This window comes from Aythya fuligula, chromosome 11, assembly GCF_009819795.1.
Source record: "Aythya fuligula isolate bAytFul2 chromosome 11, bAytFul2.pri, whole genome shotgun sequence".
Classification (NCBI taxonomy): domain Eukaryota; kingdom Metazoa; phylum Chordata; class Aves; order Anseriformes; family Anatidae; genus Aythya; species Aythya fuligula.
In genome coordinates this window covers 18,825,468-18,963,345 of record NC_045569.1, presented here as the reverse complement: position 1 = coordinate 18,963,345, position 137,878 = coordinate 18,825,468, and the positions used below count along the sequence as shown (strand labels likewise).

At 48.2% G+C, this 137,878-nt stretch overlaps 11 protein-coding genes across 13 annotated transcripts; 4 read left to right on the top strand and 7 right to left on the bottom strand.

Moving 5' to 3' along the window:
- Positions 1-6,424: 6,424 nt before the first annotated feature.
- On the top strand, positions 6,425-12,176 carry PARP16 (poly(ADP-ribose) polymerase family member 16). Its single transcript, XM_032194834.1, has 6 exons — positions 6,425-6,693; positions 7,527-7,664; positions 8,465-8,671; positions 9,749-9,920; positions 10,663-10,804; positions 11,490-12,176. The coding sequence occupies exons 1-6, from the start codon at positions 6,508-6,510 to the stop codon at positions 11,632-11,634; spliced, it is 990 nt and encodes a 329-aa protein (XP_032050725.1). The 5' UTR covers positions 6,425-6,507; the 3' UTR covers positions 11,635-12,176.
- Positions 12,177-17,023: 4,847 nt separating this feature from the next.
- On the bottom strand, positions 17,024-19,037 carry LOC116493544 (gonadotropin-releasing hormone II receptor-like). Its single transcript, XM_032195007.1, has 3 exons — positions 18,537-19,037; positions 17,740-17,941; positions 17,024-17,433 (listed from the first exon to the last, which is right to left on the bottom strand). The coding sequence occupies exons 1-3, from the start codon at positions 19,035-19,037 to the stop codon at positions 17,024-17,026; spliced, it is 1,113 nt and encodes a 370-aa protein (XP_032050898.1).
- An 11,263-nt stretch (positions 19,038-30,300) lies between these two features.
- On the top strand, positions 30,301-39,015 carry CILP (cartilage intermediate layer protein). The gene is made up of 8 exons (XM_032194543.1): positions 30,301-30,364; positions 30,964-31,047; positions 31,848-31,901; positions 32,794-32,979; positions 34,110-34,424; positions 34,528-34,636; positions 35,210-35,367; positions 36,001-39,015. The coding sequence occupies exons 1-8, from the start codon at positions 30,301-30,303 to the stop codon at positions 38,346-38,348; spliced, it is 3,318 nt and encodes a 1,105-aa protein (XP_032050434.1). The 3' UTR covers positions 38,349-39,015.
- A 4,116-nt stretch (positions 39,016-43,131) lies between these two features.
- Positions 43,132-49,120, bottom strand: MTFMT (mitochondrial methionyl-tRNA formyltransferase). Its single transcript, XM_032194859.1, has 9 exons — positions 48,978-49,120; positions 48,155-48,367; positions 47,622-47,744; positions 46,493-46,595; positions 45,875-45,950; positions 45,247-45,338; positions 45,066-45,147; positions 44,338-44,420; positions 43,132-44,064 (listed from the first exon to the last, which is right to left on the bottom strand). Exons 1-9 carry the CDS (start codon positions 49,118-49,120, stop codon positions 43,855-43,857), a joined length of 1,125 nt encoding a protein of 374 aa, XP_032050750.1. The 3' UTR covers positions 43,132-43,854.
- An 11,941-nt stretch (positions 49,121-61,061) lies between these two features.
- On the bottom strand, positions 61,062-64,673 carry RASL12 (RAS like family 12). The gene is made up of 4 exons (XM_032195142.1): positions 64,565-64,673; positions 62,437-62,510; positions 62,171-62,361; positions 61,062-61,577 (listed from the first exon to the last, which is right to left on the bottom strand). Exons 1-4 carry the CDS (start codon positions 64,671-64,673, stop codon positions 61,193-61,195), a joined length of 759 nt encoding a protein of 252 aa, XP_032051033.1. The 3' UTR covers positions 61,062-61,192.
- Positions 64,674-67,174: 2,501 nt separating this feature from the next.
- On the top strand, positions 67,175-68,551 carry KBTBD13 (kelch repeat and BTB domain containing 13). Its single transcript, XM_032194523.1, has one exon. The coding sequence runs from the start codon at positions 67,175-67,177 to the stop codon at positions 68,549-68,551; it is 1,377 nt and encodes a 458-aa protein (XP_032050414.1).
- Positions 68,552-72,448: 3,897 nt separating this feature from the next.
- Positions 72,449-79,557, bottom strand: UBAP1L (ubiquitin associated protein 1 like). Its single transcript, XM_032194564.1, has 5 exons — positions 79,426-79,557; positions 77,373-78,095; positions 76,582-76,779; positions 73,508-73,609; positions 72,449-72,583 (listed from the first exon to the last, which is right to left on the bottom strand). Exons 1-5 carry the CDS (start codon positions 79,555-79,557, stop codon positions 72,449-72,451), a joined length of 1,290 nt encoding a protein of 429 aa, XP_032050455.1.
- A 4,163-nt stretch (positions 79,558-83,720) lies between these two features.
- On the bottom strand, positions 83,721-87,558 carry PDCD7 (programmed cell death 7). The gene is made up of 5 exons (XM_032195006.1): positions 86,785-87,558; positions 85,750-85,888; positions 85,178-85,414; positions 84,486-84,573; positions 83,721-84,097 (listed from the first exon to the last, which is right to left on the bottom strand). The coding sequence occupies exons 1-5, from the start codon at positions 87,556-87,558 to the stop codon at positions 83,980-83,982; spliced, it is 1,356 nt and encodes a 451-aa protein (XP_032050897.1). The 3' UTR covers positions 83,721-83,979.
- A 448-nt stretch (positions 87,559-88,006) lies between these two features.
- On the bottom strand, positions 88,007-110,005 carry CLPX (caseinolytic mitochondrial matrix peptidase chaperone subunit X). Of its 2 annotated transcripts, XM_032194842.1 has the most exons (14): positions 109,865-110,005; positions 105,837-105,997; positions 104,322-104,439; positions 99,392-99,546; positions 98,181-98,340; positions 96,657-96,698; positions 95,343-95,519; positions 94,347-94,511; positions 93,922-94,010; positions 93,241-93,405; positions 91,975-92,274; positions 91,406-91,498; positions 91,015-91,121; positions 88,007-89,888 (listed from the first exon to the last, which is right to left on the bottom strand). In XM_032194842.1, the coding sequence occupies exons 1-14, from the start codon at positions 109,920-109,922 to the stop codon at positions 89,798-89,800; spliced, it is 1,881 nt and encodes a 626-aa protein (XP_032050733.1). In that variant the 5' UTR covers positions 109,923-110,005; the 3' UTR covers positions 88,007-89,797. The 2 variants fall into 2 exon arrangements, with proteins under 2 accessions (XP_032050733.1, XP_032050734.1); XM_032194843.1 differs by lacking the exon at positions 96,657-96,698.
- Positions 110,006-112,092: 2,087 nt separating this feature from the next.
- SPG21 (SPG21 abhydrolase domain containing, maspardin) lies at positions 112,093-122,761 on the top strand. Of its 2 annotated transcripts, none has more exons than XM_032195087.1 (9): positions 112,093-112,151; positions 114,115-114,208; positions 118,202-118,363; positions 119,209-119,289; positions 119,883-120,028; positions 120,574-120,682; positions 121,164-121,271; positions 121,428-121,568; positions 121,886-122,761. In XM_032195087.1, the coding sequence occupies exons 2-9, from the start codon at positions 114,146-114,148 to the stop codon at positions 122,006-122,008; spliced, it is 933 nt and encodes a 310-aa protein (XP_032050978.1). In that variant the 5' UTR covers positions 112,093-112,151; positions 114,115-114,145; the 3' UTR covers positions 122,009-122,761. The 2 variants fall into 2 exon arrangements, with proteins under 2 accessions (XP_032050978.1, XP_032050980.1); XM_032195089.1 differs by lacking the exon at positions 112,093-112,151 and adding an exon at positions 112,168-112,208.
- ANKDD1A (ankyrin repeat and death domain containing 1A) lies at positions 122,754-137,015 on the bottom strand. Its single transcript, XM_032195086.1, has 15 exons — positions 136,953-137,015; positions 133,899-134,002; positions 133,141-133,239; positions 132,475-132,573; positions 131,880-131,984; positions 131,103-131,201; positions 130,561-130,659; positions 129,476-129,574; positions 128,852-128,950; positions 128,505-128,603; positions 127,439-127,537; positions 126,225-126,320; positions 124,642-124,843; positions 124,096-124,227; positions 122,754-123,690 (listed from the first exon to the last, which is right to left on the bottom strand). The coding sequence occupies exons 1-15, from the start codon at positions 136,984-136,986 to the stop codon at positions 123,629-123,631; spliced, it is 1,527 nt and encodes a 508-aa protein (XP_032050977.1). The 5' UTR covers positions 136,987-137,015; the 3' UTR covers positions 122,754-123,628.
- Positions 137,016-137,878: the final 863 nt, after the last annotated feature.

The window sequence follows — 137,878 nt, the reverse complement described above, 5'->3', positions numbered from 1 at the left end:
CCGAGCCGTCCTCGAGCTGTTTCCACTCCAACAGGCATCCTTCAGCACAAAAAATAAAGAAATAAATAAATCGAATAAAAAGAGCGATGCAGCAGGTGTGATGCTGGGGGAGGCTGGGCGTCTCAAAGCAAAACTCTGCATCAATGCCACTGGAGATATTGTTTATTTTTATTGTTATATCATCCATTTTCTAGTTTCTAGTTCCTGTCCTCTGCCCTCTCCTGCAGAGGTCCCCAGGACCTGGTGCCAGGAGCTGGTGGCACCCAGCTGCCCCCTGCACCTTGACATCGCGTCTCTGCCATGGTTCTCTGAGCTGCTGCTGGGTGAAAAAAATATAAAAATATTTGTAAAAATATTATGGGAAGAGCCTCAGCATTTCCCCAGGGGACCCCAGTCCTCTCCAGGGGCTGGCACACGATGGGACCCATCCTGTCACACCCTGCCCCAGTGACCAGCCAGCAGAAAGGCACATCTCCCACTGAGACCTGACTGCAGGCAGCCCAGGCTGCTCTTCTGGGGCCAGAAATGCATTTTTTAGCTGTGCAGTCCCCCAGCAGATGGTCTGGGTCTTGCTCTAAGGGCTTGGCTTTATCCCCACCGCTCCAGTCTGGTGCTGAGAGACTGGTGGGGAGCAGGGCTTGGCGGAGCATCGGATCCACAGTTATTTCAGATAACAGGATTTTGGCCAGAGCCACACAAGACTTACAGACCTCTCTCACTTCTGCCCTGGCTGTAGCAGGAGCAGGGGACAGAATTGCACTTTTGGTTATCCCCACGTTGCCAAGAGCAGTCTGGAGAGGCACGTCGGGCGAGCTCCGGAGGGGCTTTGTGTCACTGTGTCACTGTGTCACCCACACGCTCCTGACCCAGCCTGGAGCCCGTGACCGAGGGGTGAACTGCCTTTATCCCACACCCAGTCTCCCACCGAGTTTATTTTGCAGTGTGGAGGATCAAAGGCTGCTGTAAGGAGCAAATCTATCAAAAGCTCAGCACCCTAAGAGGGACCCAGCTCGCTTTTATGGCTACTTCTAACAAGCGTGCGCCTTCTGATTGTTTAGCAATTGCTTTAAAATGGATAATTATCAGATTTCCCTATTAATGGGAAGAATCGGGCAGTTGTAAATCTTAAAACGTGCTACTATCTGCACACTGCATGTATCACATCAGGGAGAAAAACAAAAACAATCTGTGGAGCAGAGCTATTACAGAGTGACCGTGTCTGGGCTCAGCAGCTGGTTTTAATCCCAGCAGGGGACCCCCTGCTCCCCAGCCATGCCACGAGCCCTGCTCTTCCCACCACGTCTGTGGAAGCTCTGCCAAACCCCGGTGTTATCCTTGCACATCGCAGCAAGTCACACCAGCAGGACCTATGTGTTTGAGACAATGCACAGCAGCTCATTACTGCTTCTGCCATCTCATTTACCCATCTAAAGAGGTTATTCCTTCCGATACTTTGTGAACCTGGCCCTCTTCACTCGAGTTTTTTTTTTTTTTTAGTCAAAACTATGCTTGCTTTATCAGCATCGTTCCTGAATTTCTCCAGAAAATTGGAAAGGGTTTTGCTGGCTACCTGATGATAGGCAGATGCCATCAGAAAGCCCTGGAGATTTGCCATCTAGTAAGAATTAACTGACAGCACTTCGTAACCTCTGATGCGTCTGGGTGAAGTGAAAACTTCCTTTATTTCCCCCGTGCAGTGACTTACACAAAGCTGAAGGTGTGCCTGTGTAACTGGCAGAGACTCCACTTTTCAGGTCCTGATATCTTCCTGGGAGCAAAAGGACAAGGGGGCATGGGCTAAATGCTGTTGTGGTTGGAGCACTGGCCTGGTATTTGGGAAATTTTAGGTGACGTTCTGGCCCCCTGCCCCAGAAAGCTCTGAAATCCCCCACAGCCTGAGGACTGCCCTGCATTTTGCTACAGACCGAGTGGCTTTGGCTAAATGGCTTAATTCTCTTCCCTTCCCACTCCCTGTGCTGGCTGGGATATGCGAGCCCATTTGGCACGCTTACCTGGTGCTCGGGAAGCTCCTAAATCCCTGTAACAATTAAAGAGAGCCCCGCTTTTAGATTAGAACCACGGTAACTCGGAGCTGAGCACATTTTGGTTTGATTTCCTTACGACCACACGAACGTGGAGATACAAGTGACAGAGAAACGTGATTCATCGCATTCATATGACTATTTCCCAAGCAGTCATTACTTTTATCTGAGCAAGCTATTGGAAAATGTTAGAGGCAGGAATATTTTACCCAGCTGACTTAAGGAGGTTGTTTTATTCCACATTTCTGTTTTCAATAAATCTCCCAGGACAAAAACATTCCCTGCAGCATATATATGCACAGGACAAAAAGGCGTTAAATCCTAAGAGAGGGAGAAGGGGGGGAAAAAAAGAGAGATAAATAGTTTACTTCTATTATCTTTACCATATGTTCTATTCCAACTGGATACACATAAACAGCATGTAATCTTCAAGCTCAGCTTTAGACTCTTTGAAGTGACCTGACCATACTACTGATTTATTTCAATCTAACCTTTCTCTTTGAACCCTGGGTCAAGGTTAATTCTATAATAAAACATACCTTATACAGCTGGCTTTTCCAGTGTTGCTAGCAAGTAACGAACCTCTCAGTCATAAGCATTTGTTTTACTGAGTGTAGTATTGTATTTCTATTTTCCCTCCCCTATATTAATTTCCTTCACAGACCCTAGTTAAGGAGGAAAAAAATCTCTTTTCCGGTCCATGAGATCAATTTTAAACACACTGGAATTAAATGAAGACATTTAAGCCGCATTTCTATGCTGAAATGCATCCACCGACACCAGAAACTATTTTTATTACGGTCTATGTTAAATAATCAGATCTTCAATTTCATAAGAAGCACTGCAGCTCTGTTATTCAAACTGCTCCGCCGGCAGTGACCCTTTCAGAACCTTCTACGAAGCCATCTCTGCACTGAGTCACAGCAAATCGCCGAGGACAGCCTTTATCTCTAGAAAAATAAAATTGGAAAAGGGACGCAGGAGGTAAGAGATGCACGGCACGTTGGTCAGAGGCTGCTGCTCGGGTTGTTTTTTAAGAGGACTGGAAAGCTGCTTCTGAGTCTCAGCCTCTTGCTCACAGCACTTAATTAAAAGGCAGCAAGGCAGAAGCTAAGGCAGCAGCTGTTACGTATTTGTTCTGGCTCCAAAGCCTTGCCAACACCGTGCCTGCTGGAGCTGTCGGGAGAGGGATTAGTTGGGATCTTCTGGGCTCGGGGCTTCCAGTGCAGCTCCCGGTGGAAGACCTTATCTGGTGTTCACTGCAGGAGGGAATTGTGCTTCCCCTCCAAATGGCATGGATAATGACTTTATCCTGACTTATCCTCACGCATTTTACAGGCCCAAGTCTACAGTAGGTTGATGTCCAGCAGCACCAGCACACGGAGATGTATCGCCCCTAAAACTGGCAACAAAAGCTTTCAGTACTTCATCGCCGGCTTAGTGGCTGCTTTGTAAAACAGGATTTTAATCCAGTAGCAGATGAATTTGACCAGACAGCACTCTCAGTCAGCTTTGACACAGCAAACTTGTTATCTCATCAATATCTGTCATTGCCTAACTCAGCTGAGCTGCCGTAATGGAAGCGCCATCCATTTGAAATCCCAAAGGTAGGCATTGGTTTGGGATCAATGCTCTCACAGTCTCCATTAACTATTATGATGCCAGCGATGCTTTAGATCTCTTTGGGGTTAATTTCTTCACGCCAGGATAAGCCAACAAGATGTCTTCACTTCACTTTGAAAGGCTTTATATATAGAAGAGTGGTGGCACAGTGATGCCAGCATCTCCAGAATTTACGTGCTTTCACAGAAATTCCCATTGCATTTCACCATGCTGTCCTCATCTTCCAGCTTCTCCACTGCTACCATTGCCCTTCTCCACTGTGAAACCACAAGCCAGGAAGCCCCACGCCACACAGAAAAGCCCCAGCTGGCAGTGCCAGATGTGTCCTACCCACTGCCCCAAAATCACAGCCCCAGGGATGGTGTGAGATGAAAGGCACAGCGTGCTGCCTGTCATGCTACAGTCCTGAATGGGAGGCCAACACGCTTTTTGCTATGTGAAATGCCTTTACCTGTCCCAAGACTAGCAGGAGCAGTACCCTTCATCTCTTCTGTGCCACAGTAATTAGTATTTTAGATGAAGGCACTGGAATCACACTGATTTGAGAGCTCAGAATTGCAATGTAAAATTTCAAAGACATTAAAAGAGACACCTCTACCATTTTCCAATATTGTTCTTTAATAGGCACTGAAAAGAAAATGATTACATCTAATGATTTATTAGTGAACAAAATCATCCAATTAGACAGTCAATGACTGATTTTCAAAGGGATTGCACAGAACAATTTAATATAATACAAGATAATAAACATGTCCTGAACTGATGCACTGAAAGATGCTGCTAACAGACTGTCAGAGATACCAGATATTTACAGCAGAATAAGCCACCACATCAGATAAAATAAAATACATCCTCTCAAGGATATAGAAATATGGAAAGGAATCTCAGGCTGCATTTCAACTCTGGGCAATTTACATAACTCCCGAGAAAAAGCTCTGTGTGGTGCCAGACCTCTTAAAAGTAGCCCATGCATGCTGCTGTCATTGGGATTACCCAAAATGTGCCGGTTATGAGGCAAACCTCTATTGGTGCCAGAAGCTTGTGTGACTATACATGGTCCAAAAAGAGCAGGCAGAATCCAGACTTCAAGATTTATTCCAAAATCTGCACAATAATAATTACCAACACATCAAGAAGGAAAAAAAAAAAAAAAAAGAAAAAAAAAAAAAAAAAAAAAAAAAAGCTTTGGCCTTATGGGATGGTTTTAAAGAGAAAAACATGCAGCAAGTAACTTGAGTAACCTAAACTAAAGCTATCATTAAAATCATTTTGTCTCCACGTTGCCACTAAATATGTCAGACCCAAGCAAGTTTTTGTGCTTAGAACTGATGGCTTCATATTGCAGGCTTGCTCATGCAGCTGTTACTTAAAGCTGCATTTTTGATAAAATGGTAAAAAGCGAGTAAACAAACCTGCAACTCAAACTGGTTTATATATATCATTACAAAATCATTTTCAATTTAATGTAACTGTGCACAGCCTCTGATACAGCTGGTTCTACCCAGAATCATGAAAGCTCCATTAATGCTGCCAAGCCATTCGAGTGGGTGAGTAACAATATGAACTCTGCACTTAAGAAGGAAGTTTGCCTTTTGTTTGCTTTGATACCTGCCTGGCCTTAGCTGGTATTTAATCCAGCTGGTGTTCCTGTTTGCTATGAGTAAGGCTGAAACTGCAGCTCGGAAGAAGGTGCAAGGCAGTCTCTGAGGATCTGAGTATACAGTTCCCCAGTCTAAATATCTTGCACTGAAGGCCACAGAGTTGTGGTCGACGGAGACTTCTGATATACCATGAAACTGGAGAGATGCTTCAGAGTACTGCAGAGCACTGACCCTATGGTAGTATTACAGAGGGAAGAGGAAGAATTTAAGGGCTGGTTGCCTGGACTCAATCTTGGGCAACACAGTGAATGTAACCTGTAGAAACCACTGCTAAGATGTCCCATGAAAAGGAAATTCCTCTCCCTTAAATTCCCTTAAATCTGCAGTGCCAGTCTGTGGAAACCTGGCTTCAGTCTTTGAGGTTACAAGAAGCTTGGATGATAAAGGTAACATTTAAGGAGTAACGCTTTTGTATTTGCATGTATGCTTTTGACTTTACTTAGAGCAATGTGACGCCAAATTTTACACAAAGAGCAGTCTCCCTGGATGACCGTAGGGGCTGATCACCTTGGCTGTTGGGCTGAACGCAATGGGACTGGGTACGTGAAGGGGAGCAGCACCCCGCCATACCCCAGCAGGGACACGGCGGGGGACGAGGGCCACCTGGGACCCCCGATAACACGCAGGGGACAGAGCACAAGCATCACAGGGCCACTGCACAGCTCACACCCCAGCATGTTGCCACCACCGTCCCCTGCTTTGGGGTCACGATGCGCTTGTCTGGGTTCTTTGTAGGGGCAGCTGTTCTCTCCCTCAGCGTTTTACAACCAGAGAAGCGCTCTCCCCCTGCTCCACCTGAGGTGCAGGCGCCATTTCCTCGCATCCCCCCTCCACCTGAGGGGCAGCCGCCATTTCCCCCTACCCCTCCCTCCACTCCCCGCGGGGCAGCCGCCATTTCCCCGTGCCCCCCCCGGCTGAGATGATGATGCCTCTCCCCATTTCAGTGTCCCCAGTCCCCATGCAGCTGCCACAGCGTCCCCAGAGCCGGGCACAGCCCCGCTGCGGGGCGGAGCGGCGGGGCTGAGCCGAGCCGAGCCGCGGCGGCCCCGGGGCGAGGCGGAAGGGCGACGCCGGCCGGGCGGGCGGGCGCAGGGAGGCGGCGGGGCCGGAGCCTTCCCCCGGCTCGGAGCGGTCGCAGCCCTGCAGCCCGGTTCTCCCTCCTCGCCACCCCGGGCCGGGCCATGCCGCAGCCCGGCCCCGGTGAGGCTGCCGGCCGCGTCAGGGAGGCGGCGGGGAGGGACCCGCTGGCCGCCGACCTGCGGTGCAGCCTCTTCGCCGCCGCGCTGCAGAGCTACAAGCGCGACTCGGCGCTCAGGCCCTTCCCCGGCCGCTATGCCGGCGGTGACACCAAGGACTTCGAGGCGCTGGTGAGTGGCCCCCAGCTCCGCTTTGCTCGCTGCTGAGGCCGGGAGGCGGCTCCGGAGTGAATTCGGTGCGGGCGCTGCCTGCAGCCAGGCTGCGGGGAGCTCGCTCACAGCCCTCACCGAGGGCCCAGGCGCGGCGTCTGTCCAAGTCCTGGGGTAAAGACACTTCTAAAAATCATCCAGACAGCTGAACTTGTGCTGGGTGTTTATATCCGGAGCAGGAATGCTTTGCTCAGCCTCCGGAGTGAGGAAACAGCCACGTAAAGCTGTATTTAATGAGCGAGCTCAGGGCAAGCACGCGTGGGAACATCGCGGGGTACAAGCAGGTGAGAGCACAGGTGGTGTTTCAGGGCCACCAGCACAGCACGAGGCTCTGTTTATCCCTCATACATCCCCTCAGGTTTCACAATAAGTTTGGGATTCTGGTGAGTAAACTACTTGCAAATTTCCACATCTGATACCGAGATGCAGAGAGTTAAAAGACCTTGCACTGCATACAAATAAAAGCAGTTTGGGGTGGTTTGTAGTTTGCAGGGCCTGGATACCTCTTGCATTTATCCCACTGAAAACTGCATTTTGATGGCTTGTTTCCTTTCAGGAGCTTGCTTGCTCATTCCTGTGTGTACTGTGCAAACACTGTTGATAAACAGAAGTATAAATGGCTTTACAAGAAGCAACAAACTTTCACAAACTTGGTACAAATGTCTGTATCTCAGAACTGAAACTGGTTGTCTGTTTACAACCTATTAGGGTGAAATATTGTTTTGTTTTCACTAGAGGTCTCTGTTTAATCATAATGAAAAGAAGGAGCGTACGCTAAATGTCTGTTTTGTTAGCTTGCAGATACCAATGCGCTACCAAGCCTGAAAGAACTTCTAGAGTCCGTTCCAAACACAGAGAAAAGGACCTGGGATTTATTTAGTTGGATTTTATCATCTAAGGTCTTAATGATACAAAGTACTAAGAAGCAGGAGGTAAGTTTTACATTCTGAAAGTCTTGGTAAAAATTTGTCTTTTAAGGCAATTTTGCGTTTCAGAAAGTATTTCCCTCCTGCCAGAAGTTAGCTGGTTATTGGAAGAGCTCGATGTGAATGAATTTTTTCTATATATAGAGAAGGGGGTTCTTAATTTTTATTCTAGGAAAACAGGTTGGAAGAACTAGTTATCACTGTCAGTAGCTGATGATTGGGCAATGATTGTAGCTCCCATTAACAGAGCATGTACATGCGTGTACTAGACCAAGATAGTCCTCCTCGGGTTTCATGGGGCTGGGTCCTGCTTCTCACTGAAAGACAAATTTGTATGTCTACATACTGGCCCAAAAATGGAGAGGTAAGGTTAAGAGCCACCGAGGCACTTTGCTAATAGGGATCAAAATAGTTGTAGAGATTAGCAGCAAGATGAAAACAACTTCTGGGTTCACATTTTTTTTCCTTTTCCAGGATCAGCTGATGAACGTGTCATCTTAGTAGCCAAAACAGCATTATAGAATTACTAGATTTTCCTTATATCTCTATTTCGTAGTAGCACGCCAGTCTTTTTTTTTTTTTCTTTGCCTTCTGGAAAGATGAATTAAGATTTAGCTTTGACAGCAAGAAACTCAGAATTCTCACTGTAGGCTTACTCTTCTTGATTTGTGGGAGTGTTGAATTCTAACCAGGAAGCATGATCAAAATACATAAAGCAATTGGAAAACTTAGAGGATAGTAAACAAAATTCTCAGTGAATAGTCTAACCTCATAAACTAAGACCCGTATTCCTCCCTGTTTTCCAGTATGAGAAGATACAAGAACTCACGGGGATGTCTGGTGCTGCTGTTCCTGCTCCAGACTTCCTATTTGAGGTCGTGTATTGCGATCAGCTGAATACCAAGTTTGCCGAGACCAAGGGTGAGCGGGACCTCATCTATGCCTTCCACGGTAGCCGCCTCGAGAACTTCCATTCCATTCTGCACAACGGCCTGCACTGCCACTTGAACAGGGTGAGGCTCCTGGTGTTTCTCATATCGACACCACATCTTTTGTTGGCCGCTTGAAGCCAGTGACACTTAAAAAAAACACCTGAAATTCCTTTCTGGTATTTTTCCTTTTACAGTGTAATTCCTTTTACTCCTGTTTTCACTTTAGCGTAGGCCTTTGTGTGTGGTTGTATTGGATCTTCTGATGCAGCCTCAGGGTAAAAACTGGAAGTGGCAAGAAACATTTTTTCTCCAGTGTGACAAATTATGACTGTCCTTTATTTCTTTGTAAGGAAGCATAACACCTCTGAAAACACTGAGCTATTTAACACTGTGCAGTTGGAAAATACACACGCAGAAAGGAAGATAGACTCTGCACTGCCTGTGTCATTGTCTTTCTGCCTGGCTAAGGGAGATATCCCAGGATATGTAGCCCTTCTGATTTCAACAGAAGAGAAGCTGGGACTCCTCGCCTTGTGTTGTTTGTAAAGCAGCTACACAACAGCTGCGTATCCTTCCTGTCAACCTGAACCATGATTTCCTCCCCACACTCTCTTTATGAGTAATGGCTCATCAGCTACGCCGGATCTACTGGATTAATAATGATAGCCAGTTGGCCAAATCTTCTGATACAAAGTTACTAAAACAGTTATTTTTGAAAGGAATTCACAATTGATAAATAGTTCCTTCCTTTCCTGTAAAGCAGGGGTTTAAATGTGAGTAAAGCCTTGTCTGTATGTGAAGGTTGGGTTATTTGAATGACGGCAGTCTCAATAAATCAGAGAAATGCCCCTGACGGCAGTGCAGTCATGTTGATATAAAATATTTAACTGGCAAACTAAATCCGAATCCGGGAAATCATGAATCTGTCCACACCAAGGGTTGTGCCAGACAGCCAATTTGAGGGATGGCAGCTGCCCCACCCCAGGGAATTAGTGCCAGGACAAAAAACTCTGCATGGATCTGGCCAAATGTGGGTAAGAAGAGCCTTTCTGCATTTACCTTCAGAAACAGAAAGGCCAGCCTAAACGTAAACAACACTTGTATGCTTTTTGTAGTTTGCACTACAGGATTTTAGGATATGTTTCTGCTCCGTTTCAGACGTCCCTGTTTGGTGAAGGTACCTATCTCACCAGTGACCTGAGCCTGGCTCTCCTCTACAGCCCTCACGGTCTCGGTTGGCAGCGAAGTGCGTTGGGCTCTATCCTTAGCTGCGTAGCTGTTTGCGAGATCATCGACCACCCAGATGTAAAGTGCCAGGTGAAAAAGAAAGGTGAGCCTGTTGCAATAACAACTACACGTACCCCTTATTTAGGGCCCTTCGTATTTCAGCCTTGTGCATATATGCAGTTTTACAAAGTGTAGTGTATGGATAGTCATCAGCAGAAACTGGCTGCAGATTTCTTTTACAGCTGACCCCTCAACAAATACACACGTGCCTCGTTGTCTGTGAAACTTCTCTTAAGATAGTATATTTAAAGGATAGAAGATAATTTGGTTGCATCGTTTGTTTTTACTAGTTTCAGTAATATGATAAAATCATCTATAATGCCTGCCCATTTAATCAGTGGTGGTGGAACAGAAGCACCAGAAATGTATCAAAACCAAACTGTATTTGATGTCTGGGAACCCTCTGCTCAGGTTGTCCTCTCCTATGACTGCTTCCTGCTTGCCAGACTCAATCAGTCCTTCAATGTTGTTTTCCTCTCCCTGTTAATATTAGCAGCTGCTCAAGTGCTGTGTGTGAAACCCGCCTCCTTTTCACCCTGCTCTGGGACTTAATACCATCCATACCAAGGATGACTAGGAGTGGTATAGCCTCAAGCAAACTTTTCAGTCTATTCTTGGATGCTAAAGGATTCTGGGGAATTCCCAGACTAGATCTTTGATTATCTCATTCCTACTCGTGTGTGTATGTGAGGGTGGTGATGGTGGTTTTTTTTATACTTGAAGGTGTGCATCTCTTTTTGCTTTTCTATTCCCGAAAAGACCTATTCTTTTCTCTTCCCATACAGATTCAGAAGAAATAGACAGAAAAAGAGCAAGAGTGAAAAACAGTGAAGGGGGTGATGTACCACAGAAATACTTTGTCGTCACAAATAATCAGCTTTTACGAGTTAAATACTTACTAGTATATTCACAGAAACAGCATAGGAGGTAAGAGTTCAGCTATCTAGAGCGATGAGCATGCTGTAACAGATAGATAAACATACCCATTTGTGAAAGAACAATTGGAAACAAACTGCAAAGACCTGCTTGCACTGCCAGATTGTTTTTAATCTGTTTCCTGTGGAAATAAGCCTTACTGCCTCTGTCATCATTCTTCCTCTACCTGCTAATTTAATGCTCTCAGTTTCAGCTAAATTTATTTTTCACCAGACCTGTAAGCACTTGGTATCATCATTAAGATACTTAGAGAGCTCTAATAGTTTCCTGCTACCAACAAATATGAATGAAACTCAGTTGAGTGCTGCTCTTAAAACTAGGGCAGTCTCAACTCTGTTCTTACCGATTCTAAGAGGCAGCATTCACCCAGCTAATCAAATGCAGGTACAGCCCAGGCAGTTACAGCCCTGCACAGCTCCAGGCAAGTCACAGAGGGAGGTGTGGACATGGAGAGAAAGAATAGGGCTGTGCATGGTGACTTAGGGAAAAGGGATAGGGAAATAAGAAAAGGAATAGGGAAAAGGGAAGAAGAGGTTTTGTTAGTTACATGGATTGTGGAACAACTTACCGTTTTTATTGTGTTATCTTAAATTATTTAAAATAACAAAACTTAAGACACTCTCTGTCAAGGTATTTGTACATCTCTCACAAAACTCATGCAGTTTTCCCTTTTCAGCCCTTCAGGTCAATCTTCCTGGTTTTCCACCCACCGTTTTGCCATAATGATGATGCTGTACCTCCTGCTGCTAATGGTGATTGGGGCCAGCAACTCGCCAGCCTTCCTCTACTACTGGCACAGAATGTTTGACTCAGAGGGATGAGTTGCCTAAGAAGATAAACTGTTATTTCACTATGTGCCTTAATAATAACAAATCCACAATGCACTGCATCTCTTCCAGAGCTCTGGAAATAAAGGTGCCTGGAGCTTTCCAGTTCTGTCTCCGCTATGTTATCCTCATGGCATCTTTCCACTTACTGTTTCTGTATTCCTGTGATTCATGAGGATACTCGGCACAGCTGAAAAGGATCACGATGGTGCAGCTTAGCATGAACCAATTGTTGAGGGGCCATGGGAAAAAAAGTTATGTAAAATTAATGACAGCTAAGTGTGGAAACACTCTGGTGTAACTATTTTCTGTCAAACTGAGGTAGGAGTATTTGCACAAGTTGGAAAGGAGGATTTTTCTGTATGTCAGTGGGTCTTTACCAATTTGTTTTCAGAAACTGTGTTTAGTGATGTTTGGCACGTCTCAGTGCAGATGGGATCATGTTTAAAACCAACTTTGTTTCTGACCCGGAATTTTTATATTTGAGCATAATGATTGTAAGAAAAGAACATGAAATAAAACAGCAACCAAAATGAAAAAAATTAAGTGGCTCCTACTAACGTTTCTTTCTCCCCATAAAATGTGTACGAGGTTTGTGCTCTCAGTTGTGACCTGCCTTGTCCTTTGGTTACTGCATAGATCAGACAGGCTCAGGCACCTCAGCATCAGTACTGGAGATGCATTTTCCTATTAAACTGCCTTCCACTTCTATTTTCTGCAGCAAAAAGGTGGAAGGTGAAAGGTTTCACTTATGCTGCCGCCTGGCAGGCTTTTTAGGGTTGCAGCTGCTGGATCTGATCCAACATTTTTAGTTGCATTGAATTGTTTTCAGCCTCACTTTGTGAACAAATAGACCAACTAACAGTAGCATACCAACAATTTCCTGAAATGGTTTTCTAAGGAATGGAGTAAAATAGCAGCAGAAGCAGTAGGGTTTATTTTATGTCTGAACATTGGTGCTGTAATTAACTTTGTGTAGACTTCATTCAGGCCTTCATGTGACAGCTTATTCCTAATATTGTGTAAGGTAGATTGTCCACTTCCATTTTTCACACAGAAGTGGCATTTTTGGTGGCTGGAATTACGACAGTTGCACTGTTTGCAGAATGCTTTGGCTTAATGCTGAGGCATCCAACCTCACTACATCTCAGATTCATCTTTTCTAACCTCAAAGAAAGGCATTCTTACTGTATTTTGGGAGCTTGTTTGAAAACGCACACATAGGTATGTGCTAGTTAGTCAATGGAAGGAAACATCATACGCCTTCTGCCCGATTCCTTCATATTTACTTGTTACGTATTCTGTCCTTCAGATTTTGTTACAGAGCAGCCCACAACTGACAGAACAAGGAGCAAGGGACTATCCCCTGATCAGTGACTGGGCATGGGATAAGCCCGATAAAAGCCCAGGGATTCTAGGTGAAGAAAAGCTGGCTACATGCTGCCGTTCGAGCCCTGGCATTTAGCAGCAGACTTGATAAATGCAGGCTTTCATTGCACAGTGAACCCTAACCAAAATAAAATAAAATCTCATCACATATTCCTAGCAAATGAGCCTATGATTACCGCCTCGCTCATTAAATATTTCAAAGAAAATCTCTTCTTTCTCTCATATTCTGTTACCTAATTGCCAGAAATAATGACGAGGTAATCAGGTTTTCTAACTAAAGTTAGAGGACAAGTTCATTTACAGCAGCCCCTCTTCTTGGTGGATGGAGCTAGAAGCATTTATTCCAGTTAATTTTGCTGCCAGAACAAATTTATTTATTCACCATACAGCTTGCAAAACAAGAACATTATAATCCAATTCCCCATTGCCTTTTACAGTCCATTAATAATGCTCACTGTTACAGCACATTGCATTTCCTCAGCCCAAGAAACGCACGCGCTAATTATAGTGCTGATTTGCAATTAAAATGTACGCAAACTAACAATTTATTGCAAAGCAGATTCAGACACTTTCCAGCAGCTCGCTCCGGTATTTCAGTGCAGAGACTTGGGGTCTGAAGCACGCACGGTGTGTTTCTAGAGGTTTTTGCCCATTTCTGGCCCCCCTCAGCATGTTATATTTAAATGTGCCGTGCGTGTAGGGGTTTTAAGGTAGGTAGCAGGGCAGGCAGAAAACCTAGAGGTGTTTGGCAGTGCCTAAAAGGTTTGGTGTTGTTAAGGGGCTCGGTGTTCGCCTGGAAATGAGACATCTTTTGGAACAGATGGGATATCCTGGGCTCCCTGGAAGAGGAGGAGGTTTAGCAGCAATTGCTTGATGGATGGCTGTTTCATTAAGTGAGCCTGGGAGCCCCCCAGTCAGACAAAAGGAACAGATGGGGAGAAACGTGGCAGGGTTTGGGGGGCTTCCTTGCATAGGAAAGTTTCTGAAGGATAAGCAAAAGGAATTGCTGTGTGATGGCCACTCAGCGCTATCTCCTAATGTCTGGCTGGGCTTTTTTTTTGGCTTTTAACTGGAGAGCTGAACTCACTTTCAAAGTGGGGGAGAACGGGTCTGTGTTGGGAGCTAGCCCCAAGCTGATCTGCACTGGGGGCTCCAGGTTGTATCCTCAGGGAGAGGAGCACTGGGGGACCTCACGTGTGAGCCAGCACTGCGTTAAACCAGCAGGCAAAGGTAGATTGGCTTTTTCCACTCAAATTTGATCAGGTCAAACAGACCCACAGGAAAGAGGTGGCCACGGGCAGGGAACCAGGCTCTGATGTCCTGATGGCTCCTTGGTGCTTTATCTCCCCATCAGTGGACTGGGAGAACCCCAAAGGCAACAGGAAAATAATTTCATGTCAGGTGCTCACGTCCTACCTTAGCTGGCCAGCAAAATACTGCACACCCTACTCTCGTGCTTGTTTTCTGCGCTCCCTGCTGATTTCAGCATGTGTTTCCCAACGTGGCAAGAGGCAGTCAGCTGAATTAATGTGAGTGTTGTGCTGAGTAACTGACAATGTTATGAATTAACCTCAGGTTCTCGTTAACCTCTGCAGCCCGTTGCGCGGCTCTTTGGACACGCACGGTACTATAAAAACGCTAATGGGAGATGAATCAGAGCTGCCTCCCGAACAAAGGAATGCCCTGTCTGAAGCAGGCAGCCCGGGATGAGGTTAAAAAGTGGTAAAATTACCAAAATACCTGCGTGCATTAACACGGTCATTAAATTATAGCGGTGAGTATTGAGATTTTGTTACTGGAGTCGGACAAACCCAACCCTGCAAGGGGAAGGGTGGCAGCGGTTTTTGGCACGGGGAATGGGTGGATTTAGGGAAGTGGAAGAACTCTCCTCCTGTAAGGGGAAATGGGTGATAGACGTGTATGGAAAGATCTCAGGAGCCACCTGGGTGACGTGGGCAGGGAGGGAGCCACGGCACAGACAGAAGCACCTGCAGGACAAGGCTACGAGCTTCGTGCCCCCACAAGCAGTGCAAAACCCTCTTGCTCCCTACATTACAAACACGCTTAGAAAAGGCAGAACCAGATGCAGGAACAGGCAGCACAACCTGAGCTTTCGAGCCAGGCCAGGGCTTGCTTCCACCCACAGCAGAAGCCCGCGAGCAGAGCCCATCCCCGCGGGACACAGCAGTGGCACAGTGCTGCCCGCGTGCGCCGGGCGCGCTGCTTGGCACCGAGCTCTGCGAGTGACATTTTCCTTCTCTCGTGAAAGCTGTTGTTTTGGGCGTCTTGCCCATGCTCTGGGCTTCCCGAAATGTCAGCCTTGAGCTCCAGCAAAGGGAGGGAAGGGAACGACAGGGAATAGTGCACAGTGGGCATGGTGGGGCAGCGCTGGAGAGCCCGCAAGCATCCCGAGCACCGTGCCCAAGGAGCAAGGTGGGTGTCCTCTCCAGCACCCCGAGGAGAAGTATTTCCCTACTGTGCCATGGTTCTCCTAAAGCCAAACCTGCTTCTGCCCTCCCTCCATACTATGGGCCATGAAGGGAAAAAAGACTTCTTGCTCCTTAGAGAAGGGCTCTGAGCCCATTAGGGATCTTCAGCAGTGCAGTGAGACCAAGGGAGGGTCTGACAAATAAGTTGTCTTCCCCATCGCCATAGAAGAAATTCCTTCTCACACCAGTCAAGCCAAGACAGCCCAGCATCCACAAGCCCTGCTCCATTAGCGCTGTGTAATTAATTAACCCTGAGCAGAACGAGCCCAGGAAAGCCAAACTGCAATTACACATCTCACTGGAGTTTGGACTCTTTCTAAAGGGCTCACATTAATCCCCACTAGCCAGCCTGGGCTCCTGCAGCTCTAATTGATTTTTTTTCCCCCTCCTCGGGCAGCATGTTTAGCATAAGTGATGTTTAGCACGGGGAAAGACGAGTGCCCAGCACCTGTCCCCAGCCTGGTGTCACCCGGAGCACTTTGGCTTCCCATACCCTTGCCACCCAGCAAGCACCACTTACACCTCTCCGACTGAAACCCCACTGGCTCTGTGAGCAATCACGCTTTGTCACAACCACAAGTCAAGAATTGTTATTACAACAAAGCTCACTCACCTTGATAAAATCCAGATGCTCGCTGAAAACCACAGTGGCCACAAAAATACCCAGGATATCGCCTCCTGCCAAGTCCAGAGCTCCCGAACGGTCCAAGGATTTCCACAAAAACCCCAAAATCCACCTGGTTCAAACTAAGTTTGTCTTCAAAAGCAGAAAAACGCATTTGACGCCCATCAGTATGTGATGAAAAGAAATGATCCATTATCTCTAATTGCACAGAAGGGAACAACACAGCTGAATAAACCCAACTCATCAGCCTACACCCAGAGAAGAGGCCTCCACCTCCACAAGCAACTTCTGGCACACTGGTGGATAGAAAAATAAAATAAAACCCAATTTACTCACCACAGCACAGCTCCTTCCTTCTCCTTGCCATGCAGCTGAAGCCGCCTGCACCCAGCTGGCACCCATGGGTGCTGATGGGCCCCCCACCCACTGCTGCTCCCCAGCACATTCCTCCTGGGGACGCAGATGGGCAGCACCTGCGGGGTCTCTGCTTGGGGACAGAGGTGGGATGCTGGTGCTGGGGCAAACCAAATGCGTATTAATGGGAAAGGGGGGAAAAAAAAGAGGAGAAAGAGTGGGTTTTGCTCCATCAGCCCTCGCGAGCTGCTTGTGGCAGCTGAGCATGGGGTCTGAGGCAAAGGACACATCCATACCAACCCTGCTCACCAGGATGAGGCAGCCAGGACTGTTTTCCCTTCTGTCTGTCTCCAGAAAACAGAAGAAACCCCACACCACACCAAAACACCCCACTGTAGCTCTTCGTGCCCCTCCTGCCCATACCCCCCACACCCTGCTCCTGGCCAGAGACCCACATCTCCAAAAGGCCCCTGTGGGGCAAAGCAGCCCCAAGGCAGTGCCTCCTGTCCCCTTTTGGTGGCTCTCCTCAGCACACCGTGTTGACAGTTGTCCCGTTGGAGCCCCCCGAAGCCCCCCTGCCATTTCCAGCCCCATCCTTGATGGTTTTCTCCGAGGCTGAGGCAGGTTTGTGTCTCTCGTGCCTGGTGATTGCCGTTTCGAGGCCCCTAAGGCACAGCTGCACGTCCTCCCGAAACGAGGGGGTGTACAGCCCGTAAATCACCGGGTCGGTGCACGTGTGCAGCAAGCCGAAGAGAAAGAAGCTGTGGTTGATGTACTCGGGCGTCCTGTGGATCATGGCGGGCTGGAACCAGTACCACAAGCCCAGCAGGTAGTACGGGGTCCAGCAGATGACGAAGGTGGCGACGATCACGACCGTCATCTTGAGGGTCTTCATGCGTGCCTTGGAGATGGGGTCGTTTTGATTTCTTACCAGACCTGGTGACAGAGGCATAAAATCATGGACTCGTTAAGGCTGGAAGAGACCTCCAAGATCATCTGGTCCACCCTACCACCAACGTCACCACTAAACCATGTCCCCAAGCACCAGGCCCAACCTCTCCTTGAACACCCCCAGGGACGGTGACTCCACCACCTCCCTGGGCAACCCATCCCAGTGCCTGACCGCTCTTTCTGAGTAGAAATGTTTCCTCATTTCCAACCTGAACCTCCCCTGGCACAAGTTGAGGCCGTTCCCTCTGGTCCCATCACCGGTTGGACCCCAAGGGGCTGGGGCCTGCTTACCTTTGTTGACCTTGAGCTGCTTACTGATCTCCCAGATGATTCGGGTGTAGCAAACGATCATGATGCTCAGGGGGGTGATGTAGAGGGTGGTGAAGGTGAACATGTTGTAGAGGGTTTCCTCCCACTGCGCTCGGAAGCTGCCGTGGGTAACGCACTGGGTGAAGTTCCCTCCCGGGACCGTGTGCAGGTGGAAGAGGAAAAGCTGAAACCGAGAACCAAATAAGAAGGCATGGAGGTTTTGGGGCAGAGCACCGCATCCAGGCAGCGCTCCTGGCTGTGCACAGCGAGCACCTCCCTGCTGCTGTCGGACCCTTGGAGATGCTCAGGGAACCTTGCTCTTGGGTTTGGCCTTGACTGATGGGATCTGGGGTCTGTGAGATCCCATTTCTATCTCATCATTTCAGCAGCAGAGGTGGGATTTACCCTCAGGTGCCCTCCTCTCTGCTTTCTGCTGTACCACACTGTACTCTGGGCAGTAACTGCTTAGGTTTGAGGTTTGTCTTGGCTCAGTCCGACACGTTTTGCAGTGGAGCAGGGATGCATTTTGGGGAGCTGAGAGCCGCATGGATAAGAAATAAAAAAAAATAATGGAAAATTGAATATTCCCTAGGTTTAATTTAGTACCCTAATGGGGTACAATGACCTCCAGCTATAAGCAAGGTGCAGAACCAATGCAGCGACTGCACCAATTTGTTCACCAAAGCCAAGCTGGCGGAGGCGAAACCCACAGACTGGGACAAACTTGTTGGTGAAGCCCCTCTCCAAAACCAAACCCTACAGGGTTTGCCCAGCCCTACCTGCGGAGCAGCCAGTAGCACGCTGCCCGCCCAGGCGGCTCGCAGCAGCAGCCCGTTGCGGCGCCGTGCGCGGGCGAAGGGTCGGAGGACGGCGGCGTGCCGGTCCAGGCTGATGACCACCAGCACCAGGGCGGCCGCGTACATGGCGAAGAGCTTGAGGAAGTTGAGGAGCTTGCAGGAGAGCTCGCCGCCGTACCACTGCACCGTCACGTTCCACACAGCGTCCAGGGGCATCACCGCCACCGTCACCAGCAGGTCGGCCAGCGCCAGGCTGAGGATGAGCGGCCGCACGTGGGATTTCCTCCTCTTCCTCAGCAGGCTGCCCAGCACCGCCGCGTTGCTGCACGCCGCCAGCAAGAAGAAGACAGCCGTGATGGCCACGCGCACCTTGGCTGCCTGCGTGAACCGGGGCTCGACCCAGTGCTGGGGGCAGCGAGCGGCTGAAGCGTTGAGGTCCCCGTCCGCGGGGAGGTGGCGGGGAGGCACGCGGGGCTGGCTCATGCCCTGCCGAAACGCTGGTGGTCAAGGGACCCCGTGGTTGGGGGTGAGGAATGCGGTGTGTCTTCAAGGAAAGCAGCTGGGAACTGGGGAGGAATGGGGAGAAGGTGGGATGTGAAGGGCTGGAAGCAAGGCGGAGGTGCCAGCAGCACCCCCAGGCTCTCTGCTCCCTGCCTGTGCCGTGCTGCCCTTGTTGGTGATGCTGCCCGTGTGCCCTGCCCAGACGTATTTTTAGCTCTTTGCGAGGCTGTTGAGCAGCTGTGGAGCGGTGGCTGGGGCCATGGGACCAGTGCCTGGCTGGGCATGTCTTTCTTTGCAAGCAGACCACATCTTTTTTAAAAACCCACGATTTCCATTAGCAGGTGAAAGCTTGGTGGTCTGCCTCCATCTCCTGCAATGGACCCCACACCTAGGGGTGGTCAGGAGGGGACAAGGGGCATCCTGTGCTGCCCAGGCACTGGCAGAGGCTCTCAGGAGAGGCTTGTGGTGGTATTTGGGAGCCAGGACCTTCCCCAGACCCAAGCAGCACCCTGTGGGGTGCAGGCAAAGCCCCACAGCGGGTGCCCCTCAGCCTGCTCCACGCCCCTGTCCCACAGGGATTTGTCTTTGGGAGGAGAAGCAGGAGGTGAAGGCAGAAACGTGGGCACATTTTGGGGTGGCTTTGGGGTGATGAGCACCACAATGGTCCCCCAGGGTGTGGTTTAATCGCGCATTTATTCCCAAGCAAAACCAGCTTGGGGACAGCCCGCATTTCAAGGGCAAATCCTCCCAACTCTTACACACACGAACATTAACGCTCCCACCTGCCAGGAGCTCTCTTAGCATTTTGAGCACCTTCTGGCTTGCCGCTACCAAATTATCACATTCCCTGCCTTTGCACAAATAAAACAAGCCGCAGAGACCAAACCTTCCCCCCAGCTCCATGGGATGGAGACGCCGATGCCTTGCAGCCAGCTGCCCTCCTCCAGCCCCCTTTGCCGCATCCATCCCCTCCCTCCCCAAAACCCAAAAAACAAGCAGAAAAAGCAGTAAAAAGTGCTGATCTGCTGGCAGGCTGGGAGAAACCTACGCTAGGATTTGTCCCAGTGGACAGGAACCTACCTGGCACAGACATGCCCCGAAGTGAAGCGAAATGCCCCTTGCCTCTCCAGTGGCCGTGGCTGCACGTCAGGCTGCTCCAGCACCGAGCATCAGCACATCCGTGCGGCACTGCCCTGCAGAGAGCCCTTCCAAAGCAGCAAAAACCTTCCCTCGCCAGCAGCTACGCTCTTTTTAGCACAGGCATATGCAGGCGCTGGCATCTGGAGCAGGCAACACCGACACAAACATCCCCTGTGCCGGCAACGTGCAGCAAACCCCGAGCATGGCAGGCAGAGGTGGGCACCTCTGCCCTCACGGGCTTAACGAGCTGCCCGCTTTGGGCTTTAATGAGCAGGCAGCGGGGAGAGGATGGAGCTGCTGGGTTGCGAGAAATGGGCAGCGCTCAGGTTGGTGCCTCTGGTGGGGTGGCCAAGCGTGGCCCCGTCAGGGAGAAGTGCCAACGCTCGCCGCGTCGGTTTGCTATAAATACAGGAAAATGAGTTAATTATCTCTGGGGTTGGTGATGAACGTCCTGTTGCTCAGACAACGGAGAGGCTCGCAGCACACACAGGCACGCACACACCCCGGTGATGCTCCGGGACCAGCCGGCTCCCCGTGAGCCCCAGTGATGAGCACACCTATGTGCCCGGGCTGGAAATGCCATAAGGAGGGGATTAAACCCGCAGAAGAACTTAGGTCATTTTGCCTCTTTAATAAATCGACTCTTTTCTCTCCACTTTCTCAGTTCCCATCTGGTTCTTCCTGTGTTGATTTCAGCATAACGCCGTGGGAGCGACACGAAGCCCTGGGATGGACACGGAGCTCACAGGGGCTTAAAAGGCACCGCGAGGCTGGGGATGGGGAACGGGGCACGCTGCTTCTCCGGCCAGCAAAAGGGGAGAAAAGAAAAGCGAAAGATTTGGGGGATGACTGGTAATAGCTTGGTGATGAGAAGTGGTTATGAGAGGAGGGCTCCTGGGGACCACTGGGATCCTGCTCTGCGTGGGCCAGGTGCTGCTGAGCTTTCCCTGCTTGCTGGAGCTCTCCTGGGCACAGGAAAAAAAAATGAGTTGTTTGGGTTTTTTTGTTTGCTTTGTTTTGTTTCCCCTATGTGGTTAGAAGTCAGATTGCACAGCACAGAGGCAGGTGGCTTTGGGTGAAGGCAGCGTGCGGCAGAGCCCTGAGACCCAGGGGATGCGCAGCTGCCAGAGCACCCAAGGGACCACCAACCACCACAGCCCTCTGAGCGCCCCCATCAATTCTGCACCCAAGGGAATGGAGAAAATCAGACCCAGCCCAGCTCTCCCAGCCCTCCTCCCCAAGTGCCAGCTGGGGAGGTTGTCCCCAGGGACCCCCAGAGCCACCACGGGCAGAGCAGGAGGGGACGGGGAAAAAAAAGCACAGAAACTGCACAGGAATCGGGTGGGAGCCCATTTATTACAGCAGCCCCAGCCGCCTCCTCGTGTTCTCCTCCTGGCTGGAGCAGGGAGGAATCCAGCCCCCCATCCTCATGCTGCCTTTCCCTTTCTTTGAGCTCCTTGCACCTGCACTGAGGCAATTAAACAGCAAGCCAGGAGCTTGCTCCCTGTTTGTCCTCCTTCCCAGCTGGCTGCCTCCCTGTCTGGAAATGTCCTGCCTGTCCCCCACTGTATGATGCAAGAGAGGGACAGGATTTTTCCCGGGAAATGTAAGCCTTGCTCATGCCACAATAAAGCCCTTGGTCCCTGTTCAGAGAGCATTTTTGTAGCATGCCATCATGCAGAAATGTCCTGGGAATGCATTACTAATAAGTCTTATTTTAAGGGTGTGGCCCCTTGTTAAAAATGACTATTTTTCTCCCGTGTTTGCACAGTAAACCTCTTGTGTTTTCTCTTTTTTTTGTTGTTGTTGTTGCCTGTCTCCTCAAAGGTCATTTTGGATGCTGTCTGCTCAGCACTGGTTTAGCCATCACATTGTCGGTCTGCGGGATTAGGAAACGGCGCTGGCAGGCAGGGCTGGTTTCCGTGCCCCTGGCCCCTGCTCTTCCCAAATCCTCCTGGGGCTGGGACGCTGCCCTGGGGCCTCCCAGGAGCTGCAGGGGGTTACCTTTGAAAAAAGAAAAGCATGAGAGGTGCATTTCACATCAGACAACCCATACAAAAGGGAACGCAGCACGGGATGCCACCCCCAAGGTGCTAACCCGGCACAAACGCACATGGGGTGTGCGGCTGCTTATCCCCAAAAATCACTGTCAGGGCCTTGGCTTTGCACTAGCAGGAACAACCTGCCTGTCCGCCCCCAGGAGCAACTCCGGCTGTTTGGCTTCTGGCCTTACAAAAGAACAAGGACTGTTTTTTTTTGCCTGGAGGAGGAGGGATGTGGCGAGCGGAGCCAGCCCGCGGTGGCACCCAGCGCCCGTACCCGCGTCCCCAGCTCCCTTACAGGTGCTTCTGCAGGGCTGGGTGTCCAAAAATCCCTGCTTGCTCCGAAAAACTCCCCTTTTCAGACTTCTCAGATGCAGACATTTTTCCCCTAATTCTCCTTTTCCTAATCCAAGCCTTGAATTGTCTCTGGAGCAGCTTGTCCAAGGAAATGTTTGTCTCATACTGGACCCGAAACAGAAAGTCTAGTCAGGGACATCTGACATGCAGTGTTTTTGTGAGTAAATACCAGCGTCCATGAAGTCATTTCCCGGGGTTAGAGATGAGCTCAGCCCTGGAACGGCTTCTGTTCTTACCCAAAGTTCACAAGGCAAGCAGACGGCCGCGCAGCTCCCCGTTTTCATCCTGCTCATTAAAAACACATCTGGGCTGCGGCGCGGAGCCAGGGCTGGGGACGGGTCCTGTGCACCAGCTGTGGCAGGGCATCACCCTCAGTTCGGATAAATATTCACTGCAGAAAGCAAGGGGGGAGTGTGTGTGTGTGTGTGTGCCTGTCCTCACTGAGCCTGGAGGGAAATTGCATCCCCTGTGCAATAACCCAGGAGGGCTCCCTGTCACCCACCGGGTTCCCTCGGGTGTTTCCTTGCGAAATAATGCCCCGTTTCTGGATTCAGCCTCAGGGGTTGCAGCACTCAGCCCCTTCTCCAGGTGTGTTTTGCCCCCGGAGCTGAGAAAAACGTGCTCTGGATGCTCAGCCCCACGGCAATTCTCAGGTTTGATAACACGGTGGTCCTGGTGCCGCTGAGCCCAGCAAGTCGTGGCGGGGACCCCAGGCACGTGCCTGGCTGGGATGGTTAAAGACCTCATGGAAAGGTGAGATCCCATGCTGACAGTGCCCTCTCCAAATGTTTGTCCAGATTTCCATCGCCCTGCCTGCAGCAGCAGCTCCTGGGGGTTTTCACCAGCACATCGCCACCGGGGCGCAATGCCCTGCGCCCACCCGCACCACCAAGCCCCAACACCACCCGTTCACGAAGCAGAGCCCAGAGCTGTGCTGCAGCTCTCTGCCTTCAGGAAACCTCTTCATCACATGGGAAGACAAGAGGATGGAGTCTGTGACTTCAGGCCACTCATTTCTCTCTCCCTCCCCAGGCATCCAACTGAATTCCCCGTGATACCCATAGGGAGCCAGGAAAGATGGAAGGAAAGTTTAGCAGGCTAAAAAGGAGGATGCTCTCTTCTCTCACACACCCTTCCCCATCCCTACAGTGGACAAGAGGGATGAATTTACCTCCTGAGGCCAAACCCTGATGCTCAGCTCCAGCAGCAGCAGGGATTTGGTGCCACGGGTCCCCCTCAGTGCTGCAGCGCCACCGGCACCGACCCGGCCAGGCCCTCGCTGCCCAACCTGGGTATTTTTCCTAGGGTGGAACAAGTTATGAAATCCAAATGTTTTCATTGTGACTAACCCACGGAAGCGAACAAGTTTGCCCTTGTTTTTGGATGGATTTTTAGTTGCTGTCCTTGTCGTTGCCTTTTGTGCCTGCTTTCATCCTCTCTATTTTTACGCCTCGCTTCCGTCACCTCCCGGCTTTCTCCCCGCACATCGCCCTGCTCTGCTCACCAAACACCCTCCTCTCCCCCATGCTCCCAAGCGTCTTTGGACCCAAATCTGATTTTTCTTACGGGAAAAGCTCTAACCACAGCTCCTCATGCCCTGAGGAGTGAGGGCAGGATGGAGCCGAGCCACAGCGCTCCCCACTGCCTCCTCCAGCCCTGCTGGGGAGGACCTGGGGCCCCTCGCTGCTTTTTTAGGGTTCACCACCTGCAAACCCATTCCCAGCGGGCACTGGAGGTTATCCAGGTGTTGACCCACTCCATCCCAAGCACCTCTCACATCGGTGCAGGGAAAAGCCGAGAGCCCCGTGGGAGGGAGGAGCAGGAGAAGCCTCCCCCAGCATCTGTTTCCCCTTGTTTTATTCAGACCTTTGCCTCTCCGAGCAGCTTCCTGGGTTTAAAAATGTCCTTGGGTGAACTTCATGCAAGGATATCGATGCTTTTGGGAAAGGATGAGGCTGCAGGATATTTGGTGGCTCCAGTTGCCCTGTGATTACACGGGAAGAAGATGCTGTTGGGAAAGGCAGGTGTTTCTGCACCCTCACTTGCTGGCAAACTCTTCCAAAGCTGGAGCGCAGACACTTGGTCCCCTGCAAGCCAGCAGCAGCCTCATTTGTCCCATCTCAGCCCCACACAGCTTGGTGCAATGATTAATCTGAAATAAAAATCACCAAAAAAAAAAAGCACAAAATCTTGCTATTTCAGCAACACTTGCAAATAATTGCATATAATGAGATCAACTAAAAAAAAAATAAATTGTTTTTTTGATATCAGGGCTTTGTTGTCATGAAAACAGGAGCATTTTTTACAGCACCTCACAAATAGAGTGAATATCCAACCCAAAAGGGCACGCTTGCTGCCAGTCCTGAGCAGAGCCTCACCTGCACGCCACTGAGCAGCTTTTAGCTCCATGCTCAAGTTGGGGAAAAACCAGGTGGTGCTTTACCAGCTTAAATCAGCTGCAGCCCTGCCCGCCTTGACCTGATTGGGAAAACAGAAAAAAAAATCAGAAAATCAGCAAAATCTGGAGCAGGAAAAGGCACAAGCGAGGGCAGGTCAGAGGCAGCCACCGTGCCGTGCCACCGGTGTGTGTACACAGCCTGGCTCCCAGCGCATCCAAGCCCGCAGCTAATGCCTGTAAATAAGAGCAATAAATTACAGATGTCTTCAGCAGCAATTAATTAATTGCCCGAGCCAACATGTGCTTCCACACAGGATGCCTTTGTCCAGCAGGCAGCTAAACCAAACACCCGGAGGGCTGCGGCCTGGAGCTCTGCCCCTGCTCTTCCTCCGTGGTTTAAATGCCCCCCTTCAGGCGCTGCCCTGCCTCGGACCTCGCCGCGCTCCCGTTGTGCATTACCCAGTGTTTGCAAGAATTTCACCAACCTGGCGTTGGGCAATAATTCACGCCCTGCCGCTCACCTGCAGCGGGGTGGGGTGGGCAAAATTTGGCGTGGTGGTGGCAGGTGGCACCGCGGGGTCCCCTGGGAGTCAGCGCTCCAGGGGTGGCACAGGACCTGTGGTGTTCAGAGGGCCTGGAAGGGCTTGGCCGTGCCTAAACGAGCTGTGATTCTTGATTTAATTTCCCCAGATCGGTCATGTAATTAAAAAGGGATTCACTATGGAGGCATTCCTGGTGCTGTCAGAGACCAGCTAGTGACCAGCCAGGCCGGGATGCGCACAGCAGGGATTGCTCAGTCCCCAAACACTCCTAAAAGAGGTGCAGAAGCGCCACCGAAACCCTTTTGCTGGTCACAAAGCAGTTGGCACCCCTATTTTCCAGCCCGGGGGGCCCAGTTGTGTTCTGCCATCAGTTCTCTGAAGCATCTGGGCAATCCCTCATGTGTCTGCTCTGTAAATGCTGCAGGTGGAGGCGAGCTCCGCAGGGCCGAGGGCGAGGGTTTAGCCTCTGAGCAAGTTCTTCCAGGGGGGGGAACGCCGCCTCGCTCCTTTTGTCCCAGCCACAGCCCATAAATTCTCATCCGTGCAATAAAAACAAACTACAGTAGTTCATTTTTTGGGCCCTTTCCCAAAGCTTTTAGGCAGCTGGGGTTTGCTTTTGTGCTGACAAAGCGGTGGAGGAGGGCTTAAGCGGAACAATATCGCGGCGGCTGCGGGCGCGCTGGTGCTTCAAACCTCAGGGCGAGCCCCGGGGACCCACGGCATCTCCACGTCTCCATCCAAACCCTGGAAGCGGCCGCTCCAAGTCCCGGGATGTCAAAAACAGGGCTTAAAAAACAACAGCTCGGCACCGGCCACCCCTGGAGCATGGCTGGGGAAGCGCTGGGAGCCAAGCGCTTCGCGAAACCCCGGCTCCCAGCTCGCCCCCCTGCAACACGCAGCCTGCCCCAGTGCGCCCGGGACGGAACAAAGTCATCAATCAGTTCTTGGAGCTCCCACCTCCGTAAACAGGAGCGAGCCCAGGAACACAGAGCAGGGGAAAAAAAGCATCAGCTCCCTTCGGTGCGGCGCAGAGGGCGCGGGCGGGGAGGAGCAGGGCTGCTGGTTCCACCACGGCCCCATGGACCCCGCAGGGTGCAAATCCCATAGGAGCCCTGAGCACGGTGATTTTGGTGATGGTCGCTGTGCTGGTGTTGTATCGAAAGGGCAGGAGGCACAAGTAGTCAGGTCGAGCATCACTGCCCTGTGTTTCCCCTGTTTTTTTTTTTTTTTTAGAGGGGCAGGAGGGGAGTGATGGAGGCATCCAGCGAAGGAGTTTGGGGAGGGAGGAGGTGAGATCTTGGCACCGGTTTGGGGGGAAGCATTCAGCACGGCCATGTTCACATAAATGCACTATTGTCTTCTAATTACACATCGGTGAGACAGTCATGGAAAAAAACAGAGCCAGCAGAGCCTCCCCGGGGCTCCTCCATGGCAGGGGAGCAGGAGGGGAACGTGGCTTCTCAAGACCTTGGCTTCATGTAGGAAAACGTCAGTGATGGAAGGGAAGACACGAGCCTGTCCAGGCTTGCTGCATCCTTCCCTGCTGGCCATGGGGCACGGCAGCATCCCGCTGACCCCTCCGAGCATCTCTCGGCTGTGGTCGGAGCTGGAAGCAGGCTGAGGAGCTGCTGGGGCTGGCATCGTGGCCGCAGTGAGGATGCTGAGACTTGGCACTGCCAGGCTTTCCGGAGGCGTGGGTTTTGTGGGTTTTGTGCAAACCAGACCCAGATGCAGGCACGGCTGGGAGCAGAAGCCAGGGCTGCCAGCAGCCAAGCCCAGGGAGACCCACTGCCTGCCGCGGTGAAATGCTGTTAAATCTGGTGCTAATTGATCAAATTCCTCTACTCTGACGCAGAACCAGGTGGGGCCAGGCTGCAGCACCTCTCCTCACGGCACCCCAGCACATTTTGGCATGGCACAGCCAGGGGAAGATGCTTGAGCGTGGCCGAGCTCCGTGTTTGTATCTCAGAGCCTCCGGCTCGCTGGACATCCCTCACCCAGCGGAGAAACCTCCTGACACTTTCTGGCACATCCCAGTTGTTTGCTACTTCTGCCTCGTCAACAGAAACAGGAGTCGGCGCCGGGCACCTCCGATTATTTTATGTGACCCCGTGATCGATGTCCCTCCTGCACCACTCCCTCTGGCAGCGGGGCCGGGAAGCATTACTAAGCGGGCAGCCTGTCCCATCACGTCCCGTCCCATCCCACCCCATTCCATCCCTTTCCATCCCATCCCACACCCCACTGCCTGTCCCCATCCCCAGCACAACACAGTGCGTGCGATGCCACGGGGCAGGCGTGACCCTGCACAGCTCCACGCTTCATTTCCAGAGTTATATGGGGAAAAAATGTGGTTGCCCTGCTCTGGGGGGCTCTCCTTAGGGTCTTTGCTAGCTCTGCCCACGGTTCAAGTGAGATGTGGTTGGATTTATTCACAGGGAGGGTCCCAGGAAGGTTGTCATCCCTCCTCTGCAGCTCAGGGCTACCCCAAGGTGTCTGAAACATGCATCCCTCCACGTCCCCAAAACCCCCAAAACCCCACAGCATCCTCACCTGGTCCCGGCCAGATCCAGCACAGAGGGGAGAGGACAGCAAGGGGGACAGCCCTGCCCCAAACCCACTGAGTGTGGGGAGCCCCCAGGCACCAGGGGGGCACCGCCTTGCCCCAGACCAGGCGAGACCCCCAAAATATCCTCACCGCAGCGAGACACAGGCAGGACCCCGTGAGATATCCACCTGTGAGATATCCCCGCACAGAATTACCACCAGCATCCCATTTGTGTCCGGACCCAGTACAAGCCCCACAGCCCAGATTAACAACAGCAACAGCGCCGTCACCCACGGGACCACCCCAGGACACGGCACGGAGCCCCCACATCCCCATGCCGAGCCACAGCCACGCTCCTGCAGCAGGGCAGGGCTCCGTTCCCCCGAGCTCTGCGTTCACCATCACCTTGCCGGGGGCTGTCCAGCCTGCAGCTTCCCCTCTCGTCCGATCTGCTTTTGCTTGGCGGCCCGTGGCGCGGTGCCACCTCCGGAGCCGCACGCCGCGCTATATAAGCCACCTCGGCGCGCGGGCTGCGGGGAGGCTCGCGCTTCGCCCGCTGCAGCAGCAGCACCGAGCCCCAGGGAAGCTCCTGCTCCTGCTCTCCTCCTCTGCAAATTCCTTCTTCCCGCAGCTGCTCCGAGCCCTCGCTCCCCCGGACCTCAGCGTGGCTGGCGGCGAGAGGACGGGACGGGACGTTCCTTCCTTGAGTACTTTTATGGTTTTTTGTAGGTAAGAGCGAAAAAGGAGAAAAAAAAAATCCTGCTAATTTTTTTTTTTTTTTTTTTTTTTCCCCTCCTCTCTCCGCAGCAGGCATTATATAACTCTGCTGGGTAATTAAGGCATAATTACAAGTGGCTGTGGCTGTGGAGGTGGGAATTCCTCGCTGGGGGAAGCCCGAGGGTGGCTGCTGGCTGGGTCTATGCGGGGCATGCTCGGGTCGGCGCTCGGCGGCATCGCGGGGCTCCCATTCATCCCAGTGCGACCTCCTGCTCGCTTACTGGGCTTGGCACGGGGCTCCAGGACGAAGGCTCTCTGCTCCCACGGGGCTGCACTGCCTTGGGCTTGAGCCCACCTGCCCCGGGGGGAGGACGTGTCCCCTGCACCGGCACGAAACCCTGCGCCGAAGGAGTGGCGGCCAGCTCCCGAAATAGCCTGCGAGTGGGAATCGGGCTTTCCGCCCGCATTCATTTTTCCTGGTTATTGTCTGGCTGGAAGTTCGTGACCCCGCCGTAAGCCCACAAAATCCCGCTCATGTGTTGCTCGTTATTTGTGCTTGACTGGGAGCCGCTGGGCTGTAATCAAAGCGTTTCCTATCCCCAGAGCCCCCGCGCTCGGAGAGGTTCGTTCACGCCGCCGGCAAGCAGCAAGGTGCTTTTGCTGCCGCTGACAGCCTCGTTTTATGGGTAAACTGAGGCACTGAGCATTGACAGCAGCTTTTTCCCCCAAAATGCATTAATTTTGGGTGTGGAAACAAAGCACCTGTAGCTGCAGCTGGTGTCAGTGTGGATAAGAGCAGCCCTGATGCCAGGTACCTTCCGAAATCAAATGCTAACCACAGGGCTACGTGATTTATGAAACACCAGCTGCAGCAGCCGGGCTGGGGGAGAGAAACACAGAGCCTCAACCCCTCACCTCTGCATGCAAAAATAAAAGAAAAAAGGGAAATATTTGGCATCTGGCTGCAAGGGCTTGGCTTGTGTGGGGGGTTTTACGCTCTCAGAGGTGCTCGGGAGCCTTCCCCTCCTTGGACATGCCGCAAGCAGCGGGACAGGGCAGAGCGGGGCGCGGGGGCTGAGGGGAAGAAATGTTTCTCTGCAGAAACACTTAGCCTGCAAAATGGCCTGGCAAGGAGATGTCGTTAAAAAGCAGAGCTCTGCAGAATAGATTTGGGGAGCAGGGCTGAGATGTGATGGTGAGAAGCAGCGGGACACGGCACAGATGTGCCACCTCTGCCAGGGGGCAGGAGGACAGGAGCTGCTGGCCGGGGGGACGGGCTGCCCCTATGATTTCTTCTGCGATTTCTTCTGGGTGGTGGGTGCCAAATGAGGCTGGGAGGTGGTGGCCCTGCAGGGTGTTTCGCTGGGAGAAGCATCCCAGAAGCAGGTGGCTGGCACTGCAGCGAGCCCTGACCCAGCCGTGCTTCTCCCCGCAGGTCTGGGGAAGGCGCAGGACGGCTGCGGGTACTCGAGGAAGCCCCCGGTCAGCTCCGGACACCACCATGGTCACTGCGAGAGGATGGCTGCTGCTGCTGCTGCTCCTCCTGGGAGCCACGGCCGGTCTAGGTGAAGGTCACCCCCTGCTATTCCTGTCCCCGTGCTGTCCCCAGCCAGGGGACACGGGCAATGCCACGGGTGGGCACGGCAAGGGCAGGCACCGCATCCTCCTCTCCAGAGCCATCAGGACCCTGCCCGCTCTGCTCGGGAGGGTTTTGCAGAGAAACGTGCTTGCAGGCTCTTTGGATTTGTTTTCCGAGGCTATACAAGAATTTCGCCCTGAAGTGCTCTGGCCGGATGCCCAGGGGATAAGAACAGGGAGGGTCAGTGCTTAGCGGGGACATGCCCAAAAAGCCCGTCCTGCGCTGGGCAGCTTTGGGCTCAGCTCCCCGGTTTAAGGCCGAGCTCATCCCCTCGGGTTCGTTTCTCCCCCATGTAGGGAAAGGCAGGATGTGCTTTATGCCTCCAGATATAAAAAGATGATTTGGTCATAGCTGCTCCAACACAAAGGGCAGCGAGCCTGAAATGCGACAGCACCGGGGGAAATCCCAGCAGGAGGGACACGGGGAGGGCTCTGAGCACGGCCAAGCCATGCCCGACCACTCACATCTAATTAACTTATTATTAATCTGTTTTAATCTCCAATTTGTTAATTTGTTGACCCCTAGGTCAAAGGCTTCTGAGGCAAAACCTCGGCAGGATCCAGATAGGACAGAAAACCTTCAGCCCGCTGGTGATGCTCAGCTTAGAGAGTGAGTTGCCTCCCACCTCGGGTGCCTTTCCCTTGCTGGGAAAAATGATATTTGCGTGTATTTATTTTTTTTTCCCCAACCTGAATTTTAAACCAAATCGGTTCATGGGAGTAGGTGGGACATTGAGGCAATGGAATAAATGCTAATCACTCGTGACCTCCTGTCGGGTTTGGGCTCTCGCTGACACACGCCGCTGGCTCCTCTCCTGGAAAGCTGAAGGTCAAGTGCATGACCACAGCCCGGCCCAGGAGGCTGGGGACGGCGCAGCGAGGGCACGGCGCGTTACACCCAGCCCTCCCACCCCACGGCAGGCGTCTGTCCCCCCAGCGGCCTGTCCGTCTGTCCTGCATCCCAGGGTGGGGGCTCGTGGGCTTCTCATTCTCCCATCCCACTCCCGTGGGGCTGAGCCGTGGATGGAGGGGAGATTGGAAGCTCAGAAAATATGGACGTGGGCGGCCAGGCAGAGGGTTTGCACCTCTCCCTTCTGTGAGCTGAGAGGGGTTTTTAGGGAAGCTGTCAGGAAAATTGCAGCTTCCCAAATTTCCCCTCCAAGTGGATGGCTCCCAGTCGTGCCGTGGCTAGAGCTCTCAGAGCAGGTGTTAAATTGTGCTGCTCTAGGGAGAAATAAAGCAAAACCTTGAGGTTTTGGCCAACGCCAAAGCAGCACCTGCCCTTGGCTGCGAGCAGGGAGCCAGCAGCTCTGTTTTTACCTCTGGGAGTTGGTGTGCAAGGACTCCCTGGGCTGTTCAGCTGGGCTCAGTGCAGCCACGAGGGTCACAGCGCACGTCCTCTGCCCGCAGGTACGAGGAGCAGCTCTCGCCGGGGAGCCCCGACCTTCGCCTATGCCAGACACAGTACGTCCCAGTTTCATTTTCGAACAGTTCAGCCCGTCTGTCTTTCTAGCAAGTAACCTAACCTGGGTTACAACAAAGCTGGCGGGAGAGTAGGTGTGGGAGATGACGTGGTACCCGCACGCGTTTCCAAGAGACCTCATTTTTAGAAACTTTAGTCACAAGTGCATCCTCGTAAACATTATTAGAACACTGTCATTTAAAAATAAGCCCAAACCATACGCTTGGAGTGGATCTCATCCATTCAGGCAGCTTAGACTAATACCATCTAGTAGCCTTTTAAATAAATTCCTTTAAACATCTAACCGCAAGCTAAACTTTCTGTAAACCCCTTTGTATTTTACGAATCAGCTGGTCCCCAAAATGCTCAGCGTGCTCAGGCTTCTGTTTCGCAGACAGTAAAGCTGGGGCTCTCAACAAGACACACGCTTCCCCTGTAGAGAACATATGCTGAAGCATGCTTAAAGACATTCAATACGAGCATACCAACAATTTTATCCTTTTTTTTTTGTTTTTTATTTAACCACATTTGAAACGCAGGCGAGCACTGCCCCTCAGACAGCATTTAAATGACAATGTGCGTTTGATTTCCTTTAAGCCAAAGTTATTCAAAACTAAGCATGAGCTGCGTGCACTCTGCACCCCTTGAGTTTATCTTAATCATCCCGAATTTGGTAGCCTGCAGGGAATTAAGTCAGAAGCATTCAGGCGCCTTCTCGTGCTTTATATCCCAGCTCCCTGACCATGCTTTGAGTTTGTTTAATCCATGTGGTGCGTGATATCCAAATACAATCCCATATTCAGAGCTATATAGAAGCTGTTAAGAAAGCTGCCTGTTTTGGGGCAGCCAAAATGTAACGTGCGTGTCAGTAACACACCCGTGATGTTATTCAAGGTCCGCTGGTGCAAGACTCAAAAAGGTTTTTGTCTCCATGGTCGAAATGGAGCGAGTGCTCGGCAAAGTGTGGCCAAACCGGTGTGCAGAAGCGTACCAGATCCTGCCTAGCTGAACGCCTCTGGGGCATGCACTGTAATGAAGCAACTGAGGAAGGGCGGCTCTGCATTGGACACGTTTGCTCAGGTGCTCCTATAACATCAATTACTTCCTGATCTTACCACTGCACGGGTGGTTTTCTCCCTCCGTGGCCTTTTTTTCCATCTTTCTCCTTGCCAGAGTTCTGAGGGATGCAAAACCAGGCAGGGCTGGAACACACCAAGGGAGCAGAGCACGGAGACTGGATAGCCAAACAGCAAGATGAGGGGGATCCAGAACCAGGAAAGCAACAGGAACCCATAAAGATTCTGGGGATACAGGAAAAACTTGTAGTCTTGATACAGCAGCAGCTCTGAAAGTGCAGTTAGGGATTGCAGGCTGCTGCCTCCATGCACCCAGACCCAGGAAGGAGAGGAGTAGGAAATACTGAATTGCTATAGCCTCACAGCTTATAATTAATTATACCATTCTTACATCCCCCTTTTTAGCAAATCACTCTGAAAACAGTCTATTTTTTTCTCCAAGAAAGTTGTTTCGGGTTTTCCCTGATTTCTTTTATTTATTTAGAGCAATTAAAAAAAAATCACAGAGCTGCTGTACAGGGATGCTCTGTGATCATAAAGGAATGACCTGAACCCTTGCAAAAGGGAAGAAATGGGAATTATTTAGGGTTAACTGCTATAGGCAACGACAACGTTTCAGAATCACTGTTTGGGAGACCACTCATTAGACCTATCAGATAATGCTCATTTAGCAAGTAACCTGTGTCCTGAACAAGTCAGGATACTGTTGAGTAAGGGGAGACAGCTTTTAAAATACACCAACGCTGTGACATTTAGGTGAGTTGGTAACAGAAACCTACAAAGTGGAAGGCTTTTGGATTTGTGATTTTGCCAGGGTTCAGCTAAGAGCTCACGTGCAGATCTGGATTCAGGTTTCCCTGAAATTCAGCCCTTTGGGGACGGTAAATAAAAGTTGCTAGCTGTAATTATATCCACGTGGCTGCTTTCTACTAATTGTGAGGTTCAGCACTACACCACCCCTGTGTTTCTAATGCGCAGCTGTTGATAATCGGTAAAAAAAAATATGCTTGTGATACAATTTATTCCTTATGCCCTATCTGCCTTATTGCATCTAAATTAAAAGCAGGCACGAGACCGTGCTGTGAGCGTGATGGGGCCTGGGGCTGCTTTCTGACCTGCTTGTCTCCCCTCCAGCCTGCAACATCACGTGCCCCATGGGCCGGGTGAACGCCGACTGCGACGCCTGCATGTGTGAGGATGTGACCCTGCATGGAAAGGTTTCCCTCGAGGATGGCTCGCCCGCTGCCGATGCCCGGGTCTACCTGCAAGCCAAGAAACTCAAGCTGTTGACGACAGCTGACAACAAGGGCACTTTTAGGATCCCCGGGGTCTGTCCCGATGGCAAAAACACCCTCAAAATAAAGAAAGCCAAATACGCCACGGCTGCTGTCACCGTGCCCGAGACCAACAGAAGAAACCTGGCGCTCCAAGTGCAGCTGCAAAGATCAGGTAGCCCTGAAGAGATGGGGAAAGTCCGGCACAGCTGAGAGCAGGAGGCGTTACGCAGTTATCAGAAATAAGACTAATGAGGTGGCCTTTCCTTGTCCTGCAGGCAAACCCTACATCGTCAAGAGTCCTGATGACAAGGCGAGGAGAGTGGGGCAGAGCGTGGCGCTCTGCTGTGATGCCGTGGGGACTCCAGTCCCCGACCGCTACCTCTGGTAAGGAACTTGAGTTTGATCCCATACTCTCAGGGTAGGGAGAAGTCTTAACTGGTGCACAGACTTGATTTTTACCTCCTTACTGTCCTACATCAAGGCATTGTTGTTGTTTTTTTTTAAAGCTATAAAACAGTGTGCTTAAATACACAGAGAAACCACCGCTACAACTGATGGGTTCCTGGAGATTTGCAGAGTTGGCATTTCTCACAGGTGCAGTAATGTAATCTGCACAGGGACTTAATGGAAAAAACATTCAAATAGGGGTTTGAGAAACCTCACCAGGTGTGACTGGCAGCTGTGTCTGGAACTGGTTTTAGGTGAAGTCCCTGTAAGGATTTGTAGCCTGACTAGCACCCCTTTCAATGCCGTGGAGTGATGTTTTTAAGTGTGACCACAATACTGAAAGGGCAGCTCCTGGAACGTAGCTGCTCTGTGATACGAGAGGTGAAGCTGATGGAAAAGGTCTGGCAAAATCCACACTGCAGCATGCAGAGTGGGCAGGATCCAGCCTTTGCTTTGTACCAGTCATTTAATCAGTCTCCATCCCATTAACTCTCTGCCTCTTCCTGGCAGGTACCACAACGGCTCACTGCTGGATCCCTCCATATACAAATATAAAAACAACCTGATTCTGAAGAACCTCAACAGAGGCCAGGCGGGAGAGTATTTCTGCAAGGCCAGCAGCGATGGGGGTTCAGCAAAGTCCCAGTCTGCCAAGCTTTCTGTAATAGGTAAGAAAAACGCACACGATGCACTCCAAAACAGCTGGGGAGGCAGTGGGGTGCAGAAACCAGTGCTCAGAAATCGTCACACACGTGGGAAAGAAAAGGCACAGGAAAAATATTCAGCCTTTATCTCACGCATCCGCTAGCGGATAAGCCTGAGTGAGCTGGTTATCAGCCAGATGCTCTCCACAGACTGGAGCTCTGGATTTCAGATGACCTGCCAAACTCCATTTGCTGGGCACGGTCATTTCTCACTGTAACTGCTGCCTGGCGTGTGAATTTTTTATTTATTTATTTTGAAATCTTGGGACCCACCTAGGTCTGTCCATAGCCACAAAGCCAGGGCAGCTGCAGAACATCTAGCTGAGGCTGTTTGATGGCAGTGGCAGGGAAGCAGGAGCTGGGACACTCCTGCAACCAGCAGAGCTCTTAATCACATACCTCGAGTTACAGTTGAGCACCTGCTCCACTGAAACAAAGGCCAGATGAACTCAGCTAAACAAAATTCTGCAAACCATATGCTTTACCGCTGCAAAAACCTGCGAGGGGGAAGCGATGTTTAGCTCTGAGGGCTTCAGACCATGTACAGATGACTGTACAATTATTTCCTGCTGCTCATTAAGAAATCCTATCCAACAGGAAGGCAAGAGGCAGCCTGCAACCCCCAGCCCCAAAGCCACCTCATCCGTCTTCCGCACGACTGTTTCCAGAAGGCAACTAATTCGTTCTACTACGACGTGGGCAAATGCCCGGCGAAGACCTGCGTTGGGAAGCTGGATAAAGGACTGCGGTGTAAGGACAACGTTGCCTACTGCTGCGGGGCAGCCAAGATGGAAACGAGAGAGATCTCGTGCAATGGGTACACGCTGCCCACCAAGGTCACCGTAGAATGCGGCTGCAAGAAATGCACCGAGACCAGAATAACGGTTCGAGGCAGGGCCACGGCAGCAGATAACGGCGAGCCGCTGAGGTTCGGCCACATCTACATGGGGAACAAGAGAGTGAGCATGACCGGCTACAAGGGAACCTTCTCCATCCCCATCCCCGCAGACACCGAGAGGCTGGTTCTGACTTTCGTGGATCGGCTGCAGAAGTTCGTGAACACAACGAAGGTTCTGCCCTTCAAGGAAAACGGAGGCGCTGTGTTTCACGAGATTAAGTTACTGAGGAAGAAAGCCCCTGTTACGCTGGAATCCACTGAAACCAACGTGATTTCTTTGGGAGAAATGGAAGATGATGATCCAATTGCCGAATTAGAAATTCCTCCCGACTCGTTTTACAGGAAGAACGGAGAACTTTACAGAGGCAAAGTGAAAGCCAGCGTGACTTTTCTGGACCCAAGAAACATCTCAGCAGCTGCTGTGACACAAAGCGACCTGAACTTTGTAGATGAGGAGGGAGATGTGTTCCCGCTCCGCACGTACGGCATGTTTTCCGTGGACTTCACTGATGAACGGGGCACCGAGTCCCTTAACGCAGAGGAGGTGAAGGTTCATTTGGACGCTGCTCAGATCAAAATGCCTGAGCACCTGCAAGAGATGAAGCTTTGGTCGCTGAACCCCGAGACAGGATTATGGGAGGAAGAAGGGGATTTCAACCTGGAGAAAAGTAGGCGGCGCAAAAGAGAGGAGAGAACCTTTTTGGTGGGAAACATGGAGATCAAAGAAAGGCGGCTTTTCAACCTGGACGTCCCAGAGAGCAGACGGTGCTACGTCAAAGTCCGAGCGTACCGAAGTGAGAGATTTCTGCCAAGTGAGCAGATCCAAGGGGTAGTGATTTCTATTATAAACACGGAGCCAGAACCAGGATTCTCCTCCAACCCCAGGGCATGGGGTCGTTTTGACAGTGTTGTTACTGGTCCCAACGGCGCCTGCGTGCCAGCTTTCTGTGACGAGCAAAACCCAGAGGCCTACGCAGCTTATATTTTGGCAAGCTTGGGGGGTGAAGAACTTGAAGCCGTGGCCTCCGCTCCCAAACTTAACCCTAATGCTATTGGGGTCCCACAGCCATATCTCAACAAGCTCAACTACAGGAGAACGGACCACGAGGACTCGAACACCAAGAAAACCGCTTTCAGCATTAACATGGCCAAGCCAAGCACCAATTCCGCCGATGAGAACAACGGCCCTATTTATGCCTACGAAAACCTAAAAGAATGCGAGGAAGCTCCATACAGCGCCGCTCACTTCAGGTTTTACAGGATAGAGGGAGACCGGTACGACTACAACACCGTCCCCTTCAGCGAGGACGACCTCATGAGCTGGACCGACGACTACCTGGCATGGTGGCCTAAGCCCATGGAATTTAGGGCCTGCTACATTAAAGTAAAAATTAACGGGCCCCAGGAAGTGAACATAAGGTCTCGCAACATGGGCGGGACGCATCCACGTACCATCGGCAAGCTCTACGGCATCAGGGACGTGCGCAGCATCCGTGACTCAGAGCAGCGGGACGTGTCGGCAGCCTGCCTGGAGTTCAAGTGCAGTGGCATGCTCTTCGACCAGGACCGCGTGGACCGCACGCTCGTCAAAGTCGTCCCCCAAGGTAGCTGCCGCCGCGAGAGCGTGAACAGCATGCTCCACGAGTACCTGGTGAACCACCTCCCCATGGCTACCAACAACGATTCCAGTGAGTACACGATGCTGGCGCCTCTCGACCCGCTGGGGCACAACTACGGCATCTACACCGTCACCGACCAGGACCCGAGGATTGCCAAGGAAATTGCTCTGGGCAGGTGTTTCGATGGCACGTCCGACGGCACCTCCAGAATCATGAAGAGCGATATCGGCGTCGCGTTGACTTTCACCTGTTCGGAGAGGAGTGCAGCCGAGCAAAGCATCTTTGAGTCCCAGAGGAACTCGGGCCAGCAGTCCATAGTGGTGCCACCACCCCCGAGGGAGAGTCCCGCGTTCCAAAGGCCGCTGGGGATCCGCCAAATCCCCCAAAGCAGGGTCCCGATGAGAGGTCAACGGCCTTCCTCGTACTAGAGCTGTACAGGAGTCTCAGTAAAGTCAATCACATTTGATTCAAGATAGCCTGAAAGGCACATCCACCTGCAAGTAACTTCACTCAAAGCAGGTAGATGTCATTATTTCTGAGAAGCGGTTAAGGTGCCTCTTTTTTTTCTTTTTACATTGCACCAGAAAGGAAAGATAAGGCCAAAACCGGGGGCCAGTAGTTGTAGTGGGTTTCTGCCTTATTAAAAGCATCCAAAAAAAAAGTTCTGCCTGACTTTAAAAAGCTTCACGGTAGCCTAAAGAGAGGATTAAACACACAGCTCACTTAAGACGTGTACATAAGACATTCTCCTGGTCTGCATCTGCAGACTTTGCCAGCCAAAGTACCTGTACAGTAGTTGATAACATGAAAAGGAATAAACTGATTTCCTCATGCTGAATTCAACTGCAAGGTTTTGTACTTGAAATGTAAGTATTTTATTTATTTCTAGCTTGTTTTAGATGACCGTATTCAAGCTAAACTACCGGCAGCTGCATTTCTAAGAACTCACATGCTTGACAGCACAGAGAAGCCATGTGGATTTGTAGGCTCCACATGGATAAAATTATGGCTCTCTCTTGCTTCTTGCATTATTTGAGAAGAAAATCCTTGCTCTACAATAGGGTAGATTAATAAAAAGTCATTTTGTAATTCTGACAAATTCTGTATTCTCTTTGTGTTTGACATGCCCAAGTAAATAAACCATGCGTAGAGCTGACAGAAGAATAATCTGCAGAGTTTCTTTTCAAAAAATGGGTCAAAGCTTTTAAATGCAAGACTGATCCTGGGTATGGGAAAGTGGTTTGGTGGGTAGCTGCTGCTCCCTTTAGTCCAGGGCTTTGCCACAGCACGCTGCATTCAGGGAATCTCCAGTCTCTGACCCGCAAGCAGCACCAGAACCGTGAGATGGGGAGAGGCAGCGACTGTTAGGGGGTGCAGAGCAGCAGGGATGAGCACTAAAAGGGAGCAGCAGGGCTCCCAGAGGGGGGACAAGATGGGGGGAAGAGGGCTTTAAGGATGACAGCAAGTCAGGGAACGTGGAAACATGGCTAGGAAGTACAGAAACAGTTCGGTTCCCCTCCATGTTCAGCAGCAGTGCACGGCACACTGCTGGGTAAGAAGCTGCTCCTAGCTGAAAGCACACATAGCCACAGAAGGGGTCAGACAGACAGTGACCCATCACTGCCCTATCAAACCCCTACAGCCTCCCCCCCACTACTTCCAGAGAGCAATTGAGGACCTCACCAGCACAGAATACACTGTGTTTACACCCAAATGTATTCCTGTCAATACACTTTTTGGGTGCAGGCAAGCCTCTAAGCCTCCAACACTGAAATCTTCACGGAGAGAACACAAAAAGGTGGGCAGTGTTCCTGAATTAAAGCTGAATTCAAACATGCTCCAGTGTGGATTTCCCTCTCTCTTATCACTCAATCCTCTCCTACAGATATGAGGACAGTTCTGCTATAGATCTCTTCTGTGTCTTACCTACAGCTCATGAAGGGTCTGGTGAATGTTTCAATAGCCTTTAGCAAGCTCTGGAACAGGCTCTCAGGTGTGCCATGGAGCATCTCAGGTATTAAACATAGATCTGTGCAGTGCCAACGCAGCCTGAACTATGGTTGAAAAGAAAAAAAAAAACAACCTTATAATCCATGTTTTTATGTAAATTGACAATTATCTAAGAGAAACGAGAAAAGAGCTGTGGAATACTCTGGCACATCCTTCTCATACCAATGAATTTAGACTGCGTGTGTTTTCTTTTGTGTCTAGTCTGCTGCAAGAGCTTGGCGCGGGCTCGGGCCAAGGCAGCCAGTGGGGAGCATTAGCTCGGACCTTCCCACAGAGCTCTTGGCTTGCACTGCAGACTCGCAGAGAAATGCCTCTTCTCTCCGCTCCCCTCCTCCTCCGCAGCCAGCCAGCCAAATCCTGGCCCTGGTTTCATCACTTCGAGGGTGAAGTAACACAAATGACTTCTACAGACCAACCCAGGAGTTCCACAGAGGAAAGCAGGCTCAGGGGCTGGTCCCTGCACCGCACGGGTGCTCAGCAGAACCAAACAGCAGAGTTCAGGGCTCTGTCTCTTGGGGAGAAATTTCTGTTTAGCAGCAATTAAATGGTCACAGACCTACGGCCTGAAATTCTGCCCATCCATCAAACAGCAAGAAGCTCTCCAAGTTTCCCCAGACAGTCCCCCACTGCAGCTAAACTCCAACTTGGAGGAACAAACCTCTCTGTGCTCAGAGTCCCTGAGCTCTCAGAGGAGGCTGCTGGCAGAGTGCATTGGATGCAAAGCAAGACAGAGGTTTCCAATGTAGGCACTGACGTGCTATTAAGAGAAAACCAGCCAAGAAACACCACTCGGTGCTAACACTTCTTCACCACTGATAAGTCACCACGCCAAAGACATCAAGAGTTTTTTTTTTTTTCCTAGGAGAAAAGCTACAACAGATCCTAGCGTCCACCCCTCTCACAAGTTTTATGCTATAGTGAGTTCTGACTTCCAGCTCCTTGGCGCTGTGTTTACGGTCAGTGCTCTGCAGTGTCCCCTCTGCAACCTGAAACCTCAGGCACACTCCCACATATCAAAGGAGAGCATCAGCCCCAGGAATGCAGGAAGGCTGTAACTCAGCTCCTCCCTGTGCATTAACTTTCAGACCACCAACCTCGAGAAGCAGTCTGGAGCAGGAGACCTGGCTCCTAAACATCAGTAAGTTTGGGGCTAATGGCACAGAAACTTCCATTAAGGTTACTTGGTTTCCAACCCTGATGACCTATCCCTCCCCTTGTTTTTAAGAAAGGGAAAATTCTGCCTCCCAGAAGCTACCAGGCTGTCAGCAGTTAGGATAAACACAAGAAGTGAGATTCCCATCTAGCCTCAACCTTCACATTATTCATGGATTTTACAAACAACAATTTTAAGTCTTGAGTATTCCTTTGATTAATCACCTACACTTTTTGAAATTTATTCAGCAGAAGACAGGAATAAAGTTTCCAAGGAAGCAGGGGGAGTAGTAGGGTTTGGTTAGAGAACAGATGCATCCAACTGCTAGTCATCAGCATACTAGGAAACATCATTCCCCTTAACATTCACTTGAAATTCAAGATGAAATCATCCCCGTCCAACACCAGAGCCCTTCTGGTATCCAAAAGTTTTGCAGTTCTACCAGCAATTTGGCTTCACTGATCTTAAACTGAGCCGTAGCGGATGTTGGGTCTATGAATACCTCTGCTATGTTTCCTCTCTCCGAGAGGAGGACAGCTGTTTTATTTCATTAGTATCACTTTCCAATTGCTAGGGTGGCTGTGCTTGACCTCGGCAGTGGTCCTGGGGATTGAATCACCCTGCCTATGTTCCAGAGCCAACCTTGACATGCTATTCCACACCTCATCAGTGAATGCCCCATTTTTGTTTTGTCTGTTCTGCAAAAATAATCAGATTTTCATTACCTACTGGGTTAAATCCCTACAGAGCTAGGTGAAGGCAAAGTTTCCAGAGAGATATTTTGGCTAACGGCTGCCTGGGGAACACCAATTCCCTTTAAGGCTTCTCTACCATGTCAAAAATAGCACGTCAAAGATTTCCTCCATAAAAAATAAATTAATCTTAGTCTCTTTTCCTCCATAAAAACAACTGGGGTAAAGCCATGCATATTTTGAGCTAGGACAATTAACTGTTAAGCTACAAGGAACTGTCTAATCTTTGAAAACCTCTTGTATAGAAAAGAACTCTGAGAAAATTAAATTAAAAAGCTATAGGTATCCTGGCTACCTCACTGTTTAGGCATTATTTGATATTAAACAAGTGGCTGAAGACATTCTGAATCTGATTTTTCAAGATCTTTTGCCGAGCTGACCTTCTTTTTCCCCCTTAAGAGATGCAGTGAGCCCCATCTAGTGGGTTTCTGAGTGCATGCCATCTCAAACTCCCTGTAAAACACAAACTCTTCACTGTTGGCATGTGCTTTAGAACAGAAATTACCACCTGCCACCAGTGACTAACAGCAACAGATCTCACACGAGATCTAAAACTGTTGGCAAGAGACATACAAATTGCCCTACAGATTATCCCCGATGCTAACATTTAAGACGCTGCTAGGTGGAAACTGATATTCCAGCTACCAGCTTTAATGCCACCCAGCAATAACATTGCTTTGCTCCACGTCACTTTGGAAACGCATGCAAAGCTACACGGTGCACACCACTCTGATCAAAGGGTTTTGCTCTCTGAATAATTTAAACACAGCAGAAGAGTGGAATGGTATTTTTGGTAAATTCTGAAGTGATTTCAGAGGATCTTTCTTTGGACCCACACTGGGATACAGATAAAGCTTTGCTATTTTGATGCCAGAGCAGGTTCAGAAACAGGAAAGGACGCGAGTAAGTTACAAGAAATTCCAAAGAATTTTCTCAAAAGTTTTAAAATTACTGCAGCATAAGTTGCACCCTTGAATCTGTGGTCAGAGACAAAGGGGCTTTCTGTAGAGAATTCCAACTCCCACCTTACTGCTGTTTCCAGCTTTTGACTCGCATTTACAGGCATGGGTTTCTTGGAGGATCACGCGTTCCAGAAAACCTGTCAGAGGCAGATTAATTGTTGAACCAATGGCACTGAAAGAGGAATACTGCAGCATCTGCTTTAACAGATGCTTCTTCAGAAACATTTTAATCCATGTTATATAACAACTTTTTTTTTAGATTTGGTTTCTTTCTGAATGAGTCACACTCGAGCATGTCAAGCTCCTGTCACCTTGATGTAAACCTCATGAATTCAACACGACTTTAGTTTTAACTTTCAGACATGAGTGTTTGAAAAGACACAAATCCCCTGAAATATCTAAAGAGCCAGAAGCACATGCAATAGAGGGCATGTCCTGTAATTATTTTTTTCTTCTTCTTAGGCTTACAAAATTTGTGACAATGCCATAAATATGAAGCTAAGAGAAGGGAATAAATTGAGCAAATAAGGCTGCAGCAGCTCTTAAGACCTATCTGTAGATTAGTTCTCTGATCTGGTCTGGTTCAATAGAAAAAAATGAATGGTTGATCACATGGAATATGAGACTTCCCAGAAAATCCCACCTAGCAAACAGAACGGACAGAGGCATATAACCAACTCTACACTGCTCCAAATATGATTTAGCAACGAAACAAGCTTCTGTTCTGAGAATCTTGCTTTTGTGAAACTAAATATTAAGACAGGGATTTTAATATTTCTAGATTAAGGTAACTGTGCACAGCTTGCCCAAAATAAACTGAAAGCACCGTAAAAAAATAAATTTATTACCCAACAGCACAAACAGAAATTTATTCAGTCTTCCACATTCAGAGATCCTCTTCCTTAATGGGGAAAAAGAAATGAACATCATCACCACGATGAAAATACGCAGATGATGGTCACGTCAAACATTCTGGGGAGGAAAACCCTAAACCAAGTTAAACACTATAGATGGGCATTGAAATATATTTATATTACTATTAACTTAGAGACATCTTTTAAGATACATCTATTGTTTTATATCCTGCACCAGTATTTCGCTCTTTGAGAGTCTTTTTTGCTGGGCTAAGTCTGAGTGTTTGAAATCTGCATTCCTGATGAACTGTTCTCGAGCTCTGCTGGAACCAGGAGTGCATGTACCCATTGTAGAAATCAACTGCTCTAAGCTTCTTCTTTAGCACAACTGTTTTGATTCCAACCCAGCCTTCCTAAAAATAAAAACAGAAGTGTTTAAATATGATAATCTTTAGTTTACCACATTGACTTACAAACACATTTTGTTTACTGCCATCAAGTTTACTTTATGAGTCAAAATTCTCACTTGCAAACAAGACGACTTTGTGAAAATTAAAAGTTCTTTGTGGCATCAAATAAAAAGAATGATGCTAAGCTAAACTAGTTCAGTGAATAACAACGGACAATTAAAAGCTAAGCTACACAAAAATATTAAAAAACCTCACATAAAACAAGCAGAAGCCTACCTTGCAACGAGCTATCAGCGTTTGGGACACTTTATGGTATAGTAGTGAACCAGGAACAGCTTCATCATCATTTAATACTTGGTCTAAAAGCAAAGCAAGAACATCTTGCATTTTTATATAAGCAAGCAAAAAGTTTGAAACACACCTCTTAAGCGGAATTACCCTGAATTACTATTTTGCTTGAAAATACTTTATTGTATTCTGTGTTTTATTAGATAGAAATGAGCTGGAAAGCATCAGAACAGTCATTCTCAAGCACTGCTCCCTGTCTCATCCACAAGTAGCCAAACATCAGCACTCAGAACACACAAGGCTCTCAGACTCACTGGCGACTACAGAAAATGGTTTAAGTGCAGTACACACAGGGATAGCTTTCCTCTTGAGAGATCCACAGACAATGGCATTAGAAGAGGATCTCTCAACTCATTATAGGATTAAAATCCTCAAATATCAGGATTCACAGGACTATGCCTGCTGTTCACTCAACATCATCACAAAGCAGGATTGCCCTTAAAATTCATCTTATGCTTGTCTTTGGGCTCACAAACTTACTAGAATCTGAGCACATGTGAAACTTAGTTCTACTGGAGTCCCAGGAAGCAGTATTTGTTTAGTACAACTGTGTACAATGTTAGTACAATCTTGTACAGTTTTGTACAATCTGTACAAAGCTAATGCTTACAAAGACCCAAGAATTCAACTTTACAGATTTAATTAAGAGTACGTACCAGCAAAACCAGGAATATTATCCACTTCCACAAAATCCATAAGCTTAACAGGACTACCCTTCCAGAGTGTCTGCAAAGGAAACTGGAAACAGAAGCAACTTGAGTTTCAGCCATCAGTTAAAATACCTAAAACTCAGATCTGCTGGAGGACAGAAAAGGGGTTACAAAAATCCACTCTTACCATGCTTCCTATGGCACGATGCAGCCGAATTACTTGTGCAGCTGTTTGCTCTTCCCATTTGATACAACTCTTAGCTACAGATACTTTAGGAGCTAGAAGAATAAGAAATGAAAAGATTTAGTACTTTGTTTTGCATCTTTTTGCACACAAATAGCTGTACTGGTTTCATCCTGATAAATGGAAGGTTCACAGTCTAGCCCTAAGTACTTTACAAGCTCTTTTCTCCATTTGTTGTTTGTAACAACCCAGGTTGGCTTACTTATCTTTTATTCCCAGTTGCCCTCTTAAGTACACAGTGCAAACTCAATGCATATTTACAAGCACAGCTGAGCACTTCTGTTGGTATTACAAACATGAAGAGTAATAAATCAGATCAGATTTCATGTCATTGCTAGAGATTTGATGTTGCACATGAAACATCTGGGAAAGAACAAACATTGATGTAGCAAATTTGAAGAATTCTGAGGGGAGTTTCCCTCTGACTAAGCCAGAGGCAGCAGCAGGAAGATCATACTGAGAAAAGTATCTAAACAAATAAAACCCAGCCTGGTAGGAATAATCAGTTCTTCAGCTATAAAAGAAAAAGAAAAAAAACGAACAAGTTGTATTAGATAAAATGTGTACCTACCAAATGTTACTCCTTCTTTTGGTTGTTCTTTTTTATTTTCTAAGCTTTCAGGCAAGTGTTTCAAAACTGACAGGAGCTGCAAAATATTTTTTGTACAGAATTTTAGCAAATACAAATGCAGGATTTAATTTTTCATCAGTAAAACTTCCTCATAAGATAAGGGAAAATTTCTAAGGAAAATTGTGTCACTATATTCAGAAGCCTTATGTAATATAAACAAACACAGTAAATACATTATTTCTACTGAATCACAATTAAACAAACAAATATTCTTTTCTGGATGATCAGCAGTCTGATGTTCACCCTAGAACAGCATGGAAGCTGATACTTAAGCTGAAAAACACATTTGTTTCAACAAAAGAAGCAACTGCAGTGTTTCCACACAAAGCATGCAAGTTCCTCACTTACTAGAAGAGCAACACACAGGACCATCACCGATGGCTCATTACACACCACTCAGCTTTCCTCTTACTACAAGAAAGAGCTCACAAACACTAATTTTCAGATCACTCTCCTCCTAACAATTACAGTCAATGCAGAACAAGATTAAAATAGTAGGTTACGAATGTTAAAAGCAAAGTATTCATCAGAAGTGACAAGTAGCGTGCATGACTTTACCATGTTTGCACCCATCTTTGCAAGTATCTCTTCCAACTCCTTTGTAGTACAGTGGGGAGGAACAGCAAACTCTTCTTGCTTAATAATTGGACCTACATCAAACCTACAAGGCAGAAAACACACAAGTGTACTGCAGGAAAAACTCTATTAACAGTTCAAAAGCATACATTAAATACATTAACTCCGTTACTCGTTACCTTTCGTTCATCTATTTGACAGTGCAAGAAAACTAAATTTTAATATTTGGCCCAACATGGCAAAAGAAAGCTGGATACATCTTATATAGGTAAGCAATACTCAAGTTTCAACAAAGCCAAGTTTACAGTTCACAAGTACAAGACTTCAAAAGAAACAACCTGAGATATTCAGGAAGAATTTTTCACACTTCTGAGATCTACTGTTAGTCAAGAATCTAACAAAGAAAAGATCAAGCTATGACAACGTGTTTTTACAAGCCATCCAAGCGAGAGTTTGTGCTAAAGCTAAAAAACAGATGATACATCCCTCATCCCTTGGCAAGCAGTTTATTGCTCTCTCTTACAGTCACATGTTACGGGCAACTCTGAAGTCTGAAAACTCACTCTTTTCTGTAACATCACACCAAATTGTTAATCCAGCTGTGTGACTATCTGTACTGTGTCTGCTCCCTGTAATAATGCTAAAAGTTAGAGAACAGGGCTGGGATTGCTGCTGCTGGCAACAATCTAAACAGGCTGAAGGTGCTACCAAACCTGCTACACACTGCTACAATAAAAAGGTAAATCCTTTTTATTATTTACATTATTATACTTTATTTCTGAAATAAGCTAAAGACACAGCTTTAATATTGGCTACACATTTAAAGAAGAAAGATTACTGGGAATCAATTTCTACAAAAGAGCAGCATTTTGCCTGGCGTGACTACTGAGTATTTCCATCAATAAAAACTATTTCTTAAAAGCCTTTAATACAGCAGTCTGGAGTACAAATCATGAACTCATTAAATACTGTATTTGTGGGAAGTCTGATACGGTCAGATTAAAATTTCCAATATTCAAGTTTGAAACCCTTCAACACATACGTTTTAAAGAAACTATCGATTACACAGAACAGCAGCAGCGAGTTGTTTTGAGAAGCACATCTAACATACCTCTTTGGTCTGATTTCCATAATTGTCACCCCAGTCACTTTGTCACCATGAAGAATCGTGTGGACTATCGGTGCAGGACCACGCCATCGCGGGAGAAAGCTGGGATGGACATTCAGCACGCCACTGAAATGGAGTATTTTAAAGTTAGAACAGGAACAGAACTGAAATGTATACAAATGGGTGTGCAGCATTGATTATTACACTGAGGCTACCTTAGGAATTATTTGCTCAGACTTTCTGACGTGTTACTGGTTTATGCACTTAAAGGAAAATTCACACTACATCATCTTCAGCTTCTCAGTGAAGATAGAAAGGGAGACGAGAAGGAAATAAGGTAAATGTATTATGCTGAACATCTCCGTAGCTCTCCATCAACACAGAGATAGAAGCAGGACTCAGGCTAAGCAGATAACCGTTGGGAAGAAGCTCACCTTGCCTGCTACAAATCACGGGCACTGATTACAGTGACATTCAGAAGTGAAGCCTGTTTTTTTCTAATGAAGCAGTGACAGATGTCTTGTCAACCCACTTACTATGGGAACTGCAGAATAAGGTCCTCGCTTAGGAGCCGTCCAAAGGATGCCACCACACCAACATCAAACTGCCCCACAGGCCCCGTGTGCGGCCACTCGTGAACAGGCAGCTGGAGCTCCTGGGCACAGCTCTTCACGGGCAGGCCTCTGGGCAGGCGGGAGGGCAGGGTCACCACCTCCAACCTGGACACGAGCAAGTCCTTGCTGGGCTCCCTGAGGTGGACAAAGCACTGAAGGACTCATGCAGGCAGAGCTAAGGAGAGACAAAGGCTGGCTCACACCCACCCCTTGCTGCGGTCCGTTTCCACAATGCCCACCTCTTCAAGTCCTACCCACTAGATGGTCCCCAGCCCCCTCACCACCCAGCTCCCCCTTTCAATCCCAAACCCTCTCAATCCCAAACCCTGTCCTCAGTCTCCACAATCCTCACCCCCTCTCCAAACCCCGTCCCCTTACCATCCCTGCTTCTTCTCCACAGTCCCACACGTATCTCCACGGTCCCTATCCCACCCTATGGCACCTCCCCTCCCTTCCACACCAACCCACGGGCCCTGCCCTCCCCCAGCACCCCCTGAACCCCATCCCTGCCCCTCCCCCGACCCCCTCAGCCCCTTCCCTTCCCCATTCCTTCCGCCCCCAGCCCTCCCTCCTTCCCCTCAGCCCCAACCCTCTCCCAACCCTACCTCCCCTCACCCCCAGCCCTCCCCCATTCCCCTCAGTGCCCCCCCAGCCCTCGCCCTCCCTCACCCCCTTTCCCCCAGCCCCTCCCCACACCCCCCCCCAATGGCGGCAGCCAGGACTCCGGGCGCTAACCGAGCAGTACCTGGCAGCCTGCAGGGCTCTCAGGGCGGTGACGGCGAAGCGGTCGGTGCCGAAGAAGAGCACCCTCCATGGCGGCTCCCTCCGGGCCCCGCCGCCCGCCGCCTTCAGCCCCTCACGCCAGGCCCGCAGCAGCCGGCCCCGCATGGCGGCGCTTCCGGCGCCCCCGGGGGGACGTCACGACATGGCGCCGCTGAGGCGGGGCCGCCATGTCGGGGCGGGGAGGAGGGGTGTCAGCCTTAGGTGCCGCCTCCACGCCTCGGGGTTTTATGGTGCGATCACCGAGTAATTAGGGTTGGGAAATCGCTTCAGGATCAGCTGGTCCAGCCACCAGTGTCGCCCACTAAACCGTGTCCCCAAGCACCACGTCCAACCTTGGACACCCCCAGGGATGGTGACTCCACCACCTCCCTGCACAACCCGTTCTGACCACTTAGAATAAAGTTGTCCTAATTTCCACCCTAGCACACCTTGAGGCCATTCCCTGTAGTCCTATCAGTGGTTATCTGTGAGAAGAGGCCGACCCCCAGCTCCCCACACCTCCCTTTCAGGTCATTGCAGAGAGCAATGAGCTCTGCCCTCAGCCTCCCCTAGACTGAACACCCCCAGTTCCCTCAGCCGCTCCTCACAGGGCTGGTGTCCCAGGCACTTCACCAACTTCGTACCCCATTTCTGGACACATTCCAGGGCTTCAATGTCCTTCTTGTAGTGAGAAGCCCACTCCGTGCTGCCCCACCCTCATCTTCATGTAAATTTACTGCTTGGCATCAGTGCTGAGTTAACACAAAGAAATATCCAGGCAAAAAGGAGTGCTAACACTGCAGCCACTGGTTCTTCCCTTTCTCCAACGCAGATGGGCAGCTGCAGTGTTAATTTCTGTGGCTGGCCCAGCAGACAGCTTTGTTTTAACAGTGATTATAATTTGAAGAATGTTTTCTTGTAAGTCATGAGGTCAGGATAATCACTTAAAGAACTGTCTTCTCCCATAACATAAGAAACAAAATATTTTATCATTCTGCTGAGGACATTCTTTTCCCCCATGGGAAGATGGTTTATTTGTGTGGATGTTCATTTAGTGTAAATTACACACGCAATTCCCTATACATCTAAATGACGACATAGCCTAGTGCCTTTGACATGAGGCATTTCTCAAACAGAGTACATGAGAATCTGGGAACAATTTATATATGCCAGTGAAAACATGTAAATTATGTGGAAATAAGAGGACAGTTCATGTCAGGAGGATGCACCAGGGAAGGATTATTAAGGAACATGAGATTTTGTGCCACATTAAATAGCACTATGCATTTTTACTCCCTCTTTCTTATCTGTTTGGCCATCATCAGGGCTTTTTCCCTTCTGACACAGAGTATGCCTCCATCTCCACTGGTAGAAACATAGGAGAACTGATGGGAAAGTGTAAATGAGAAAGGTAATAAAAGAGCCAAACAATCCTAAATGTGGTGATTATGTCCCATACATTCCAAGAAAAGGAGAATATTAAATGCCAAGATAATTTCATAGTTGAGTGTCAACGCATAAAAATCAATTGCTCCAAAAAGCTTAATGCTCTGTTATTAGTGGAGCCCCATGAAAATCCTCAGTTCTGTAACATCCAGGCCACTCTGTGCAATTCCAGTCAGCTCATGTCAGGGTGTGTATATTTCTGGGGAAAAAAAAAAAAAAAAGAAAAAAAAAAAAAAAGAAAAGATAAACAAGAGGGGAACAAGGATGCAGGAATGGCTTCTGTTCAAGAAGAGATTACAGTAACCTGCATATTTCTGCTTGCAAAACAGATGTGAGGAGAAGGGCAGGCTGGGAGCCTGTCTGATCATTAATAGTACGGGGCTGGTAAACAAGGAACAATTAGTTGTTGCACAAAACTAAGAGATTGCAAGAAGTATTATCAGGCACTTACTGCTATCAGGCTCCACAAGAGAGGAAGTAGTGTTTCACACAGTGTGTAATTTGACCACATAATTATCTCAGATGCTGAAAATATTCTTGTTTTCCAAAAGCAGAGGGAGCAATTCGGGAAAGAATTGACTGATGGACGTGGCTAGATGTGCAGTGGCTGGCTTAGACCTGAAGCAAAGGCTGATGGTGTGGGAGAACATTGATTGTTCTCATCACTAGCATTACGCCCTTGCATGGACTAAACTGAAGAAAATGTTCTGTGTGGTGCAGGAAAATATCCGCTGAGATCTTGCTGAAACCCTGGATTTATCACCAACACTTCGTGGCCTTCAGAACAGCCAGGAACATACCACGCGTGTTTAAAAGGCACAAGCACCATCCAAAAGCTGGCAGTTTAAACCCAGCACTCAAGTGCTGCTCAGTATTAATATTTTGCTCTTAGATCCAAGCACATGAAAAGTGAAAAGTGCCAGTGGCACATCTGCACTGTGTAAGGAGCTTTGCCTTCTATCTGAACAGAAGTGAGGTGAATTTAAGCCTTGGAGAGGTATTCTCAGTTCTGTCTGTAGTTAAGGCTCCTGGAAATACTTCAAGTCCATGCTGGGCTTCTGCCAGGCTTACTCATGAAATAATTAATATTTCAGTTGCCTTACATTTATGAAGTGGACTTAAATTCACTCTAACATAACTTAATCCCAAGTAATCCATCCTCAGCTCTGATGCAACCATATAATTCAAACAGTCTATTGTTGTTCTATGCCTTGTCCACAGTGTACATGACATTTAACTAAAGATTTGTCTGGGTGCGTTTTTTACAGCAGGGAAAGCAATAAATTATTCAAAAAAAAAAAAAAAAAAAAGGGAAAAACGAAAAAGAAAAAAAAAGAAAGAAAAAAAAAAGAAAAAGAAAAAAAGAAAAGCAGCTTTCCTGCTGGATTTGAACTCTGCTTTTGTACATGGAAAAAAAAATACTCTGAATGTTTAGTTATTCTGTAACCAGGCATTTCGGGTCAAAGACACAGAAGGGATCAAAAAAGATAAGCAAAATTAAAATGTCAAGGTCAAAGGAGTTCTTCCTATGAGTAGTAAAGACAAATCTTAGGAGGAAGCAGAACACAAATCAACGTCCTATCTACACTTTGCTTCCTAGCCAAAGACACTGAAAGTGTCTCCAAGAAGTAAAGAGATATCTCTCATTAAAGAGTGCCAGTGTTGTCAGGGGAAGCTTGAAATAAAACACTCACACTGGTTGCTGAAAAGATTGCTTCTGAGCAGCACCGAGGCAGGACAGTGCCCAGACCTCTGTGCTACAGAGCTGCTGAAGCTGCCCCTGACTTCCCAGGGGCTGCAGGCACTCTGCCTCTGCTGGTCAGGTTTCTGGCCATGGCTTCAGAGGCTTTGGATTAGGGAAATGCCCAACACCATCGCGACCAGCTTCCAAAAATCTCTAAATTATTATCTATTAAGTCAAGCTATGTAGGAACCTGGGATGAAAAGGGACCTGCTGGGGCTTTGCAGTCCTGTCCTGATCCAGCCCCTTCTTTGCCATGGTTAGCTTCTCCATCCTTCTCCTTGGAGACTGTGCTACGCTGGCCAGGTGTCTTTTTAAATGACCCAAAATGAAATGAGGAGGGAAGAGAAGATGATATGCAGCGTGGTGTGCTGTCCCTCCTCATTTCCAAGAGGATGTGTCTCTGAGTGCAAGCCCTGACCCGAGCCCTGCCAGGCTGACACTGACCAGTGAAACCCTTCTGTCTCTGGGTGACGTTGCACAGGGGTAGCCAGGGGAAGCTCTGAGTCGGATGTAGAGTGGGATTCAAAAGATTAATCATTCTGGAGCAGGGCTGCAATGCCAAAGGCATTTTATTTCAAGCTGGAAAACACCAAGAACAGAGTGAACATGTGGAGACTCCCCTTAAGCTGAAGCTAACCAGTGCTAGCTGTGTGCACAAAGCCCATTACTGAGAGGGATCCAGCTTGGATATCCATGGATCAGGAAGCGCACCAAGACTGTATTGAAAATGAATCCTCTTCCCCAAACGTGTCTGGCACAGAAAGACACCACACAAGACTTCTCGAGCTGCAAAGCCTCTTGGCAGTCTGTTAACTTGGCCAACTCAGATGCTTGTTACCTTTAACACAGATGGCACAATATCTGATGGGTGCTTTGCGTTTGCGTGCAAAACCAGGCACTCTTTAAGATGCTCCAAGCTCCTTAGAATGACTATTCACTTTAAAAAAAAAAAAAAAAAAAAAAAAAGGGCGATTGCCTGCTTATCAGGACACATTTCCTTTATGCAGTGAGGACGGAGCCAGGCAGAACGAACAGTATCCCTTATTTTAACCCCTGGGGTAACTTATTACAGTGCCATTTTACTCGGCATGCTCTTTTAATACTGATAATGCCAATAGCTTGAGCAAATAAACTGCAACTTTCCTACGGTTCATTCTTTGGGAAAAGGTCGTTCACCCTGTGCTGTAAATGGACCCACTAAAGAGGTGTGTTTTTTTCAGGGACCGGAGCAAACCTCACCTGTTGGACTAGCCTTCACGCATGACTCAGGAGCAGAGTGAATCACAGCCCGTAGCACTCGGAGAGGAGGAGGAGGACGGGCAACCTTGTCACCGTAGGAAGGCGCTGACGGGTGCTCAGGACAGACGTCTTCAGACGGCAGGGCTCGCAGAAGAAATGTAGCTGCCCCTCTCCTGGGAACTGCGTGTTTCTGGTGAGTTAGCTGGGATTAGCTGACATTCCTGGTGCGCTAGCTGGTGGGTTAATTTATAGCTATTGTTAATGGGTTCGTTTCCTTTGGTTAGGAAGCTCAGCTCCTCATAATTTTAAGTAAAGGCTGCGTGACATATTTAAGAGAATGAATGGGAAGGGAGAAGCAGGCTGGGATAACTCCTGCATATAAACAGCCTGGAAAATACCTAATATAACTGAGATTTGCTTTTTAACTTCTGGCTTTACAAAGGTTGAAAAATACTTGTCTGCTTTCTTGTTTCAATGTTTTAAATACTAAACATTTTTAGTGTGTTCTTTAAGTGAACTCAGTCCTCAATGTACCTTTACATATACAAACCCATCCATCTGTGTCTCCACGGTGTGACACTGTCCTGTGTGAATCCCAAAGACAGGGCATCCCAGTTGGATAGAGTATTTGGAGTAACTGTCACATTCTAACACAGTCAGTTAAGATAACTATCAGAGAGACAGCCTGGAGGGCAAGAGGACACTAATTTACAAAGACTGGGACACCGTAAGCGTAAAGTGTAATGAGTACAGAGTAGGAGGACCAGCGGGACGTTGTCATCCTACCAGAGGCTGTGCTTCATCATCTTTCCAGATTTTTTTTTTTCCATCTTAGTAGTAAGAAGCAGTCTCTTGCCATTTTTCTGTATTTTCTTGAGGTATCATAGGATGACACCAAATTCCACAGATCCTGGTTTTGAACCAGAGGATTTGGGATGGAAGAGGCGAGTAACTCCATTTATGAAGTACATGCAGCATAGAGCTGCAACTTGCACGTCAACATCCCATTTGAAAATAGGAAGAAAAAAAAAAAAAAAGAAAAAAAAAAAAGGATGACATTGTTCAGGAATGAATATAACTCAAAATCGCATGGGCAAAATGTTTTCTTGAGAGCTGCTGGCCTGTTTGTTCCTTCCACCTCCTTCCAAACATGCCTAAAATGCATGAACTTTCTCTTCTTTGACTTCTCCATGCTGTACCCAAGCTGGGAAGCACCCTCTGTCTTCACAGGGCTGAGGGACCAAATCCCATAGCTTAGAGATGTCTAAGGCCTGAATTTATGGGTTTGCCCCATCCAGCAGAGGCCAGAGTGCCTGCTGAGACATGGGCAGGGCAACAGTGGAGAAGGCATCACCCTCTTACCTTGTGTCCTGGAGCAGTGCTCACCCAAGCTGGGATATGGAAAGCAGAGCAGCTCTTCAGGAAGGCAGGAGGAGATGACTTTAAAAGATCCAGACTCTCCAGTGGGTGCCCAGTTCAACGTGGGTGTCAAAGATCCTTACAAAAACAGGATTCCTGTAAAGGCTTTTACCTATATTTCCTATTAATACGAGATGGATATCCATTCTGCCACTGTATTTTTCCTGAGGCGCTGCTTTTAGCTGTCCTCCCGTGTGTCCCTGCTGTGCACGACAGCGGCAGTGCAGATACCAGGAGGTAGCCTGCAGGTTGTGAAGCACCTCAGGAGAAAACGAGCAACCTGCATGGCAAATGTTCTTGCTCGAGCAAATGATTAGACAGAAGCCTTGCACGGGAAGACTTTACACGTTCAAGTGGCACTTCTTATTAGGGTGTAGCAGACTTGTAAGTTGGTTTCATTGGCATCAGCACTCTATTTCCTCCTTTCTGTGGAGTGATCCATGTCAATAGCTAAAGCTTACCTGGACTGCAAGGTAATTGGCGTACCTAACTGCGGGGAGCAGCTTTATTCATATTTTCTGAAATACGGAACCAGAGGGGGGCACGTGAGGTATTTCAGAGCCCTATCCTCCAAGCATCGCTAACAGGCAGCTTTCTGGCAGGAGGGAGCAAGCCTGCATGCCTGGTTGGCTATAAAAAGTGAACTTTGAATTGTGAAGACATTGAGAAGGGGGGGTGGAAATAGTAGCAATCATTAGGTCTATAACCGATAGGACGAACGCTTGCCTGAGGAGTCAGCAGGAGTGTTATTGACACGCCTGGCGCCGCGGAACATGCTCCCGAGCGATTTCCAGGGAACAGTTTTAGGCAGTGCGGGGCCATGCTACGAGTGAGAATGAAAGTTGTATCAGGCAGTCACACAGGTCTTGGTCTTCATATAATAATTAATCGCCTGTGGGGCCAGCGTGTTGTTCACCTACGAGCGGGTGACGGTTCAGATGAGGCCAGTGAGCAGTGACAGCAGCTCTGCTCTCTCGTGGCTGAGCAGTGGGCTGGGTAGGTCCAACCTCACGGTCATGAGGTAACTTGCAGTGGACGATTTTCCTTGTCCCTGAGCCCATTCCTTCCCTTGGCAGTCATTAGTCCTCCAGGGAACACCCTAGTCATCAGTGCTAGCCCCTGCTGAGAGCCTGTGCTCAAGCCTCTTCCACCCACAAGTAGCTCGGCTCGGGGACCACCAGCTGGGCGGCCACATATTGGGGTTCAGGTGTCAAAACGCCTACGCCCAAGCTGTTCTTTTAGGGGCAACGTGGACGTAACTGCCCGAGCTCAGTTGGCCTTGCCTGCGTCATGCACTGGGAGGGCAGTGCTGAGGGGACAGGGCCAGGGGGGCTGGGAAGCCCTCTGCTCTGCTCAGGTCCTTCCAAAGGAGGCTGAGGAATTGAGTTGGACAAGCAGCTATAAAAGCTGGACTGATGCCATTGACAAATGAGGGACTAAAGGTCAAGGAGGTGCTTTCTGCTTCCCTGAGGGATGGGAGATACCTTTGCCTCAACGGCAAGCTGGCTAGTCCTCCTCTTGGAGCTGAGCCCTCTGCTTCCTCGTCTCCACACCCTTGTTCTGCCATCCCTGGGCTGTCAGCAGATCATCACTGCCCACGAAATACGTATTCTCTGGGATCATGGCAGGGGAGCGAGGAAGGAGCCAGGTTATTTGGGGAGGGGCTGGCTCTAGCACCAAGCTCCCACCTGTACAGGGTCACCCAGGCGAGGGCTCCCACCCCAGCCCTGTGCCAGACCCACCCTGTGCCAGACCCCAGTGGCTCCCAGAGCCATTGCCTGTGTCTGCACCCCATCCTGGCAGCAAAAACTCACATCTGCAGAAGAAAAGAGATGGCCCAGCTGCACAGGGACATCAGGTCCCCTGTCTGAATACAAAGCTGGAGCAGGGAGGGGCATCAGCATGAGCACAGGGTTGTTCAGAAGATCGTCGCTTCTAGTTGTACTCTTGTCTCATCTTCTGTAGACACCAGAAAAGGAACATGCTGGCTCACTCTCTCCACTCCCTCTGCATGATAACGTCAGGGCACCACTGATAAAACCCGTGGCACTGCACAGTGGGAGCTACAGGAAGGTACTGCGAGGTTGTTCCTCACCTCTCACCTCTCTCTTTCCCAGGCATCTGCACACTGAACGCTGGTGAAGTCGTGATCCATCCGAGCTGCACGTACAAATATGAGGATACTCTGGATAATCCCCTTTTTCCTGCTGCAAGGTAAAGGCTTAGAGGACAGCAGTGTGAGTGAAGGAAGAGACACGTGCCAAGGCTGAGCCTCTTCACAGATTCTCACCCACTCTGAGCTCAGCAGGGGCCACGACACAGCGTTGTGTGCAGGGCAGGCTCACAGGAGCTGGAGGCACACACGTGAGAGTCAGCAGCAGCCTGACCATGGGGAAAGCTGCACCCTAAGCCTTTGCTCACAGCAGCATTGCAACCTCTTTGACACCAGGGAAGACACCTGATGGTCACGGAGGTGACACACTCGTGTTGTGACAGGGTGGCCACGCTCACGTTCTGGTTTCTTTGCAGACACAGAAGCTTTTCTGATGAAGAATGCCAAAATCAAGCTGTGTTTACAAGCCAGCCCGATGGACGAGAGTTTACTGCTGGAGGACTGTGACCCAGATTCAAATTTCCAGAACTGGTCTTGGCAGGGTGATTCCTTGAAGAATCATGGCACACAGAGCTGCCTCTCTGTGCTGGAGGACAGCGGGGTGCAGACAAGCCCCTGTGACAGCACAGCTTCCACGGGCTGGGACTGCTCCAACTCATTGTTGTCCCCTCTGGGCAGCAGCCAGAGCTACCTGGTGGCAAGCAGGAAAGGAGTTAGTCTCGATAATGTGAGAGGCCTCAAGGCTCAGTGGTGGCAAGGTGTCACGGAGCGGAACGTCTGTGAGGAAAAAGCAGGTGAGTGCTGCCCACCAGGTCCTGGTGGTGCATCTGCACTGCCAGGGAAGGTGGGAGGGCACAGTCAGCATCCTGGGGGCTTTCCAGCCCTGGAAAAGCCCACTGTGATGGGACCTGCAGAAACACCACAGCCAGAGGCACCCTCTGCTTTCTGAGTACCTAAAATGAGGCTGTGCACTCTGAGCTTGGCTCTGCCTGCTTGGAGAGGTGTCGTGGGCAGCACCGGGGGCCGTTTCCTGACTGAAATATTGCAGTGAAAGACCTCTGTATCTCTCTGTTCTTCTCCTCCACAGCCAGGGCAGTGCAAGACAGCTACTTCTATGCAGCCCTCACCAGCACGCAGGTGTACGACCACACAGCATACAACTCCACCCTCGTGGCGGGTATGGATCCAGAAGAGCTGAGCAATCTGCTGTGGTTCTTCCGCACAGAAGACCGTAAGTCCTGCAGATGTTCCTGGGCTGAGTCCAAACAGAAATGCACAGTCCTTGGCCGGGAACCCTCCTGCCTAGCAGAGGTGCCTGAGGGAATTATCCGAGGAGGTTATTTACCCCAGGTGTATAAACCCTCGGCCTCACCTCCCAGAGAAGCAGGCCATGGGTGAAGTCAGGCCTGGAGCTGTGCTGTGGCAGGGTCTTCTCCCAGAGAGGGCTTCAGCCTCTTTCCAGGCATGTGCTGCCAAAAGAGCAAAGGTCTGAGATCACCAGTGATTTTGGCAGGGTGACGGGAGGGGATCAATATGAGCGGGTCGGCGCCCCGAGGGTCAACTTCAAAGCCACAAAACTCAAGGACAGAGCATCTGCTGCCATTCGCGCTGCACATCCCGTATTCTGGGGCAAAATCCACCTTCCTGAGCGTGGCAGTGGTGAGAAAGGCTGCAGAGAGGAGGGTTTTTTAGAGCAGTGCTCGTGGTGGGGTGCTGCACCTCTCGGCCTTGCTCCCACCCTCGGGCACAGCCTCTCACAGCTTTCAAAAGTGGAAAGCCCATGTGGGGCAGATTAATGAGCTTGGAAAGCACCTGGCTGGGCTCTGCAGACCCCTGCTCTGTGCATGCTAACGCTGCCTCTCCGTCCTTCCCCCAGCATCATCGTGGAATTACTCCGTCCTCGCGCTTTCCTTCGTGGCCACGATTTTGGGTCTTGTCCTCCTGGGCATTAACATTACACGAAACAGGTGAGTGAGGAAAATTTGGGGTGTGGTGGTGCACTAAGGACCTCAAACAGATGACATGGGGGGTTGGCCGGGCAGGAACAAGCACTGAGGGATGGAGAGAAGAGCAAAGACAAACTTCCTTTGACCCCTGCTTCACCATAAAACCTTCCCTACCTTCCTGCTCTCCTCATGTGCCACTCAGAACATGCACCTTCACTTCTCTGTGCCCTGGATCCTCACCAGTAAAGCATGTGCAAAAGCACTGGCCAGCCCAAGAGAGGTTTTGGGAGGAAAACGCCACTAAATGTGTGTGTTTGGGGTGCCCTCCCATAAATACAGGGGCACGCAGGACTGAAGCAGAACTCCCCAGCCATCTGCGATCCCACAGTGCTTTCAGCCCTGCATCTGAGGAGTAACTCGCTGCCTTCTGGAGCGAGAAAACACACGAGGGGCCGAGCTTTCACCCTGAGATAACCCTAAAAGTGATGCTGCAGGTCTGCCCGGCCATCCTCTCATTTTAACGACAGCTTGCTGGGTGTTACTGCCTTGCTTTAAGCAGCGTGGTGCGCTGTGCTCTCCAAGTGTAAACACTGGGGCTGTGTGTACTCAGACACTTCAGAGCACTTTGGTGACACAGCGTGGCTGGCAGCTTTTCCCCTAAGCAGCTAACGCCTTCCCGGGGCCAAGCACGCAAAGGGATGGATGTAACAGCACCTCGGGCACGTGCCCCAAACGTGGGCCGAGCTCGCTGCTTCTCCCCTTATCTCTTTTTCATGCTTTCCCTGCAGGAAGAGGAAGATCCACATGTACAAAGAAGCAGTGCAAGCTGCCCAGCAAGCCGAGCTGGAAGCCAAGCAGGCCCTGATACCGGTGCAGGAGTACAGCCCGGGCAGCCCACAGCCGCGGGAGCCGGCGCTACAGGAGGAGAGGGCAGGGGAGGTGCTGGTTCAGTGGAAGGACGGGACGGTCACCACGCTGTACAAGGAGAGCTCAGAGGATGCCATGTAACAGCGGCTGGGGTCCAAGCATTTATCCTCAAAGGAAAGCATCAAAATGTCTCGATTCACACTGAAGATGGGGAAATTTAACAATGCAGTTTAGCCTGGGGAGGGGAAAAAAAAAACAAAAAAAAAAGAAAAAAGAAAGGAAGCAGCAGAGCTGCATCAGCAGAAGTAGCTCTGGACCCTCAGAGCTGTGCCTCCCATATTTTAGCTCCATCTGGGTGCTCTTTACCCGCTGCTCTCAGCTGCCTCCAGGCTTCCCTCCCTCCAGCATCGCCCCCTCGCCCAGATGCTGCCCGCCTGCGCTGGCAGGGCTGGGGGCTGAGGCACCAGGGGCTGGGGGCTCGCCACGGTCAGCTGGGGAACAAGCCCTCAGGAAAACACCGACACCGAAGCAGAGGAGGGTTTGCTCTTTTCAAAAAGTCATCTTTATTAAAATATTTGCCAAAGTTGATCGAAATCCCCTATCGAATCTCTCTCTACGTCGCTAAGGTCATATATATATATATATATATTATGTATATATGTACAAATGTCCGGGGGGTGTTTCACTCTGCAGATCCGTGCAACTCCAGGGAGAAGCAGAACATTTGTCCTGACGCAGCAGATGAGCTCCAACACACAGCCCTTGGCCTGGGCACAGACAGAGCCTGGTCACGGCGCACGGTGCTCTGTGTTAGGATTGTCTTCACGCCCCTCACAGGGCGCACGCAGAGGCCACGAAATAATTTAAGACATTTGGGAAGTACATCACACCAGTCTTTTAGACAAAAAGCTTTTAGGAACGCGTCCTGGTCAGTGAAGCATCTCTCCGTGCAAAGCCTTTGAAAAGGAACGCTGTCGTATAAAAGTTGGTTAAAAAAAGAAGCTATTTTGGTACGAGTTATTTCAAAACATGGGAATCAATTTTAGGACACCTGAGACCTTTGGTCGGCTGTAACATTATCCGCCACTTTCTTGTTCAGGTTAAAAAAGAAATTCCTCTTATTGCTCGGCAAGGGGACCTGTCAGGTGAACGACACGGGCTCCTCTGTGTCTGGGGATTGCTTCATCCTTCCTGGGCTCCCCACCTCTGCCTGACCGACTCCATCCAGCGCACGGCCCCGGGGTCAGCCCTCACCCTCCCAGCGATGCTTCCCAGCCCCGGGAGGTGCCCAAATCCACAGATGCATCGCCCAGGCAGGGCTGTGCACGTGTCTACGGGACAAGGTCCCCTCTCCCGATGCTCCCAGCCCCTCGCAGAGCTGGGGGACGGGGATCTCTCACCACTCCCTTGCGCGGGGAAGCGCCTTAAAATATCTTGAAACCTTTCAGCAAGGTGAGCGTGGGCGCTTTCCTCTTGCTCTGAGCCCGCGAGGACTTGACGGTGACCAGCTTGGCCTGGGCCACCGAGGGGATTTCCTTGTAGTTGACGGTGGAGAGGGTGTTGAGGGTGCAGCTGGCCAGCCCTTGCCGGGTGGCCAAGGTGGCCGGGGTGGCCACGTGCAGGCAGGGCCGCTCCTCGGCGATGAAGAGGGGCCGGAGGGGCTGGCTGCGCTCCGCCTCGCGCCGCACCTCCCGCACCGCCTCGTGGAAGACGTGCTGCACCGCCGCGAAGTCCTGGCACGCCGACACCTCGTAGAAAAGGCACCCGAACTTGCTGGCCAGCGATGTGCCTTCAGCTTTGGTCACCTGCCTGCGGAAGGGGGACGGGGGACGATGGGCGCAGCCTCGCTCGGGGCGCTCGTCCTGGTGGTGTGATGGCGTGGGAAGGGGAGAGGGGCAAGTCCACGTGTCTTGGGGCACGCAGGGGACAAAAAGGTGTGCCAAGGGAGGATAAAGGGGGCTGGGGGTGATGGCAGGGCCAGCACATCCCTGTGGAAAGGGGACAGGGCAGGTCCCACAAGCAGGACCTTCTGGGGATGGCCAAATCAGGAAGTTTGAGTCGAGGGCCGGCAGGACACAAGCTCAGAGTGTCCCAGAGCAGCACAAACGGCCCGCAAGGAGCTGGAGCTCGAAGCCCAAAGCATGCTGACGCTGCCTCATGACACAGCTGAAAAAACATCCCACCGAAAGCAGGGGTGGGCTCCGTGCCAGCGCATCCCCCCCGTGGGCGGCAGAGCCCGCCCCGGATACGCACGAGGATGCGACAAATGCCAACGCGGGTGGAAATAACCACAAAAAAAAAAAAAAAAAAAAAAAAAAAAAAACCCTCAAATCTGAGCTTTTCACCCAAGTGGGAGGGATCCGTGAGCAATTCCCCAGCGGGATAAGAGGGGCTGCGGGTACCTGTACTGCTCCATGTCCAGCTTGTTGCCCAGCAGGAGCACGGGGCTCTCGTGCTGGCAGCCCCGCGCGTGCCGGGCGAGGACGTCGAGGTAGCGGCGGCAGCCCTCGAAGCTCTCCCTGTCGTCGATGCTGTAGACCACCAGGAAGGCGTTGGCCCAGCACAGGTAGCGCTCGCAGTTCCCAGGACCGTCCTGGGGGCGAGAGGAGCGGGGTGAGAGCCGGCCCCGTGCAGCTGGAGGCACGGGGAGAGCTGCCCAGCCCCTCACCTGGTCGGCGGTGTCCATCACCTTCAGCAGCACGGGCTGCTGGTCCACCAGCTCCTCCGAGGTGTAGGTGTCCTCTGCAAGGGAAATGGGGCCGTGAGGATGGGGTGGACGTTCCCCAACACCCAGCAAAGCCCTGGCTGGGTGGGATGTGGTGGGCAAAGCTCCTGGTGAGGAGCGTCCTCTCGCCTCGCTCCTTCCTACACGGGCGTTATTTGGGGTGGCCGGAGGTGGGCGCAGCGGCGATGCCGCTCGGCAAACCTGGTAGGGGGCAGCTTTCTCCTACTGCATGCAAAAAGTAAGATGGGATTGATTTATTTTTGCTCTTTAGGACAAAACAGCTCAGCACCTCGTGCCCTCGTTTCACTGGAAATTGGGTGCCCCTCCAGCCTCACACCAGCAGCATCCTCAGCACCTCCAAACCACAGCAGCCAAACCCTCCCTAACACCCTCAGCTCCCTCCAGGGTTCACCCCCATGAGATTTCCCCCAAATCTGTGGTGGGCTGATCATCCCCTGTCCCCTCTGTGGGCTCCTATGGGGACGGGAAACAACCCACCATGGCCACCGTGGCTGCGCCCTGGCTCAGCCCTTATCTAAATACGACCCAGCGAGATAAAGCCCCTGCTTGAGGCTTGCCATGGAGCTGGCTTCTGAGAAATCAGGCAAAAGCAGCAGCTCCTTTCTTTAGAAATGGGTGCAGGGCTTTAGGAACAGGGGGGCTCCCATGGGGTGCCCCAGCTGGAAGCTGCCCTCTCCCGGCTGGGTCTTAGGGGATGCGTTTGGGGAAGGTTTTGCCATGGGAAGACGGCAGAACCGCCGCGAAACCACAAACAAGATCTGAATAAAGGATTTTTCCTTCTTTCCTAAGAGTTATGAGGGGATGGAGCTGGTTCCTGGACGGGGTCCATATCTCCCTAATGTCCCTGATAAATCATTTACAGTTCTTCACTGCGCACTGGAGGCAGGCCTACGAAAATAGTTATTAATTACTCAAACGGAGCAGAAAAAAATGCCCAGACCCTCCTGCTGCACAGCACAGCCCCCGGGGAAGCCGGCTCCTACACATCCCCTTCTCCTGCAAAACACCCCAAAGAGTGAGCAGGAGGCACGGGTACCCCCAAACCCCCCCCAAAATTGGGTTTTGCCTCTGGCACGGAGATGCAAGGAGCTGATTTTCCCTGTGGGATGTGCCCAAGGGGCGAGCACCGCTTTCACCGCTGTTTTTACAGGCTGGTTTGGGTCAAATCCAGCCCTTCTTTTGCTTTTCAGGTCTTTATTTTTTTTTCTTTTCTCCTTAAATGCCATATTCGTGGGAAACGTGGGAAGGGTGCTCTGCTGGAGCACATCGGGGACATGCAGGGAAAAAAACAGGGAGGGGAGAGAATCCCAGAGATGGTGCCTTACCCAGGTTGGGATCATACTCGCTGATGAACCTCTTGGTCAGAAACTTCACCGTCAGGGCTGCGGGAGGGGAAGGGCTGGGTGAGGACAGCACGGTCACCCCTCGAAGCAGCGCCCCGTGTGCCCCCATGGTGCCCCCACTCTGTCACCCCCCCTTCCCAGCCAAAATTTACCTCTTTTCCCCAAATTCTGCCCGCCTTTCCCACAAGAGCCTTGTGGATAATAAATAATAAAGCCATTCTGGGTTGTTTTGGGAGGTTTTCGCACCACTGGTGGGGCACGGGGAGGGTTTCTGGGCTCCGATGCTTGGGGACCCACGCAGCCCTCCCCAGCAGGACCCGCTCAGCCCCCGCCTGCTGGCCCCGATCTGCACAAGCAGAGATGCTGCTGCTACCCTAAACGTCCACAAATAACCCTAAAAAAAAACCCACAGGCATTGCATGCAAAGCAAACGAACCCAGCCACGGCCGTGGGCCTGACCCAAAAGGCTTTGACCCGCTCCGGGAAGATTGCTGAGAAACTTCTTCCTCTCCCAAACATGAGGAAAATAAAAATAAAAATAAAAAATTCTCGGGGCTGGTGCACAGCATCGGGGCAGGGATGCTGCAATGGGGCAGGAGCCGGGAGAGCAGGGTGCTGGGAGCTGAAGCTGGGTGGGCACCCAAGGGTGCCGAAAAGCCAAGGGCAGCGTTGGGCAGCCCGGGGGGCGCGTCGGTGCCCGCTCTCACCTGACTTGCCGGCCCCTCGGCACCCCAGGATGGCCACGTTGCACTCGGCGAGGGGGCTCTGGGGCGGCCGCTCGGCTCCAGCCCGGGGCTTGCCGAACATCGAGGACATCCTGGGTCCTGCGGGAGAGAGCAGGGGGGGACGTGGGGACCCTCAGCCACCTCCCCGCCGGGCAGCAGGGACGCAGCCGCTCTCGCCACCCGGCGAGGGGATGCGCTCGCCTCCAGCCGCAGCCCCTGGGGCCAAAAATCAAGACAGGGACCCCCTTTTCCACCCTCTACCCGCGGAGAAAGAGAGGAAAGCAGCCTCCCACCTGTGCCTCCGAGGCTCGCCGGGTGCGTGGAGGCCACGGCGGGGCTGGGGGAGCAGCGGCCCCTGCGCCGCCCGCACTCCCAATGAATGAGGCAGGCGGAGGCGAGTGCTGCTCCCACCGCTCGCGCCCCAGCCAAACTCCTTGTAAGGCAAGCTGCCGCGCCGGGGCCGGGCTGGACACGCGTCCCCAGCCGCCCCAAGGACTGTCCCCTTGGTGCAACGCCCCGGGGAGGGCAGCCCCGCAGACCCCCAGCAGCAGCAGGGTGCCCACTGGTGCCCAGCGGCGCTTGGCGAGGGAACCATCGCCGGCATCACCTCCATGGGGACCCCCAGCTCAGCTCCCGGTGGCCACTTTTGCACGTCCCCTTCCCCAGCACCTCGCTGGGACCCTACAAGCCCAAAGCAGAGCCTGGCTCCCCCCCCCCCCGAGCGCTGCAGCACCCAGGCTGAGGCCGGCACACTCATTGCACCTCCCGCGGGCAGACGCAGCACACGGGAGCGCGGTGCCAGCACGGCCGCCGTCCTCCCCGGCTCCTTCCCTGCAAGAAGCATTCGGGCACGGGCACTGCCTGCCGCTGGCAGGCTCAGCGGGGGGAAAAAAAAAATCTCCTTTTTCCACCCAAAAATACGCGATCCCAAGGGGAGGACTCACCGCCGCTGTTGACCGCGCCGAGCCATCAGCCCAACGGGCTCCAAAAGCGAGGAGGAGGAGGAGGAGGGAGCTGAAGTCAGCGTTGTCATGGCAATCGCAGCCATTTGGGATGGGGCTCAGCGCCCGGCACCGCCCGGGCAGGATGCGGCCCCCCAGGGGGGTCGTGGAGGGGCTGGGGTCGCCCTGGGGGGCGCGGGGGCTGCTGTGGCCGTGCGGGGCTCTGCGCCGCTGGGATGATTGCCCGGTAGCGCACGGAGGATATTTTTAAACCTTCCCAAAATAGTTTGTGACCGTGGAAGCCCCTGCAAGCATCGCTGCTGTCCTGGATGGATGGACAAACGGACAGGGTCAGTCCCCTGTGGGAAGCAGAGCCCCTCCAGGGACTGATTTTGGTGGGATGGCAGCAACCCCCCTGCCCCAAATCGCCTTTGGGCACAGGTGGAGTGTGCTTCAAGGCATCAGAGCCAAATTATTTTTATTCTTTTTTAAACCATTCAATCTTCTGGCAGAGGTTGCCATAAAGCAGCCTGCTGTCAGGGTGCTGTGGAACTTTGTCCTCTGCCCGTGTGGGGGCTTTGGGGGGAACCCAGTAGGGCCACAGCACTGCCACCCCCTGGCACCCCACTGCTCCATGCTGGGACACCCAAACCAGCCAGAATAAAGAGAAAGAGACAAAATGCCTCGGGGCAGGGCAGGCTGCTTGCCTTAAATTATGGCTCTGAAGTAATCAGGGGCTGCAGGTGGTGCCTGCCCTCCTCTGCACCCTGCAGCGGATGCGTAACGGGATTTCTAACCAGAAAAAGCTGTGAACAGCACGCAGATGAGCAACATGCCACAAACGACACTTTTCTTCTTTTTTTTTTTTTTTTTTTTTCTTTACTCACAGGTGGCTTCGTCTCCACCTGCAGCCCCTCCAGGCTCTGCTGCATCTGGGTGCTGCGGGGCGAACCCCAGGGGGCTCTCATTTTCGGGCAGTTGTGCACTTCATTTCTATTTCCACGGGGTCCCCAAACAAAGCACACGTTTTCATTGCTCGTGTGCCAGGGATGAATTTTGCCCCTGTTGCTCAAGTGTCTCCTACCTAAGGGAGACCCAGAGCCCGTTCGCAAAGGGAAGCTCCCCCGTAAACATCTCTCCCTGCCCTTGGCCACGCAGAGCCCCTTTCCCACGGCCGGGCTGGAAGGCACCGAGTCTTGCTGACGTCCCTTACCCCCCCGTGACCATAAAACTGATGTTTGCGAGGGAAAAAATAGTACAGAGCCCTGCTCTTCCCGGCAGCGCGGCCCAGCTGGACGACAACCACGTGGAGCCCTCCCTGTGATGCCCGGCGCCTGCGGTGGGAAGCGGCCCCTTGGGGGTCTCACGGGGAGGATGCCCCAAATCGCCAGCAGCCCCACCGTGACCCGCAGCCCCCGCCGGAGACCCCCCTGCCTTTAGGGTGGGCGGCGAGCGCGGCGGATGCCTTGGAAAGGGGCCGCTGGCTGCCCGCGGGGCCGATCACGAGCCGGGCTATCTTTAGCCGAGGGGATTTATATTACAAGCGAGCGGCGGCAGCACGGCAAAGACGCCCAAGGGTGGAGGAGGCCTCCGGGCACGGCGAGGAGGAGCATCGGGGGCTGTCCCCTTGCCCCCCGAGAGCCGGGCGAGGATGACCCCGGAGGAGGACGGCGCTCGGGCACCGGCCAGCGTGCGTATCCGTGTGGAGGGGCAGCTGTTCTCGGTGGAGAAGGCCGTGCTGGTGGAGAGCAGCGAGTATTTCCGTGCCCTGTTCCGCTCGGGCATGAAGGAGAGCAAGCAGGAGGAGATCGTGCTGGGGGAGCTGAGCGCCGCCGGCTTCCTCGCCATGCTGCGGGTGCTGGCGGGCGAGCGGCCGGTGCTGGGGGGCGAGGAGACCTTCCAGGCGGTCGAATGCGCCGCCTTCCTGCAGGCCAAGCCCTTGGCCAAGTACCTGATCAACACCATCAACTCCGACAACTGCATCCTGCTCTACCAGGCCGCGGCCATCTTCGGCCTCCTGGACCTCTTCCACCGCGCCGCGCTCTACATCAGGGACAGCTACGCCGAGCTGGAGGACTACCTGGACTGCCTCTCCGCCGACCTGCTGGCCTACGTGGAAGCCCTCCTGCCCAGCTCCTTCGTGGCCGTGGGAGCCCACACTCCCACCTTCGAGTTCCTGGAGGACCTCTCCAGGACCATCTGCTACCTGGACGAGGAGGCCAACACGTGGAGGACCCTCTCGTGCCTGCCGCTGAGCGCCAGCACGTTCCTAGCCGGCATGGCCACCATGGACAACAAGATCTACATCGTGGGGGGCGTCTACGGGGCCAGCAAGCAGGTGGTGGAGAGCAGCTTCTGCTACGACGCCGACACCAACGCCTGGAGCGAGTTCCCCAGCCCGCACCAGCTGCGCTACGACGTGCGGCTGGTGGGCCACGAGGGCTGCCTCTACGCCATCGGCGGCGAGTACGAGAAGATCTCGCTCAAGTCCGTGGAGCGCTACGAGGTGTCCTCCAACACCTGGACCTTCGTCTCCGACCTGCCGCAGCCCAGTTCGGCCGCGCCCTGCGCCCAAGCCCTGGGGCAGATCTTCGTCTGCCTGTGGAAGCCGCTGGACACCACCGTCATCTACGAGTACGAGAGCCAGCAGGACGCCTGGCTCCCCGTCACCGAGCTGAAGCGGCAGCAGAGCTACGGGCACTGCATGGTGGCCCACCGCGACAACCTCTACGTCATGCGCAACGGCCCCTCGGACGACTTCTTGCGCTGCGTCATCGACTGCTTCAACCTGACCTCGCGGCAGTGGACGGCTCTGCCCGGGCAGTTCCTGAACAGCAAAGGAGCCCTCTTCACAGCCCTCATCAAGGGCGACACGGTCTACACGGTCAACAAGATGCTGACGCTCCTCTACTCGGTGGAAGAGGAGACCTGGAGGTTCAAGAAGGAGCGGGCGGGTTTCCCCCGCAGCGGCTCCCTGCAGACCTTCCTCCTGCGCCTGCCGCGGCGCAACCACGACGTCGCCACGTAGGCGGCCCCGGCCCACCTCGGGGTGCTCCCCTCGCGCCTGGCCGCTCCCCTGGGCTCCTCTCCTCCTCTGCGGAGCTGTGCCCGGGTCCACGGAGGTGGCGCGTTGGACCTGGAGGTGACGCTGGCCCTGCCAGAGGGGAAGGGGCCACGGGGTGTCACAGCAGCCGTGCACCAAGTCCCACCAAATGTGAGCCAACGGCGTGCAGAGCCCTGTGGCTCCTGCAGAGGATGGGATCTGGAGAGGTGCAGATGTTAGGTTGACCGATTTTGGCCCCGCTCTGAAGGTGCGCAGCGTCCCTCCTGCTCTCTGCTCCGCTGGGAAATCAGTCTTCACATCCTGGAATTAAAGGGAAAGCTGTAAAAAGCCCTGTGGTTTTCATTACTCTTCTCTCGTGGCTTTTTTTTTTTTTTCCTTTTTCCCTTCAGAAAGGGAAATACCTCCGAAGGGGGGACCCACGTCAGCGCTCCCTCCTGTCCCCTTTGCTATCCGACCACACACCAAATGCTTTCTCAGCTGCGGCTCCGCTCAGAGCTGCTGGCAGGAGCACGGTTCCCAGGCAGCCCCGAGCTCCCCGGGGAGGCACCGGCTGCACCCAGGATAGGGGGACAAAGGGGCACAGGGGGATGGAGGGGAGAGACCTCAGAATTGGGGTTTCTCTCCAAAAACCTGCACGGGGACAGGCCGTGCTCTGGGGTGAATGGGTGCCTCTCTGGGAAGCATCCCTCCTGTCCTCGAGGGCACCAGCAAGCTGCTGACTCCTCCAGGGAGACACAACGCAGAGACAGGGGCTAGCTGTCCTCTTTTTTAAGCCAGAGGGGGCTTTTTAGGACATAACAAACCTCGGAGACACAGAGGGTGTGAAAAAGGGAAGGAGAGGACAGGTGCCCAGGTGTCCTCAGCTGGCAGAGCTCCGTAACCAGCTGAGCCATCCCGGTCAGCCACAATCCCAAAATGCTGGAGGCTGTCAGACCCCTGCCAGCTCGTGGCTTTGCTCTGGGGATGTTCAGAGAAGGGCTGCCCTCGCCTCCCTTGGCAAATGCTTTGTGCTGCTGTCCCTCGGGTGGGATAGGGACAGGGAATTAAGCTGGCAGCAGACCCCAAATATCACCCATCTGGGCTCCCGTGCACCAGGGTGCCCCTGCTCCCCTCCCCTGGGGGTCAGGGCACACCAACTGGGATGACTCCACTGCTCACACTGCTGGCCCTCGCCAAGTTCTCAGCATTTTCGAAACAGACTGCATTTGAGAAAAAAACAACACCAAAATAAACAAGAAAACCCAAGCTTGCCATCAGCACCCATCAGCATCAGCTGCCCTGCGCTGGCTCCCCACGACAAGGCTGCCTTCCCCCTCCTTCCCCTCGGGTTTGTTTTCTGTAACCTCCTGTGTTACCCCAGGAGGAATTCGGAAGAGCTGAGCACGCTGCAAGCATAAATCCCATCGAGTCAAATCCCTGCTCCCTTCCCAGACGAGGCCAATTAACATTTTGTGCTGTCTTCTCCCAACTGGAAGCAGCGCACGGGAGCACGCTGCTTTAAACCACGTTAAGCTGAAGAGCGGGCTTAAAGCCTCCATTAAAATAAAGTTAAAATCATTTCTGTTACTCAAATATTTATGGCAGCTTCTGTGACTAACCCATGATAGTTTAACTTGGCAGCCTCTCCCATTCCTTCCAGCTCCGGAACAACCGAGCCGTGCAACTTCTCCCCCACCTTCGGGCACTGTTTTCCCAACAGTTCACAGGTTTGCAAAGGGAAAAAGATCTTTTTTAAGTGGAGCACCTGATGGAAAAGGCAAGCCTTGGCTGGCACCGGGGAGCGGGGCATGGACGTTCCCAAGAGATGAGTAACTTGCTTGCATCCGTCCACCCAGACCGCGGTACAGAGCGTAACACGAGGCAATTTTTAGAGGCAGAAAAAAGATGCTGTTTGTACCTCTGCAAGCAGGGGGGAAAAAAAATCATGAGCCAGCGTGAGAGGCTGTTCTGCCTTTGCACAGTGAGTGGGCACGATGCTGCAGATCTGCTTTGCTGCTCCAGAATTTAGCACTCGATGTTACGCGGTGCTGGCACGAGCGCAGCGCCGTTATCTGCCCCTCCGAATCTTAATGGGGTTTGCTCCGCCAAAGCTTGCAGCCGGAGCCGAGGCGATCTATCTAATCACAGCTTAACCTTTTGCAAGTTTCTGCTGAAGGTGACATCATCTTGGCAGGGAGGAACGTAAGGAAAAGCTGTCTGTAGAATGGACTTGCCTTATAAGGGCCGTATCGAAAAGAGAAGCTTGTGTAACCCGAGCAAAGGCTCCTGCAGGAAAAATGGATGGGAGCTCCCACCTGCTGCAAGGAAGGCAAGACGCAGCCAGCCTCCACGGATGGATGGGGTGGGATGGGATGGGATGGGATGGGATGGGATGGGATGGGATGGGATGGGATGGGATGGGATGGGATGGGATGGGATGGGATGGGATTACCACCCCATGCTCCATCAACCAATTTCCTCATCCTTTTCCTTGCAGAACATCTCCTGGGGCCACACAAGGAGGTGCCTCACTTTGCTTTTCACTTACATTCACGATGTTGCAGGCATTAAACGCCCATCCTTGGGTACAGACAGGTCAGTTCCCCCAAAATCTGGATGCAAAGTGTCCTCTTCGCTCTGCCACTGGGCAAGGATGGAGGCATTCGTGGAGGGCTACACCTGCGTGCGTTGTTTTGAGAGCTACCCAAAGAAGAGTGGAGCAGGGACACATTGTTTTAATTTGATTAATGCATTTTAATGCACTGGGCAAGGAGATTGCTTGGAAAGACACAATGGGAAAGTGGTAAATACTTTGCAGCTAATTAATAAGAATTGTCCCTCATACGTTGTGCCAGTTGGCATTTTCATAGGAAAAGACACCGATACTTTTTTATAAGAACCCCTCCAAGCACCTTTACTCAAAGAAATTGCATCTGTATCTAATTCACGGGGAAATAATGTTCTTTTATATGAAAACACTACCCATCATTACACTGCCAAATCACGAGACACATCCTGTACGATGGTGAGCTGAAGCTCCCAGTCTCTGTACTTAGTTACACACAAAAACTCCCCCAGGCATCCAGATTTTCCTGATCCCAATGTTTGTACTTAACCTAATTTTGAGCCACTGTCTCCGCAATTTAGGGAAGCATCCCCTGAATTTGCCTAATGAAAGGCAGAGCTGAGCCAGTCCTTCATCTCCCTGCTCCGATTTCATGAAGTTTCCTGAGCATGAAGCCTTGCACAAGCCGTTTTTCATTGTGCTGGGTAAAAGCAGTGTCTCAGTTACCTAGAACAGCGGCAGCCTGTTTCCCTTCCAAACCCTTCACCGAGCCGTGCGTTTTTCTCAAGTTTCTTGTTCAGAAGGAGACAGCAAGTCGATCCGGCTAGGTTTCAATTACAACACCCAAACGTCATGAAGTCAGCTGAGAATCTTCCCAAGAAAGGAAGAAGCGGTGTTTCTGCGAAAGCACTCGGCTTTTATGAAAACACCCTCTCCTGATGATTTATATCACCGCGCGTGGCTCTATTTGTAAACACGGCGCTGCCGAAACGAGCCGCAGGAGCTGCGCGTTCCCCAGGTGCAGGGAGAAGGCTGGCTTTCTGCTTTCACACAGCCTAAAGGAAAGGCAGCTTGGATCTCACCCCCCCCCCCTAATCTAAACAGCAGCGTTGTTCGAGGGTGGATGTGTGTGGGTGAGGAGATAAACACTGCCGACGCGAAGCCTCGGCGCAATGACAAACTGGCGCGTGATGGATGTCCCCGGATGAGATGAGAACCCACGCTGGTGAGCTGCTGCTTGCTGCCCAGGAGGGGATGGAGCAGCAGGATGAGTGCTGGGTGTCCTGGACGGAGCTGCCCGTCGGTGCTGGGCACCTTCACTGCCTCTTCATCATGAGCTCTTCCAGCGCCTTGTCTCTCTGGTTGCCGCAGAGCAGGAGGACTTCTTTGATTTCGTTCTGCTGGAAGCCCATGTCGTTGAACTGAGCTAACAAGTGCAGGAATTCGGCTGCCTGGAAGGGGGAGGAAGAGAAAGGGGAGATTTTATCGTCAGGATGCCTTCAGTGCACCATTTCAGCGGGCAGGGCTGGATGATCCCTCAGGGCTGTGTTACTGCTGAAGGGCACCGCAGCTCCCGCTGCCAGAGCAGATCAAGGGAGCAGGCCAAGTGCTAGTTTTACAAAGTCTTTCTTTAGGCAACTTTAAAAAATAGGAAACAGTTAATGAAGTCGGCCTCTAACCTCACTTATTCCTTATAAAGTTTAATATGAATTCCAGCCGCGTGTTTGCGTTGCAGAACTACCGCAGCAGACCGAGGAAAGCAGCCTGCAATTCATTTCTTCTGCTTCCCTCCTGCTCAGCCTGGGCCTCTCTGCAACACCTCACCCGGGCCCTGTCCTCAGCAAGCCTCAACCTCCCAGATCCAAGGATCAGGCACCATCCTGGTGCTGAACCCCTCGTCGGAGGCAAGCAGGGTGATGCCACATGCTGTGACAGCCGGTATCACGTCCGAGAGCACCAAGGTGGCTCAGGGATTTCCTCCACCAGGCTCTGTGCACCATGCAGGTCCTTCCATCCTTAACTGCCAGTAGCCAAAATGGGATTGCTGGTGGAGAACAGAGCAGGGGACGCGTGGTCCTGCACCTGGGACACGCCGATGGGCAGCCAGGAGGCAGGGAGCACGGATGGTGGTGTGCCTGGGGATGGGATTCACACCGGGGCTGTGCAAGCATCATACTCGCACATCAGGGAGAGAACAAGAAGGAAGACAATCCTCTGCGAGCCCTTATGGCCATGCAACATCATCCTGGGGGCTTGAGCCCGGGCTGCAGGGTGTGTGGGCTCACTGCTGGCCGAGCACCGGGCCCCGACCCGGCAGGAGGCTGCACAGGAGGCAGACAGGTGGGACAAAAGGCTGGGCACCGCACCGCTCTGACCTTTTTCTCCGAGTACTGGAACATTTCCATGGCCTCCTCCACCTGCCCTTCCTCGTAGCCCTGCTTCAGCAGCCGGTCGCAGGCCCGGAGGTAGCCCAGGAACTGGAGGAGAAGACGAGGAGGGTTAAACCCAGGGTGGGAACAGAGGGACGCGGGGGCAGAGCAAACATCTGAACCATCCGGAACACCAAGCAACCATCTGAAAGCTGTTTTTTTTTATATATATATATATATTTTCATTAAGCAGAGCCTGCCTGGGTGAAATGCCAGGTGCACGCTGATCCCTAACCCCTGCTTCCCTTTGATGCACCCAGCCCCGGGCCCCCGCGGGACCCGTGCGAACCCCCCCGGCCCCAGGGGAGAGCTGTGTGCTGTCATTACCGAAAGCAAACAGTTATTTTTGGCTTTCCTCATTGTTCTTGGAGTGCTGACAGCACAATTCCCAGCGGTATCTTTGGAATACCACGAGAATCATTCACTGTCCAAAAACATGCGTGACAGATAATAATTAATGAGCTATACAATAGTGGAAAAAAAATATATATGGAAATGGCTGCTTGGAGAGACGGTGAGGAGCCCAGGGGTCTCCCCAAAACCGTGTCTGCTTCATCCAAGGAGAGGCTGATTCATATCTCCCAGACCTCCACCCTCTTCAGCTGTGCTGTAGCCAAGGAGAAGGATGCAGTAAAAGACCATAAAACACACAAAAAGGCCAAAAAAAGTCCCTCAAATGTTGAGCTTATATAGCTTGGCTAAACAGCTAGTCCCCCTGCAGCAGGGTAAGATTTTTTTTTTAATGTAAGCCTTAAAGAGTGGGTTTTCAACTCAGACACAAGTTATTCACTGGTCATTGGCATTCATAACCTGGTTAAATTTTCCTCACTACCTTACTAACTAAAAAAACAGACCGTGGCTGCATTTTCTTGCCCTGTTACAGGGAGAGATGCTCCCCACGTTCAGAGCCCAGTTCAGCCAGGCTTGGCAATCCGACACGCTGCTCGAAATCTGTCCCGCTGTCAACTCCACGATTTTTATCATTAAAGAAAATACATCTATATCCTCAAGACTAAACAAAAACAGGTTTTTAAATACTTCGACCTGCTCACCTCCCGGGTTCAGCGCGGGGCTGATGGCTCGCTGGGGAAGCAGCAGGAGGCTCCCCTCGCCCTAGGAGGAGCATGGTGGAGGGCCAGCAAGCTCGGTGCTTGGATTTCCAGTGCAAGAACGTGCTGGGGAACATCTGATGGGCACACAGAGCTGCAGGGAGCTTCTGCACACCCGTAACATTGCCACCTTGCTGCAGCAGCTCTTGGTGATGCCTCAAGGAGGGTCCTTATAACCCACCTGGACGTGAAGCCAAAGCCTCAAGCAGGGGTTAGCCTCCTATACCCGAGCACCAAATGTTTCCCCAGTGGCAATTTTGTGGTGAAGGAATGGGGAAACATGGCCAGGGCTGTGTGAACATGTTATTTGGTGCCACCCCTCCAGAACTGAGCCTCCAAGGACACAGCTTCTACAAGCAGCAGCGAGCCTTGGGGAGCCATAGCCGGATGGGGTCAGCGGGTGAAAGGCCTGTAGGAAACACTGAAGATCACGTCAGGGCGACCCTAAGCCTGACAGAGCCTTTTAGAGAAGCTTTTCCACCAAAACTGAGGAGGCATCGCCTCGTTAAGGCAGCAGACTTAGAAAAGTTTGCTAGCTCCCCCAGGGTGGGCTCTGCCAGCTTCGCTTGACACTGCGAAGAAACGGAACAATTTTTGGCTACCATCTGGTGCCACAGTCAATCTTCGTGTTTGAAGCTGTCATCGTCACACGCTGAAACCCCGTGTGACACCAGCAAGCAATGAAGAGCGTCCACAGCCCTTGTTTTTAACTTGAAACATATTTTCCAGGAAGGTCTTGGCCTAATTTGGTAGTTCTGTGCTTGTTACGATCGCCTGAACAGCTAGGCCTTGCTCTTCATCTTGACTGTGCTGGGCTTAAATGGGAAAGATGGGAACTTCTGGTGGAGAGACCAGGATACAAGGTAGACCCGGTATTTTGGTGCATCAATCACCTCTCCAAGAGAGTGGGAGCCTGTGTGTTCACACAGAAGGGAGCAGACTGCAGTGTTTTTAGGAGGAAATTCTCCTTCACAAGAGAGACATCGCTACAAGACATGTTTGATGGCCCTCCACAATGACCGTGGGCTGTGCTCTCCCATTTCCCTCTTCCTGCCTACATAGAAACCTTTAATCTTGATGAAATAAAGCTTCCCTTCCCTCCTGGGCTCGTAGCAGCGCTCTCCTGGGGTCCTGGGGAGCTGAGGTGCCTCAGAAGGAGCCAGAAGCTGGGAAAAGACCCAACATCAGAACATCTTTGTATGGCAACCAGAGGCGTGAGTTGGATGGAGCTGCCCCACGCGGCCCCGCACACGGGCAGCTTCCAGGGACACCCACCAACAATGCTCAGTGATGCTCCTCAGCCTGGCAGAGACTTAGGAATTGGGGGCACAGACAAGACAGGACTCAGATACCAGGGTAGGAAGAGGTTATACGTTAATTATCTAAACTAAATTCCAGGTTAGGACAGTGGGTTTCTCACAAAAGCTCGGTGGTTGCGCACAGTGACCCGAACGCGACGCTTGTGCGGAGCCGCTGGTTGCTCCAGCGCGGGCATCTCAAGCTTTGGAGAGCGACCAGGCAAATCCCCGGGGTGTTTGTGTGGAAATCGTCACACCAAGCTAACAGCCGAGAAAAAACGATGTGCAAAAAGTTCCCATATACGGGGGCAGGATCTGCACAGAAGAACGCTGCGCTCCGCACACCAGATGGGGAGGATGGCAGCACCCGGCCGCTATTGCTCGCTGACAAGCTGAGCACCACTCGCTGCACGTTTCCTACAGCTAAGCTGTGGGCATGCCAGCTAACATAAAACCCTGCTTTGACACCAAAATGCGATAATATGGCCACATTTTCCCCAAAGAAGAACAGGGCTGCGGGGAGCCCACTCAGAGCAGAAGCAGCAAAGGTGAATCTCTCACCATGGAAAGATGATTTTTTTTTTTTCCCAAAAAAAACACCAGCTCCACCAACCTGCCCCAGGCTTTGCCTCCCAGTCTTCTGGAGGGTGAGGATGGCTTTGCGGGCCGGGTAGCCCAAGGCGATGACGGGCTCGATGAGGTCGCGCTCCTCCTGGCTCAGCGCCGCGAGCAGGTCGGTCGCCGAATCCGGCTTGGTTTTGCGGGACGCCAGCGGCCGCGCCGGGGGCAGGCAGGTGTAGGGGCTGAGGGACTGCAAAATCAGACAGGACCTCGTGTTGGACAACTGGGATGGGGCCACCTCCGTGGCACCCATGCGAGATGGCCATCAGGAGAACCCCCTGCCTGTCCACAAGCCAGCACGGTGGAGGCAGGTGGCAGAGAGCATTGCTCCAGTGCTTCTCATCGAGTGTCCTTGTGTTAGTTAGAGCACCACAAGGAAAGTTCCCATAAATGGAGCAATCCCCTTCAGGCACGTGCATGCTTTCCCTGCTATACATCTGTTTTTTCCCCAGAAATGGGTGAGCTTGCTGGGAGCAGGACCCTCGGTGCTTCCCCAGCGGCTTGGAAGCAATGCCCATGGAGCCTTGGAGAGGCTGGGACACGCAACTCCCAAATAAGTGGTTATTACATGGTTTGGGGGCACCTACAACAATTTAAACACACACTTTCTCTCAAAAAAAAGACCAAACTTAAATAAATCCATGCCCAGCTACAGATAGAGATCAGGGAAATCAGCACCCAGGAGCACCTCTGGGGGGAGGCCACCAAACCCAGCCTACTTTAAAAAAAAAAAAAAAGAAAAATCAATTGAAAATTAAGCAGCAGGAAAAAGGAGCAGCTTACCGGGACCGTGGGCTTGTGCTTGCGGATGGGGGGCATGGGGGCAGCCGGCCCTGGAGGGGGGGCTGGCACCAAGCCTCCCGCGCAGGATATGGCCGCTGCCGGCCCGTACTTGAGGCTCCTGTTGTTTCGGGAGCTCTGGGGGAGTGCTGGTGGCTCTGGGAGCCCTCCGTTCTCGGCCGTGGCTCTGTTTAAAGGATGCACCAAAGCAGCCAGCTTCCTCCTGGCTGCTTCCAGCTCGTTCTTCATGTTATTGAACAAAACCAAAGACCGCCTCTGCTTGCCCGTATCTGGGCTTGCTGTCTTGAAGCCGTTCTCCGGAGGCGGCTCCAGCAAGCCGGGCGATGTCTTCGGTCGGATCTGCTGAAAGACATGCTGGTTTCTCCTCCGGAAAATGTTCTCATCCCGGTCATTTTCTTCCCAGGAGGTGGAGGAATACTCATCATCTTCCAAGTACCCGTCCTCCTCTGGGCGCGCGGCCTCGCTCTCCGTGTCGGAGGCTCTGCCTCTGCCCTGGTCAGCGGCGTTGAGGCTGATGCAGCGCCGCACCACGCTGTCCCGAGCTCTGCCCCCAGTCGTCTCCCTGCCCTCGGCGGCATCCACGAGCAGCAGCCAGCACGGCGGGGCCGTGGGGACGGTGTCGGTGGTGAGCCGGTGCCGAGAGGTCTGGTGCTGAGAGGCAGCCTCCAGCCAGTAGAGCACCTTTCGTTCCAGTGAGAAGTCATGCTGAGGGAGAGCAAGGAGAAGAGAGTGAGCACACCCCAAACACCACCACTGTTCAGCGGGTACGGGACAAGCCCCGTAATAATTCACTCAGGTCGTGTCATTCCTGTGTCAGACCCCACTGGGGATGGCAACGGGCACCAGGGCTGCAGGGCTGGGCAGCGCCGGCCTCATCCCTATGAGGAACCCTCAACATTTTCACTTGGAAAACATCCAGCTGCGGCGTTATTACTGCTTACAGTCATATTTAAAACTCTGCGGAAAGGGTTTTTTATGCAGGGCAGAGGGGTCGTGCCCGCATCACCCGGCTTCGAACATGTCCGAGCCTCACATCAGGGCACTTGCTGGGAACAAGCAAGCCCTGCGTGCCCCAGAGCTCTCCAAACAAGGCCTCCTCCAGCCCTGGCAGGCACATTCATGGCCCAGGAATGCTGCTGCTACTGCTGTGCCCTGCCCCAGCCACCCTCCCCGAGGAAAACACCATGTGGAGAATGTCGTCCTGTCCCACCACCGCCTGCCTCCAGGACAGACAGACGTGTCCCCATGGATCCCCCTGAGGTGGGGCCGGGGGGATGGACACAGCTCAGCAACACCTCGGCCTGCAGACCGCCACCTGCCTGCTGCTCAAGATTTGAGGAATCCCGAAGGAAATGGAAAAATCTCAAAAATGGTGTTTTCGTGCTGGAGCAGGCCGCAGGAAGCAGAAGGCCCAGGGTGCCCCAGCACAGTGCTCTGACCCCATCTACGGGTGAGACTGCTCGAGGCACAGCCACACAGCAGCAGGGGGTGAGGGGACTTCTGACCCCCTGCGAGCTCCATTTTGTGCTGTGGTGATGTCCCAGTGACCAAGGCCGCTACAGCACCAGGGGTGTTTTCGGCAGCAGTGTAGGACTGGCTGATGAGGAAGATCACAAAACCTCACAGGAAACACGTTACCAGCACAGGCAGCATTGCCTGGTCACATCTCAGATAGACTTATTAATAAATATTTATTAAGCATTATAAATTAATGAGATTGTGATGATTACAGACCACAAAATGCTCCCAGACCAGGGCATGAAATTGACCTTTTTCAAGAGCAAATGAAACATCCTATCGAGGACAGACCCTTCATCCATCCCATCCTAAGGCTCGGATGGGATTAAGGAAGCCCAAACCCAACCAAAGCCCTTCCTCCCACCCCCAAAACTCACGGTCCTCACCTCCTCACGCTCCTACTGAACAACAACCGATGGGGAGAACACCAACTCGGAGGTTTTCCTTCCTCCCCTTCCCCAAGACAAGCATCCCTGTCAGCATCCCAGTGGAAGGGGACATGGAAAGGCCAACCCACCATGGTGCTCATGAGGATGTCGGTGCAGTCAGGAAGGTCTATGGCCGGCGCATCAATAAAGGTGTTTTGTCCCGCCAGGTCTTCTTCGAGGCTCTTGGCCGTCCGGAAGGGGACTCCGTCCAGGTAGCTCATTATCACCACCGATTTCTTGCTGTCTAAAAGGGGAAGGATTAAAAATGTCAATGGAAGGACTGGCACCTGTGAGGAAGTGAGGTAACACTGGCAAATTTTGTGGGGAAGGAGAGAAAACTGAGCTGTTTCAAGCGATCTTTTGGAGAGAGGAATAACTCTGTGCACACCGCCCAGATTTGCAAAGTCTTAATTCCTAGATAGCAGGAAGATTTCTCCAAACTATCCTTTGCCATTTGGAGCTTGAGTCTCCTGACCAAGCTTATGGCTTCATTCAGCAGAGAGCCTGAGCATTTTTCTCCTCCGCTTCCACCCCCTTGCCACCCCCATGCATGCCTCATTGCTTCCCCAAGCAAGGCACTGAGCCCTTTTCCCAGCTGTAGAACAGAAACCGCTCTACAGAAGCTTCTGTAGAGCTCCTGCCAGCTCCTCCTAAGGGGAGGAGGAGGTGAAAGAGAAGGAGGAGGAGGAGATCACCTCCCAGTGACCTGGGCTGGGTGGCAGAGACGGCACGTGGCCGCCACACCACTCCGAGCCATCACGTGGAGCTGCCACACCAGGGGAACCATCCCCGTGTCGCTGTGTTACTGGGCTGGTGTCCATTGCTCTCCCCAACGAAGAGCTACAGAAGCACCTGCATTTTATTCCTATTTTCTACCTTTATGCCTATCTCCTACCTTTATTCCTATTTTCTGTTTCAGTAGCTTTTGCCAAGGTTCACGTTGGTGCAAGCCACGGTGTTAGAGGGATGCTGAACGAGCCATTTTAAGGGGAGATTAGCTTCTAAGAACCAGCTGCTCGTTTTAAGCACCGTGATGTGTTTTAGGATTAGGAATGGCTGGGGAGAGAAAAATTTCTGATGAACTGGGAATGGTGGCATGGAAAATATTACTGCGATCGTGTAGCCATCGGTTCTGCATAAATGACTCAGTTTAGTAAAAAATAAGTCACTACTTCTTGCTTCAAGTCCCAAGTCCCCAGCGATGACAGCGCACAAAATAGTTTCCTTTCTATAACGTCGACTGGCAAAAACCTGCAGTGATGGTAAGTTTTCGTCTGACTTCTGGAATTTGCAGCCTGTTTGTCCCGGTCCTCACCAGTCATGCTGGTCATAAGGCAAACACTTTGTGTGACATCTGTAGCCATGGAAGTGTCTTTACTTTTTTTTTCCCCCTTTAGAAAGGAATGGCCTCTATGACGATGAAGATAAACACTCCACAAAAAGAAAATAAGTGGCTGAACGTATACAGAACAAAAAAGCTACCTGATAATTTAATGTAAAAACAAGGAAAATGGGAAACGGCATTCGAGAAAGGCAGCTCCTTACCTTCGGAAAGGAATGAGACAAACTGCTTCGAATTAAGAGCAAAACACACAATAGCTTGGCACCACTTGTTGCTCTGATCACAACTCTGAGAAGCTGTCGCCCAGCTGCTGACGCCAGGAGCCCCAAATCCCTGCAGCCCCTAACCAGCTTGGCCGGCCCCGCACGTGTGCTGCCGCGAGCCCGCGCCGTGCAACGTGCCAGGAGCCATCTGCTGCCCAGCCTGAGAGGGCTCAGCCCAGGTTACAATCCATGCAAGTGCTGACGAAGGGAAGGCAGGGAAACATCTGTCATCGAAGCCACGTTGTCCCCGTTTTCCCCAGTTCGTCAACGTCATGGCACGGCCCCTGCCGGCTGCGCGCGGCCTGGTTTGGTGCAAACCCACACATCCCGACAGCTGTGCAGCACCTGGAACGGTCTCCAAAAGACCCAGGCTCGTTTACAGAGTAAAAGCTGTGTTGTAGAGTGCAGCATCAACGTGGTTAAAGCCATACCAAAGTCCTGCTGTCCTCATACAGGAGCAGAACAGGCCCCTGGTGCCCTCAGCTGCTGTGGTACTGTGCTAAAAGCAGGCACTAGGAAAGGCTCCCACTGATATTAACTCCCAAACCAGCTGCTTAAAGAAAAAAAGGGGGGAAAAATCCATCAGGGTGAGGAGCACTGACTGTTGAAATGCTCCTAGACAGGAGCAGGTGGGGTCACTTGTAAATACAGCTCACACTAGAAAGCAGCTTCTGCCATCGCTCCGACCTCCGCTGCTTCACACCAGCCCTGCCCAATTTCACGTTACAGGCAGGCTGGCAAAGGAGCAGGCACCCATCGGGACAGGGTGAGCCTTACAAGAACGAGAAACCCAAACTGCACCGAGACCCAGGAAGGAACAGGATGCAAATGAGTCCTGGAAACTTGTAACAAACCCTTCTTCTTGTGGGATATTTGTAGTTGCACTTATAACAGTAGTAAATACCTTACTATACTCAGACAAATCTGAATCTTAAGAGTGAATCTGAGTACACAAAGGTTTGTTTTTGTTTTTGTTCCCCCCCCCCTTTCTTTTTTTAAGAATCAATGGCCCATCTCCCATGTATTTTGGGAGTATTTTACAAGATTTTTGAGGTTTCAACCACTCCTCTTAAAGCTGTGGCTTCAAGTTCTTCCTCTCTTAAAATATAAAATGTTTTAATGCAGACATCATTAGACAAGAGCAAATACACAGAATAAACCACAGCAAGCTTGTAAGATTGAAGTATACTTTAACAACTTGCTGGCATTTTCAATTCTTGTTTTTATTGATCATATAAAGTTATCCTTACCGTTGGATGCAATCACGTAGCTCGTCTCACTCGGCAGGGAGAAGAGGGTTGCTTTTACCCTGCCTGCTTATCCACTGCTTGGGTCTTTAAATTGTTGCACAGTCAGACAAGCACCTGACTTCGACAGCTTCAAGATTACTGCAGCTTAGGCGGATAGCCTGCCTCATCAGACATGTTGAGGGGATAAGGAGCCTAACTATTTAAGCAGAGCATCCTCTGGTCACTTAGCTTCTTGAATTGAAAGTGTTGGTCCCGCAAGAGTTTTTATGCTGTTTGAACTTTTGGTGGGTTTTTTTGGTCAAATAAGACCCCCAGGACCTGACCTAGCCATAAAGACCTTGGAGCAAGATGAAGCTGGAAGTCATAGTAGGGAAGGGGCGAAGTATGGACATGCAAATCAGAACCCAAATCTTCAGGGGACTTCATGGTGATCTGCATTTTGTGGTGCAATATGCACTGGAGCAAGAATCGCAAACTTCTGCGCTTAGACAAATCCTAGATCCGTCAAAAATTACTAGTTAGTGCTCCCTTATGAACAGAAATCAATGCCAAGCTTCAGCCACTGACATTACACAGAAGCCCAAAGTTAAGTGCTGAATTTATCAGCTCAGAGTAGGCAATGATGTGCTGCCTCCTCCAGGAATTACACAATGCTGTGATGCTGAGGTAAGGAACTGGAATAACTGAATCCATTCCCACACATTAGGGCTAAGTGAGAATAAGACTGCAACACTGGAAAGATGCCACGGCAATCTGCGTAGACAAGCAGAGCCCCAAAACCATATGGGCCATCGCTGTTTTAAGCAAATTGTCCAGGACATGGAAGGCTTTGAAACCATAAGCCTGTGTCACCTTGTAGGAGGGAGAAGTTCCTTCATACAAACCTTTTGCCAGCAACTCTCTGCATAGCTTGGGTTGTATTTGATGCCAAGTACTAGAACAAATCTCTCCCTAGGAGCAAAAACACTTCAAACGAGAAAAAAAAATCCATTTTTCTCTGTTTATTCTGTACAAAAAAGAATTAGAAAACAGAGCTGCATTTTTAATCAAACGTTACATAAATGATCTGTCTCTATAGAAAATAGCTATAGAGGTAAAAATATTTTAAATAGGTTAAACTTCAGATTGTATTTTTTTTTCCAGCAGGCTTATTTATCAGATTTATATATAATCATGTCTGACTGACTTATTTCAACACAACAGGTAATATTTTCCATGTTGTGGTACCAGTTTTAGTCCACAAAAGCAAAATGTCAACAGCTGCTTTAATCAAGCTTTAAGAACTTATATCTTGTTTGTACTTAGAATTTGTTTAAACTTGTACTATGTTCGTTTCTACTCACAGAAATACAGAAACTATTTTGAAAGCAATGCTTGACATGCTTCATTTAAAAAGAAAAACATGTTACTAATGATCTTTTTTTTTTTTTTTTTTTAAACAACGTTTTTATTTCTGGAGATTTCAACATCTTGATTTAGGCTTATAAAGATAAAAGTTACTAAAAATAGCACGTGAATACCAGCACAAATAACCTTGTCAGCAATGTTACTTTATTAAGATAGAGATTTGTTAACAAAAACTCACAGCAGGATTGTAACTCTGTGCCACAAGAGGCCTGACAGCTTTGGACTTGCTCAGATATTTCCCTCCAGAGTCAGAAAACAAAAACATCTCTTAACTGTTTTCGTCAAGATATTCCAGTATCTGGCCACAGGCTTAACAACCAGAAACGGGACCCAACGATGAGACCTTATCGTCCTTCAAAGATAAAATAATTTATTTTTAAATTATCTGACAGCAGTGGCCCAAGTGTCGTTTGTGGGGAGACTTGGAAGAACCCATCCTGGAGGGATGCAGCTTCCTTCAGGGTGATCGGCTGGCACCAAGTACTGATCCCACTCGTGCCTTTAAGAGAGAAAGTCTTGTTTGAGAGAAGCAGTAAGATTATACACCTACATACAGATTTGTTCACGCCAACCAATGCACAAAACAATTGTAAACTGTGCTCTGAAACATTTTTTTCAAAGCACAAACATGAAAATTTTAATATACTGATACAGTAAAGGCAATGGTTAGACATGAAAGCGCACTCTGCTTCACAAGAGTGTCTGCTGGATACAACTTTATCAAGCTAGAAGGTAGATACGTAACCAAAAAAGAAAGGAAAAAAAAAAAAAAGCAGAAGAATTAATTGCATAATCATACTTGGAAGTTAATGATGGAACTAAAATTTTACAGTCCCAACAAACAGTACCTGTCACGTTAGACACTAAAATAAAATCTTTATTTCTACCTGATCTGGATTAGAGCTGCTACAGAATGCTCGGCTTGTAAGTAATATTCTCTGAAGGGTTGCAGTAGATGGGCAAGAGGAAATTCATCTGTTAAAACACAGACAGAAATCATTCAATAAACCAGAGACACCTTTGATTCTAAGAAGTCTTAGAAGCCCTAGATTTGCCAACTCATTTGTTACTCCCCAACCTAACTTGGGATCTTCACTTACACAATGTGTTAAGGACTATTTAGATGCTTTGCACATCTCTTCATCCTTCCCATAGCTGTCAGAGCAAAGTCAAGGCTAGCAAAACTTTTTCCTGCCTCCATCCTCTAAATAAGGGGAACATATGGACACTGAATCTTTTGAATCACAAATCACCAAGTCATCAAATTAAAGCATCCACTGGGTGCAGGAAGTCTTCAGTCTACTCTGTTTATTCCTACTTCAGCTCATCTACAACCTCTTCTTGCAAAATGTTATGGAGTCAGCTTGAGATATACTGCAGCCTATGATGAAGAGCTCAACAGTTCTTCTTGCATCACATTTATTAAAAGCAGTTAAATTATTTCTCTCTGTTTATCCCATCTTTTCCTCTAAGCATAAATTATTTCAGACAACTTCTTTCCCAGCTATTTTTGCTCCTGTAATTTAAACCCAGTGCCTAAGACAAACAAATACAGTGACGTATGGCACGCAGGATCTACCTGGATCCCCAAACAGCTTGGAATCAATTTCACGTTTCTGCTGTAGAAGTTTTTCCCTTTCCTTCTTCTGTTTCTTCTCCATTTCTCTCTTCCGTTCTTCCTCCTGCTCTCCCTCCAACATAACTCTTAATGCTCTCTCCTCAGCTTCATACAGCTCTGTCCGGTCTTTTAGCAACGTTTTGAGACTTTCTACCTGACTTTCAAATGCTTCATCTGCTGAGGGAGGCGGACAAACACCTAAAGAGAAAAAGAATTAATTTAAAATTTTCAGATTCAGAAGAGGCCCTGTTAGCAGACTAAAGAGTGGAGCTGGCAAAACACGTCAGAGAAGCATAAGCCTAACCTTGCTAACAATTATCTTGACAGAAGAATTTTCTGGTAAGGAGGAGCTTGGAAATGTAGGAATGCAGCCACTGCATCCAATTTGCTGTTCAACATTTTATAACTATTCTCACATAACGACGTAACTAAACCCACTGATTGAGAAACAGCTTTTCCAAACTGCACCTTCCACATCACATTATTTCCTGCAAGCACAAGTAGAAAAGTTTGGAAAAATTCTCCTAATTAACCTTTTCTGCCAGCAGCCTCTTTTCTCAGTTTCCGAAGCTTTTCTAAGGCACGCAGGATGTCCATCATTCTCTTTGTGTCTGCTTGCTTCTTCCTGACCTCAGATAAGACACTGTCTGCAGCAGCCTTAAGTTCCCGCTCCTGAAAGGAAAGGAAAAAAACAGCAATGCATGAAATATCCCCCACAGACAAGAAAAGGTACTTTTAAAAAGATGAGCAAAGCCCTGGAGATCAAAATAACTTCCTAGTAACACAACCATAGCAAGTCAGTCAAGCATCTGATCTCCTTTATCAAAGTCAAAACCTAATAGACTTTAGGAGAAAATAAATAAATGCTCAGCTACTCATAAATTTTGGGCCAGAATGGCTGTTGAATTCATAAAGCCCCACAGCCTTTAGCTTCAGAAAGTTAGCAAAAACATACAATAAATATAAACCGCACAGGTTTTACAGCTGTGCAGCTACAGCCCATTAACATGGCAGAGTCTGAACACAAAAACCTTTCACTACAGCTGATCTGCACCTCCCGAGCAACCGGCCCAGCACCCCTAGAGCAGTGAATCTTTGGCCAGCAGTCAACCAACAGGTGCCTGCAACACTTCACATCGAGCCTAATTTGAGAGCTTTGTTGGTTGGTTGATTTTTTGTTTTGGAGCCGTTTTGCTTCCCCAGGAGACAGAAAACCCTGCAAACAAGCTTCGTAGGGACAAAGCAGGCGGCAAGGCCGAGGCACCAAACCCTGCTGACCGCTGCTGGGTAGCTGAGGGCGCACGGCAGCCGCTGAGGCACGGGGAGGCTGCGAGCTCAGGACCACAAACCGAGACCTCTGCATGCACCTGAGCTCATTTAACCGCACCCGCCGGGCCAGGACACGGCTGTGGCACAGCCGAGACGTCCAAAAGGGCTTCTCCAGAAGCCACCAAGGGCTGTGAGCGCTGCTGAACCTCCTGTGCCAGCAGGAGCCATGAGGCCAAAGGCTGTTTTGAGGCTGGTTCAGCACCCGTGGGGTGTGAGGGGACAGCAGGACGAGGCCGTACCCGGTTCTTCTCCTCCACCTCCTGGATGCACTTGGCTCTCCACCGGTCGATCTCAGCCTCTCGCTCGGCAGCTCGGGCGGCCTCCTCCTCCTTGGCCGCCTCAGCCTCCTGCTTCCTCCTTTGGAGGCGCTGCCTCCTCTTCCTCGCCTTCTCAGCCTTCCTCCCCAGCTCCTGCAGATAGCCGGGCTCCCTCAGGGGCCTCACGGCCTCCCGCAGCTCCGACCTCGCCGCCTCAGCTTCCAGCTTCGCCTCGCTCCATCCTTCCTCATCCCCCTCAGCCTCCAGCCGCCTCAGGGCTCGGCAGGCGGCGGCCAGGCGAGCCACCAGCCTCAGCGCCATCACCGCCAGCCGCCGCCCGGCCTCGGGGCTGGCACCGAGGGACACCGGAGGAGGACGAGGAGCAGCGAAAGGAGCCCGGTGACGGGCTAGGAACTGTGTCAGCCATTGCTCGTCCCGCTGCCGCTGCTGAGCCTCCTCCTCCGCCTCCGCAGCGCCCGGAGGGGCCCCGCGGCCGGCCGGGGGCCGCTCGCTTGAGGGCCACGGGGGGAAGAGCGGCGGGGCGGCGGCGGGGCGAGGAGCAGGGAAATAGGGAGCGGCCTCGGGGGGCAGCAGGAACGGCGGGGGAGCCGCCGACACAGCCGAGAAGGGAAGCGGGCGGCCCGAGAAGGACGAGGAGGGAGCAGGAGGAGGAGCGGGGGGGAAAGGTCCCGGGGGAAAGGAGCGGAACGGAGGCGCGAAGCGGCCCGGGAATGGCGGCGGCGGCGGGGCCGCCATCTTGGGGAGAGGCGGGGGCGGGAGCGGGGCGGGGAGAGCAGCACAGGGCCCTCGCCTCAGACAGGAGGAGTTTGTGGAAAGGGCTCCTTGGGACTGGTTTTAATAAAAGCGGGGACAGGTTATGGGGATGTACAGGCGTATTGTGAAGCTTCATGCATACATAACTCTTTACTGCATATAACCAAGGCGAGTTGCCACGTCAGGTGCTTTGGCAGGACTATCCCCGTGCTGAATAAGCACTTACTGTACCATCTTACGGACTGTAGAGTCCCTTAAGTCACACCAGCATCACCTTTCTTCATTCATCTGCATCAATTTAAAACCAAAAAAGCTAAAATCTGGAAAAAAAAAACCAAACCTTTAAGTCTAACAACAATATAGACAGCCCCCAGCCACACGTGGGTCACCACCACTCCTGTCCAGCCCAGCATCACTCACGGAGGACACATCTCTCTCTGTCGTATTCCACTTTGTTTTATTCAAACGCCAGCAGTGAAGTACAAACTGTAGTTACACAGCATTTGTTTCCTTAAAAACAGTTCTTGGTTACATAAGGCGAAACAACTTCCAAAACTAAGTTGTTCAACAGTTTTGCCTAAAATGTTTTTCTCCGCCCCCCCCCAGCTCCACTTAAAAAAGGATTAGAGTTAAAGAATTTGGAGTTAAAAGCAGTTGGTTATGTTCTTCACTCTACAAAAAGGAAAATGAGGATAAAGTTACAGGCAGATCACCACAGATTTCAATTTGAGGTGACTAAGCATCTCTTAGAAACGTCCTCAATTCTAAAAGCAGCTTTTTCTGAACCATTAACAGGTCATTTAACCAGAAAAAAACATGAAATCCTAACAAGCATTTGTTGCATCTGGCTAAAACTGCTTTCTGTGTAGGAACACAAGTATTATAGGACCATCACCTAAAATTTACATGACAAAAATTAACGAAGAACAGGGCCAACACATCTGCAGTACCTTTCCTTACCGAAAATATCTACTAGATGGAAAAGAATGATGCAAGTTTTATTTAAATAGCGTGAATTAAAATTTAAAAAGGCCCAGTAAAACCTAAATCCGTGTATCACTGAAGGACAAAACCAAGTTGTAAGCAACAATTTTAATTCCTCGAACAAATAAAAAACATACAGGTCCTTTAGTGTTTTTTTACAAAGACTTTCCTAAAGGATTGAATTTATTTTGATGTGAAACAGAAGAGGGAGGATTGCTTGCTGTGAGACTAAAAATCAAAGACAAAACCACAAGATGCAATACTAGCATTTGAGCATATAACTTAAAAGCACTGTCATGTGAACAATCACTACTGATTACATCAAAAATATTATACATTTACTTCTTTCATCTCAACATTATAAGATAGGTTGGGCAAATACCTGGCACCAAAAAATTGATGCATGATAGTTCCAATACGTTAAACAAAATGTACTATATTAGAACATTAATATTTAAAAATTTATGCCAAGTTCTCTTCCAAACTCAGATGGCTTACCAATTCCTGGAAATTTTATTTATCCTTCTGGAAAAAATGAGCAAATTGTCAACTTCACCTTCTTTCACGGTTCTCCAGGTGACTAAAACTGACTCCTAATGGAGAGGTGAGCAATAGGATGTATTTGATATTGCATCCAAATTAACGTAACAAGCTAGTGTTACATTTAGCAAAGTCTCCCAGCAGTGTCCATAAAGTGTCCCCTAGTTTTTTCAAAATCCTGTTGCAAGGGCTTCCTCCCACACCACATGTAACAAGTCACTCCAGCACCCGCTGGGTTTCAAACACCAGCAGAAGTCTAACACTGACCTGAACACAACCCCGTGCGAGTCACATGAGGAGCTAGTAGTTTATTCACCCTCTACTAATTATTAAACTTGTTTTCCCATTTGTAGAGTAACATTATTGTAAAATCTAACTACTGGTAGTACCTGCATTGCTGTTTAGTTTTTAGAAAAAGCAATTCAGGTGTTGCTATATTTGCTATACATTTTAATTGAACAAATGTAATATACAATTCATATTTGAACATTATGCCATTCAAGTCCACACAATGTCCATCAAATAAATCAATGTGATGTCACAGTAAAATACACGATCTGATTTATCTAATAAGGTTCCTCATCACGTATCATATCCGAGATAGATCCAATGCTGTTAGTATCAGATTGTGAAGCCAGAGGCAAATCCTAAGGAAATAACCAAGTGCGCTTTATGCAGGAGAGCATTCTGACAGTATTTAATGGTTTGCAGCATCTGCTTGTCGAGGCCAGCCTTCTTCCTCAACTCCAGAGTCATATTCCTCTTCAGATGAATCTTTAGTGGGAGCCCTATAATTAAAACGAACTGATCAGATACTTTATAAATTGAGGGGGAAAAAATGGAGACAGTTTCCATAGCTTGTGGTAAATACACCACCTGTAAAGTGCCATGATGAAAAATGTTCTGACAAGCATGCCATCTGCTTAATGACCTTTTGATTTGAAAATGGTGCTTTGCACTTAAACTACTAGCATGCAGTCTCATTACTGAAAAAAATCAATCAATCAAAAAGTTAAATTCAGTTAAATTTTCTGATTTACGCCGTAAATATTAATTTTTCAGCAAACACGAGTGCTGGCGCTCTGCACAATAACAGAAAGCAACCATCACTGTAAGAATAACACCTTCGGCTTCCACCACTCCCTTTGAGAAATGAGGTACGCTGAGCCAAGCTTCATCAAAGACACAGATAAACGCAGAGCATGCATCTCAGTGGACAAAGTCACTCAAAAGTTTCTAGCAGAGGTAGAAACCAAGCTGAAGTTTCTAAACATCATTCCTCTTTTTTTTTTTTTTTTTTTTTTAAGCCTGACCCATTCCCTCTCTACTCCACTGCCTGTTCACTAAAATTAGTTTGTTTTTTTTTTTTCCTTTAAACGTAGATTTGCCCAGTGCTTTCAGTGCTCTACCACATCATTACCACATTGATTATTTTAGCTAGTGCTCAGCAAATCAATAGATGCTTCGTTTTGGCTCTCCACAGCTGTAAGAGTAATGGAGGAGAAAACTGCTGCAGCCTGGAGCATGCGTAAAAGTATACCTTAGTGTGGTAGAAGCTAGAAGGAGGAAAGATTCTACTTGAGAAACTTCAGCACATTTAAAACTTCTGATTTTTACTCTTATCTTTTGATCCTGATCATTTACTTTATTTCTACAGGCATATACACACACGCACAAGGTTTAAAGTAACTTCATGTATGTTTATTTTTTAATTTCTATTTAAAAACTGAAGAAATACAAACCCAAAGTCTCTAGGACAGAATAGGCACTAAGTCAACTGTGTACAGTATACAGATATTGGATCCTATTTAGGTTGTGTGCATGGTTTTGTGTTTATAAACTTGTTCCTATGGCAAACATCAGGATCCCTAACTGTATTATTCATCTGTTCTCATACTCCCATTACGGTTTTACCTAATGTATCCTGGCTCTTTTTTGCCTTCTACAACATCTTTGTCAACTTCCACGCATACGATGTCAGAATTGGGCACTTCAAACATGGGCTCCAGCAACAGCTTTTCCTACAAGGAAACAGAAAAAATTTCTGTATGCCATCATCTTCATTTTCGAAAATGAAATAAATAAAATGGTTAGCAAGTGATTCTCAGGGCTAAAGGTTTTTCTTGATGGAAGAAATCTGAATACACACATTTCTAGGAAGAGATTTATTGTATCTATCTGAGACCCCAAACCAAGTAAGGCTTTATCTGTAAATTGTTATGATTAAGGCCACATACATGAATATGGGTAGCTTCATTTACTTGAGATGAAACCATTTACTCAAGATGAAACTTGATTTACTTACCATTATAGATCGCAGACCTCTTGCACCAGTTTTTCTGTCCAGGGCCAGTCTGGCTATAGCCTTCAATGCATCTTCAGTTACATTTAATTCACACTACATACAGAAAAATAGTAAGTTTAGTTAATTATTTCACTTATAACTACTTAATTCTTAACGTGCTATTGAGTTAACAAAAATCTCGTTCAAAAATTTTTGTCCATTTTGTCCTATCAAAAAACAAAAGAGCTCCAAGTTCTTACTCAATGCTGGTATTGTGCATGTAAACTCCTCATAGAACAACAGCCTCAGCAATCAATGTGCAAGTTTTTAGAGCTTATTGTCAGGTTAAACCTGGTTTGTTTGGTTGCCTGTTTTCCTCCCTCGTCATCTAGCAAGATGTAGGAACAATTTCAGTCTTTAAAGCAGGGGCTATACACATCTGAGTCAGTGTTATTTCTTTTCCTGCAAAGCTGCTACGTACAGTAAGATCGTTTTCTTCAGCCACAAAACACAGTATCTTTAGAGTGAGGCAGCTTTTTAATATTGTATTTTATAAAGAATAATATTGAAAAGCTGTCAGAAGTGCAAACCTTATCCATGCTGAATAATGCCTGGTACTGGGGGACCACAGCATTTCGTGGCTCAGTAAGAATCCGTACAAGGGTTTTCTCATCAAGGCTGTGCAGAGGAACCACAACAGGCAAACGTCCCACAAACTCAGGAATCATGCCGAATTCAATGAGATCTCTGGCTTCCACATGACGCAGCAAGCGATCCTTTTCTTCTATGTCTTCGTGTGTATTGGACTCGCCACTTATATTAGCCAGATCAGCTGCTGCTGCAGCCCTTCTGCCTTTTCCGATATTGGATGGTGTCCCAAATCCTAGATACTGCAAAACAAACATGTTGTGCTTACATAAAGTTTTCTTTATGTAACTAAGTCATGATGCAGGTGTATAAAAACTGGAGTGACTGATTACATCATTTACATATTAATTTAAGCTTAAGAAATTACTTCTGGTAAAATTATCTCCCTGGCACAAAATCCATTTCTTATATGCTAATACCTTACTGGGGGAATGAAATGCTAGATTGAATAAAAGTTTATTCTTAAAATAAAAAAGGTTAGTACACATCTTAAGAAGTTTTCAGGTAACAGTGACACTAAGAAGTGCTCTACAGAAGCAACACAAATGCGTGCAAGAATACCTACACAACACCTGAATGATTATAAACAGCAATTTGGATTTTTGTCACTGTTCTAGTTAGAAACAGGGTACACACTTTGTTCCCAAATATTAGTATACAAAACAATAAAAAAAAAAAAGTATGATTAAGCATTTTCATAAGATGATGGCTTTTAACACCATTTACGCAAGGTTTCCAACTATCTATTAAAAAAGTTTTTTTCTACCGACATACAAAGGTTTTCGCAGTTCCATACTTGGCACACTCCACCTGAAATATATCCTGTTATCACTGCTAGAACTAAGTGTCACTTACTCCGTTTTTAAGAAACACAGGGCTTTACAAAAGTTTAAGAAGTGACCACTTAAGGACAGCCAGTAAGCACAGTTCAAAACCAACAGTTTTGAACTTTCTTCTATTTGCACATACTAAAAATTTCTCTGTGGAAGCAGAGACCACTGCTAGCTACTTAAGCCTACTAACAGGCTTGCTCTCTGCTACCTTTTTTAGGCTCCTTGACCTCAGGTCCTCAGATAACAGAAAGAAAACCACTGCTCTACACACAACCTTTGTGGATTTACAACTATAGCAAGACCTTCAGGAGTCAGCACTGTGCGAACAGTGATCAGGATTACAATTTCAGTTCAAACTCAGCCTGATACACTCACTTTTTCATTTTTCCTCCTGCTGATAATTCTGTCAAGACCATTGAAAGCACCAGAAGCTACAAAGAGGATGTTTGTTGTGTCCACCTGCACCGTTTCTCCACGTAGCTTACGGGAATTCTTTTCTGGAACGTTTACTATTGTGCCTTCTAGCAATTTTAACAGGCCCTAAGGAGGAGAGAAGAAATAAACAACATTTTTAAAAAAAGAAGTGCAGTACCCTATAAAAACACATAGTATAGTGTGTATATCTTCATGGGTTTTCCTTCAATTTTTAATTCCTTATGCCTTTACATCAATTGTAAGTGTCTAAAGAAATCAGCTCTCAGGACAGACAAAAATCTTTTAATGCAACTCCCACCCAAATGATGAGTTGCACTGAGTAACGAACTGCTTTGAGGGTTTTATCAGAAACGTAAAGTGTTATCTATTCTTGCCTCTGTTATGCAACTTGCTATCTGATACTGCAAAGAAGTTTTTAAATTAAGACTTTTCTGCAATACAGGCCTGAGTTGCTCTTGGCTTTTTCTTTTTTTTTTTTTGGAATGAAGAAAGTAAACAGGAAAGGTGACAGTTTCAAAGGTTAATAATTAAGAAACTGAAGAACTGTAACTCTACAGTCTCATGCTATCTGACATAGCAGACTTGATGGACTAAGTAAAGCCACTCCACGGAAATACTTACTTGTTGAACACCTTCTCCTCCAACATCCCGTAACTGATGAATACCGGGAACGCTGCCAATCTTATCCACTTCATCCAGAAAAACAATTCCTGCAGTTACAGAAAACGGATTGAAGGAAGGTTCCACTTTTTAAGAGGCAAAAGTTTACAAGCAGGGAAGCACACAGTTTAAATGGCAATCTCTTCTACCTTCCTATTTCAGACTGCAAAAATGTATGACCCGAATATATAAACAAAGCTACGAACAAGAGCAAGAACTACAAGATAAATGTAGAGTTCTTTTCAGATTTATTATTTCTGATTTCAAAGTGGCAATCCAGGGATGTGACACAAAACTGTAAGTTACAGAAATACTGGTTATCTCCAGGTTTAGAACACCTAAGGTTAACAATCTATTCATGAACTTCAGGAAACTTAAAGGTTTACCTTGCTGAGCTTTTTCTACGTTGTAGTTGGCATCTTGCAACAGTTTTGCAATAACAGACTCAATGTCTTCGCCAACATAGCCAGCTTGAGTCAAGGTAGTGCAGTCACAGATAGCAAAAGGTACATCTAGACATTTAGCTAGAGTCTGAGCCAGCAAGGTTTTACCTGGTAAAACAAAAACTGCATGTTAAAACTGCCATATAATTATTCAGAGCACACAAACCCAAGTATTTACCATAGGATCATTATTACTGTCATTAGACATTTAAAATGATATCAGCATGTTCATACAATGATATAAAAGTTTTCCAATGCAGCCAGTTTTCACAAACTGTGCTTATGTCAGCAAGCTGTATTTCTGAATAAGACCAATACTTACTGTACCACAAATAAGATGTCATACAATACACAAAAGAAAATCCATTTACTTGCATATATTAGTCAATACGGAGTCCTTTGTGCTAAGGGTGCAGTGCAATGAGCCATTGCTCCTGCTTTGAAGTTGGGAAGAAACAGAATTCCAGTATCATTTAGTGAATATTCTCCCACATAGTCTGCAAAACGCTATCACAACAGCACAAACGCTCCCATTGCCTATGAACACACAGGTATCATTTCTTTTAACCACCTCTAAGTCATCTGTCCCAGGTGTGACACATCACTTTCTAACCACAGCATCTCAACTTGACATCTAAAAAGCAGTCAAACTTTACATTCATTTTATTTCAGCTTAGGGAAGCTTACATCTTTTTATCAGTCAGTATTCAATGGCACAAAAAAAAAAAAAATCCCCAAACAATATGACCAGACTTCCTTCCTTTTCAAGGCCATTTAGCTCAGCTTGATACAGTGACATGAAAGCATAAAATCACAGTTTTGAATTTACAGTTTAGCTTTACAAAGACCAAATTGAAATAATCACAGAATAAGGAAAAAAAAAAATCACTCAATTCTAAGAAAAAATATAAAAAACGGATAAATGATGCAGCTGTATACCTGATCCAGTTGGTCCAAGCAGCAAAATGTTACTTTTTTCAAGTTTTATGTCATCGTTGGGTGAATCTAGTACTTCTCCTCCCCGTTTTTCCTGAGGTATTTGCTGGTTCATTTGTTGCTGCATCGATGCTCCTAATGCATTACCATGTGGACTAATCCCAGCAATCTGCAGCAGCTCTGAAAAGAACAGTAACAGTAGAGTTGAAGCACTGACACGGTTTGTCATTAACTTAAATGCATAATAAAATCATTAACTTAAATGCATAATAAAAGCTTTTTTTTTTTTTTCTCCTGTGAATTCCACCCATTTGTACAAAAACTTAGAGTTAGGTCAGCAACACAAATTTGCTGCAACTATTACAAAAATATGAGTTTCAACCATATTTTTCCAGACGTATGTATCTACATATATGGAGAGAATTTCTAATGATACAGTGGATTATTTAAAAAAACTGCTAGAGAAATTTTCAGTCCTCACATGAATTGACTCATTTACATTGCAGTTTTTCTTTTTAATAAACACATAAAAGGAAATAAACCCAAACCACTGATCTCTGTGACAAGAAAGTACAAGAACTGACATTTACAAAAGCAATGCAGAAGCCTGCTCTCAAGACTTAAAGATTTGTCTTAGTTCAGCTGTTAAAGGCTGTGTGTTCATATGTGGATAAGGAATCTGAGCTGTATATTCTTTTTCCATAGCACTACTATTTTAGTTGGCTTGAAGAGCAGAATTTTGAAGATTAAGAAAAATGGTCTGAAGAGGTGTAACTGGGATTACAAACTGATCTACTCTAGACTAAGGACAGAGTTCAATAACCAGCAAGAGTTTTGGTGGACCAAAAATAAGTGATTGACATCACCTGGACAAATAAATGGTACTGAGGTTCAAGGTGATGGTACCCCTTAGAAGTGTAGAAACCCTGCAGAAAACAGGTACAGAACTTCCCTTATTATCTACCTCACATCGTACTTTGTACGGCACTGATACAATCACATCAGAGATCTAAGTTAAAAAAAAAATCTCAACATTCACTTGTTCCATTGAGGATGATTCTAATGGACAGGTGATTACTGAACCAACTTTATAAAAGGTAACTTTACATTCTACCTGCTTTCTGCCTACAATGAGATAGAGTCAGATCCTAGTCACCTCGGTCAAAATATGCTCAATGCCACCAGCTAAGTTTAATTACAGAAGAAAAACAGATTTTTTACTCAGCATTTCTGACTAATGGTCGCTAAACACTACTCTACATTAACACCAAAAGAGTACATATTGCAGAGGAGGACATGAGGAGAGAGTTCACTTACTTGTAAATCTGTACTCATCCTCCCGTCTTCTGATTTCTAATTCTAAGAGAGAGGATGAAAACAGTAATAAAAAGTAAGTTTATAAAAGTTTATAAATTCTCCACCTCTTGCCCTCTTCTGAATACATTTCCTAACTGCTTATGAAGGTATTTCTAACACAAAATCCCCACGTGAATTAGTTTTTATTGCTGTCAAATTTAGCCCCAAAGTCAACTTGCATGCTTGTAAAATGACTACTAAAAACATTTACAGGCTATTACCTCTAATTAGATTTTTGTTTACATTTATAGGAGGAAAAACATGCTATAATACAACTTCATTTTGAAAAGACTTCCTTAAACTCACGCATTTATAGCTGAGTGTTACTAAATAAGATTGGTAATACTTTGACATACATTCAGTTATAAACATTCACTGCCAGCCTCTTTGGGTGCACACCATTTTATCTTTTGTGGAGGATCAGGAACTTTCCTATACCAGGTACAAAACTGCTCTCCTACCACTACCAGAAGAGGTTTTCCCCCCCAGTTAATTATTTCTTTCAGTAAATTCAAAAAAGAACAAGATTTGTTTGCTTAGTGTACTATTAATCAGAATATGGAACAAAACACCTTAAGAAAAAAAATCAAGGTACACTTTGAATCGGAGACAGCAACCTAATCCTACTTCTAAAAATAAATTAGATCAACATAGCTACACACTTAGCCAGCAGCAAAAGTACTGCCAAGAGTAGCTCAAACTACACCTGCTAGATATCGAACAATACTATGGTGACCAACAGATGCTGCCAGCAACAGGCAAGTTTAGAAAGGCAGCTATTCATCAAATTCACTATGCAAAATATTGTCTTTGTGATCTGCATTGTTGCTTGCAGATTAAGTCATTAAGCAGTAAAGGAGATTAGAAAGAAAAATTTAGGAGGCTCACATTATAAACTTAAAGGAAAACACCTCCTAACACATGCCAGTAAAAAAGTGTTATATATTTTATTGTTTACCCTATGTAATAGGCAGACAATATCCATGGCATCATAAACCTGCTGGATTACCATTTAGATAAATCACAGAAGTTCACACACAGTGAAATTCAAATTTAATAGAAATATTTTAATCATTTCAGTTACTGAATACCTAGTGTCAATGTAAAACTGTATGTTTCTCAGGTGAGATTTTCTGAACTTACTGATGCAGTACATGCTTATCCCACTTTGTTCAAGCAGTGAAAACAGACTGGTCCACTTTTGAGCTATATACTCTATATTATATGATTATATATACTCTCTGAATGCAGTGAATTTGCATATATAGGGGTTTCTGAAAATGTTGCGTTCTACCTAATAACGTTCAAGTCTATCAAACATCATTTTAGGGACCTTCAGCATTTCCTTTGGGAAACATGACTAAACTAAAATCTGATTATCTGGGCAACAGATAAACTACTACTATTAGAGATCCAAAAATGTAAGTTATGGAACTGAAAGGGTGAATTTTATTTGACCAGAAGAATACCAAACATCAGACAAACCTCTTGGTGTTAAAGAAGTCTGCTTTTCAACTTCAGCCTGCTGTCTCAGGTTAGCTGGAATATTATTGTAGATCCTCTTGTAATGATTATACACAGCTACCGAAAGCACCTTCTTGGCGAAACACTGACCAACAACATATTTGTCGAGGTAGTTATAAATCTGAAAGATGATTCAGTATTAGTAACATTTCTAAACAACCTTGTAGCAAGAAAAAGTAGTAGATTGTGACAAAGCTAAGACTTCACAGGATGTTCAAAAACTAAACTTGAGTGTTGTTTTATTTTGTGAAGGTGTGCAAAGATTCTGGCATATGTTCTGAAATCCTGATAACTAAGCAAAGCTGAACCCTGTGGTTTTGGGATAAAACAGGATATAAGCACAAGCTCTAACCCCCAAAGTTGGACTAAACAGTTCTGACTTATTTCAGTCTGTAACAAAACCTGGAGAACATTACAGAACAGAGAAATAGAAAACCAACATTTCAAACACAAAATAGATTCCTGTTGATAAGGTTACTAAAAAAGGTGGGACTTATATAACTAGATCATGTCTGCAAGTTCTCTTCTACTAACATTTGAAACCATTGTCCTTTTCTTTTGCAAATTTGGGTGAAACAGAAATTTCAAGTATATTTAAGTTCTTACAAGAGGCCTATCCAGAAGCCACATGAAGCTTTAGAAACCATTGCAGTCCACTGGGAACTGCAGAACACAGTAAGCTTCCTCTTCTCCTTCTGGAAGAAGGAAACCAAGTGACTTAATGCGGAGGCAGCAGTGGACAGGTTGCAGCCACACACCATCCAGCCACAATTCTCACCCAGAAAGAGGTCACACAAAACGTTTTGCAACTACGGCAAGAAGCTGCCAAAATCAGGGTGTAGAAAATAAGGTCAGAGCAGGAAATTAAAGATACCATGGTTAGCAAGGACTGAGGTTGCCTCAGGGTCACAAGGCCGAAATTAAGGTATTGCACCTCAGTCACAGGACAAAGCCAGAGGAAAACAAGCCCAACTACTTTTATGGGATCTACTTATTCCTTTATCAGCGGTCTGCTGCATCACAAAGCTCTAAAAGGTTTAATCTTGAACTAATCGCCTTTATTGTTTGTTGCTATGTCACAGCAGACCATTGCACACAATGCAGATTAAGAAGTAAAGTCTTCTAGCACGATGTAATACAGGGAAACATCAGGGTGGCATTAAGAACTGTACCTTTTTCGGTGGAGGAGGTGGCTTCTGCTGGAATGCCAATTTCACAGCTTCTGCTGCTGACTCGGGCTCTTTAATGATGCTCTTTTTTGTGTCTGCCTCTGACAGTACAACAAAAAAATGGTGACACTTCTCACACTTCACAAAACGAGTGGAAGCTGCAGAAAAAGCAAAATGAAACGGTAAGAGAGATTTTTCAGTATTCACTCAGCTGCCTGAATTTTAGTACACAGGACAAGCACCTGTACAGTCAACTCTGTTCACACACTTTCCCTTTGCTTTTAAAGCTTCTAAGGTGAACAATTTTTGGACTAAGAAATTTGACAGAAGGAATGCAATTTGCCCAAAGTCACAATGCAGGATGGCTACCAAACAAGGGGCTGGAAAGCAAAAACTATTTTGTACTTTTCCAGGAGCGCTAAGCTCAGTAGAGGAAACTCTTCACCTCAGAGAGATGCAAAATTAATGAGGGCTTCTAACTATGCAGGAAGTGCTAATAGCTCAAACCTGCAGGCAAAAATGTTGTGGTTAAGGCCAGGCTATTCTACAGTGTGGGAAAGCAATCTGCAATATAAATCTCAAAGGCAGCATGCAGTGGGTTCAGGGAAAGGCAGCTCCTGGTGTCTGCATCCCCCTGGCTGCGTGATGCTCCAGAGCGTGCTTGAATTTGTCACCTAAGCCCAGGACATGGAGTGCAGCATCACACACCAAGAGCCAGCTATGGTATGCAGCAGGTGGTCAGGACTTGGAGAATTTGCTTATTTATTTTTGTTGTCAAGAACAGAACACATTTCTTTCAAAATCCAAACGCTCCTACTGCTGACTTTGTGAATCACTTCTCAAGAAGCAAGGGCTGCAAAGGCTGGTTTCAAAACTCGCAAACTAGAACTTGCACTACGTTATTTCTTTGGGAAAACCCAAGTTGAAGTAATCTAAAATAAAGAAAAATAAGTTTATAGTCTGAAATAGATCTTTTCTAACAATACTGTTATATTCTGCTAAATACAAATTGAGTGCAACAACACTGACTAAAACTAAATATATTAAAAAATTTATTAAATTAATAGTAAAGGAAATGTAGCAAAACAACCACATGAAGAACTTCAATGTCAGAACTTCTGAAGTCTTAAAAATCTTTTAGTAAATGGCTTGTAGAGTCTTGTACCAGCTGAGTTACTAACAGCCTCTAGCAATAAACTAGCTGCTTATTTATAGCTTGGTTTTGCCTTCCATAGAGCTGGCATCAGCATTTTACTTTTTTAATACTGAATACACATTATGGCTGAATAAATAAGAGTAACAGATTATTTAATACCGCAGCACGTAATACTGTGACCACCACAACGTTATTAGCTCTGCTCCAAAGAAAATTTGTAAAACAGCTGGAAAATTCTCCTGGCAACACTACACATCGGTGTTATCTGCCTGACGGGACTGCAGTGGAGAACTGCTTGCACACATTTGTCTCATAGAACTATTTTTTAGTCAGAGCATCACATGAAAATACTCAGAAGACCCCTGGTATCCTTACTGGCTACAGTGCCACGAGGCTGTTGTCCTTCCCTAGGCAATGCTAATGGCTTTTTTAGGATGCAATAGCCACAAGAATACTTGCCCCCCTTTACAGATCTACAGGGATGGTGAAAAAGAAAATAAACAGCAGGTTATAAGAACTTGATGCATTCATAAAACATCAATCAATGAAAAAAATCACTGTGCAGAGTGCATTTGTATCAATTACTCCAAGCAGCACACAGGAAGGTTATAAAAGAACTTTCTGATTTTCAGCAGGACCAACAGGGTCAATAGTTAGAGAAACTTTGATGTATGGGGTGCCCCTGGCAAACTTCATAACTTATTAACAAAATAACTGAGAAAACAGCCAGTTTCTACCATTTACATAGCATCTTAGAAACAAGTATCAATGAGTTTTAACAGAACTCCTGCTGTGGGCCAAAAATTTTGAGATTCTGCTCCAAAATCGAAGGAAACCAGGTTCAAGTACTGCTATCTTCCCAGAAGTGAACACTCAAAATTTCAAGCAACTTTTCTATTCTTAAATTACTGGCATGTTTTCGTATGTCGTGTTACCAGACACATAAAAACACGGAAAAGAGCTTTCAGGTCAAATCAGCTCAGCATCATTAATATATCTGCAAATACATATGACATAGTCAAAGAAGCAAGTGCTGGTTTTGATTCAGACAACATTACTGTAGCATGCCAGAGGCTGCGTTTGTATAAAGATTCCTAAAGTCCCCACAAGCTGACCTTGCCAAAGAGAGATGCTGGGCTTCTACAACACACACAGGAAGTCAAAACAAGAGGAGGATTAATCTTGAAAACAATTGTAGGGCTGTGACAATGGCCTACCAAACGGATGAGGTAAAATGACATCAGGAAAAAAGAGCAGGGAAGCGTGTAGCTTGTTAGGTACCTGCAGTAGCAGGGAAGTTTTGCTTTTGAGGATGGGAACTAAAGGCATCAGCTGGAGACAGCAAAAGCAGTTCCCTGTTAAGGCTTCTTATGTCAAGCAACTTTAAAGCTATTGGATTTCACTGCATCTGAGGCTCACATCTTAGTTCACTGATCACAAAACGCCTCGCATAGTTCCACAAACCAAAATACAGGAACTGCTGCAAAAATGTGGCAAAGGAATATTTATTAACATGTTTCATTCTTCCTCAGTAATTAATTACTGGAAAACCATAGACAAAAAAAATTACTCATGCAAGATTTGTCCACTCGATGGTTAACTGCAAAATAATTCACTAATAAATGTGGCTTTTATCCAGTATTTTCTTTCCCTACTCCTCTCAAAATGACTAAAACTCTAATATTTAAAAATCAAAACAAATGCTAATTCCTTATTTTTCTTTGGCTTTTGACATTTAGGGCTCCAGAGTTCTGTAATTCAAACCAGAACTGGATGAAATCATCATTTTTGCTAAGTAAGCAACAAATGTTTAACTGAAAATCAAGTTACAACATGTGTAATAGAACTTGCAACCCATTCATTTCAGAACTTATTTTTTCCTTTTTTTTTAACATCTGTATTTTTAAGAGACTTAAATGCAGCCCTTTTGTTTTCCAGCTGCTTTATGTTCTTTGATTTGGCTGGGAAGCAGTGTACTCAAAGTGACAGACCAAGCCAGAAAGAAACACATCCAGAGAAAGCTTGACTATGACTCAGAGGAATTTCTGAGAAATTAGAGCAAATGAAGAAAATAAAATTGACAACAAAGATTTTAAGTTAACAATTAATAGAGTGAGAAAGTCCACTGTACTCCGTTATTGAGTGTCACTGAGCCTAGTTTGAACAGACTTTAAATTAAGGCTGTAAAATCCCGAAGTCTCAGAGTAGAGCACGCAAGGACGAGAGAAGCAGTTATGTTCAATTATTCACTAGCAGACTTCTTCATATTTTGACTTTCAAGCTGATAAATTTGACCAGTTTCAACGTTACCTGTGCCGTTCTGATGCCACGATTCAAGTGACATATTGCTACTTTTAAAGCTGAGATTGTATTAACCAGACATTTTCTCCCATGGTATTAGTATGAGTAAGTTTTCTTTGTATGACAGTTTTCAGGCACGCCTAAAGATTCCTAGTGCTAATGCAAACATGCTAAATTGAATCTCAGCCGTATAGGGACCCAGTGACTGTTCTACTCCAGGGAAATGCTTGAATGGTATTTGCAGATAAAAGCACGACCTCCACTGATGCGTTCTCTGCACTTGCTGAAGTGAGACAGTTTCAGAATGACTCTGTCTACCCATGAATCACCTCGCAGGAAGGTAAATCAGGTTAAAATTACTTCCACTGCTTTCAACCACATGTAGTCCAGGAAGAGACCAGTGCATAGAACATCCCAGAGGATTATATTTCTATATTTCTAGTTACATTAGTGGGCGTTACGTTATTCAGAAGTGCTTGTTGTCTACAGCTTCAAATAAAGACTTATTAAAAAAAAAAAAAAAAAAAAGTAGCTACTGATGACTGATCCTTTTATTTAAGCATACTGTTACTACAGATTTGTCTTGTGATTCACAGTGACCAATCATTTTAATAATATGTTTTGGACAGGTAGCAGTGAATAAAAGCACACCTGCTCATTTCCACCAACTACGATATTAACAACCATTAAACAAGCTTATGCTGTCCTGCTCTTAAGCTTCTCAGTGCACAAGCCTGATTATGGCCTGATACTTCCTCCTTGAGCCCCACCAACTGACAGGGGACATTTGCCTTCTGCCAGCTATGTTCTAGGCTGCTCTCATTAGCACAGGGAGTATGGGAAAACCTAAAGGTGCATAAATGCATAACTGGCATTAATTTGGGCTGTACTTCAACAAAAGCTTGCTACCGCTGCTGGACATCGGGCATCTGATACGTTTCGGATTTTCCATTTGGGCTTTGTTTCCTATTTGGAATATATTATGAATCTGATTTTGCCATAAATAAAACATCAGAGGAAGCCATCTGTCATATACTAATTCCTCTGCTGTGTAAGCATTTTGGTTACAGTACATGCAGGATTAGTCTGACTTATTTAGCAAGGAAAGGAAACATTAAATTACAGACATCGACATACGTAATAGAAAAAAAAAAATTAGTAAAGTAGTAACGGTTACATGAGCATCTCTTCCCCTGCATGAAGTGTAACAACAATTATAAAAATGCATATTTACAGTCGCTGTCCAAATACTACCACCATGTTCTGCTCCACCATATCATAGGAAATTACACAAACATATCAACAGAGGCAATACTTGCTTACACCAATGTGGCCAGATTGTCCTTTTTAGTCTATGTAGAACTTCAAATAATCACAAAATGTGTTTTTAAAAAATTAGCTATCAGGACTGTATTAGATCATTAATATAATTACATGTGAGGCTGTTTATAAAGGAAAGTATCCATCAAAACTTACAGACAAAGGTCTCCACGTGCGTGCACAAGTCACCACACTTCGGGCAGCGCAGCTGGTTCCCTCCTTTCCCAGAACTTCCAGAGCTTGACTTTTTACCACCTCCCTCACCGACGGACTTCTAAAAAAAGATTTCCAGACAATTAGCTCCAAACAGTGGAGCTGTTACGTTAGGCATTTAGCAGTGTGTTTATGGAAGCCAGTAGTGTGAATATTGTAATACCTGAACGACAAAGTAACTATTGTCAGGACAACACCACAACACAAACATTCTGAAGTGTCTGCACATCTGCATTTCCCCTTTCTACCAATTCTGGATGCTCAAAGAAGAGGCATCCCATATCTACATTAAAACTGTTTGATTTGCACTGGAACTAACAAGCTAAACTGTGTCAGGAATGTTTTAATAGTACATTCCGACACAGCTTATTTTAACCCTACATAAGAAAACAAATCATACTTATGGAGAGTACTTTCATTATCACAGCCGTGTTTATTCTAAGTGTGCCTGATGTCACAACTCTCCGCATGTCCTTGACAGATGTAGCTATGCTGGCAGATGGCTGTAGGGCAGATCTGACCTATAAAACAAGCATCTCAGACATCGTTTGGAAAAATTCTCTTCTGACTTCTAAGGCAGAGTTCCCTGACAGAGTCCTACTTGTCTTTCTCCACGTTATGCTGCTTAGTGGGGTCTACGGTTAACATTTTTTAAATTTGTATTTGTTTTGTGCCTTTACACCTTGACTAGTAGCAAAAGCTATTATGTTTCAGGAAACATACAAGATTTCTTCCCTCTTCCAAGATACTTTCCCATATTTTATTTTATTTTTTTTTAACCTTACTTGCCCACTTGTTTCTCAAGCACAAAAGACTAAAACTCTTTGGAAAGTGCTTCAGATGTGATGACATGCCATACCAAGGCAGAAGTTATCACCTCAACTCTCAGAATCTTGTTTGCTGACTGAAGAGCAATTTTATTCTCAGGTAATCATTTATCTGAAGAAGCTGTTGATTAACCGTAATTATAGAGAAAGACTAGGATGGAAAGAGATTAAAATTTACCAGCAAGAATAAAGGTGGTGTCCTCATAAAGTTGTCAGCACCGATTTGGTAGTTGTATTTAAGACAACAAAAACATTTGAAACTGTACTTACTTTTAAAAGCCTACTGGGGAATAGCAGACTTGGAGGAGAAAAGTTCTGATTACTACTCTTTCCTGAGCTCCTGAAAACTGTTGTGAATTTATAATATTCTACAAAGTTCAAGTGTCCCTTTATGGTAGGCAAAAAGATGAATAAAGCTGGGAAAAGCATTATGGAACATTTCTATAGTTTGCTAACAAACTCAATACATTTTTTTCTTTGCTGTCAGCTGCAGCAATTTGGATTGGAAGTGCCAAATGTTAGCAGAATTTCAAGATTCTAATTTTAAGTAAGGAAGGATCTACTAAAAACATTTAAGAAACATTTTCAAAAAAAAAAAAAAGAAAGAAAAACATGAATGCATGGAGATTACCTTGCTTCCTTCTCCAGAGCTATCCTTGCTTGCACCATCCTTTGAAGCAAAATACGCTGGTGTTTCTGAAAAGTTTCTAAGAGGAATTCGTTTGAGGGAACAAGTTTCAAAAGTCCCAAGCTTTCCTAAAACAGGGACACGTGTACGACCGCAAGTAATACCTACAAATGAAAACGTGAAAGTAAAAATATTAATTTCATCAACCGTTACACTGTAGGAACATTTTGGCTGATATCACTGTCAGATAACAGAACCACCTAGATAGCATCTGGCCAAAAAGCATTCTGGCTATGACTACATATACAGAACTTACATAACTTCGATATACTGCTTTATATTTTCATCCAAGTCTTTAGGGAAATCACTAAGAAAACCCCAAACCAGTGTTTTCCTTACGTGCAATCTGTTCAAAATGTAGTATTTACCTATGAGGACCCAAACTTTGGAACGTCAATTAAAAATACCCTAGTTCTAACCCTGATGTCACCAAACCCCAGAACCAATTTACATGAAATAGAGCTCAAAAGTTGCAGCAGCAGAACTTAACTCTGAACACCCAAATTTCTGTTATCCAAAATAAATCCATGTGATGACCTTTATTTCATTAAATGTTGCCTGGATCATCCAAAAATGACCTGAAAGTAATTTCATGTCCTCTAATATCAGGCATGGTTTCACTGCATCATGGGACTGGAAAATATCCCGCTTGTGAACCAGCTCTTCAGAACAATGAACACTCAACACCTAGCGCCGTGAAATAATTCCAACACTGAAGTGGAAAAAGATCAATGAAATGCTCCCTCGTCGAGGGAAAGTTACAAAGAAGTGTCTCAGAGACACAGAGCACACGTCCAGACTTGGCTTTCCCTTGTGAACTCTACTGAAAACTAATTTCCAGGAATCTGAAGCAATGCTTGACCAAAAAAAAAAGTTGTTCTGAGAAAAATTAAAGGGTAGAATTGCATTTGGCACACACTGACCCTTTGCAGACAGGCACAAGTGAATTCAGCATAACCTTACCTTTGTTGAAACAGCTTATTGCCAACAGGAATAAAGCCTAATTGAGAAACTAACGGGCGTGTAAGATTACATTTCATGGCTAGGTATGATGTGAATCAGCAGATGTCATGCCTGTGATTGCAACATCTCTCAACGTAAACAGACGAGTCTGGAATCCGTATCTTTTATCTTTCTTTCATTCAAACTGCCACATTTCTTACTTGCTTTATGCGCTCGACAGGAGCTCCTTGCTTGCTACCCACAGAAGAACTATATAGCAAAAATAATTAAAAACTTGTTGTTCAGGCTTGTTTTTTTTTAATCTGTTAAATCAGAAGTGCCAGAATTCTACAGAAAGCCCAAAAAAGTCTTCTAAAAAGAAATAAAACAATAAAAATTGCAAGAGAAATACAGTTAATTTGCACTGGAAGAGGTAAGAATGACTAGAAGACAATAAATAAAAAAGAATAAAGAAGCAAAGCACTACAGACAAGCCCAAATTGACTGTGAAAACTCCCTCAGACTTCTACCAGGTCATAACCAGGAATACAGGGTCAAATGACTTGAAGTTATTTATTACGATATATGCTGCTTAAGATACCTGAACTTAAGGATAATTTGCGGTTATTAATTGTGTCTGTAAATTAGTCAGGGATGTTTAATGATCAGCATATTTTCCAATTTTAAATGCTGCCGAGTGCCACACCACACAGGTAAACACCTTAGATTACAACACAGGGGAACCTGTGAAAACACACGGCTTGCTACATGCCAGAAGTAATCTTAAAATACGGGTTCGTTTTCACAAGCTGTTGTGTCCTGTTGACTGAATACGCCCAGGGAGCTCCAAGGATCAGGAGTGCTAAATTTACTTGTCAGTACAGAACAAACTGTGGCGAGCATTCAAGATGTTATAGTGTTCTGCAGTAATTCCCTGTCTTGGGGGTTCAGTCCTCATAAACGGTGCCTTTACAGGGATTTGTGTCACCACTTCTAAAGGGAACTGGGACAGGACCTCTAAATTAAAGAGGGAAAAAAAAAGAAATACTTCCCTGAGTGAAAAACAACATCCCAACTCTCCTGCTGCAAGGAGACATTCAGCCTATGGAGAATGAACAGAGCCCTAACAAAGCCTCACCAAACATTTTACTGCTAAGCACTGCGTAAGTACCAAAGATGGCTAATTTTAAGAGAATGACACATAAAAAGCCCTGAAAACTTTATCAGATGACCTATGAAGCTTCACAAGTGTCCAGGCTGGTAGGTGCCACGTTACCTACTGTGCCACTATCGATCCGAAGGCTGCAGTTGTGCGACTTCACCTCCAGCGTTTGACAGGCTGCTGGCAGCAGACCCGGGCTAGTCAGCAACGAGTGTGCTGCTCTTAAGCTCTCTCCCATTCCTCTTACGAAAGCCTGAGTGGGTCAGCCTTTAGGGAACAGCGTTAAACTCACCCTGCCACATCTGCTGAGCTCCAGAGGGTATGGAGAGGCTAAGCCAGAAGAAAAAATATTATTGCTACATCAGATTTAGGCACAGGGACGAGGCTTTCTTGTTTGGCCAACCTAGGTGTGACTTTTCTGGTGTTTTTTTTTTTTTTAGACAACTTCATTGTACAGCTAAAGAATGAAGTAGGAAGAAAGTTATCGCAACGGCTTGCTTGCATAATTGAGCCCAGAGGCAAATTTTCGAAAGCCATCCCAGCCCCACGCCTGGCAACTTCCAGCGACTGATAGGTACCGGGGAGTGTTCAGGCAGAGCAGCTGGCTGGCGCGGCAGTATCTCCTCAAACACACGAGCTGCACTCAGGGCTTGGCTGGTTTTTTTTTTGAAACACAGCTTAAAGAACACGCAGCAAACCTCCGAATTTTGGTAGCAGCAATGTTTTCTATCCAGGGCATTCAGGTTAGCAGGTTATGATAAAACAGGAGTTCCTTTACGCAATGTCAACCTTAAATTGACAGCTGAGGAAAGGAATACTGACTTCTGGGCCAAGCCTCAAATATTTTGTGAGAATCTGTTGCCCAAAGACATCAGAAGAATGACAAAAGAGAAGTCTCCCCTCTCAGTGAGGCAACACCCCACCATCAGACCCATCAACTGTATCGCAAGATAGGATCTCTTCTAACAACCAAAATGCACCAAAATAACTTTAAAAATAAATTCTACAGAAAGCTCACGTAAAAATCTTATTGTCCCGTAACTGTGTTTTAGTCTCGTTTGTTCTTGTAAACATCCCTTTGAAATCTTAGGTCTGACTAAAAAACACAAAATCTATTAGTTATTAAAAAAGAGAAATGACACAAAAAACAGTTCCAAAGTAAATTTTGATCATTGCCTGTTTTAAAGGACTTGTCCAAACCCTTTCAGCACAGGTGATGTCAGAGATGCCGATAAAAAATCACCTGCAAGGAGTTGCCTCACCTCCTGAAGGCAATAAATCGTCTCCCCTGACTGCTCAGGCCCCTCCCGAGGGTTTGATCATTCAAAAACTTGTTGCAGAGGTGGCAGCAGGAAAAATTTCCCCCCCCAACTCTGGGGTGGTCTGCCTTTGGCTACAAGAAGCGTACAAGAAGCCTGTCAATGCTCACGACACACAGAAACAGGACAGAAAAGGTAAAACGAGGAGGAAAGCAGCAAGCCTCCTCCTGCTTTCCCAGCCTCACCTCTCTATTAAGTTGGTCACAACTATTTTTGGCCGACTGAGCGCAGGTTTTTGTGAGAAATCCTTCAAGCTGAGGCTGAAAACAACCCATGCAGCTGCATTTCGCAGCCCCACAGCGCGACCCGCACCCAAAAAAACCCTTTCGGAGGCTCGCTGCGCGCTGCCACCCCACAGAAACACCCCACGGAGAGCCCCTTTCCCCCACAGCCCCTTCCCAGGCCGCCGGGACGGGATTCATGAGGTAAAAAACACCCAGAAAAGGGGCAGAGGGCTCTGATGGCGGCCGGGCTGGTCTGCGGGGAGGAGGCCCGAGCTGAGAGGAGGAGGAGGGAGGGGAGGAAGGGGAGGCTGAGGAAGGGGTTACCTCTCCGCGCAGAGCCCAGCAGCCGCGCGGCCGCGGCGCAGCAGTGGCAGGCGGACATTATCGCTCGGCTGAGGTGAGGAGAGGAGAGACGAGGCCCGGCCCGGCCTGGCCTAGCCCGGCCCGGCCGCTCCCCCCCCCCCTGCCGAGGCCTGGCCCTGGCTGGCGGCGCCGCTGCCGCCCGCCCCGTAAACACCCCCCCCACCCCCCCCCTTCTCCTCCTCCTCCTCCTCCTCCTCCTCCCTCCCGGCGCCGCCTCGCTGACGGCAGTCACCGCGCCGATCGTTCTGCCCCCCCCCCCACACACTCCGTGGACTACAACTCCCAGCGGGCAGCGCGCGGGGAGCCGCGCGGAACGCCGCGCTGCGGCCCGCGCGGGGGCTTCTGGGAAATGTAGTCCTGAGAAAATTAGAAGCGCCCAGCTACCCCTGGGTGCAGCGCATCATGGGAAATGTAGTCCGGGCGCCTCCCCTTCCCACAGCAGTTTCAGGCAGTTCCCAACTGCTAATTTTAGAGAAATAATCCAACTTTTCTCTCCCCTGATGAGTTTTCCTTTTTACTCTATGATACTCAGAAATCCACACAGTCTATGTGGGATTTTCACCAACACCTGGTCAAAACCCAGCTGGGACTAGACATCTTTTTTTTTTTCCATGCAATGAAAGATAATTTTTTGTAATATTAATCTTTTATTTATTTATTTGGTTCCAAATCTTAAATGCAATACAACAAAAATGCTTCCTGTGGATCTCAGAAGTGTAAATCTCAAGCATATCCGTTAGGCACAGTTCACGCAGAATACACCTGCAACTGATGGGCTTGTGTAGGTCTTCCAGCTCACCTTCAACTCCTATCTGCTGTGTACTGATTAAATGGAATTAATTGATCCCAACAGTTAATTTTAGTAATGACTCGGAGACAGAAATACATTACCTGACAGCAATTAACTTGAGTTGCCCTGAAGCAAATGCCAAAGGCCACTCTAACAGCAGATAATCCACACAACAACACACGACTCTACACAGGATGATCGCTGAATGCCATTTTTAACTTCTGCTGAAGTCTAGACAGTTTTTAATCCCTGTAAAATACAGGTTTAACACTACCACCTACCGCCAGGCAGCTGCCGTTCTGATTTTAATCTGTATTAAAGCCAGCGCTGTGTTTCGTTTGCAGAGCTTTTTCAGGGAGCTAGGCAGGAATAGCAGGTTAGGCTCAAGGACACGCTGAAACGCACTGATAAAAGCTGTTTGTCTTGCAATCACAAACCACGACAGCATAGAGGAGAGGAGCGTTGCCTCCAGCAGGTATCAGATCCAGCGTGCTGCTGTGAATAAAGGTTTGTTACAGAGCATTCGGACCACTAACAGCAACAGGATGGCGATCTCAGCCAGCCCCTCTGAACTTGAAAACACCTGAAAGCCCTGAAAATAGATCAGTAAAATGCTGCTTAGGAAGGATGATTTGAATGAACAATTTCCTCAGCTCCTAGCTTTAGCAGCTCAAATTTCTTTATATATGGAAAATGGGCAGTGCTATTGCACTTTCTAACAGCCTGTTATTTAAACTTATAATATTTATAATCTAAAAATTACAAATTATTTAAACTCAATTTACCATATTACTTTTATGGGCACCCTACTACATTTTTTTAACGAAGTTTATCCTGTCAAAACTACTTGAGGACCACTTCCCTTCTTTTTAGGGCAACCCGGAATTTAGCTTTTTTCAAACCGATTTTGACGGACGAAAAGCCCCAGATTTTGTATCAGAAGAACCGGCACCACAACAGGCTCGGGCGAAGGGAGCTGGATTTTTGTGTTTAATAAGAGCTCCTCTTACAAACACAGCCCTTTGCCCGCAGAGCAGCCGCGACTGCCGCTGGGTGGCAGGGACAGGTCACAGCGTGAGATGCACAGACAATAGAGAAGCTTAACCAGGGGCTGTCACACCTTTTTTTATTATTTTATTGACCAAACGTGTGACCGTTGTGCTTCACAAACACCCCGCAAACCCCGCGGGACTCCCTGAACCCCCTCACAGCGCCCATAATGGCGGCTCCCCCCTCACCGCCCGCCAGCCAATCGGCGGCCTGCCATGACCCCACGTGACCCACCCTAGCAACGGCTCCACTTCTTCCGCCTCGGCGGCGATGTCGTCACGTGACCGGCGCGGAAGCGGAACCCGGAAGTGGCGGCGGGGCCGCTGCTCGGCGACGGCGGCGGCGGCGGAGGAGGAGGAGGAGGAAGGGGGGGAGGAAGGCTCCGCTCCCGCCACCCCCACCGGGCCGGTGAGGGCCCTGTTAAGGGCTGGGGGCCTCGGGGGGGTCCCTTTTTCCCCGGGGCCGGTAAGGGGGAGCGGGGCTGGGGGCTCCCCGGGAGGGCGGCGGGGGTCGGGGTAGGCCCGGGGGCGGCCTCGCCTCACGGAGCCCCTGTGGGGTTGGGGCCCGCCGGGGCGGTTGGTTCGGCCGGGGTTGCCGGGGGCTGGTCGGTGAGGGGGTGGGTTACGTTTTGGGGTGAGTTTGGGCTTTTTTTTTAAGTTCTGTTTTGGGTTGTAATGCCTTTTTCTGCTGTGTTTCCCCTCTCTTGCCCGTGGTTCAGCTCCTCTCGAGCTGGAGGAGCCCCCGGGCCGTGCACAAACCCGCTGCTGCGGTTCTGTGTCAGGGAAATAAAATATTTGAGTTGCAGGTCGCTGCCTGCAGCAAATCCTCCAGGAGCTCCTGGAGCCAAATAAAACCCTTTGCTCTCCCCTCCGAGGGGTAGAGCTCAGCAGCAGCTGATGCACCTGTGTGAGAAAGGAGCTGCAATTGGATGCTCACTGCGATCTGTTGTGTGTTTGTGGGACAAAAGGTGTTTTTTTGCCTCCGCTGTAGTTTTAAGTGCTGCCAGGCTGTGACAAGTAGCAGAGTAGTTGATGGCAGCACTGAAATGAGGCCACATAAAAGTGAAACGAGGGCTGTGCAGCTGAATTTCCAACCTCCAACACCCCAGTTAGGCACGGGAGGTGCGTCACCCAGCCATATGTGGGATGTGCGCACCGTTGTGCATCTTAGGAGGTGCTTTTTCTTTTAAAGCTCAGGTTTCCTCTGCTCAGGAGATAGCAAATGAAGGCTAAAGGATGAAGAAGTTGAGAATAACTGTTAATGCAGCCCCAAAAGTTAATTAAACCTATGTTAGTGCAGCTGTAACCCCAAAGTTAGCTAACCCTCCATGCTGGCAGCTCTTCTGCAAAACGAGATACATTTGAGTGACTCTCAGAACATTGAGTTCCTTTTTTGTCAAGACCTAAGAAACAAAACCTATCGATTTACGTTTGGCAACCCTAAAGTAAGGAGATCGAAAGCTGCTTTGGTTTGTTGTGCTCAGCAGGTATGAGCTCAGGACAAAAACCTCCTGGGGCAAGTGGCTTTCAGGGCAGGGCTGTGAGGCCGGCAAGCTTGGGAGCTGTTTGATACCATCTGTTGTGTAAATGGAAGCTAATGGTCTCGTGCTGCTTTAAAAAGTTGAATCTAGAAGTCATTAAAGTTGTTTGCTACAATTTAATGGAGTATTAATGAGAAAATGTCACTACTTGCTGTTGTGTGTTCTCGCTTGAGTAAGTATTTCAGAGTAAATGAATGGATTTCTGTGTGGAGCTGATTCTGAGATCAGTTAGTCTTGTATTAATTGGTGTGCCCCAAGGATATTGTTGTTCCTAACTCCTGACCAGAGCTGGCTTCTGCTTGGGTAGGTTTAAAACCTCGGGACTTGTGTAAAGCCTCAGTCGGCTGCTGTTCCCAATGCGCCTCGGGGCTCCGTGGGGTCACTTGTCCTCAGGCTGAGAGCACAGCCTCAACACTCAGGCAGTAGCTCCACGAAATAATTCAAGTCTAAACTGCTGACTGAATTCAATCAGACGCAAATTTGGATGCTTTATTAAGTTAAGCTCAAAGCACAGATAGGCTCTAGCTTTTCGAGCCGCTCGCAGCCTGCAGCAGAACTGCCTTTCTCTACAAGCGCTGCCTGGGAGAGCTCTGTTACAAAAGCGTCGTCATTTCCTAATTAGAGCAGTACGGGGCAGCCTCCTGGGAGCACAGTTACGTGGCTTGTGATGAAAACTGAGGATAAGTGAAGTTGCTGCGAGCCAGGGGAGTGTAAGGACTCATGAGAGCAGGCTCACCCTGCGAATGTTTTGTGTGTGCGTGCCACAGCCTTGCATGGTGCTGAAGGTAAAGCCCTCTTCTCCATTTTAAATGTTGTTTTTCTTTCTTTCAGGCTGCCCTACGCTGAGGTTTTTCTAACCATCATGGGAGAGATTAAAGTCTCTCCTGACTATAACTGGTTCAGAAGCACGGTTCCTCTCAAAAAGGTACGTTCAGCTCTAAGCAGCTCATGTGCGGCTCCCTCCTCTTGCTCCGGGGGGGAGGACTGGGCAGTCGGACTCCGCTTAACGCAGGACATTTGTGCTGTGCTACTGACCCAGCTCCCCTAGCTGTTAGTTTTCACGTGCTTCATGAGCTGGGGCAGCAGTGGCTGGTGTTTTGGTGCCAGCCATGCTGGGGATCGTGTTCCCAGAGCTGCTGTGTGAGCTGTGATGCACCAAGGCAGCACAACCAACCTGGCTCAACGCTGCCCTGCTGCCAGAGCCACCTCTGTGGATCCCACACCTGGCTTCAGGCTGCAGCAGAGCTCCTGAAGGCAGCTTCTTGGCAGGCAGAGAAGGGAAGGACGTCTCAGCTGCAGTAGAAAAAGGCAAAGCTGCTGCTTCTTGTCCTTCGGATGGCTTCTGCTTAATCGCGCCATCCGACCGCTTTCCCCTCTCGCTCAGATTTCTCCACTTCCTCTCACAGGAGAGCTTTTGGGGCGTGCAGCTTCTCTCTTCTTGAGCTTCTCTCTGTGTGCAAAGGGCACGGGGCCCTGCGCTGCTGTGTGGCTCCTGGCCTGCTCTCCGCCATCCCTTTGTAGATAAGGCTCGCCGAGGCTGTGGTTATACAGTAACTGGCAGCAGCAGCCCGGGCTCAGCTGACTGCCAGCTGCTTCACTTCCCTCATCTGGATGGTTTGGGCTGCAGGAAGGTGCTGGCAGCAGGGGTGGGAGCAGCACAGCCTCTTTCAACAGTGAGTTGTTTGTGGTTTGGCCACCCTAAAGGGATCGTGTCCCCAGACCTAAGGAACAACGCTTAAATGTGCCTGGCATTATTTCTGCTGGATAACACGTGGCTTTCTCTAAGAAATTACCTCTATGGAACGATTGCAGGATTTTTGGTCAGGATTTTTCATTCATTTTTGCCATGTAAGTGCTTCCTGGAAGTAAGAAAGATCTGCCTGCTCTCCCTAGGCTCTGGTTATCCATTTTCTTTCCATTCCTGGCCAGTGCTGGATCTGCCGGGCCTGTTTGTTCCACGCTGTTTCCCCCAGGCCGTGCCTTGCTGTGGCAGCAAAGCCTGGAGGCAGTGCTTCAGCTCAGGGATGTGCAGGTGCTCTGCAGCCACGCTGTGAACGAGAGGAACCGGAGGATGTGGTTGCAAAGGGTACAAGCTGCTGCTGCTGCCTTCAGCTGCTGCTGACTGCTCAGGATCTCAAAAATGAGAGCGTGTGTAAGCCAAAGCTGCTGTTGGCAGGGCTTGTCTGACATTCAGACTAGGGGATTCCTTTCCCTCTGGGTGATTCAGCCTACTCAAAAGTAAAGTGAAGCCACGGTGATGAACGTGGGGTTTGGAGAAGGTAGAAGTAAACTAGTTCTGGTTTCAGGGTGGAGGGGGAAAGTACATTTGTTTGTGTTATCCTCCCAAAGGCTTAGGCAGAGCAGTTGCACTGCAGAGAATGACCAGCCATCGTTGAAGGAAGCAGAGCCAGAGCTGTTTGGTTGAAAACAGGTTAGGATGTCCCTCCTGAAAGCAGCAGAAAATGCACAGCCCCACTGCCCTTCCTGCTCTCATCAGATTTGGGAAGCACAGCACGGAAAACAATGTTCCTAAGCCAAGTCTTCAGCTCTGCCCCTGAGCCCCCACTTGGCTTTGTGGCCACCAAAGGCAAACAAGTGCCACAGCGCGAGTCCTCAGTTGTATGACACTTCAGCTCAGGGTCATTCAGTAGTCCTTTTCGGAGGAAAATTGGAGTCTTACTTCACATTTCACATGAATGGTGTTTTTTCAAATGCAGAAGTGGTTCTTTATCACAGGGTGGCGAAGGGGACTTTTACAGGGCGGTCGGCAGCCTCGGGTGAGAGGTGATGGGGAGGCTGAGATTTCCCCACAAGGGGGTGGGAATGGGGGTTTCTCCATGGAGGCCCGGGGCTGCAGCTGTGTAAATGCTTGTGGCTGATGTGCTGAGCCTGAAATGGAGAAGGAGGGGAACACAAATTCGGGTTGAATCAGGCTGGGTGCTCTACCACATATAGGAGTATCCCCAAAATCCACCACTCGCTGTCTTAGGTAAGTCCTACCTAAAAGTCCTCAGCAGAGGACACCCTGGTTCTGCTAACCTCAAGGGGAGTTCTGCCCCTCATTTAAGACAAATTCAGGTTTTACCCTGTTTGTAAGCTGTATTTGATCTCGATCTACAGACCCAAACAAGGAAATTAAACCAAAAAACTGGGCCCTACCAGCTCAGTGTTTACCCGTGCTGCTGTCTGTGTGCTGAGCATTGTTTTTGTGCTGCAGTTAAACTACCCGGTACGTGGCTGGAAATCAAATAGAACAGTTTTTAAACCTCCTGGTTCGTTGTCTGGGCTCGAGGAAAGAAACGTTGCCTCCCAGCCTCAGTTCCCGTGACGTGAACCAGCTCAGTGATTTCAAGGGCTGTGCAAAGCGAGGTGTTGCTTCACCTTTGGAAATAAACAGCAGCCTTGCATGTTGGCAGAGTTGCTGGAGAATAACAGCTGAGACTGCGAGTTCTGTGCAAAGGGTTGGTTTGGGGAGGCTTTGGGAAGGCTTTTGTGCGAGTTTTTAAAACTATTTCAGTGCTGAGGGAAGCCCTGGTATGCAGTCTTTATTTTTTTGTGTGTGAAAGCCACAAAACAACAGCATCATGTGATTTCTTGCATGTTCCCAGAGCCTGAAATACTGGCTTTATTGCAAGCAGCTTTGTTAATCAAGCAAATGTGATTTGTGAGGCTGGTCTCTGACTCCCTGAGCAGCTTAACCGCTGCGGTGGGAAAGCAAACTGGGCTCCTACGTCGCTGCTCAGAAAGTTGCAAACTGGTGACGCAGAGGAGATGAACTCCTGCTTCCCCCAGAGGTTTGAGCTCGTCGATCTGGTGCTTTTGTGCTTTTGCAGGGCTGGGGAAGGTTGAACGAGAACCAGCACAGCAAATATACAGAACGGCTCGTTGGTAAACAGGCTGGGTAGAAATGAGGCAGGCCCCAGCACTGCTAGAAAAGGAGACCTTGACCCAGTTCCTGTACTCCTGTAGATGATAATTGTGCTAGGACTTGTTGCTCCTGGCATGTGAATAATCTGCTGCAGCCAGCTGTGTGTCCCAGGGGCTCCAGACACCCCGAGGTGCTCCCGTTTCTTTCCAGGTCAGCTCTGCCGTGCTGCTTTGGAGTTGTGTGGCCGTTCCTGGCAGTGGGATATAACTGTTCCAGAGCAGTAATCTGCAGGGCTAGCTGCTTAATTCAGTAAATTGCACGTATCCAGACCTGTAATTCTTTTGCCCGGTGTCTGCAGGTGTCAGTGGTCAAAGAGCTGCCCCTGCAGCAGCGCTCCCAGCCTGTGGCTGTTGTGCTCGGTCCTGAGAACCGACCTCCCGGCTCTCTGTGCTGGGCTGTGGCACGGTCTCTGCCCTGCCAAGCACATTTTTCTGCCTGTGATGTATGAACCTGATCCTTTGGGGCACAGCCTCGCTGTTCCCATGGCTTATCTGTGTGTGTTTCCAGACCAGGCTGTACCTTTCCAAACCATTTCAAAGCGCAGAAAACCGCTCTGCCTCAGAAAGGAAGAGATTTATTTATTTATTCCAGTCGAAATCCTGACCTGCAGTCAATCACTGTCAGCCCAACGCAGCTCACTCCTGCCAGCACGTGTGTTATATTCCAGCTGTCTGCAGAAGGGTGCATCCCAGGAGATGCCACGGCCCGGCACAGGGTGGTGTTAGCTGCCCTGCTTAGGTCCAAGCACACGAAATGTTTGGTCTGACAGTGTTTGGTCACAGTCCCGCTTCCAGCTGCATCCACGCAAACATTGTAAGTGTTGTTTGTAAGCAGCCTTAGAGAATATAGCTATTCTGATGAGGAATAAAAGAGTCTTGTTCCAAAGAGTCTTGAGTATTACAATATTTACTGGGTGACAGATTTTTGTAGAAGCAGTTCTGGAAGTTGGTTGAAGAAACTCAGCCTTGTGTTTTTCCTCTCTTCCTCCAGATAATAGTCGACGACGATGACAGCAAAGTCTGGTCGCTGTACGATGCGGGACCCAGGAGCATTCGGTGCCCTCTCATCTTTCTTCCTCCCGTGAGCGGAACTGCAGACGTGTTTTTCCAGCAGATTTTGGCACTGACTGGCTGGGGTTACAGAGTTATCGCTGTGAGTATTCGCAGTCCTTTGTCAAAAGTCAGTGTAGTTTTATGTGTTGATATAATTGGAGGTTGGATAATGAATATTAATTTAGTTTTGACGGGAGAATCCCCCCAAAATGTGATGCTAGCTTGTAGTCCAGAATATGTAGCGTGCAGTTCGAGGCTAAAATCTGCTGTATGTTCACACAGCCATTTATGCAAAGCCTTGTGCATACACATTACTACATTCTCGGTCTGATCTTTACCTTGTGTGCCATGGACAAGAGTCGTCTTTGCCTCCAGCTGGATCTTTGTTAGCCGTGAGATGTGTGTGGGTTAGTTCAGGGCTTCTGTGTTTGCCTTAGGGATGATTAATAACCCGCTTCTCGGCCTGAATAACTGCAAATGTGAAATCACTCCTTAAAATCCCAACAGCCTGCTCTTTTGTGGCTTCTCTTCAGCTCCAAAGCTGAACTGAAACAATGGGTTTGTACAATAATTTTTCTGCTAAGTGATATTCTGAGTGCTGCTGTATCTCCTGCAGCAATTAGCAATGTCTGTATCTGCCAACTTTCCATGCCACAAAATCACTGAAAAATCATTCTGGTATCTTTTCCCTTTTCCCCTTGATTACAGAACGAAGCGAAGCTGCACTTTCCTCTCTGAACTTGTTCTGCCAAACTTTCTATTGTGTATTTTTGTCCAAGTGAGGGGTAGTTCTTCCTTAGGGACCTTGCTGAGGAGCTTGAACCTCATGGCACGAGACAGGTCGCTGTCTTCAAACCTTTAATGTGAGAATTGGTGCAAGTTTCGAGCAGACAGCTGATGGATACTGACCAGAGAGGGGCTTGGTCTAACTTTGTGGTGTTTCAGTTGCAGTATCCAGTGTACTGGGATCACCTTGAGTTCTGTGATGGATTCAGAAAACTGTTAGACCACCTTCAGCTGGATAAAGTGAGTGCCTGGAGACGGAGAAATGGATGTGTAGTTGCCATAAAAACCTAACGTTCAAAAGTCTCATTTAAGAGCAAATGGATAGCATATGATGTAAAACCAGCCTATAAATAGGCTGTGGGGCGAGTTTACATTTGAAACTAGTTTATTTTTGAAGGTCAACACCCTTGAAAATTCTGTCTAAATTCACTTCTGTTGTAGGCCTATTAAATTGTACTGCTTAACTTCAGTTTTTCATGAGACCCTGTTTAAGTTATCTTTCATAACTCATGTTGTACAGCATGCCCCAATAAAACACCTTGGATTGGAAGAGCTACTGAAGACGAAGTGAAATGTTCGCTTTTTACTTAAGCGTGATAAGCACACAGAAATTTGAGCTGTGATCTGGAAACACTTCCTTTTTTCAGTGTTTATCATATCCTATAAATTACAGAACCTGTATAGAATTTTTTTTTTCCTTTAAAAAAATTAGTTGTGAGGAAAAATAAAACTTGAATGACTTATTTTTCATAACAAAATAACACACTTAAGGGTCATTTTTCACAAATGTAACATCTGTTTTTGTTTGTGTTCTTTTTTTCTAATTGAATTAGGTTCACCTTTTTGGAGCTTCTCTGGGAGGCTTTTTGGCTCAAAAATTTGCTGAGTACACACACAAATCCCCCAGAGTTCACTCTCTGATCCTATGTAATTCCTTTAGTGACACTTCCATCTTCAACCAGACGTGGACAGCAAACAGGTAAGGAAGACAGGCAATGAGATGGGTGGCATTAATGTTTTTTTGTGATGAAATGTGACGCTGATCTGGTTGGACACGTTTCTGACCTGTTTCCAGCCTGTGTGACTTGTGGCAAGAGAAGTGAGGGGTGGAATAGTGTGACTTTTAGAGTCACATCACGAAGGAAACAGAAATCTTCACAATTGGGAGTGTGGAATTTGGCAGACTAGTCTTGTATTTGTCTTTCCTGTGATCATCTGAGAATATGTGGTCAGATTTAAAAAATAAAAAAAATACAAAAAAAATCTACCTGATCTCTAGCAAAACCCTTCAGAGTGAAGAAAGTGTTATTCACCATGTTTAAAATACACACAAGATTATCAGCTTTCCAGAGCATTTCAAGCACCTAGCTGTAAGGTTTTCCATCTCTGTGCTCTCAAAGCTTCTTTACAATTTCATTTGAAATTCAAGCACAAAGTCTGTGGAAGAAAAGGAAGCGCTTACAACAAAGCATCTTAATTCTGGAGTCTTGGGTGCTTGAAGATTGCATCTCTTTTCTGTTTTAGCTTTTGGCTGATGCCTGCTTTTATGCTGAAAAAAATTGTCCTTGGGAATTTTGCCTCTGGTCCCGTAGATCCTGAAATGGCTGATGGCATTGATTTCATGGTGGACAGGGTAGGTGTCTGTGTACTTCAATGGCTGTGATGTCGATCTCTGAAAGATTCGCTTAGCACACAGTGGAGGTTGTACAGATTTCTGCTGCTTCCTTCACTTATCCAGAAGTGAACAGTAAGGGATGGATCCCTAGCAGGTGTTGGCTGTCACAGCCTTGCAATTTAACTGGCAGTGTGACTGTCTCCCTTACTGTCCTGTTTGTATAGATTGGAACAGAGGAGTTTAAGAAAGATGGAAAAGGGAAAATGTGCTGGGATGTATCTGTAGGCTATGCTGTGGAGGCAGGAGCAACTAACTAAACATGTTTTAAGCATTTGTCTCATGAAGGAAGATATTAAATTGTAACTATAACTTTCACCTGAAGAGCAGCTGTGTTTCCCTTAGAACTAAGGAGCTGACTTCTCTTTGGCTGTGTTATTACTGTTGCATTAACTGCCTGCACTGAATTATGTTGTTAACCAATATTTATCTCTACTGAAAGCTGGAGAGTCTGGGCCAGAGTGAGCTCGCTTCAAGACTTACCCTCAACTGCCAGAATTCCTACGTAGAACCTCATAAAATTCGAGACGTCCCTGTAACTATTATGGATGTAAGTTTATCTCAGTTTAATCTTTTCTTTAACACTGTTTCCTCTTCTTGGAAGGTGGGGCGTGGTTATTGTGTTAGGAACTTAATAAATATTTGCAGCATTTACTTACTTAAATAAACTTAGATTCAGAATTAACTGTTGTGACTTGTTCCGTAGGTATTTGACCAGAGCGCACTTTCGACTGAAGCAAAAGAAGAAATGTATAAGCTTTATCCAAATGCCAGAAGAGCTCATCTCAAAACAGGAGGCAATTTCCCGTATCTCTGCAGGAGTGCTGAGGTCAACCTATATATTCAAGTAAGTGCCTGCATTCAAACCCAATTTACCAGCATGTATAGCTGGAACAGCAGTAGGAAACTTTCTGTGCTTGCTTTTATTTCTTAACCTGCCTGAGCTCTGTTCACTCTGTCTCCCAGATCGCTGATGCTGAGCAGCCACATCAATCAAGGGTTGGCTTTGGGGGCTTGGCTGCTGCTTATTTCCTCTATCCTTTGTCTGAACTCTTATACTCCAGTCCCTGATTACATTCTCATAGAAAAGTTACCCAGAAGTAATGTTTTTCTTACCAGTTATGCTTCTACACCCTTCTCAGTGTTAATTTCTGTGTCTTACAGATCCACTTACTGCAGTTCCGTGGTACCCGGTATGCAGCCATCGACCCCTCAATGGTCAGCGCAGAAGAACTGGAAGTCCAAAAAATCAGTCTTCATAACAGCAGCGAGCAAGAAGAAGAGTAGGTTTCTGACTGCCAGTGAAAATGAGGAATCAGGTTTGGTGGTCTTCCTGTGTACAATCATCTGTTCCCACTCTGCCTTTTTTCTTGTGTTGGCCGATTATCACTGTGCGATTCCAACAGGATCAATAGTCAGTGAGCTACCCGTGGACAATAAACCTTCAACAATGTAACAGAACATCTGCTTAATTTTAAGTCTTTGAATTCAAGGAAGAATCTCTGAAGGCTGCAGTTTTAAAAACAAAGACATTTTTGCTACCAAAGTCTTCACTATCATGTTCTTGAACGGAACAGTATTTCTTTTTATATTTTCACTCAGTTGTATATATTGCCACATGCAGGTTGTGTACTTATAAGCTGACGTATATTTTTGTTGAGTATTTGGTTTAAAAGATGTTAAAGTGCCAATGTTGCCATCACTTATTTGCTTTATATGTTGTGTTGCAAGTTAGTTTATTTCTATTTGAAATAAATTTTTAACTTTCTTGCTAGCTGTTTAAAAATGGTTTTCAATAAAACTTCAAGTTCAGCAAGTGCCTCTTCTTTTGACTACAAGAGAACAGTAGTGTAGCTTACTACAATCCTGGTTTGCCTCCACAGATACTTTAAAAAACAAACCAACGCTTTAAAAGGTACCTTCTGTTTGAATTTGCCTCTTGTATTGAACAGTTTTAGTTGTAAGGTTGCACTGGGTTAGCTTTGAGTAAGAATTAGTCAGTATTTTTAATAAAGACTAAGACACAATGTGCAAATTTAACCTTAGAATTTTGATTTATTGAAATACAGATATTATTTTTCCCTTGAAACACTAAAACTACAAAAACTTAAAAGACAAATTGGTGTTCATGAAAATTGTATGTCCTTATCATAGGCTGTGTAAAATAACCAATGATAACCTCTGCGAGTTGAAACAGTAAAATCCACACAGTGCTGTGGACAAGAATATCAGCCTTCAGGTAGTCTTAAGTTCACTCTTGCTCTTAGATGAGTGGAGCTATCTATGTTCTAAGGTAAAGGAGATTTTCAAGTGGCAATCAAGGGATTAAAGAAATTACTTGATTTATAAATATTACAGTGATATACGTTTTCTCTTTAAAGATCACAGTCCTTAAGGATCAAGTAGTTGCCTTGACTTGGCTGAACAAACTCCCAAGTTAGATTTGTTTTTAACTTTCCTCCTAAGATACGCGTGGTATACAAAAAAAAAAAGAGGCAAAAAAGGTATGTAAAGAACATTCCTGTAAACAAAAGCTTATAAAATTGACAGTTAAAAATTCATATACAAAAATACACTGCAAACAAGTTACAATAAAATCTTGTAGTATATCCTGGTACTCGGTCACATTATGGCAAGTGAGACTTAGCTCTTATTACAGTATTGAGAACATAGAGAAGAGCCAATAAAATCTCGCTTCTCTTTAAAGAGGCATTTTAGACTGCTACTGTTTGCTGATATCCTTGTAGTTTCAGACCAAGAAGGAAGCAGCAATGACACCAGCTTTTTATGACGAGAAGCCCTTAAGTTACCAGAAGGCAGCTGTAAGTGACAGAGCAAGTGTTTCTCTTGTAGCTCTTAAGACAACTGATGACACATCAGTGAAGGAACCACTACTACCCTTCAGTTTTACATGGCCGTGCACTTCCGTGGAGAAGCAGAGTCTGCATTTGCTTTTTTCCGAATGCTTTCTGTAAAAGAGGAGAGAACGTTCTCAGTTCTAAGGGGTGGATATATCTTACACATCTTGTTTCATATATATATATATAAAATCTTGTTATATCTTACAACACCATTCAGTGGTGCTGTAGGTTTACTAAAGGATAACTCTTTGATCTGTTTTTACTGGTTATTGTCCTCTGTTAAGTATTCTGCTGCAGAGAAGGCTTAAAGCTGTGGAAGGATGTGTTAATTTACCAAAAGAAAAAGGGAAGAGAAATGATGTATAGAGTGGTAGTAAGGGGGTGGGACAGGGCGGAGTACCTTTGAGCTCATGTGAATTGGTTTCTTTCAATTTTTTTTTTCTGTATGTTGTAAAACAACAGAATTCAGCTAGTGCTTAGTGTGTGCTATTCAAAGGAAGCCAAAAGCATTACCAGCCAAATCCCTTCTTCCAATGCCCACAAGACCTTCATACAATCCCTTGATTGGATTTTCTCCTGCTGTGATCACACCATGAAGCCAGATAAGCAACATCCTGTGGCCGTGCTCTCTGTAGCTTTTAGTACCTGGCAAGATGAAGCCACAAATCAAATCCTGCACTTCACAGCCTGTAGCTCTAGAGATGATTTCTGAGTTGCTGAGTTTGGGTACCCCTATGCTTTGGATTTTACCATGAAGCTCTGAAGTACATTCTGGCTTAATTCCTGGTTGTGGTCTGATTGGTAGATTAATATTAACCTTGATGGAGTGGGCAATGGATGAACTTGGGCTTGTCAGACAACCTTTTATGTCAATACAGAATTTCCACCTTCAGAGCATGGTTCCTCGCTCGCATTGTGCAAACTACAGGATTCCCTGGGGTGACCGACAGATCACCAGCAGTGATCTGCTTCCAAAACTCTGAACCTGCTAAGGTATCCATGAAGTTCTAAAGAGGATTATGTGTGAAGTATGAAAAATACCTGGGTAATGTTTTATACCTGTCCATTGTTGTTCAATGGCTCTAATGTGTGCATCGGTGAACTTCCAGAAATGTGCCAGCTTCTTCCATTCACCAGGTTTGAGGTATTTAGTAGCTAATCTCCACATTACTGAGCGAATGTGCTGCGTTTCCACCCTGTGGTCTTGCTTAAAGGTCAAGTGCTTTGCCACCCAGGAGTCAGAGTCACTGTTCAGGTTGTCCTGCAAAGCCAGAACAGGAGTTTCAGTGTGAGATGCTGCAGAATTCTTATCACGGTCTTTTGTGTGAGATTCAACTTGAAGTGTCCTGCTGCTTTTAGGCTGTAATCGAGTTTTCCTGCTGGCAGTGAGGAGATTACCATGAGAACAAGATGCAGTTTATCTGCTCTAGGTCTGCCTTGTTTCCTTGGCTGCCGATCTCAGTGCAGCTGGGACAGCAATGCTCTGTTGTGTCAGTGTTACTGATTATCAGCCCATCATCGTGCTTCCTGGACTGAGACCTGCACGTGCCCTCCTGGTGTTAATGAGACCTCCTCCGTACCCGTCATTCTGCTATCTCCCACATCCTCAGCTCTGCAGGTTGCTGTGAGTTCATTCTGGTGCGAAACATTTCTTCTATTGTCTTTTTCACTCTAACCGCGTGTGTTAACAAATCTGTTAATAGCAGCTTTGCTGTGGAAGCCCATTCGAATCACAATTTGCGTTTCTACAGTGCCTTTTATCAGGGACTTGTATGCAGAATCATTTAATTAAACTTCACACGCTCACCTCCTTCACATGCCAGACTGCAAAGAGGCTAAATGACTCTGCCTAGGGCTGTCTGGGAAGCCCATGCAAGGCCCTGATACACAGCATTACTTCTGAGGCTGGGCCTGTGCCACCTTCCTTTCCTTCCCCTCTAGAGTGTTGTCCTTCCTGGTATTGGGGGATGCACAAAGTCCTATAAACACAAGGAATGAGGTGTTTGGCTGTGCTTGTGTTGTGCCCTCTGCTCAGATCGTGTTGGACACAGGCTTGGGGTAGGTAGGGTTTCAGTTCAGGGGTTAAGGCAGATGAGCAGCTGCACCCTATGTGCTGGAGACGCTGCTGTGCCACACAGGGAAACACAGGAGGAACAGCCCCAGCTGGGGGGAAGTTTGAGAAGGAAGTTGGTTGTATGACTCCAACAAGAAATGATCACTCGGCTCATGGGAGATTAGAGGTGAGCTGCCTCCTCTCTGCTGCTGAAACCCCCAAGGTCACAGTTGGTGACCTCAGCCCAAGCATTTTCCTGCTCAGAGCTTCATTTTCTCCTTCTGGGAAAAAGAAATAATGATACCACACCCTCTTCTACAGGGCTTTTGGAACAACTGCCAAAGAATCTTTGAAAATCCCTGTTCCCTTCAGCACAGCCTGAGGCTTTTAACAACAGAGACTTTTTTTTTCTAAAAAAAATAAGGAGTGTCTTAAGTAGCTGCAGTTGACATGGTGAGGGCTTTTGTTTATCTAAAATGAAAGTTGAGGTCAGGATGTCATTTTGCAGTTGGTAATGTGGAATCTCAGGGGAGAGGATAAGCTACATCTACCCTGTAAAACACAGGAGATGGTGATATACGCTGCTTACCTTTTCCCATTTGTAAAACCGATCAGCTTTGATAATCATGTCTGCCACGTTGATGTGATTGCCTCGGGCAGCGACATCCAAAGATGTTTTTCCTTGCTGCAATTAAAAGGGGAAAAATGAGCTGGAAAAGACCTCGCACGCTCAGGAGGTTCAATCTCCATGCCCACCTGGCAGTCTAACAGCAGGCGGCACAGCCCATTGAGCTTTGTACCTAGCTCTACCTCTATTTTCCACCTGCAAACATTGTCTCAGATGTGAGTTAACTTCAAGCTACTGTGTGCAGGACACAGAGAGTCATTTTCCAGGCTCTGCAGCATCTCCTCTGCTGCCATGGGGGGGCTGTCAGATTGGCAGCAGTGCCTGGGAACACATCCTGTAACCCCCAGGGGGATTGCAGTTGCTTTCAGGCACCCAGGAACATGGGATCTTCAAAGGACCAGCTCAGTGCTGCAATCCAAGGCCTTTTATAGCCTTCTGCACAGCAGGTTTGCTGACATGTGAAGCTGAAGTGATTTATGCAGCCTCATTAACTTTATAGGATCCACATATGCATGATTAGAAATGGTCTCCTAGGAGAAGCTGATAGGACCATGAAAATGTAACTACACTCCTTACGTGAACACAATTTTGGATGAATTGATGGATATATATTAATATTTGAGTCTGCATGAGCTTTAACCCAGGTGCAAATGGCAGACACTACGTTAATCTCTGCCCAAGCCCACTTCAACATTTTCCAGGCATATACAGGGCTTTCAGGCTGCACACAACACACATGATTCCTCTAGAGTTCCTTTTTCTTATTTCAGGGACAGAAATCCTGGACACTGGTGCCAGATTTATACTATCCAGATACTTTTTACCTATTAAAACATGCACTGTGATCCCTGAGGTATATTATTTATCATTACTCTGTAATATCTTTGTTATTATTGTATGCAATAGCAAAAGCAGAAGTAGCAGGAACTGGAGCAACTTTGGGAAAAAAGTTTGCTCATTGTGTGAACTGTTTTCTACCTTCCTAACAACCAGTCACCTCCTTACTGGAAAACGCATCAAAATAACCTACTCTGTGCTGTTTCAAGACCTGGAAATTCCCAGATTTTAATATTATCAGTAGCCTTTCTTGAAAATTAGGAAAAACAACAGTAAAGACCATCTCTATTTTCCCTCCGTACCCCTGTGGAATCTGTTCAACCCACAGAGACAATTACCTTGTCTGTCAGCTTCAGATTGACTCCTGCAATGAGAATCATCTCAGCAATGTCCTGCCTGCCGTGCTCTGCAGCGATGTGGAGCGAGGTCTGCTGCCTCTGCAGAAGGAGAGTGAAAGGATTAAACTTCAGAGGGGACAAGTGTGAGGCTGGAAAATAGGGCAGAACAATACCAGAAGGAAGCTTTGGAAGAACACAGTCAGCTCTGCCCTCATTCCCCTCCCTCCCTTTTTCAGCTGAGGGCCAAGCAAACTCCAACGATGAACTGGAACTGAGTTCCTCAGGCTGAGCAGAACTGGTTTGTCCCTGGACTAGCACCAGCACTGAGTGGTTTCTGATAACACTTCAGTCTGAAGAAGGAAGCTCTTCAATTCCATAAAGATCCCTGGAGTCACTTATAGGAATATATTATTTCTTGTTATTTAAACATTTTCTATAGGCAGATAGCTTGGCCAAGGGAAGAAAGGGTCTGTGCCAATTCTTTGTTCTGGGGACACAGGGCCTGTTTAATTTGGATGCGTTGTAATCTGTACGCACTTTGGGATTATTCAATGGAAAAAATTAAAATCAAACACAATATGTGGCAATTTTATGGTGGCATGAAGAGAGAACATCACCACAAAAAAAGAAGAAAATTAACCGAAACATTACAAACAAGCTACAGATTTGTTAACAAAGCCACTCATTCACAGAATTTTAATCTGGCAAGACAAACAGCTACCTCCAGGGCTTGCTTCCCGTTCTCAGTCCCCAAAACATTTTGTAGAATATCTTTTGGCCTGAATTTTTTCCCATCTGACTCCAGCAGGGAGGAGAGAGTCTGCTTATGCAATGTCTCTGTACACAGGTCCCAGGGACATGGCACAGCCCATGTGCTGAGAGCTATCAAGTGATGACCTCACTGCAACACACAAAATCATTTCACAGGCTTCATGTTTCCTTAGCTGTGCTCCCAGCTTCTCCCCGTTTTAAAGCACTCCTCTTTAATCCTGTCCCTAAGGTGATCAAATCCTCCACAAAATGGACTCACGTTTCACAGACAAAAAAACAGGAGCTGCAGGCTTACATTATCTGGAATGTCAAGGTCACACTCCGCATCGATGAAGAGTTTCACCATTGCTGGGAAGTTCTGCAGCACTGCAATGTGGGTCGCTGATGCATTTTGCTGTCAAAGAAGATGCTGTGCTTAGGAAGAGCTCACCTCAAGGCTTCAAAAAGACTGTGCTGTGCCTACAACGTCCATAGTAAGACAGCTGCAAGCCTGGACTCGGGGAGAACTAGGGATATTTCCCCATAAGCACAGACCCCACAGCAGCACTGGTCCTTGCAGAGTTGTTTTGTGCTCTTGTAAAGCTCCACAAACCGGCTTTGCTTATTAGGAAGTGATGAGAGCAAGGAGTGGGACTTACTTACATGGTTAACAGCATCTATGTGGGCTCCTGCATCCAAAAGGGTCCTGGCGATCTCCACGTAGCCGTGCAGTGCTGCATAATGAAGGCAGTTCATTTTCTTCTGAGAGGCATATCAGAAGAGACAAATATCAGGGCTTCTTCTCAGAAGCTGTAGCTGTTACAGACTACGCAGAGATATCCCTGAGATATCCCCCCAGAGATATCCCTGCTTCCCTCCTGCACCAGCCCCGTGCCCCAGAACTGGCAACTTTATCATCTCCATAGCCCCCTGGTCCCAGGGCAGCTTCACCCACCTCTTCATACAAAGCTGTATGGGTTTTCCTCTGCACTCCCTGCTCTATTTTTTTTTTCCTCTATTTCTTCCAGCTAGGAAATTTAGATTTTCCCAAATCTAAGATATTTCTCCAAGTGCCCTGTCACGGTGGCATCAGGAGTGGAAAGGAATCTACAGAGTGGGACTAGCCTCTGGGACCTCAAGGCTCTTGCTGGAGACTTAAGTGACTAAAAGCTTGAGGCTAACCCTGCACAAGCTGCTGGCTGCTCCCACACGGCTGCACAGGCACCTCAGTGCTGTGGCCACGCTAGAGAAAGCATCTGGGAAAGGAGTCACCTCCACAGAGCTCACCTGGGTTTGGGCATTGACATCGGCACCTACTTCCAAGAGCAGCTTCACGCAGTCACAGTGCCCACCCTCAGCAGCCAGGTGCAAAGCTGTGAGTCCTTCCTGGAACAAGGCAGGATGAGAGAGGCAAAAAAGGAGGCACGCAGCTCTTCTGTAGGCAAGGCCAAGATAAAGGAGAACCAGCAAGCCTCTACCCCATCTTCCGAATCCACATGTTAAAATACCAATGCTGAGGGCCAGAGATATCCAATTGATTTCACATGGGCACTGAAGACAAACTATTTCCACAGAGTATCTCAGAGACAGACAAATGCAGAACTGGAAACCCCTAGCTCTCAACCACTGCTCCCCCCTTCTGAGGGAGCTCATTTCTTTACAAGAAAACAGAAACCAGCAGAATTCTTAAGTGAATTAATCTCGTGTTATTGCTGCTCTTATACACAGGGCAGCTATTCTGGGGTAACAAATACTACCAGTTACCAAACCAGGTAGTTTCCATTTTCTCCCAGATCTTAGTGACAACCAAATATATTTTGCAAGGACTGTACCCAAATAAGACTAAAAAAAAAATTGCTGATAAACTTAATTGGGAGTGTGCTGTGGAATAAATACTTTACTAAGCCAATATTTGCTACCTAAGTCATTAACCGTGTTCTAGCCACAGATTTTTTTGAAGCGGATCTATCAAAGAGAGATCTCAAACAGAAGGACCATATGTTCAGTGGCTAAGTCAATACTATAAAGCACACTGAAGTTTAGTTTAAAACACATTCAATAACCATTTAGGCACTTGAATGTACAAGGGTCAGGGAGAAAAACTGAGATAATAGAGTGATAAGGTAGCTCTGCAGGTACAGTAAGAAGAAAATGAGACACTTTAGAATTGGATATTAGTTCAAGAAGGATGTTGCTTTTCACTGATACTCTGCAAGTGTAACCTCCATTTATAAACATACATTTTAGATAAAATCAGCTACCTTCTAAACCTCAATAGTAATCATTTAGCCTGACGACTATGGCAGGAGAGTATTTCTAGAGAGAGAAAGAGCAGTATTGATGTGATTTTCAATTTGTTTAAATGTACTTACTAAGTTCTTCTCATCAAGGTCCACCCCGATATCTACAATCCTCTGCAGCACTGAGAGATGTCCATTTTTAGCAGCTAAATGCAATGCTGTATTCTTTTCCTGAAAGCAAACACCACTTCTTACATATATATATATATATATATAAAAACTTCATACATAAATATGTATCACTGGACTGAGTGTTCATACAAGACAGTTTTGCACAGAGTGCACCCAGGGTGACTGAAGAGGAGGTTGTAACCAGTAGTAATAGTCTGAAACAGTCCTGTAATAGGAGCAGCAGGGAGGCAAGAAACCCAGATACCTTAAACCACAGCATGGCCCACCTGGCTGGCCATTTATCTGTCTGAAAAGCCCTGGCGAGAAATCCTACACGGACTGAGGCGCAAATGGGTTGCAGGTGGATGAGGAAGAAAAGCCCTGACACACCACAACCAGGTACAACCACTGACAACCTGCACTGGCCTCATTTGGTATCCCATGCCTGACTCTCACATCCTCTGATCCTTGGACTTTATATTCCCTTGTTCTTATGCTCATACCTCGTCTTTAGCATTGTGAGAACAACCCTGGCGAATCAGGAACTCCACCACTTCCAGCTGCCCATACTCCGCAGCCAGGTGAAACGCTGTCTTGTCCATCTTTGAAAAGAAACAGAAAGAAATGCATTCCAAGCAAGTCTCAGAAAGCACAAGATCACATCATCTGCTGCCAGCAATACAATAATGCCTTGGGCAATAACCCTGTTGCTCAGCACAGTTAGTGTTCACAGAGGGGAAAAGTGCTACACTTCAAAAACAGTTAACTTTTATTCTGCAGTTAACTTTCATTCTGAGTTACTTTAAACAAACCTAACAAAATAAGCTGAACAGACTGGTGCTAACCCACTGGTGCTAACAACCCCAAGCACTCTAACAAAACATGGGAAAGGAGATCTTTTCAGTGTTAATTTCACATAAATAGAGGATGATTAAAAGTTCACTAAGAGCAACCAGGGATAAAAAAAGGTAATTAATATCTGAGACTCAAGTTACCAAGCGAGTCAAAACCACTTCTGTGGAAAGGCAGATCTTGTGTTGCTTCATTTAGCCCCCAGGCATCAGAATGGGGATCATTCTAGGAACCATGAGGGCCAGGGAGCAAAAATGAGCGTGTGCCAGCTCCTGTGTGTTCCTACGTTGTCTTCAGGAACAGATCAGCCAATGCTGGAACATGCTGGGAGAGGGTTACCCTTGGTTATAAGAAAGGGCAACATTCCTGCTCAGCTCAGCAAAGCAAGATGAGATCTAGCGAAATAAACATGTGAAGAGCCTTCCCACCTTGTCTGTCTTATCCACATGCACGTCCTCCAGGTCCTCCATAATGAACTCCATCACCTGGATGTGTCCCCTCTGAGCCGCACAGTGCAGGAGGCTCCTGCCGTGCTGGAGAGGAGATAAAGGCCAGTTTGTTTAGCAAGTCAAAGGCTGCAGGACAGGCTCTTTTAACAACCTATTCTGGTTAGCAAAGTGATGGGATGTCTCCCTGCACCTCCAGGGCTAAACTAGTTCGTGCTGCAGACAGCATGTTATGACTCTGAAGTATTAATGCTCGTTTCAACCAAAGTTTATTTTAAAATGCATGGACTTCTGATTTCCTAAACCCATTTACCAGTTCTCTAACACCTTCCATGGCAGCACTGCCCAAATGTGAGCTGAGGAAGCCCTGTACATCCCTGTAGCTGCAATTATCACAACTGTTTTAGGAATAAATCTAGGCTTGGAGGTGAAGATGACCTCACCCAAGGTCACCCTACGAGGCAGAAGTGCAGATGGCAGCCCCTGCAGCAGATGCTGTCACACACGATTACTTTAGCTAATAGGTAAACCTCTCTCTGGCTCTGCATGATGAACCCAGGTACGGCGATTCTCTCACCTTATTGACACAGTTAATCTTTGCCCCAGCATTGACGAGGATATGCAGGACGCGGAGGTGGCCGAACCATGCAGACAGGAGGAGGGCATTCATTCCAAACTGGGCAGAAGAGAAGAGAAATACCAATAACTGAACTGCAAACCACCACCATCCTCACCCCGGAGGGAAGCTGCTCACGAAGCTTCCCAAATATCTTTATTTCTCTCTCTTTTTTTAGCCGCCAGTTTCTTCAATTACTATTATTCCTGCCACCGATGGTCTCAGCAGCAGAGCAGAGACCTGCCTCTTATCTTCCACTTCCTAGTCAATGGTTTCAGGCAAGAGAGATCTTGCAGGCTGTCACGGCCTTCCTACACGCCTCACCAACGTGACCAGAAGAAACCAAGCACCCCTGTGCTATACATAAAGCCTCACATTCTCCCAGAATACTTCCTGGTCACTGTGCATGCAGGGAAAAGGCCAAAAGACAATGCACAGAGGCACCCTAAAACCAGGCTTGCTCCAAAAAGTCACTGCACCTTCTTTGCAGGGAGGTCACAGCTTCTCAATACCACAGTGCCTTGTGCCACCCACTGAGGTGCAACCTGTAACCCAGCACCCAGCCCTCAGCACTCCCCCAGCACAGAACACATTTGCAGAACAGGCAAGGGAGATCTGCCTTCATACACTGTCTTCGTCATCCACCGGCACGTCGTGGTCCAGGAGCAGTCGCACAGCGTCCACGTTCCCTGCTCCCGCGGCCCAGTGCAGGGCAGTTCGGTCTGTCTGGAAGAGAAGGAAGGAGAGAGGTGAGGCTGATGTATGCACAATGCACGTGTATCCACCACACGCCCTGAAAACCCAAATCTGCCATCCAGGGAGCCAGAATTCCCCGCACCATACTGGGTTTTCTTTGGCCACAGCCCTCTCTCTTCTCTCTGCTATCAGGCAGTGACCTCTGCTAGACACCTTCTGCTCAGAAATTGAAGTTAGGGACCACAGCGACAGCACAGGAGTGTGAAGTATCATTGCCCACGGATGGATGGATTGGTGCAAACCCATATTTCCAGGACCCTACTGATCAACACAGGGAGACCTGCACCAGGAGCTAATCAGTCCCACAGCCTCGGCATACAGAGACAGCCAAATCAAAGCCAGTCGCTGCAGCCACGTGTATCTGGCACACTGGTTCCACTGGGAACCATGAATTATTATCCTTCCTCGGTGCTCGCAACTTCCCAGTCTGGCCCAGATGCCAAAGCTCTGAGTTTCAGAGTGTTGTGAAACTGCCCAGTTGCCACAGGCCCTATTTGGCACTGGGAAGTGCATTTTAAAGCTTCGGCCGATTGAGCAGCTAATGAGGAGGGTAGTGTTTCGGAGCTGCAGTTCTCAAACACACCCTCAGCGCTTCCTGAAAAATGGAGGTGGGAAAACCGAGGACTCACGTTGTTTTTGGCTCTGATGTCGACCCCTCTCTTGATGAGCTCCTCCATCCTGGCCGTGTCGTTGCGCTTTGCTGCATCGTGGAACTCCTTCTCTGAATGAAGCACTGCAGCAGAGACAGAAGAGCTGGCATTAAAACAGAGCAGGCACGGAGCAGCATGCCCCAACAAACCTCCCCTTCAGCTCGCCAGCCCTAGTGGCTTCAGGGAAGGCAGACTGCAGAAATATTCTCCCAGGAAGAAACTCAGCCCTATTAATGCTAGCATGCCTGCTGGATTCGTCTTCTCCCACTGTCTCCCCTTCCCTGAGCACCCCTGTGCCACATCAGTGCTCCTCCTGTTCTACCAGTTTCTCTTCTAATTCAGTGTCCCCTGTTCGCATGGATTTGTTCTAGCCCCAAAAGCTTTTGATGTGAAGTCTTTTTGCCCTCAAACCTTTTGATTTGAGGTCTGTCATCTGCCAAGGCCCAGAGCTGGTGTGAGGACTCCAGCAGAAGGCACAGACCCTTCCCTCCATCCCTCTATTTACACCCTGCCGCTCTACAAAGATGCCCTTACATGTGGTCCTGCTGCCTTGCGAGCCAAATCAGCCGAGCAGCACACAACCTCCAGTCTGGCTGTGATTAGTGTTGCATCTCTTAATAGACTGTGGCAGTTCTTGCACATAATTTACACAAATGGCAGTATTTGTCCTGCACAGCTAGGCACAATTTAAGGGTGTTTACTCTCCATGCTGGGCCTTGCCTCAGCAATCTTCTCCTTGATCGAACAAACCTTCCTGCCAAGAAATGAGGGCAGCGCGATTCTGGGCCTGCTGCGGCCTGACAGGGAGGCTCTCAAGGTTTTTGGCAAGGCTGCTGCCAGTCTTTGTTGGACTCCGTCTCTGCCCTAATGCTTTTGGGGAATTCTTTAGAGAAGGGATTGAGTAGGACCCTCAGCCTGTCACATCCTGCTGGAGAGCTGGCACAGACACTCTGCTCCCTTCTATTCTTCTCCAGATCTCAGGCTGCAGTTTGAGTGTAGTGGGGAATCAAAGCAACCTTCATTTGTTTTCTCCCCGGTGAAGAATACATGCTTGCGTCAACCAAATCTGTTCATGTTTTAAGCCAAACATAAGTCTATACATGACTCTTCAATCACACTCTTGCAGCTGCCACACACACCTCATCCTCACTTTCAAACCTTGTATTTATGAGCACTTCTCGATTCCTTACAGGATTGCACAGGATTGTCAGTCTGTGAGCACACCTGTCCTCTGTCCTTTGCTCTGTAACATAAAAGGTGTCCCTGCCTGTGAAAAGGTCCTCATAGGTGAACAGCTACGAGTACTGCACTGAATACCAAATCCAAATTCACACTGCAAATGCAGAGCATCAGCAAATTCATTCTGCTTATGCTCAGGCAAAACAAGCCTCAAGCAGCTCTGCTCTCCACAGGTTCCCACAGCCCGAGGATTGCAGGAGCAAGCAGGCTGCCTGCCCTCACCAAAAATCAACCCCCAGAAGACTCAGCAGAGGCGAAGAGCTGGCCTAGGCGGGGACGGTTTTGCTCAGATAGTTCATCTGTATGGATGAAGTCAGAGGATGCTGAAAGGCAAATGATGCCAGGCAGGTTCTCAGCTGTGTAAATCCAAGTAATTCCACTTGCTTCACTGCTGATCTAGATAAGGATAAGCCTCTGCCTTAGCGTTATCTGATGCATAATCCACTTGTGAACATCTTCTGCTAATTCTATGGGGCTGCAAACCTACAGGCATAACACTTCATTAATACTGAGAAAACGTTATCAACTGGACACTAGCCACAAGCCATAAAAAGCCATCAAAACATTTTTTTGTCCCTGTCCTATCACATTCGGGGGATAAACGAGAGATTTTCTGTCTAAATAGCACTACCCCACCTCTCTGGAGGGCGCAGAAAAAAGGCAACCCTACTGTGGATTACTAGGGCAGCAGAGAAACTTAATTTGAGAGAAAACCTGGAAATATGTGGAGTTTACACAAATTATTAATACCAACGTCTACACATGACTTCCATATGCTTATCTCCATTCTGTAGAGTAAACTCTAGGTCTCAGTTAAGCAAATATCACATCTCTCCAGGTGGCAGAAATGCGTTCCTGTGTTTTATGAGCCCACAAAACCCTGGCAGCCCTGCCAGGAGAAGCCGAACCGTCACTTGACTTATTCTTTCATCCACCTGCCACGATGCAATAACAAACCTTTCATCGCTCAGGGTGTAGAAGCTGAAATTTGTTTGTTTTCAGCGACATATGGGAAACACCTCGACGGGCTGGGCTTCCTCCTTAGCGCCCACGCTGTGGAAATGAGCCCTGTAAATGCAGGTGCGCTCCTCAGCGTGCCACACACCCACCGATAAGAAACGTTTTGGTACGTATTTAGCAGTTCCTCTCACTCTTTTGAGCTTGGATTTTGGGGTATTTCATATCCTGTGGTAATGAATATGGATTTGTTTATCCCAAACAACGCTGAGCACAATTTAAATGCTTCCTTGCTCGGTGCAATGCACCAGCTCGCAGGCAGTGCATTACATAAGAGATTTTAAAAGGCAGCAAAGGGGAAGAAACGAATGCACAAAAACGTGCTAAAACTGCCTGCTGGGCTCCACCAGAGCCTGTGGGACACAAAGACACCCCAGGAACACCACTGACTGGAGGCCGAGAGGCCGAACTGGGAGCACTGGTGTTATCTGGGCGCTGGGGGGGCTAAAGCCATCTCCATTCCTCCACACCCACCCCGCTTATTTCTGAAGGGAGCTGCACGTTTTATTAATCTTTACACCATTTATTCCCAGGAGGTGGGGGGCGATAGCAGAGAGGAATTGGAGCTGGGCTTAAATTGTTCCTAAAACCACCGCCGGCATGGGGGCGGCGGCTCCGTGAGGGGCACCCGCAGGGACCCCCCGGGAGCCCCCCTCCCGCCTCAGCCGGCCCCCGGAGGGCGGCAGCGGGCCCGGGGAGGCCGGGGTCCGTGTCGCCGCCTTCAATCCCCCCCCCTCACGGTGTCTGCCACCTCCTCCCCACCGGGACCCCACTCACGGGTGTCGGCCTCCGAGGCCAGCTCATCCCCCATGCCGCGGCCCCGAACCGCCCTCCGCCGCCACCACCACCGCCTCCCGGGCGGGCTGAGGGCCGGGGCTCCGCCGCCTGACGGGCGGGCCGAGTGTTGCTGCCACGCCGCCGCCGAGCGGCTGTTTTAAGTGGTGTTTAAAGAGAAATAAAATGCAATAAAGATGCTTTTCCACGCGCGCCGCGGGTTGGGGGGGTTGCACTGGATAGCGGAGCAGCCAGCCGATTTGTTTCGTCGTGACAGGGAGAGAGGAAGGGGGCCTTGGGTCAGCAGGCAGCGTTTCTTAAATCCTTGCTTTTTATTTATTGTATTTATGTATTTATATTTAAAATATGACGTTTTGGGATGACTTCAAGGGGCAAATCCTGCTACCGACGCTTCAGTCAGGGTGCCGCATGGTCGCTCCTTCAGCCAGTGCCGCCTGTTACCTCAGGGTGGTTTCAGCGCCTTCACTTTGGGGCTGTGGGTGGTTAAATTCTGTTTCCAAGCTGATTTGGGAGCACAGGGATTTCTATTCTGTGGAAAACATGGGGTGGGTTGCTTTATTTTACCTTAAAGTAAGGTTTAGGGTTGGTACTTTCTGGGGGCTCTCACCACACGGCCGAGGCACAGCAGCAGGTGCAGAAGGGAGTAAGAGTGCTCTTCACCCAGGTTTTTAGTTAATATTATCCTATTTCAACATCTTTCTGGGTCTGTCTTTGATTTTGTTTTCCATTTTGATAATTCTAGGAGGAAGCAAGCGGGCACTGGTTGAGCTGAGGCTGGGAAAGGACCAGATCTGTCTTGAGGAGCTTTGAGGTAAGTGGAAAAAAAACAGGGCCCAAAGCAGCCGATTTGTGGGTGAGTACCAAGAAACCACAAAGCTGGGTGCTTGTCCTGTCAGTGATGTCCCACC

Bases quoted from the DNA above. Each gene is read 5' to 3' on its own strand.
- PARP16 (XM_032194834.1), top strand. From the start codon at position 6,508: ATGCCGCAGCCCGGCCCCGGTGAGGCTGCCGGCCGCGTCAGGGAGGCG. The intron at 6,694-7,526 runs GTGAGTGGCCCC...CTGTTTTGTTAG, and splicing joins CCAAGGACTTCGAGGCGCTG to CTTGCAGATACCAATGCGCT. The intron at 10,805-11,489 runs GTAAGAGTTCAG...TTCCCTTTTCAG, and splicing joins TCACAGAAACAGCATAGGAG to CCCTTCAGGTCAATCTTCCT.
- LOC116493544 (XM_032195007.1), bottom strand. From the start codon at position 19,037: ATGAGCCAGCCCCGCGTGCCTCCCCGCCACCTCCCCGCGGACGGGGAC. The intron at 17,942-18,536 runs GTAGGGCTGGGC...TCTCGGTTTCAG, and splicing joins TGCTACTGGCTGCTCCGCAG to CTTTTCCTCTTCCACCTGCA. The intron at 17,434-17,739 runs GTAAGCAGGCCC...CTCTGTCACCAG, and splicing joins GCAGCTCAAGGTCAACAAAG to GTCTGGTAAGAAATCAAAAC.
- CILP (XM_032194543.1), top strand. From the start codon at position 30,301: ATGGTCACTGCGAGAGGATGGCTGCTGCTGCTGCTGCTCCTCCTGGGA. The intron at 31,048-31,847 runs GTGAGTTGCCTC...CTCTGCCCGCAG, and splicing joins GGTGATGCTCAGCTTAGAGA to GTACGAGGAGCAGCTCTCGC. The intron at 32,980-34,109 runs GTGCTCCTATAA...TCTCCCCTCCAG, and splicing joins CATTGGACACGTTTGCTCAG to CCTGCAACATCACGTGCCCC.
- MTFMT (XM_032194859.1), bottom strand. From the start codon at position 49,120: ATGCGGGGCCGGCTGCTGCGGGCCTGGCGTGAGGGGCTGAAGGCGGCG. The intron at 44,421-45,065 runs GTACGTACTCTT...CTTTGCTTTTAG, and splicing joins TAATATTCCTGGTTTTGCTG to ACCAAGTATTAAATGATGAT. The intron at 44,065-44,337 runs GTAGGCTTCTGC...TTTTATTTTTAG, and splicing joins CGCTGATAGCTCGTTGCAAG to GAAGGCTGGGTTGGAATCAA.
- RASL12 (XM_032195142.1), bottom strand. From the start codon at position 64,673: ATGTCCTCGATGTTCGGCAAGCCCCGGGCTGGAGCCGAGCGGCCGCCC. The intron at 62,511-64,564 runs GTGAGAGCGGGC...TTTCCCTTGCAG, and splicing joins CCGAGGGGCCGGCAAGTCAG to AGGACACCTACACCTCGGAG. The intron at 62,362-62,436 runs GTGAGGGGCTGG...TCTCGCCCCCAG, and splicing joins TGATGGACACCGCCGACCAG to GACGGTCCTGGGAACTGCGA.
- KBTBD13 (XM_032194523.1), top strand. From the start codon at position 67,175: ATGACCCCGGAGGAGGACGGCGCTCGGGCACCGGCCAGCGTGCGTATC.
- UBAP1L (XM_032194564.1), bottom strand. From the start codon at position 79,557: ATGAGCTACCTGGACGGAGTCCCCTTCCGGACGGCCAAGAGCCTCGAA. The intron at 78,096-79,425 runs GTGGGTTGGCCT...GCTCTCCCTCAG, and splicing joins ACATCCTCATGAGCACCATG to CATGACTTCTCACTGGAACG. The intron at 73,610-76,581 runs GTTGGTGGAGCT...CTTCTCCTCCAG, and splicing joins GGAGGCAAAGCCTGGGGCAG to TTCCTGGGCTACCTCCGGGC.
- PDCD7 (XM_032195006.1), bottom strand. From the start codon at position 87,558: ATGGCGGCCCCGCCGCCGCCGCCATTCCCGGGCCGCTTCGCGCCTCCG. The intron at 85,889-86,784 runs GTACGGCCTCGT...CTTTCCTTTCAG, and splicing joins AGGTGGAGGAGAAGAACCGG to GAGCGGGAACTTAAGGCTGC. The intron at 84,574-85,177 runs GTAGATCCTGCG...GTGTTTTAACAG, and splicing joins CAAGCTGTTTGGGGATCCAG to ATGAATTTCCTCTTGCCCAT.
- CLPX (XM_032194842.1), bottom strand. From the start codon at position 109,922: ATGTCCGCCTGCCACTGCTGCGCCGCGGCCGCGCGGCTGCTGGGCTCT. The intron at 104,440-105,836 runs GTAATCTCCATG...ATCTTTTTTTAG, and splicing joins GCTCTGGAGAAGGAAGCAAG to AAGTCCGTCGGTGAGGGAGG. The intron at 91,499-91,974 runs GTTTGCACTTCT...TTCTGTATGTAG, and splicing joins CATTATTCAGCATGGATAAG to TGTGAATTAAATGTAACTGA.
- SPG21 (XM_032195087.1), top strand. From the start codon at position 114,146: ATGGGAGAGATTAAAGTCTCTCCTGACTATAACTGGTTCAGAAGCACG. The intron at 120,029-120,573 runs GTAAGGAAGACA...TTTCTGTTTTAG, and splicing joins CAGACGTGGACAGCAAACAG to CTTTTGGCTGATGCCTGCTT. The intron at 120,683-121,163 runs GTAGGTGTCTGT...CTCTACTGAAAG, and splicing joins TTGATTTCATGGTGGACAGG to CTGGAGAGTCTGGGCCAGAG.
- ANKDD1A (XM_032195086.1), bottom strand. From the start codon at position 136,986: ATGGGGGATGAGCTGGCCTCGGAGGCCGACACCC. The intron at 132,574-133,140 runs GTATGAAGGCAG...TCTTCTGCCCAG, and splicing joins CGGTGGATGACGAAGACAGT to TTTGGAATGAATGCCCTCCT. The intron at 130,660-131,102 runs GTATGAGCATAA...GTTTGCTTTCAG, and splicing joins CTCACAATGCTAAAGACGAG to GAAAAGAATACAGCATTGCA.